Source organism: Heteronotia binoei, chromosome 3, assembly GCF_032191835.1.
Source record: "Heteronotia binoei isolate CCM8104 ecotype False Entrance Well chromosome 3, APGP_CSIRO_Hbin_v1, whole genome shotgun sequence".
Taxonomy (NCBI): domain Eukaryota; kingdom Metazoa; phylum Chordata; class Lepidosauria; order Squamata; family Gekkonidae; genus Heteronotia; species Heteronotia binoei.
In genome coordinates, this window is record NC_083225.1 from 100,582,679 (window position 1) to 100,726,857 (window position 144,179).

At 43.6% G+C, this 144,179-nt stretch overlaps 2 protein-coding genes across 3 annotated transcripts in view; both read left to right on the forward strand.

The window, feature by feature from the left end:
• Positions 1–12,676: 12,676 nt before the first annotated feature.
• On the forward strand, positions 12,677–87,609 carry RCAN1 (regulator of calcineurin 1). 2 transcript variants are annotated; one of them, XM_060234285.1, is made up of 4 exons: positions 12,677–13,153; positions 65,975–66,148; positions 82,722–82,881; positions 84,249–87,609. In XM_060234285.1, the coding sequence occupies exons 1-4, from the start codon at positions 12,908–12,910 to the stop codon at positions 84,413–84,415; spliced, it is 747 nt and encodes a 248-aa protein (XP_060090268.1). In that variant the 5' UTR covers positions 12,677–12,907; the 3' UTR covers positions 84,416–87,609. The 2 variants fall into 2 exon arrangements, with proteins under 2 accessions (XP_060090268.1, XP_060090269.1); XM_060234286.1 differs by lacking the exon at positions 12,677–13,153 and adding an exon at positions 61,215–61,427.
• Positions 87,610–141,422: 53,813 nt separating this feature from the next.
• Positions 141,423–144,179, forward strand: part of KCNE1 (potassium voltage-gated channel subfamily E regulatory subunit 1) — an 8,114-nt gene continuing 5,357 nt past the window's right edge. The window contains exon 1 of the mRNA XM_060235134.1: positions 141,423–141,628. The gene's annotated coding sequence lies outside the window, so the exon portion shown is untranslated. The remainder of the gene's footprint in view (positions 141,629–144,179) is intronic.

Here is a 144,179-nt window from a genome sequence, read left to right on the forward strand (position 1 = left end):
AGTTCTGTCTCCTGCATCAGATTTCCCAGAAAGGGGGGGGGGGCGGGGGGAGGGGGGTGGAGAGGGAAACGTCTTCTCATAGGGTATAATGGGGAATTGATCTGGAGGTTTCGGGGGCTCTGGGGGAGCTGTTTTTTGAGGTAGAGGCACCAAATTTTCAATATAGTATCTAGTGCCTCTCCCCAAAGTATCCCCCAAATTTCAAAACGATTGGACCAGGGGGTCCAATTCTATGAGCCCCAAAAGAAGGTGCCCTTATCCTTCATTATTTCCTATGGAAGGAAGACATTTAAAAAGGTGTGCTGTCCCTTTAAATGTGATGGCCAGAACTCTCTTGGAGTTCAATTATGCTTGTCACACTCTTGTTCCTGGCTCCGCCCCAAAGTCTCCTGGCTCCACCCCCAAAGTCTCCTGGCTCCACCCCCAAAGTCCCCAGATATTTCTTGAATTGGACTTGGCAACCCTAAAAACAATCCATGCTATAAGCTACCAGATTGATGGCAAAAACCATGCCCTCTGCTCTGTGCCTGAACAAAGGAAGTCACTTGACTAACTGACCAAACAAACAAAGAAATTTTCCTGCTTCTAGATCTTGATTGACAGCAGCCAGGATCTTCTTCCTAGGTCAGGGGTGGCCAACGGTAGCTCTCCATATGTTTTTTTTTTTGCCTACAACTCCCATCAGCCCCAGTCAGCATGGCTAATGACTGGGGCTGATGGGAGTTGTAGGCAAAAAATATCTGGAGAGCTACCGTTGGTCACCCCTGTCCTAGGTCATGCAGACAATAGGGAATGAGGCACAGTGTTAACCCTATAATTACTGGAATTTTGGAACATTGCAAAGGACATTCAGAACAGATGCATAATTCCCACAGTCCAGACCTTATTTTGGGGTTCAGAGCTTTCAAACTTTCTTCAGTGTTTTTGGTTGAATTCACGAATAAGGAATGAATAAGGAACTACAAATAAGGAAACAACTTCAGCCTCCTGCTGCCTAGACAGAGGAAAGACAATGAAATCAGCATTTGCCGAGACAAACCAAGATTTGAGTATTTATTTTATTTATTTTTGTTAATTTATAGCCCACCCTATCCCACAAGTGGCCTCAGAGTGGATTACAACAAACTAGGAGCAATCATCTGCAAGCTGAATCTTGGTTGTATAAATAAACCATTGGTTTTTTTAAAAAGTCATAGTTTTGAGCTACATCTGAACCAGCCATGGAATTAGTGGGATGAAATGCTTTGTTGGCTGGATGAACCTATATTAATTGTTGTATAGAGGTTGTATAGACAATACCATTCCTCAGATGACTGAACATTTCTTTCTCTAGTTACAAGGGGCCTATATCTTCTTTCAAGTTTTCACATATTGCGGTTTGAAATATAGCAAGGCTAAATGCATAGCTGGTAAAATGCAAATCTTCTGGTACCGCCACTGTAATATGCTTGTGCAGCCCCTAATGATGACACACCAGCGTATACATGAAGAAGAACTGTTTTTTATCTTTTATCTACCTTAAGGAGTCTCAAAGCAGCTTTACAATCCCTTCCTCTCTCCACAGCAGTCACCTTATTAAGTAAGTGGGGCTGAGAGAGTTCTGAGAGAACATATCTGAGAGAACTGTGACTGGCCCATCATCACCCAGCAGGCTTCACGTGGTTCTGTGAATTAGAGTCCACCTCTCTTAGCTGCTACACCACACTGGCTACACCACCCTCTTTTAAAGGTAAAGGTAGTCCCCTGTGTAAGCACCAGTCATTTTCAACTCTGAGGTGACGTTGCTGTCATGTTTTCATGGCAGATTTTTTTAGAAATGGTTTTATTTCCTCAGTTTTTTCCATTCTTGTCAAGAAGACCTGCATTAGTTTTCTGCTTCATGAGCACTCATAAATTCTGTTAAAAGGATCAAAGATGAGCATTCAATAAGGCTAATCCATTTCCTGCAACAATGGCTTTAAATTCTGGCACAATAGTGGCATATTCAAAATTGTATACCAGTGATACTCGAGACCAGAATGTCCTTGATCGCCTGGAATGTGGTGGCCTGCTTCACCCCCCACCCCCCACCCTCGGGGCATTTTTATCAAATAGCTCATGTAGGGATTCTGCAAGGGCTGCTTTGTGGGGCAGAAATGATTGATAAAAGTTCAGGAGCGCCAAGAAAGCCTGGAGCTCCATCTTGCAGGAGAGCTGGAACTTGGACTATCGCCCTGGTTTTGGTGTAGGTCGGGTGGATTCCCACGGCGTCAACCGCAAATCCCAGAAACTCCAACCTGGGGATCCCTAGGGAACACTTCTGTTGCTTCACCTTGAGCCCCACAGTCTGGAACTGACGCAGGACCTCGCAGAGGCAGATGCTGAATTCTACAATGTTGGGGACTATGATCAGAACGTCATCGAAGAATGGCTGTACTCTGGGAATCCCTTTGAGGAGAGAGTCCATAAGGTTTTGAAAAATCTCTGGAGCTATGCTAACCCCAAATTGTAATCGCCAAACCTTGAAAGCCCCCCGGTGGGTAACGATAGTCTGGGCCTCTGCAATCTGCTTGTCCACCAGGAGCTGCTGGTACGCTTTGGCTAAGTCTAGCTTCCTGAAAATTTTAGAGCTGGCCAAGGATGATAAGATGTGGCTGGCTACCGGTACCGGTTACGTGTGATCTTGGAGGGTCTTATTGATCATGCACATATTCTGCGCATATGTGGACATCCCTATTAGGCTTAACTGGAGTGACGATGGGTGTCTCCCAGGCAGTGCTCTAAGACCCCTTGGGCCACAAGGCGGTCCAGTTTGGCCTTGATCTTGGGTTTTAGCGCAAACGGGAAGCACCTGCCTATAGCCTTATGAGCTGGATTGCTTTGTTGAGTTGGAGCAAAATTGGTGGCCCCTTGTAACAGCCAAGTGCCCTGTCAAACACTTCAGGGAATTCCCGGCACATGTGTTCAAAATGTTGAGGCTGTAGCTGGTTTACCCTGCCAATCTTGATTCCAAGTGGTTTGAACCAGACTAGGCCCAGTAGGGTGGTGAGTTGACGAGTCACCACCAGTATGTCCAGCATCCCCTCAAAGTGCTGAAACTGTACCCTGACCCGAGCCCACCCTTTAACCTGGACGGGGTTCTTCTGGAAGTCCTGCAGTATGAACCCAGGTGGCCGCAGGCGTGGATAACCATTGGGGTACAGTTTGCTAAGAGTCTCCTCCGAAATTATGAAGATGGAGGACCCTGAGTCCAGTTCCATCATGCAGGAGGCCCCATTGATCAGCACCGGTACCTTAATTTTATCGGGAGTGTCTTGGGGCAAATTGAGTGCCTGGATGCTGGTAGATGCCACAGAATGTGAGTCTGTTGAGTCGTGGTGGATCAGCTGGCACCTCCAGTTTGGCTTGACCCAGCAGGCTTACGCGATCTGGCCAAGCTTTCCACAGTTCCAGCAGTCCGCATTCCAGTACAGGCAGTTGCGGCGCTCGTGGGGATCCCCGCAGCTTGCACACTTTCCCGGGGCTTGCTTCTCTGAGGTCCTTGGGCAGCCTGCTGGTCAGTTTCCTCATCGGGGTGTGCAGCGGATCTGGTGTGGTTCTTCAGCATCTGACCCCTCTGATGCCGAGGAGATCATTGCTTAATGAGTGGCCACTGCCGGGTAGCTGCCGTGTATCTGCTCGAAGGTGATAGCCTGGTGGAGCGCTCCCTTGAGGTCGAGGTCATCTGTGGAAAGGAGCTTTCACTGCAGCTTCTCTTTCCAGGCCCCCACCACGAAGCGGTCAAGCAGGATCTCCTCTAGATCACCTCGGAAGTCACAGCACAGTGCTAGGCCTCTCAGTTCCAAAAGTAGTTGGTCGCTGACTCAGTCGATCACTGCTGCCATGTATAAAATGCATACCAGCATGCAAGGCGGGTCAGCTGTGGCAATAAGTGATCGGTCACTACCTTGACCAGACCCTCGTAGGTGGCGGCCATAGAGCGTGGTAGGCGCAGTGCAGCGTTTCATCAGCTGGAGCATATTGATCCCGCATGAACTCAACAGGAGCATCTTCTTGTCAGCTGCATCCTCCATCTTGTGCAGCTGGATGTAGTACTGTAGCTGGTCCACCCATGACTCCCACGGGTCCAGCCGAGTAGGGTTGTTGTCCTGGAGCCACAGCCATGATCCCAACCACAGTGCATTGCTCTAAAGCTTGGAGCGGAGTGCTGGAGCTCGATGCGCGGAGCTTGTGGTATGGCTGAGCAATAGGCTGACTCAATAGGATCCCACCTTCATCGCCAGTGTCAAGTACTGGGTTTGGAGACGTTCAACCATAACCGTACTTTATTAGCTACATCACAACATGGCGGGGCCGAGTCCCCGCTTATATGCATGCACCCAGAACAACCCACTTCCCAGGCAGGTCCAATCCAGACCACTTAAAGTTTGCGCCACAGTTTGCCATATGTGGCTTCGTTCAGCCCCCTCTAGTCAGATGATCCACGGTTTCCCACGGTTCCCCTGAGCACACACACAATGCTAATTATAAGCCCAGGGACCAAACTCCGTATACAACAACCTGTCTCTGAATAGTGACCTTGGACTTTCTTATGATCTCCCTTCTACGTACTAACCAGCGTTTAACTTGGTTTCTGAGATCTGGGCCATCCAGGTCAAGGCTCTTTGGTTATAATTGGTTAAATTGGAACCAGATTGTTTATATGAGACTATTGATCATGAGACTGTTGGGTAGGGGGAAAGTAGCTATTCCAAAACCTTAAAGATTATTTAGCATTTATTATGGGTTTCATTCTCTCTATCATGGACACAAGAGCTGTGCATAAAGGGAACTTCTATGGGTATAGTGGGCCCAGCTTCCTACCTTCTTCTGCAGTATGTGCTGTGAAGGCTACCCCACCCACCCCTGAAGAAGAAAACATGTTGGAAGTACCAGATGTGATGTCCCTGTGTCTCAGCCTCCGGAAGCAAGTGACCACAGAGTTCCAGGCAAATAGGCAGGCACTAAACATCTTCCTGTTTAGTCTCTGTTGTCACTGACTCCCTTTGTACTGTAGATCAACACTCTTTAGGGAAAAGCAACTTCCTTCTGTCTTTCCTCTCCCTTTCTCTCTTCCATGCACACAAGATAAGAATTCAAGATGCCTCTCTGCATCTACTCCCATCTGTTAGCTAGGTAACATAGGATCTGTTTCTATCTCTCTGCCCTGTACTATCAAGCATGTATTTCTAGAATAAAGTAATTATTTTGTTTCCTTTTGAAACCTGATTTTGAGTAACTTTGTAATCTTTCAGGCACATGGATAGATGAGACAAGCACTGATGCATTAAAACCATTAACTTAAACTCCATTAACTTAAAAAGGGTCCAGATCACCAAAACCAGTACCCCTTCCAACAAAACAGCCATTCACTTAAGCATGTAGAAGTGCTATTTCAGCATCCAATCACCTTTGAGGGGGGGTGGAATGTTGGGGGGGAGGAAACATAGGGAGAGAGTAGTGAGAGCTCAGGTCTACCTCAGGAAAAGAGCCGACAGAGTCTGCTTTGCCCAGAATTCCAAACTCAAGAGCTTCTGTTTCTTGAACAGCTGGAGACAAAAGAGCTGGCAAGGTCTCTCATTTTTGTGCAATAGAAGTACAAAAGAAAAGGAGGAGAACCAGGCTCTAGAGCAGCCTAGAGCAGGGGTGGCCAACAGTAGCTCTCCAGATGTTTTTTGCCTACAACTCCCATCAGCCCCAGCCATTGGCCATGCTGGCTGCGGCTGATGGGAGTTGTAGGTAAAAAACATCTGGAGAGCTACCGTTGGCCACCCCTGGCCTAGAGGGATCCTCTGGGTGCTTCATAGGGCTGCCATTCTCCAGGTAAGGACTAGAGAGCTCACAGAATTACAGTTTATCTCCAGAATAAAAATATCAGTTCCCCTAGAGAAAATGGCTGCTTTGTAGGGTTTGCTCTACAGCAATTATCATGTAGAAGCCCCTCCCCTCCCAAACCCCACTCTTCTCAGTATCCCCCACCCAAAATCTTCAGGAATTTCCCAACTTGGAGTTGGCAACTTTGCTGCATCTGTGGCGGACAGGACTGAACCCTATATTCAAGTTTTAAATGTATTGTTAAATGCAGATCATGTATAATGGTCCATTCCATCTTGTCTTAATGTCCAACTTGGCTAAACAACTGCAGTTAAAAATCTCTGCTATGAAAAAGGAGCTAACAAGGATAACACGTAGTCCAGAACCCGTGAGAGGGTCTTGTCTTTCCTGGAGCAGCGGGCAATGTCCGTGGCATGCATCGGTCAGTCCGGAAAAGATTCCAACAACATGATCTGGTACGCTGAAGCAGGATTAGGGTCCATGGAGGGCAGCGGCAGCCGGTTCAACACATCCACGTGGCCCATTGCCTTCCCCGGTCAATATTGGAGGTCATACAATTGCCCTGCAAGGAAGATGGACCACTGTAAGACCCGCAGGGAGAGCATTTGCAGCATTTGGCAGTCGGGGGCAAACAGACCCAGAAGGGGCTTATGGTCTGTGTGGATGGTGAAGGGCTGGCTGTACAAATAATTGTGACATTTTTTACCCCTGCTACAATGGCAGGCCCTCCTTGTCGATCTGTGCGTAATTGCGCTCTGGTTTTTTCAAAGTCCGGGAATAGTATGCTACCAGAACCTCCCAACCATCTGGGAGCATGTGTGCCAAGACTGCCCCCACTTTGTATGGCAACGCATCATAGGCCAAGACGATGGGCAGCTGCCCATCAAAGTGTGCCAACTAGCTATTGGAAGTTAAAATGTCTTTTACTGCCTGAAAGGCAGCAGCTTGCCTGCAACCCCAAATCCATAGGGCCCTCTTGTCCAAGAGGTGATGCAACATATTCCTCTACTGCCACCTTGTGGAGAAGGAGGGCATGGTAAAAATTGAGGAGCCCCAGAAATGATTGGAGTTCCATCTTGTTCTTGGGGCCAGTGCCTCACATATCGCCCTGATTTTGTCCTTTGCTGCGTGAATTCCAGCCACATTCACTGTGTACCCCAGGAAGTCAATGGTGGAAACCCCCAACTCACGCTTTCCCCTTTTTACTTTCAACCCCACCCCATCGAAATGCTGCAAAACGGCCCTGAGGCGTGATGCAAACCCTTCTTCTGTGACTGTGCCGATCAGCGCATCATCGAAGAACGGCTGGACCCCGGGAATCCCTTTAAGGAGGGAGTCCATTAAGTTCTGAAAGATCCCCGGGGCCACGCTGACACCGAACTGTAGCCGTTTGACCCGAAAAGCCCCCCTGTGCATTACAATTGTATGTGCCTCTGCTGTGGCGGCGTCCACCAGAAGCTGCTGGTACACCTGGGCCAGATCCAGCTTCCTGAAAATCTTAGCCCCCATGAGTGAGGCCAGCACATGACTGGCCACTGGGACCGGATAAGCGTGGCCTTGTAACACCTTGTTAATTGTGCATTTGTAATCTACACAAATGCACACGCTTCCATTGGGTTTGACTGGGGTGACAATTGGGATTTCCCTTTTGGTTTTTGACACCGGATCCAGGACGCCTTGGCCCACGAGGTGGTCTAGCTCCTCCTCAATCTTAGGTCTCAGAGCTAGAGGCACATGCCGAGCCTTAAGCCTTATGGGCTGTACATTCGTATCTAGTTGTAATGTCACAGGGGGTTCAGTGTACATTCCCAAGGTGCCATCGAAAATGGTGGGGAATTCTTCGCACACCTTCTGGAAGTCTTTCCAGGCAGGGGCCTGATGTATCCCCATTACCTGGATTCCCAAGGCCTTGAACCAGGACCACCCTAGTAGGCTACATAGATCCCCCTCCACTACAATAAGGGGAAGCTTGCCTGAGAACTGGCCATATTGAACATAGACCTTTCCCTCCCCCAGGATGGTGACCTCCCTTTTCTGGAAGTTGCTAACCATGAACAGGGACAGGTGTAACTGGGGCTCACTCCCCAGGCACAGTTCCCTGAAGGTGCTGACCAAGATGACCGTCTGGCCAGCCCCAGAGTCTACCTCCATCTTACAGGGCCTGCCCTCTAATAGTACAGTCACCTTGTATTTGTCAGGAAAGGGCATGGGAAGCTGGCATACCTGATTCCTCACCATGTTGAGTACCTGGACATCTTCCACAAAGGCAACCTCGTGGTGGCAGCCATTTTTTTGTCACGGGTTGCCCCCTTGGTGCAGCGACTTTGACTGACACACCCGAGCTAAGTGTCCAGTCTTCCCACAGGTGTGGCATGCAGCATTCCGGAACTTGCAGGAACGACGCTTATGAGCTTCTCTGCAGCTGGCGCATCCTCCCGACAGGGCCAGCTCGGTTGCCCTTGGCGGCTGGCGCTTTGGGCCCTTGTGTGTCTTTAGCGTGTCTTCCTCACCCGAGTCTTCTGCGTTGGACCCGCTGGCGATCTGATGTGCTCCTGTTATGCGTCGCTCTTCGTGTGATTTCTCGTAGGTGGCCGCCTCATCCAGGGCATCAGCCAGTTTGAGGATCTTGTGTCTAGCCAGTTTCACCTGTAGCTTCTCGTCCTGGAGGTCTGCCACAAAACGGCCCAGAAGAGCTTCATCTAGGCTAGCAAAGGTGCAGTCTCAGGTGAGGTGGCGTAGTTCTGCCAGGAATGTGGCGACGGGCTCACTGGCCTTTTGGTCCTGTTTGTGGAATTCTAACTGCCTGAATGTCTACGTTGGCCGGGGTGAGAAGTGCTTTGTAAAGTTCTCCATGATGGCCTGGTAGGTGGCATCATTGTCGGTTAGCTTCACGGGCGACATCAAATTCTCCGCCAACTTCAGTGTGTCCTCTCTTCAGAGGCTGAGCAGTAGCTGTTTCTTCTTTAGCTCATTTGTAATGTGATAGAGGAGATAGAAGTTTAGCCTCTTCTCCCATCTCTTCCACCACTCTGGTTGAGCGGGATTGAACTCGGGAAGGTGCCCATGTGGCCCGGGCACCATGGCCTGGTTGGGGTTGGGCCTTGGAGGATCTGTTGCTGGTGCAGCGGTACCGGAGGAGCTGGATGCTTGGTCCTGACTCATCTCCGGTCCTGGCTGGTGATCTACTTCAGCAATGGTGATGCGATGCACGGAGCTGGTGCAGCTGCTGTGAGGGGCGTGGTACCACTTGCTGGATCGCCTACCAGGATCCCACCTTCATCGCCACTATAATATAATGGATTCAAAGCATCGAGGAGATGAGGTAACAGTGATAACAGCTCTTTATTAGAAGCAGCATGGTGAGGGCTGCTCCAACAAGACTGGAATTGTCACTGATTTCCATACAATTGTCCTGATAACAGCAAATGCTGTGTGCATACTGGAACAAGTTATTCCTGACAGGGCAGCGTGAGGTGGCTTTCAGAATACTGGGCTATGCCAATGAAAACTCAGTCTCAAATCCCCAGATCCATGAAGCTTACTGGGTGATCTTAAGCCAGTTACCAACTCTCAGGGTTGTTGTGAGGACAAAAGGGCAGCAGTGTGAGATTCAGTGGACACGTGGTATACCACTCTGAGCCACTTGTAATTGAGAGAGGTTGGACCTAAGTTCCAGAAGAGTCTTCTTTTCCTTTGGGTGCATGGTTTGTCATTAGCCACTAGGTGGTATTGTTTGCTCATCTTTTTGTCATAGCAAGAAACTTGTTGCGCTGTCTGTGGTTTATTATTTCATCCCAGCAAATTCGGGGTTAAGTTGTGTTGCAGCAGAGAAGACAGGCAACTGCACGTTCTCTCTATTATCACACAGCTTTCCCACTGGAGAGGGATCAAGGTGAGTGTGCTAATCTGAGAAACCATGGCATGTGCTTCAGCTGTCCAATTTACCGTACTCTGTTTTCTGATACCTGTTAAATACTATCCACATTTTGCCAGGGAAAGCAGAATATTTCTAGACTTTAGAAACTGTATACCAATTCACAAGTTGAGACTGTATGCTTCTATCCCAAAATTGCCTAGCCATATAGTACATATTGCTGGATATGTTTGAAATGATCAGCTACTAGGTAGTGGTGTTTGTTTATTTGAGATGGCAAGATTGTGATGAGAGGAATCCCGAAGTACATTGAGATATGGAATATTCCATTCTACATCCTATTTTTTTTAAATCCTAAATCTTAACTATTAGTGTAATATGCAATAGCTAGAATAGCGGAGAGGGGCAGAGTGATCTCGATGCACGTTGGCACTAATGGAACCTGTGAGAATCGGATATTGTAAGTCCCCAAAATGTTTGGGGGTATGGCCTAAATCAGTAAGTAGCTTCTGGTTGAAAGCAACTAAATTGCAAGTCCAAAAGCTCTGTAATGGCAAAAATGTGACCGGGACAGGGTAAAAGCCGGAATGGGCCAGAACAGGCTGGTATGGGCATCAAACAACCTAGGCTGTCACAAAAAACACTGGGATGTGTCACAGACACTCGAGAACAATATTCTAGAACAGAAAAAGCAGAACTCACACGTCCTTATTACCTCATTCTGGGCCAAAAGGCCTCCAGAACACCCTGGAACAGGCCGGAATGGGAATCAAACAACCTAGGCTGCCACAAAAAAACACTGGGATGCATCACAGACACTCGAGAACAACATTCTAGAAAAGAAAAAGTGGAACTTGCACATCTTTATTAGCCCGTTCCGGGCCAAAAGGCCCCTGGAACACCCCAGAACAGGCATCAAACAACCTGGGCTGCTACAAAAAACACCTGGATGCATCACAGACACTCAAGAACAATATTCTAGAACAGAAAAAGCAGCGCTCACGTGTCCTTATTACTACGTTCCATGCAAAAATGTGTCTGGAACACCCCGAAACAGGCATCAAGCAACCTAGGCTGCCACAAAAAAAAATTGAGATGCATCACAGACACTCAAGAACAATGTTCTATAAAAGGAAAAGCAGAACTCACACTTCTCTATTAGCCTACTCCAGGCCAAAAATCCTCCAGAACAGGCAAGAATAGGCATCAAACTACCTGGGCTGCAACTAAAAACACTGGGATGCAACACAGACACTCAAGAACAACATTCTAGAAAAGAAAAAGTGGAACTCACATGTCTTTATTAGCCCGTTCCAAGCCAAAAGGCCTCCAGAACACCCCGGAACATCAAAGAACCTGGGCTGCTAACTAACAATAGAACAGAATAGAATAACTGGAACGGCTTATGCACTACTCCGCATAGCTAGTCGCATCTATTCAGACTAGTGGTGGTTGTCCCAGGTTTTCTAACATAACAATTTTTCTAGGCTGGCTTGCAGAGATTCTTCTTTAACTGAACATGACAAAAAGTGAAACTTCTGTGGTATTTTCAACCACTTCTGCAGCACCACCTTAATTCCTCTTAATCCACACAGTGGGTCAAAACGAAGGTGAGCAGAATAGTAAAGCAGTGGTGGTGGGGATGTCCTTACTGCACTGTGAAATGTGAACAAAGCCAGTAATGTAAATACTGGCTTTGAATGGTTGAAAAGTTAAATGAAGCAGTGTTACTTGAAGATGGGAAGGGTTCATAAAAGTGTACACTTTCTGTGTTCAGTTTTCCAAAATTTTGTTCTGGAGTGCCTGTAATACATCCCACTTTTTTCAGTGATGCTATTATTTGTTGAATGCCCATTCTGTTGTGTTCTGGAGGCATTTTGGCCCAGAACAGATTAATAAGTGCATGTCATTTCTACATTGGGATATCCAAAATATTCCTGCAAAGTGCCTTTCATGCATCCCAATGGGTTTCTTTCTTTTTGTACTATTATCTATTGAATGACCCTTCTGCCTGATCTGGGGTGCTCCAGAAGCATTTTGGCCTAGACCACAACATTTTTGTGTTTGGATTTCCAAAATAGTATTCTGGAGTGCCGTTAACACACCTAATTGTTTTTCACAATACTATTATATGTCTAATACCTGTTCCACCCAGTCCAGGAGGCCTTTTGGCCCAAAACAGGATAATAAATATGTGCGAGTTCCACTTTTTCATTTCTAAAATATTGTTCTGGAGTGTCTGTGATGCATCCCAGTGTTTTTTGTGACAGCCCAAGTCGCTTGATGCCTGTTCCGTACTGTTCCGGAGTGTTCCAGAGGGCTTTTGAACCGGAACGGGCTAATAAATGTGTAAGTTCCACTTTTTCTTTTCTAGAATGTTGTTCTCGAGTGTGTGATGCATCCCACCCCAGGTTCTTTGATGCCTGTTCCAGGGTGTTCCGGGGTGGCTTTTTGTGGCAGCCTGGGTTCCTTGATGCCCGTTCTGGGGTGTTCCGGAGGCATTTTGGCCTGGAATGGGGTAATAAGGACGTGTGAGTTCAGCTTTTTCTGTTCTAGAATGTTGTTTTCGAGTGTCTGTGATGCATCCCAGTGTTTTTTGTGGCAGCTTAGATTGTTTGATGCCCGTTCTGGCTTTTACCCTGTCCCTATGTGACCTGTTTTGGTCTTAAAGATGCCACTGAACTCTGATCTATTTTTCTGGTTCCTTGGAAATATGGTCTTCTGGGACTTTAAAAAATAAGTTTCCTTTTCCACTCACTTTTAAATGTAATATATTTTACTAAAACACCGCGGAAATTTTTAAAGGGTACTTTTGTAAATGCAGGCTATTTAGAATATACATATTATTAGGGAAAATGACAACTCGTAGGACAGTGCAGTGAAGCAAATAGGAAAAGTCCGTGAGCAATGCCCTAATAAAAGATGGCTACCGAGGAGCCCAGGTACTCAGAATCGGGTCACCTGTTGAAGGGACAGGCAAAATGTCTCATTGGCTTGGATCAAGCCTCCAGGCGTCAGCCGTTGCCAATCACGGCCAATCCAGCCTCGGAGCTACGGCGGCCGAGGGGAAAGGGTTAAGCCAGAGTCAAGGGCGGATTGGTCCCTCTTCTGTACGTAGCGGTTGAGTCTGGCTTGCCGGGCCTTGTTGCTCCCCTTGGCTCCTCCCCTCAGCTCCCCGGCATGGAAGGCCGGAGGGCCGGTTGGAGGGACTTCGAGAGACCCTGCGAAGAAGAGGCGGAGGAGGACGAGAAGGCGGAAGCGCGAGAAGAAGCGTCGGCCGTTGGGGAGGCCGGAGCGGCGGCGCCTGAATCCGACTGGTCTTTCATCGACTGCGACATGGAGACGGTCTCCCTACAGGATCTGCCCAGCGCGCTCATCGCGTGCAACCTGCCTTTGGGAGTCTTCTTCGCCGACGGCCCGTGCAGGGTGGGTGGCTTGGCAGCAGGGCTGGTGGAGTGCGGGCGCTGGGGAGGTCGCGGATAAGGCAGCCGGACGAGGCAGTCAGGAGTCGGGCCCTTCCTTCCATTCCCTCAGCAGCAGCCAGCCATGGCTGTACTGAAGGGAAACCTTTATTTGTTCACGGCCGCGCTCTGGCTGTTGAAAGCGCTTCCCTTTTATTTAGTTATCTTTTAATAAACGGGTAAGGGAATCATCTATGCTGCTATGGTTGGTACCACAGGAGTCCCGCGGACGCGTGACATTGTGAAATAGTGGCCAGCAGCTCATGGTGTGTGGTTTGTGGTACTGTTAACGGGTTAAAGTTACAGTATAGGGCAGCCGTGTTCTAGAGTTGGGTACAACCCACATTCTTTTAAATAAACGCTTTTTTGTTATTTAAGCCTCTATTTTAGCATCTAGGTTTGTTTATAATGTCCGGTAATATTATTTGTGTGCTCTTAAAGCTGGAAATGTCAGCCTTGAAACCTGCCCATTTTCTTTGGTTGGGTGATATCCCATCCATTAGAAACATCTCAGGGTTATGAATATTTTCTTGCATTCTTGGGTATATTGGGTTTATTGAAGGAAGACAGCCGGGCAGGACTATATACACAGGTTATTCTGACTACCCCAAGGCCGGCAAGGACTATTGTGAACTTAAAAAAAATATATTCATACTGTAGCCCTTATGTGGGCTGCCTCGGCTTGTGTGGTTGGTCCCTTGACCTGTATAGATGTTTCCTTAGGCTAAAGAAGCATGAACACAGAGGCAGTGATTTTGCTTGTGGAGCAGAATGGATCTGTTAGTTTAATATTACTTTTTGTACATTCTGTCCAAAGCAAGTAGAGAGGGCACAGCTTTTGGGGATTCTGATGTAAATGATAGACTCTGGTTATTGTTTGTGATTCATTGTGTCCAACAGAGAACCATCTCCTGCGTATGACTTATCATTTGGCCATCAATCCTGGCAGATGAAGAGGTAGTTGTGTTGTATTTGAAAGACGCACTTGAGTTCTCATTGCTTTAGGATCCATGGAAACAAAAAGCTGTAATTATGATGTGTCTTGGATATGAGATATACTGAGTAAGAAGCGATTAAACATTGGTGGTGATAGACAAACAGACACTACAGAGCTTTTTTTGGCAGGAATGCAGTTCTGGCTGGCTTAGCATCCGAGGTTGTGGTCTAATATGCAACTGAGTTCCTGCTGTACTTTTTCTTTAAAAAGCCACAATGGTGATGTCAGGGGGTATGACCTAATATGCAAATAAGTTCCTGCTGGGCTTTTAAAAAAAAGCTATGTGTGTTTAGGGAGAGGACAAGTGCTTCTTTCTTGTTTTTGTATGCACATGCAACCAGTGTTTCTTTCCCTGAAGTTGGATACTTGTTTGACCCACAAAGGGAAAACTGTGTTGCCTAAAATATCTTAAACTCATTTTGAAGAAGATGATATTGGATTTATATCCCGCCCTCCACTCCGAGTCTCAGAGCGGCTCACAATCTCCTTTATCTTCCTCCCCCACAACACACCCTGTGAGGTGAGTGGGGCTGAGAGAGCTCTCACTGCCCTTTTGCTTTTAGTCCATTGATGTCCAGGCTCCTGTTTCTGCAGCAGAAGCTTAAACTGTGTAGGCAAAGTTAGTAATATTTTTAAAAAGTAAAATTATGACAGTATTTCTAGACATTTTGTGAGATCTGTATTTACAGTCTTTTCAATCATAGGTAATAGTTGCCATAACTGCTTTCTTATTAAACAGCTTATTAGATATCATGGGTATCCCTAACAAGACAAATCTGTGTTTTCAAAAATGTATTCTGTGCTTTTTTACTTTAAATGTTAATTTTAAAACATGTTTCCTCATTATATAGGCTGCATCAAAGGTTACCTAAAACTATTGAAAGTATAATTTCAGTTTGTCATAGAAACTGATTTAGGTGACCAGTTCGTATGCAATGCAGTAAATGAACTGCATTTACATAATGGGGTCATATGCAAATTTCTCGTTAAACAATTTTATTTGGTAATATATGGTAATTATATCCAATACTAATAAAATATTAATAAGCACTTACTACCTTCCCCATACATTACACTTTCCCCTCCTCCCCTCCCCCCCAATCTTGACTTCCGCCGGTGCCAATTGCCTAAAATTCTAATATCAAAAAGTATCTTTAACTTTAAAAGAATCTTATTTAAAAAAGAATATATATATATATATATATAATTTTGCAGAGAAATAAAAAAACCCAATTCTTATACTTTATAAAGTCCCACCCAGTTATTATATTTCATCTTTTTTTTTCTTCTAAAAACCTAAGTGGTATTCTCAAAAATCACCCAATGTCCTTTTACTTTCCAATCTTTTTCTATATATCTTCTGAATTTATCCCAATCCATTTTAAATCCCTCTAAATCATAGTCTTTCAAGATTCTTGTAAGTTTATCCATTTCACTCTATGACATAACTTTTACAATCCAGTCCCATTTCACTGGTATTTTATCTTGCTTCCATAACTGCACATATAATGTCCTAGCAGCTGAAAGCAAGTACCAAATTACAGTTCTATCTTATTTTGGACATTTCTCCATTTGTAATCCCAATAGGAAAGTCTCTGGAGTTCTCTTAAATTCATATCCCAAGATTCTAGAAATTTCTTGTTGAATCATTTGCCAAAACTGTTTCGCTCTTTCACAAGTCCACCACATATGGTAGAAAGAACCTTCATGCTTTTTACATTTCCAACATCTATCTGGCATCTCATTGTTCATTTTTGCTAACTTTGCCACCTGTACATCATTTTATAACAGTTTTCTTTGATACTATAACTGTCGGAATTTTCATAGAGTTCTTCCACAAGTATTCCCATGTTTCCATCTGCATTTCTTTAGTAACATTAATTGCCCATTTTATCATTTGAGATTTTACTACTTCATCTTCAGTAGACCATTTCTGTAATAGTTTATATAGTTTTGAAATCAACTTTTCATTATCTCCAAGCAGAACTTTTTCCAATTCGATTTGCTCTTTTCTTATTCCTTCACTTTTAATGTCGCTTTTCACCAGGTTCTTAATTTGTTGAATTTGAAACCAGTCATATTTGTTACTTAATTCTTCCATCTTTAGTTCAATTTTACCACCTTGAATTTTCAATATTTGACCATATGATAACCACTTTCCTTCACCTTCAGCATATATTTTTATTACCTATTGGCACTATCCACAAAGGCTTTCTCTCATCTCCATATTTTTTGTATTTACCCACGTATTTAACAAATTTCTCCTTATATAATGGTGAGAGAAAAGGCCATCCATTTTACTTTTACCATAATACATATATGAGTGTCACCCAAATTTGTTTCATAAGAACATAAGAGAAGCCATGTTAGATCAGGCCAATGGCCCACCCAGTCCAACATTCTGTGTCACACAGCGGCCAAAAATATATATATATACACACACACATACACTGTGGCTAATAGCCACTGATGGACCTCTGCTCCATATTTTTATCTAACCCCCTCTTGAAGGTGGCTATGCTTGTGGCCGCCACCACCTCCTGTGGCAGTGAATTCCACAGTGAATTCCCTTTGGGTGAAGAAGTACTTCCTTTTATCCGTTTTAACCTGTCTGCTCAGCAATTTCATCAAATGCCCACGAGTTCTTGTATTGTGAGAAAGGGAGAAAAGTACGGTACTTCTTTCTCTACTTTCTCCATCCAATGTATTATCTTGTAAACCACTATCATGTCACCCCGCAGTCAACGTTTCTCCATGCTAAAGAGCCCTAAGCGTTTCAACCTTTCTTCATAGGGAAAGTGTTCCAGCCCTTTATAGGGAAAGTGTTCCAGCCCTTCATAGGGAAAGTGTTCCAGCCCTTTAATCATTCTAGTTGCCCAATGCTATAATATCCTTTTTGAGGTGCGGCGACCAGAACTGCACACAGTACTCCAAATGAGACCGCACCATCGATTTATACAGGGGCATTATGATACTGGCTGATTTGTTTTCAATTCCCTTCCTAATAATTCCCAGCATGGGGTTGGCCTTTTTTATTGCAAACGCACACTGTCTTGACATTTTCAGTGAATTATCTACCACGACCCCAAGATCTCTCTTTCCATGTCCTAATGCTAAAAGTTTTTTATTTAACAGAGTTATCCATTCTTTTATCCACACCAAACACACCACCTCATGGTATAATTTTAAATCTGGTTGTTGAAATCCACCTCTTTCTTTAGCATCTGTTAACACTTTCATTTAATTCTTGGTTTCTTTCCAGCCCACACAAATTCTGAAATTTTCATTGCCATTTAATAAATTGTTTATTATCCTTCACAATCGGAATTGTTTGAAACAAATACATTATTCTCGGTAGAATATTCATTTTTTATTGCGGCTATTCTTCCCAATAACGACAGATTGAGTCTATTCCGTTTTAACATATCTTCTTCCATTTTATGCCATAACTTTTCATAATTATTTTTATATAAGTCAATATTTTTCATGGTAATTTCCGCACCTAAATATTTTACTTTAGTTGTAACTTCATACTCAGTTAAGCTCTGTAATTCTTTCTGTTTTTCAGTTCTTATATTTTTACACAACATTTTTGATTTCTCTTTGTTTATATAAAATCCAGCCAGTTCTCCGTATTCTTGTATTTTACTCAAGAGCAGTGGCATTACTTTTGATGGATTTTCATTTATGAACATAACATCGTCAGCAAATGCTCTATATTTATAGCAAAATCCCTTCAATTTCAGTCCCTCTATCTCTTTATCCTCCTGAATTTGCATCAGCAAAATTTCTAAAGTCATTATAAACAGCAACGGAGATAGAGGGCAACCTTGTCTCATTCCTTTGCTGATCATCATATACTCCGTTAAATCTGTATTAATACAAAGTCTTGCCCATTGTTCAGTGTATACTGCTCTTACCATTCTAATAAAATTCTCTCCCAATCTCAGTTTCTCCATCACCGCAAACATAAAGTCCCAATTTAAATGATCAAAAGCTTTCTCTGCATCCACTTCTTTTTCAGGATGTCTTTCATAATATTCTATAATATTTACAGCAGTTCTGATATTGTCTCTTATTTGTCTCCTTGGAAGAAATCCTGCTTGCTCTTCTTTAATAAACTCCATCAAAAATTGTTTAAGCCTTTCTGCTAGTATTCTCGTGTATATTTTATAATCCACGTTTAACAATGAAATTGGTCTATAATTTTTTACATCTGTGACATCTCTATCTTCTTTTGGAATCAAAGAAATCACTGCTTCTTTCAACGTATTCGGTACTTTCCCCTCCATTCTTACAATATTAATCAATTTATGCAGTTTGGGTATTAATCCATCTCTGCGGACTTTATAAAATTTTACTGTAAATCCATCTGGACCAGGTGCTTTTCCCATTTTCATCACATTTATTGCTGCTTCAATTTCCATTTTTTCTATCGGTTCATTTAAGACTTTTTCCATATTTTCTGTCAATGGAGCTACATTAATTCTTTGCAAATATACCTCCAACTTTTCTTTACTTATTTTCGATTTTTTAAACAGTTTGGCATAATATTTAAAAGAATTCCCTTTTTATTCCTTCCTGATCTTCAATTTTTTCCCCACCAACCTTTATTTTACTTATAATTTTAGCTTCTCTTTTCTTTTTTTTCAGTTGCCAAGCCAGATATTTACCGGGTTTATTTGCTCCTTCAAAAGATTTCTGTTGCAGTCTTTTCAGGTTCCACTCTATTTCTTTATTCAGCAAATGTCCCAGTTGTGTCGGCAACATTGTAATCTCCCTAATAATTTTCTTTTTCCCAGGTCTTTTCCTTAGTTCCATTTCCTTTTTCTTTATTTCATTTTGAATGTCTTACATTTGTTTTTCTTTTGTTTTTTATCTTTATTATTTAATGTAATTAAGATACTTCTCATCACTGCTTTATATGCATCCCATACAATTTGAATTTCCATGTGCTCAGTTTCATTTATTTGAAAAAAAACCTTTAGTTTCTTTTTCTAGAGATATCTCTAGTTCTTTATTTTGTAGTAAATCTTCATTTAACCTCCACCTTCTGGTTTTTTTAATCGACTTAGTTGACCACATTAATGGGTTGTGGTCTGCTCTTACTTTAGGAAGAATCTCTATGTTTTTAGTTATAAGTCCTAAGTCTTTTGTACACCATATCCTATCAATTCTTGAAAAAGTATTATGTCTTGCTGAAAAAAAGGTATAGTCCCGTACCTCAGAGTTGAACTTCCTCCATAAATCCTCCAAGTTTTCTTGTTTAACTAATTCAAAAAAAGATTTTGGCAGTTTCCCTTCCTTGTTATTTTTTTTCCTCTCCGTATCTATCCAATGTATTTTAATTGTACCATTAAAATCTCCCATTATCATAATTTGTTCATATGACACTTGATCAAGCTGTTGCATTATTTCTTTTAAAAAAGAATCTTTCGCACCATTTGATGCATATAGTCCCAGCGGCAGTGGGTTTTTTGTATTTAATGTTACTTCCACTGCTAAATATCTCCCATCATTATCTTTAAAAATTTCTTTTGGCTCCAATTCCTGTTTAATATTTAAAAAGTACACCTCTCTTTTTTTGTTTAGCCAATGAATAAAATTCTTAGCATAGAGAGAATTGACTCTATATACATAGTCATATTGGTATTTTGATGTTTCCAAATCATCTTCCAAAAAATCCACAATAATTTTTATTATATAATCCTTCAGATCTTTTTCATTCTCAGGTACTCCTCTTAGATGTACCAGGTTTTCCATCAGCTTACAGTCCTGCAATACAGCTTTCTCTTGCACACTTTTTAAGGTGGAATCATATTCTTTTACTTTTTTCTCCGTATCATCCACTTTTTTGATGTTACCACAGTTTCATTTTTAAGATCTTCAAATTTTTTCTCTAAAGCTACTGTACTAGCTTCAATGTCCTTTTTAATTTCTTTCTTGAGTTCCTTCATTCCTTTCATCAGCCTTTCATCAGCCTTGCTTCCATAGCCTCTAACTGCTCCTGCATCTTTTCCATTGAAATGGCCCTTGTACATATTGGCTTGTGATCTGACATTAAAAAATACTCGAAAACTTGATCTCAGCAAATTGAAAACTATGTATCAGATTTAAAAGAGCAAGACTTGCTCTTTCCAATGAGCCTAAAATCGCCGCTCCTGCCCCCCCCAAGCCAAGATATTAATATTTCAATTTTTAAAAAAATCCAAAATGGCGGTCACAACTTTTCTTACCCCCTTTTTTTTAAAAAAAAAAATTCTTTCTTTTCAGGCCTTTATAGTTGCTTTCAACAATATTGTCCAATAGTGTTAACTTTATAATGTCCAAATATGCCAATTCCACCATTTTTAAAGTCCCAAACACTTTAAAATAATATTTTATTTTGCCCTTCCTTTGATGGCTACCGATGTTTTTCTATGGTTTTTCAGTCCTAGAGTAGGCTGGCTGACTTACAATTTGACCTTCTTCCAGTGGTTACTTCCTGTTTTACTTGCCTCCAAATTCCGTTCTCACTGGTAATCAAATCATGTGATGCTACAAAACGTCACTTCCTGTGGAATTATACTGACCAGCAATGCTGTGGAATTATACTGACCAGCAATGCTGTGGAATTATACTGACCAGCAATGCTGTGACGATGGGGGTGTTTTTCAGAAACCGCAGTTATTCAAAACGTTCTTGTTTTTTTCCCTTTTAAACTCTGTTCTTTAATATTAAATAGTCCCAAATTTACCCCTCCTCCTCTTTTTTATATAAGCATGATATAGTCCTTTTGCCACCTTTTAGGTATTTTTGTAAATCCTTATTTTAGTCCCGGAGTGAAAGATAAAAATGAATACCTTCAGCAGCAGCTATCCAAGTAGACACCGTCCTGATAGTAATCCAGATGTTATTTGTAGTATAGAGGTGCTGGATCCTGGTTAGTTTAAGTCAATTTAATGACTATGGAGACCCTCTGCAGACGATGTAACGCACTCACCGCCGGAGATCCTTCAAAGCTTCAAAGGAGCCCCCTCTGGAGCTCCCTTTCCACCAAAGTTAATCTCCTCCAAGTTTCCCAAGCGTGTCTTGGACTATTCTCTAGAGAAAAGTAGGTAGTAGGCGTTGAATTGCCTTCTCTACCCCCACGCAGAGGTTCCAGCTGCCTCCCTTATGAGAAGCAGTTCAGCTCTCCATTTTCCAGCCCCCGTAAGTTGGGTCGTATGCAAATTTCTGATTGTTTATTGCCCTGGTTTTGGAGAACTTCAAAGAAGATATTTTGAAGATATTGGATTTATATCCCACCCTCCACTCTGAAGAGTCTCAGAGCGGCTCACAATCTCCTTTACCTTCTTCCCCCACAACAGACACCCTGTGAGGTAGGTGGGGCTGGAGAGGGCTCTTACAGCAGCTGCCCTTTCAAGGACAACCTCTGCCAGAGCTATGGCTGACCCAAGGCCATGCTAGCAGGTGCAAGTGGAGGAGTGGGGAATCAAACCCGGTTCTCCCAGATAAGAGTCCACACACTTAACCACTACACCAAACTGGCTACACCAAAGGGCAAACCACTACACCAAAGGGCATACCTCTGTGTAGAATGACACTGTAAGTTTTCAACAAGTGTAACTGCAAATATATCCAGCTCCTAGAAGCTGAATGTTTTGATTCTGTGAAAAGCCCTGCCCTGTAGGAACTCTTGGCATGGTCCCAACTCTGTTGTCTGGTGATGAAGCTGGTGTCTCTATTGGACTGGTTAGGGCTGCACCATCTCTTGATGTCTCTTATGGAGTAGGCATGGCCCTGCCCACCAAATGGCAGTATCAGACGTGGGAAGTCATTGGTCATAGTAAACCCAAAATATTTGTGTACATTATAATTAGGATTTATCATGATCTAAAGCTGTAGATTGTCTTATCCAACAGTTCTTATGCACATAAAAGTGCTGGCTCTTACATTTAAGGCCCTAAATGGCTTGGGCCAGGGTACTTGAAGACCAGTTCATCCTTTATTGTCCAGCCTGCCAGTTAAGATCTGCCTATCAAGCTCTGCTCACCATGCATCCACATTCACAGGCGAGACAGGGCTTTTTCTGTAGTACTAGTGACACCTTGGAATACCATTCCCATTGAGGCTCATTGGATGCCTGTGCTACTCTCTTTTAAGTGCTAGTCCAAAACATCTCTTTATTGGGCTTTTTATTAAGGGGTTGATCTTCTAACACAATTTTTATAGACATTTAGGTTTATAGACATATAGGTTTTAGTCTGAAAACTAAACTTTGTTTTATGCTGTATGTGGGCTTTCAGGGCTGGATTTTAATTAATATCTTTTAATCTTGTTTTTATCGTGCTTTATTTTGTGAGGCACCTTGGGAAGGTTTTCTGAAGAGGCAGTGTAAAAATATTCTGAATAAAGAGGAGAACCTTGTCTTTAAAAAGCATTCATTAGTTCCAAAACAGAACATGTTTCAAGAGTACAGATGTTATAGTTCAGAAAAAGCAGAAACTGGGGTGAAAACTTTTTTTTTCAAAAAACCTTTTTTCTTCAGGTTTTTTTTAAATAGAAAAATTGGGAGATTTGGGGGAACACTGAAACTAATTTTTTTAAATAAATGAATTGCTTTTTAAGACAAGGTTTTAATTCACTCAGAATGTGTAGCAGTGGGCTAGTGCATTTTCTTTGCCGGCATTTCTTTCATATACTCAGGTAACTAACGAGGTTTATAATAATAATAAAATTTTATTTATATCCCGCCCTCCCCGCCGAGGCAGGCTCAGGGCAGCTAACAGCATTCATAGAATAATTATACAATACAGTAGTTTTACAAAAACTTTAAAATCAACATTGTCTTAAAACCATTCTGATTCACATTTAACATATTTTGACAGTAACGGTGATGTTCCTGGCGCTATTCTGTCAGTTTACATGGAAGCGGAGATCACTGATCATTTGGCAGTATGATGACTTATGAAGCCAAATGAGTCTGGGCAATCCATCCTGCTGTCTTTGTCTAGCATCTTTTTGGTAGAGATAGGAGAATAAAAATAAGACTTGACAGTATCTGGGAGCAGAACTGCTGTCAAAAGCACAAAAATTGGGGGCTGTGTATTATCTCAGACCTTATTTTTGAGCCTAAAAACCTAAAAACTTCCATTTCAGCCTCCATTTCTGCATAATTGTGTGCCAGATATATTCTTTTCACTTTACAAACAGTTTGAACATGTGATTAATCCAGCTTTGCATATCTACAAAAGTGATTAGCCTACTCATGTGTATTAATTGACTTGCCATGTATACCTATGTTAATAATCTCTTCCAGTTTCAGTAGCTTCCTGTGCATTTATCTAAAGGTTATAAATATTTCCCCAGCAGAGCTGTGAAGAATTTCAGAAAGAATTTGCAAATGAATGAATACCATGCTTTAGGTACAAATTCTAGTGGGGTAGCGGTGTTTCAATGCTATCCTCACTGCATTTAGATGGCACTGTTAGTCTTGTGACAACATAAAAACATAAGAGAAGCCATGTTGGATCGGGCAAATGGCCCATTCAGTCCAACATTCTGTGTCACAGATGCCAAAAAACCCAAGCACCATCAGGAGGTCCATCAGTGGGGCCAGGACATTAGAAGCCCTCCCACTGTTGCCCCCCCCCCCAAACACCAAGAATACAGAGCATGACTGCCTCACACAGAGTTCCATCAATACCCTGTGACTTATAGCCACTGATGGACCTCTGCTCCATATGTTTATCCAATCCCCTCTTGAAGCTGTCTATGCTTGTAGCTGCCACCACTCCTGTAGCAGTGAATTCCATGTGTTAATCACCCTTTGGGTAAAGAAGTACTTCCTTTTGTCCATTCTAACCTGACTGTTCAGCAATTTAATTGAGTGTCCACGAGTTCTCGTATTGCAGGAAAGGGAGAAAAGTATTTCTTTCTCTACCTTCTCTATCCCATGCTTATAATTTTGTAAGCCTCTATAACAGGGGTGTCAAACTCATTTGCTTTGAGGGCCGGATCTGACATAAATGAGACCTTGTCGGGCCAGGCCATGTGTGTTCCTATTTTAGGTAGCAGATATATAAACTTTATAAAGGACACAGACAAACACAATTAAAGTGTTTTTTTAAACCCTTAAAATAAAACATTCTTAAAACATTAGCACTCAATGGTCTTAAAGCTGCTTTCTTTGTATCTCTTCCATGGGATCCAGGGAATTCGGCACAGGAAGCTCTGGCTCTTTCCTTCCCTCCCCAGGGGATGAGGAGGGGGCAGAGCCTCAGTCAATAGAAAGAAGAGAGACTTGACTCAGTAGCTCTGCTGCAAGAGATTGAGAAACCCTGGCAAAGCAAGCTCTGCCTCTGCCCCCTTCCTCCCCAAGGGAGGAGCCTCAGCCAATGGAGAAATAGAGGTTTTGCTCTGTAGCTCCTGTGCGATTGAGCAAGCCTTGCAAAGCAAGCTGTTTTGCAGAAGGAAGCAAGAGAGAGGGAGAAGGAAAAGATGACAGCCAGTTGCTTGGGGGCCTGATAGGAGCCCTCCAGGGGCCTGATTTGGCCCCTGGACTGCTCTGTAATGTTACCTCCTCAGTTGACATTTCTCCAAGCTAAAGAGCCCCAAGCACTTTAACCTTTCTTCATAGGGAAAGTGTTCCAACCCTTCAATCATTCTAGTTGCCTTTTTCTGCACTTTTTCCAATACTATAATTTTTTTTTTTTAGGTCTGGTGCCCAGAATTGTACAGTTTATATAGGGTTATTATGATACTGGCTGATTTCTTTTCAATTCCCTTCCTAAAAATCCCCAGCATAGCATCGGCCTTTTTTATTGCAGTCACACATTATCTCAACATTTTTGGTGAGTTATCTACCACAATCCCAAATTTCTGTCTTGGTCAGTCTCCACCAGTTCACACCCCATCAACTTGTATTTATAGTTAGGATTTTTGGCCTCAATGTGTATTACTTTGCACTTGGCCACGTTGAACCTCATTTGCCACGTTGACGCCCACTCGCCCAGCCTTGACAGGTCCCTTTGGAGTTCCTCACAACCCTCTCTGGTTCTTACCACCCTGAACAATTTAGTGTCATCTGCAAACTTAGCCACTTCACTGCTTCCTCCCAACACCAAATCATTAATGAACAAGTTAAAAAGCATTGGACCCAGTACTTAGCCCTGTGGTACCCCACTGTTTACCACCCTGCACTGTGAAAATTGCCCATTTATACTCACTCTGTTTCCTATTAATGAGCCAGTTTTTGATCCACAAGAGGACTTGTCCTTTTAAAGGTAGTCCCCTGTGCAAGCACCAGTCGCTTCCGACTCTGTGGTGATGTCGCATCATGATGTTTTCACAGCAGACTTTTTATGGGGTGGTTTGCCATTGCCTTCCCTGGTCATCTACACTTTCCCCCCAGCAAGCTGGGTACTCATTTTACCGACCTCAGAAGGATGGAAGGCTGAGTCAACCTTGAGCCGGCTACCTGAACCCAGCTTCCACTGAGCAGAGAGTTTGGACTGCAGTACTGCAGCTTACCACTCTGCGCCACAGGGCTCTTTTCCCTTTACCCCATGACTATTGGCTTACTTAGGAGCCTTTGATAAGGAACTTTTATTAAAAGCTCTCTGGAACTCAAGGTAACATCTACTAGGTCCCCTTTATCCATGTTTGTTTACTCCCTCAAAGAACTCTAATAGGTTAGTGAGGCAAGATCTTCCCTTACAGAACCCATGCTGAGTCTTACTCAATAGCTTTTGTTCATCAATGTGCCTACTCATTCTGTCTTTGATAATGGTTTCTGCCAACTTCCCCAGTATTGAAGTCAGACTGACTGGCCTGTAATTTCCTGGATCTCCTCTGGAACTCTTTTTAAAAATGGGAGTGACATTAGCTATCTTCCAGTCCTCAGGAATGGAGGCAGATTTCAATGAAAGATTGCATATTTTTGTCAAGAGATCCACAAGTTCACCTTTGAGTTCTTTCAGAACTCTTGAATGTATGCCATCCGGGCCTGGTGACTTATTAGTTTCTAATTTGTCTATCAGTTGTAGGACCTCCTCTCTCGTCACCTCAATCTGACTCAGGTCCTTCAATACCCCTTCCAAAATTAGCAGTTCTGGAGTGGACAAACACTTCTCATCTTCCACAGTAAAGACGGAGGCAAAAAATGCATTCAGCTTCTCAGCCATTTCCCTATCATACTTCAGTAATCCTTTTACACTTTGGTCATCCAAGGGCCCCACCGCCTCCCTGGCTGGTTTCTTGCTTCTATCGTATTTGAAGAACATTTTATTGTTGGTCTTTATGTTTTTTGCAATATGCTCCTCATATTGACTTGTGGTGTATACTTTATCTGAGCTTCTAGGATTGTAGTTTTAAATAGCCTCCAAGCTTTCCCAAGGGTTTTTACCCTTTTTACCTTTCCTTTCAGTTTCCACTTCATATGCTATCTCATCTGAGAGATGTTACAACTTTTGAAGTTTAAAGAAGTTGTGTTGGTCTTTTTGGGCAACTCTATTTATACAAATACTGAACTCAGTAACATTATGGTCACTGTTCCCAAGCAGTGCAATCACTTTTACATCACTCACCTGGTCTTGGGCATTACTTACGACCAAGTCCAGGATCTCCTCTTCCCTGGTAGGTTCTAGGACTATCTGCTCCATAGTACAGTCACTGAGAGTGTTTAGAAACTCAGTCTCTTTCTTCTAATTTGAACAACTGAAGTACAAATATATTTTGGCACAATCTTTTGGGGGTTAAACTGAGCCTAGAGCCCTGCACATCAGATTCATGTACAGAATGCATCTGTTGAAGTGGGCTCCAGCCTTTCTGATGTTGTTGTTGTTCAGTCGCACAGTCGATTCCGACTCTTTGCTACCCCATGGACAAAGTCACGTCAGGCCCTCCTGTCCTCCACCATCCTCTTAAGTCCGCTCAAATTCATGTTTGTTACATCAGTAACACTGTCCAGCCATCTCATCTTTTGCCGTCCCCTTCTTCTTTTGCCTTCTGTCTTTCCTAGCATCAGGATCTTCACCAGGGAGTGCTCCCTTCTCATTTGGTGGCCAAAGTATTTGAGCTTCAGCTTCAGCATCTGACCTTCCAGTGAACAGTCTGGGTTGATTTCCCTTAGGACTGACTGATTTGATCTTCTTGCAATCCAAGGGACTCTCAGGAGTCTTCTCCTGCACCACATCTCAAAAGCATCTAATGTGAGACCACATTAATACACAGTTTCAGCAAACTTGCTGTTAGGGAGATAAAGCATCTTCACTTATTTGTCATGTGATTATATTGATTCAAAATAAGGAACAATACTGCTTAGGTAAGTTCTGCAACGGAAATATTTAAGTGTAGTTTCATTTTGATGAACATATTATTTTAAAAAATAAAATTCTGGTAGTTTCTGATTTTTTAACAAATTTCAGTTTAGTCTGTAGGAGAGTTTTCATGGACTGTCTTGTTTTTGTCTTCCCACAAACTTTAGATGGGCATACCCCAAAAATCAACCTGTTACACAAAGTGGATGCAAAGTCTCTTTTTGTAACTGTGAATTTATGTGGTTTGACATGGCTTTTTTTGTCGAAAAAGCCCAGCAGGAAGTCATTTGCATATTAGGCCACACCCCCTAACACCAAGCTGCCTAACACCAAGCTGCCATTGCATTCGCTAGCTCTCACCTGGCACAATTATTTGTGATAATTAGGTTTTTGGAAGATTTAAAGGAGGGAGTGGTAACACCACTCCTAAAGAAACCATCTTTGGACCCTACGGATCCTTCCAGTTACTGGCCAGTAATTTTGTTTCTAGGCAAGGTATTTGAGAGATTAGTGGTGAAGCAGCTCCAGAGTTCCTAGAAGATACATCGGCTTTTGATGCATTTTGAATGTATTGTTTTATTATTGTGTTGTTCACCTTAAATGTTGTTAGCCGCCCTGAGCCTGCTTCGGCGGGGGAGGGCGGGATACAAATAAAATTTTACATTACATTTTACATTACATTACATTCTATTCCAGCTTTTACCCTGACGAAGGGATGGAGATGGCTCTGGTCACTCTCACAGATGATCTTCACAGGCAGCTGGATCAAGGCTGGTCAGCGTTACTGTTAGACCTGACAGCAGCGTTTGACATGGTCAACCATGATCTGTTGACCCATTGCCTCACTGATGTAGGAGGATCGGGACAGAGGGTGGCAATAGGAGAGAGGGTGAGACTGACCTTGAAACTTGCAACTGGTCCAGAATGGCTTGAGTTCTTACTGGAATCCCATTAACAGTACATATTCAACCAATGCTTCACCAGTTGCACTGCCTCCAGGTTCAATGCCAGTTTAGGTTGAGGGTTTTGGTATTAATTTTTAAGTCCATAAACAATCTCAGACCAGCATATTTGCAGGACTGCCTCTCCTGGTACAGCCCCATTTGATCTGTGGATAAGAATCTTCTGGTGATTCCTGGCCCAAAAGATATCTGGCTGTCCTCAATGAGAGCCCAGGGCCTTTTCAGACTTGGTGGAACCCTCTGCCAAATGACATTCAAGCCTGGCTTTCTCCTCTTTCCTCCTCCCTTGTGGGGTAAAGACAAAATTTGTCCTTTAAGCACCATCTATATTGGTCACAGAATTGTTTTATTGTTTTAATTATTTTTTATTCTGATCGCTAAATGTTATTGTAATCATGTTGTTCACTACCCTGAGGCCTATATGAGGGAGGGTGGTCTATAAATCAAATAAATAAATTTATTGAGAATCTGTGGGAGTTTTGAAGCTATTGGAAACTGCTTTTTAGGAGTTCAGGGTGTGTGAAATATCTGTAATGTTTAGATTTTGACTCAACTTAGGTTGGATCCTAAGACTTCCGAGTGAGGAACTGTAGAAAATGTTTTAAATATTGATACACAAACAGATATTTGTTTTAATCACAAATATCTTTTTGAAGACTAATTTAAGGATTGCCTTTCATACTTTTCATAGTATTTGGGGTTTTTTTTTCTTTTGAGGTCTAAGAGTATTATGCTTATGATTTACTTTTTAGAATATTTATTTTTTAACAGTGTGTGAGTGTTTGAATATCATCTTCTACAACAATAGTTCTTTAATGATTCAGCAGCAATGTATTTGGAGAAATGACCTGCTAAAAATCTGGGTGGGGTAGGGTTCATGAAAACTAAAAATAACTGAAGTGGCTTGGAGCTGTTCATAGAGAAATAACAGGCAGGTGGTGAAGATTGTGATTGTAAACTGGCTACTTGGGAAACAGGAGGGCATCCCAATTCTCTTGCTTGTGTGCAAGAGATGGACATTTGTTTCCATGTACTTCTGCATGTTTGTGGAGAGATCAGGATGCAGTCAGATGAAGGGATAGGGATAGATGGCGATATCTAAGGAACCCGACCCATGAATCATTTAACATAACTTGAATTCTTTTACTTAAAGGTGTCAGTTTTAAATAGCTTTGCATTTAGCTCAATTCTGGGTTTCTATTTGATGCTTTAAAATGATTATTCCACTTAATCTTTCGTTGCTGTGCACTTAGCCAGCTAGTTTGCAGTAGATCTTCTCAAAGTACTGTATGACAACTGATATTAAAAATTATTGTGCTGTCAGTTGGTATTGGGTGGCCTTGATCTCCAGAGGTACAGAGCACTTCTGGAGGCTTCTTAATCAGAATAATATATTTTTACAATTGGCAGTGCTATGTGTGGAATGCAGAAGCTATAACCTGTTTTTCTGATTGCTGCAAATCAGGTAGAAGAATCTTAGGCTTTGAAAAGGAGCTTTTGCAATATAGTAGCATACTAATAATTAATAGAAAAAAATAAATTGTGTGTTTGCTGAATGGTTTAAATCGCCTCATTTTTACACTGTGAGTTAACTGTCCAGTTCTTTTTACTTAGCCAGCCTGTGTCTTGAAATACAAAGTGTTTAAAAAGATAACACAACACCAAACCACTCCTTTCCCCCCTTTCTTTCTGCCTCATTGTCTAAAAATGGCATGGGGCAAACAAGGTGATATGAAAAACCTGAACATCAGCATTTGTAAAGTAAGTAATTGATCAAAGACATTTTGTTTTCTGAGAAGTCCTCATCAGTGTTCACTTTTTAAAAATTAGGAATCTGTTTTATATACAGAACTATGAGCTATGGGCAGAAGTAGTGGAAGGCTTTATAGGCTGGAAAGATTGTTAATGTAGGAGGGCCTTCGTGGCCAACTGTTTGCATTAATTCTAGCAGCAATAGTGCAACTTTTTAATGATCCTCAAGATCCTTCTAATGCTCCCTTGACTTAGAAATTAATCACTTCTGGTTTAATGTCAAATCCATACTTCATTAAGCTTCATAAACTGGTTTTCCCTTTTTCATTTTCTTCAAACCAGTATTAAACTCTGGTTTGGATTCCTGGTACATAGAAAAGACAGCAGGATATGTTTAGAAATAACAAGCAGTGCTTTCTACAAAACGAAGATAAATTGGTTTCTGTGCTACACCAAAAGGCTGCAAGGGGAGGGCACAGTGTGCAAAGTCTGAGCATGTCCTGAGGCTCACTTATTTAAGAACAAGCCATTTTTTACACATAAATCATGCCAAATCTGGGATTTTTTCCATACTAATCCCCTCATACATTCTTGTATGATTCTAATGCTTGAAACTGAACTGTCAGTTCTTTTAAATCCTACAAATGGTATTTCATAGAATCATAGAGTTGGAAAAGACTTCCAGGGTTATCTAGTCCAACCCCCTGCGCAATGCAGGAAACTCACAAATACCTCCCCCTAAATTCACAGGATCTTCATTGCTGTCAGATGGCCATCTAGTCTCTGTTTAAAAACCTACAAGGAAGGAGAGCCCACCACTTCCCAAGGAAGCCTGTTCCACTGAGGAATTGTTCTAATGGTCAGGAAGTTCTTCCTAATGTTGAGCCAAAAACTCTTGATTTAATTTCAACCCATTGGTTCTGGTCTTACCTTATGGGGCCACAGAAAACAATTCCACACCATCCTCTAGATGACAGCCCTTCAAGTACTTGAAGATGGTGATCATATCACCTCTCAGCTGCCTCCTCTCCAGGCTAAACTTCCCCAGCTCCTTCAGCCTTTTCTCATAGGACTCCAGACCCCTCACCATCTTCGTTGCCCTCCTCTGGACCTGTTCCAGCTTGTTTATATCCTTCTTAAAATGTGCCCAAAACTGAACACAATACTCCAGGTGAGGTCTTACCAAAGCAGAGTAAAGTGATACCATCCCATCACATGATCTGGACACTATACGTCTGTTGATACAGCCCAAAATTGCATTTTCCTTTTTAGCCACCGCATCACACTGTTGACTCATGTTCAGCTTATGATCCACTAAGACCCCTAGGTCCTTTTCGCACATACTACTGCTAAGACGAGTCTCCCCATCCTATAACAGTGCATTGGATTTTTCCTACCTAAATGCAGAACTTTACATTTATCCCTGTTAAAATTAATTTTATTGATTTTAGCCCAGTTTTCCAGCCTGTCAAGGTCATCCTGTATCCTGCTTCTGTCTTCTACTGTATTTGCAACCTCATCCAATTTAGTATCATTGGCAAATTTTATAAGCATTCCCTCTATTCCTTCATCCAAATCATTTATAAAGATGTTGAACAAAACAGGTCCCAGGACAGATCCTTGAGGCACTCCACTTGCCACTCCTCTCCAAGAGGATGAGGAACCATTCACAAGGTGCGATCTGTCAATGAGTTATAGATCCACCAAACGGTAATAGGATCCAAACCACATTTTACCAACTTGTCAGCAAGGATAGTATGTGGAACCTTATCAAAAGCCTTACTGAAATTAAGATAAACAACGTCTACGGCATTCTCCTGATCCAGCAAGGTAGTCACTTTCTCAAAAAAAAGAGATCATGTTAGTCTGACATTACTTGTTCTTGAGAAACCCATGCTGGCTCTTAGTAATCACATCCATTCTTTCTAAATGTTCCAGGACCGACTGTTCAGTGATTTGTTCTAAAACTTTTCCAGGTATAGACGTCAAGTTGGTGTCTCGGTAGTTACCTGGATCCTCCTTTTTCCCCTTCTTGAAAATGGGGATAACATTCGCCCGCCTCCGATCTTCCGGCACCTTTCCTGTTCTCCAAGAATTCTTAAAAATAATAGCCAGAGGCTCAGAAATTATATCTGCAAGCTCTTTTAGAACCCTTGAATGCAGTTCATCTGGCCCTGAGGACTTTATTTCATTTAGGTGTTTATGTACTACCCTCATGCTGATCCTAGATTGGAACTTCATACCCTCCTTATATGTTCTGTTTTTGTCATGTTGAGCACCATTTCCCTCTGAAGAGAAGACTGAGCAAAAGTAGGAATTGAGCAGTTCTGCCCTCTCTTCATTACCTGTTAAAATTTTACTTTCTTGCCCTCACAAGGGGCCTACCATGTCCTTGCTCTTTTTCTTACTCTGAACATAAGAAATGAACCCTTTTTTGTTGTTGCTTAGCATCTTTGGCCAGCCTAAGCTCATACTGAGCTTTAGCTTTCATGTTGCTCAGACAACCTCAAGTGTAATATTGTAAAGCACCTGTATATAAACAAATGGTTGGCTGCATTACAACTTTTTGACATCTTGAGTGCAACATTGTCATAGTTTTATAATAAGTAGGTGAAGAGCGTCTGTATGTAAAGCACACCAGAATCTGTGAAAGTTCCCATCAGGTGAGTGTGCCTCTCTAGGATGTACTGCTTTGATGAATGACAAATACTTTTGGAAATACGTAGCAGAACATTAACAGTGTTACATGGTTGCTGTGCGTTGGGACACGCTTCTGTTTATATTTACCTTTGCACAGAAGATGGTGCCATACCAAGCATGTGTGTTCTACATGGCCTGCAATGAAAATGCGAGTTGGAATTTTAGGAATATTGCCCAGTTTTCTCTGTTTCTCTGTGTATTTTAATTTTGTCAAACTGGGGATATTTTTATAAAGGAAGTTGTGCAGGTAGTAGACAAGGGAAGACTTGTAGATAGGATGGAAAAGCAATGGGGACACTAGTAGATTCTGGAGCCAGCCTTTATCAACTGCTACATAAACGTAATTAAATTCTTTAGAATGAATCATTTAGTTGAAGCTGGGTGAAAATTGTATGACAAATTCATTGTATTTTGAACTACATTTTTAGAAAGTTGCACATGTATTTTAAAATTAACAAAAAAATTCAGAATCTGGTGAGGTAAAATATTGTGTATTTATTTTCTAAAAAGCTAACAAGTATGGGTTTTTTTTTAACCAATAAAAGATAGCATTTTCAGGGAGAGCAGAGTAGAAGGGGGGGGGGTGTTTTAGAGCAGAAGAAACAAGATGTCTTTTTTTACTGAAGAACTATGCAGTTCTAAAATTTATAACAGCTGCTGACTGCAACATGTATTAAAAAAACTGTGTTAATATGGTTAATAGTACCTTAACCATGACACGATCTGATACTGTGCACTATAGATGCTCCCTTTAAAAACCTTTGTCACTCAATACCATCATCCAAAAATAATGAAAAGCCCCATCTTGTGAACCAGAGCTCTGAATTTGAAGCTTTCTGGAGCAGTATTTTTCAGACTTTTCACTCCAACAAACTTGGGAGTGGGAAGGTGTTTCATTTTGCTGACAACCAAGTCCTCCCTCACTGGCAGCCACCATAATGCACAGCCCCCTTTCAGAGTATGTCACAAGCAACACATCCCCTTGGAAACATCCATCCTCTAGTGTCCTCAAAATACAGTGAAAACCATATTAGCTACACTTCAAAAGCAGGTTTGGAGCGTGTTTTTAAGATGCTTTATTTTATTTGCAAAATTTGTATCCTGCCATTCTGCCTTCACAAAGGCTAACAAGGCAGCTTACAATTTAAAAAATAAATGATAAAATTATATTTAAAAATAATTAAAAACAGCTCCCCTCCTACAAACACGTATTATTAAAGCAATTACAGAACAGAGCTAAAATGCATATAAAATATTGGTCAGGAAGGAAGGAATCTTTGAGGAAATGCCAAACAAAACAACAAAACTTTACCTGCTGGTGGAAGATGGTAGGAAAAGGGGACAGGCAAATCTCCCTGGTTAGAGAGTTACAGAACTTTGGTGCCACAGTTGAGAAGGCTGACTCCCAAATTGCCACCTGCCTTATCTCAGAAGGAGGGGGCACCCCATACCAAACCTTTAATGGCATAACAGTTGCAAATGAGAATACACAGAATATAAAAAATTTAAACATTAGAGATAAAATCAAAAAGAAACCAAGAGTACAAATGCATTCATACATGGTCAGATTTAAATTTAAGGATGTCAGCCAAAAATTTTGCCACAGCCTCACTAACCGCCCACTCAATATCATTCAATAAATAATGGCAGAATAGACAGATCTGAGGAGAAGGAAAGCTTGCAAAATAGATCTTTGCAGAGATTATGATACGTGGAACAATCAGGCAATATTCGCTCCACAGGAAGTCTATCACATAAAGGGACTCAATATCTCCCTTGTAAAACTTTGGAGGGAAATGCATTTAGTCTAGCCAACATAAATGCCCTGCGATGACTTGGAATGGTTAAGTCTGATAGATAATGGGGCATTTTGCCACAAAAAACCTAAGGATGCTGGGGAGCAGGTATAAGGGTCTGTTGGACATAGTTTCGTTTTCTCCAACTCCAACAATCTCAGTTTAATACATCTGAAAATATATGACTCATCAGATGTAAGAAAATTGTCAACCGCTATCCTCAACTGGTTACGTTTGGACATAAGAACTGCTGACCAGGATGAGATATATGGATCTCTTTTCAGACAATCAAGAAGGCCTTTGAAGATTACCATAGTTCATAAGGGATTAATTAATCCTTCAGGTATATTCGTCCCAAACCATATCAGTCTTTGAAGGTCAAGACCAGCACCTTTAATTGTGCCCAGAAACATAACAGAAGCCTTGATACTTGGAAAATGACTGTACTGATATGGTCCATGTAACTCTCTCCTGTCAGCATTCTGGCTGCAGCATTCTGTACCAGTTGAAGTTTCCACACACTTTTCAAGGGGCAAGCACACATCAAGCATGCTGCAGTAATCTAATTTGGATGATTCCAGAGCATGCAAGACAGTGGCTAGTTCTGTTATGGTCCAGAAAGGCTGTAGCTGCCCAACTAGTAGAAGTTGGTAAAAGGCTATTCTGGTTACAGCTGCCCTCTGTTTATCCAACAGTTGGTCTGGCCCCAAGAACTCCCCTAGACTGTGCACTTGAATCTTCAAGGGGAGGGCAGCCTCATCCAGAACACGTGACATTAAATCCCAGGTCTGGTATTCCACCCATCATTATCACATCTTTTGGGGACTGAGTCTGAGTTTATTAGCCTACATCAACTCCAGAACTGCCTTCAGGCCTTGGTTCAAGGTTTTTACAGCATCCCTTACATCAGCTGGAAGAGAGAGATAGAGCTAAGTGTCATCCACATATTGGTAACAGCGCAGCCCAGATCTCCTTACCCAGCGGTTTCATGTAGATGTTAAATAGCATAGGAGACAAGATAGAACCTATAGGCCAAGGAGCTGAGCAGCAGTCCCCCAGCACTGCATTCTGAAACCTACCCTCCATATAGGACTGGAACCCAACCTCAGTCCAGATTGGTGGTCCAGATAGATATCATAATCAATGATATCAAAGGCTTCTAAGAGGTCCAGGAGAATCAGCTGTGGGCACTCCCCTTGTTGTCCTGGCTCAGGTAATCTACCAGCGTGACCAAGGCTCTTTCAATCCCATAACCAGGCCTAAACCCAGACTGGAATGGGTCTAAATAATTTGCCTCATCTAGGAAAACAGAACTGTGCAGCTGCCTCCTGTTAACTCACCTTGCTCAGGAATGAAACTGTTGAGACTGGTTGATAATTATTGAGATCTCCTTGGTCAAGAGTCAGCTTCTTTAGAAGTGGATGCACCACAGCCTGTTTCAGTGCTGTGGTGACCACTCCCTCCCTCAAGGAAGCATTAATAGCTTCTTGAACCCAGTTATCCACTCCCTCCCAGAAGATTTAAGTAACCAGGAAGGGCAAGGGTCATACAAACAGTTAGTAGGCCTGAAACTTCCAAGAATCCTGTCCACATCTTCAGGTTGAACAAACTGAAATATATCCCAAACAGTTGGACAAACTGACACTCTAACACTAGCCAACCCTGTCACTGCTAACGTAGCATCCAAAATGGAAGGGATGCAAGAGATTTTATCTGCAAAGTGCTGAGCAAAGCAGTCACAGAATATCACTGAGCAGAATACCCCTCATATAGGCCAGATACCAACAGGCTTCTGATCACTCAGTGCAGATTTAGAGGTGGAGGAAAAGTGTTATTTCTTTTTTATCTCTTTAAAAGAGCTTTTGCCAGTCCTACCGGGTTCAGCTCAAATCCGTTTATTTATTTATGATTTATACCGCCCTTCCCACCAAGGTGGCTCAGGGCGGCTTACAACAGATAAATCAAACATAAAATTTTAAGTTAGGTATTTAAGATATTTAAACATTTAAAACATTCAAAACATTTAAAACATTTAAGCATTGCGGCAATATGCATAACAAGAATCTGATAGAGCTACACTTTGGCCCAGACCAGCTCTGTGAGGGTCACGCAGGGAGACTGTTAGGTAGTAGAATTCCAACTATGTACTCATCCTCCAAAGTGGTAGTGTCCTGGAGAGAGCACTGTGCTTGGGGAATAAATCATCATAAACTACAGCAACACCACCTCCCCATCTTTGAATTGTCTGTGTGTGGCCTGACTCAAGTTTTAATCAGTCTTGCATAAAGTGTCCTACTGGAAACTATAAGGAACATCCTTAAGACTGTAAGAAAACATGGAAGAATTCAAAACTGTTCACAGAATTTTTTGTTTTTATATTTTTTATTTTTAACTACAAAAAGAAAAGGCACAAGCATAGATACATTAAAGAGGGGAAGGGGTGTATACAAAGTGGGAAAAACAGAAACAAAGAAGAATGCAAATATATCAGTTACAATTTTACCTCCAAATAAAATACCCAATTCTTTCTACCTGCAAGTATGAGGTTCTCCCCATATATTTTACCATCTTTATCTTTCATTATAGATTTTTTACTAAGCTATTACTTGAAATGCAAGTCTAAACCATTCTTCAAACATATAAGTATAAAAGAGTCAGAGCAATCTCAACACACAAATTGCTGGCTAAGCTTAACCACATTGAAAGCACAGACTAACTTGTTAGTTTAACAATATCATCATTAAAATAAGCATATGAAACCAATATCTTTATCCTTAACAAGCTAAAAATAAAACATAATAGTTTATCTGTCTCAGTATAGTTTCTCCAAACAAACATACTAAGAGCAGATCTGCCAGATTACAAAATAATTGTGCTGTCTGCCTTCTTAACAATTGATCCAAATTAACTATTTATTTATATAACATTTTTTGTAAAACTTTTCCATCGTTAAGATCTCACTTTCCCTTTTAAAATCGCATATCAGTTCTTATTAAAAATTCCATATCTAATTACCACAGAGGGAACAACAGTTCAAAAATCCTTCTTCCTGAAAGATTTCCACCTCTTAAATTTTGCTGCTTAATTCAGCCATATTAAAAATATAGACTGGCTTATTAGTTTAACAATATCGTTATTAAAATAAGCGTAAGAAACAAATATCTTTATCTATTAAGAACAAATCTACCAAATTACAAAATAATTATGTTGTCTGCCTTCTTAAAAGTTAATTTAAGTTAACTATTTTTTACATAAAATTCTTTTCAAAACTTTTCAGTCCTTTAGCTCTTATATCCATATTACTCTAGGAGAAACAACTTAATATAACCTAAAAATCTCACTTAACTTTTTAAAATGGCATGTCAGTTCTTATTGAGCATTCCATATCCGACTATCCACGGAGAGAGAGACAATTCAAAAACCCTTCTTCCTGAAAAATCTTGATTTTTTTGGTTGAGATGCACCTTCTCTCTCAATGCAATCATCCCTCTCAGTAAAAGTTGGAAGAATTCCACGCTATTTGTTCCTCTCGACAAAACTTCAATCAGTCTCGATTTCCGGTCTTTCTTTTTAACTGCGCCATAATGTTCCATTTTGGTTTTCTTTTGTTCATTTCCCAGCAGATCACTCTCCTTTTCCAATTCCACAGACGTCACCAGGATCTCTTTAACACTCTGCTCATGTAGATTTGAGATTTCGCTAACTTTCAGCACAAAAGCTCCCATTTGCTTCTTAATCAACTCTGTTAATGAACCAAGATCCTGCTTCAGAGAATTTATGCTACGTAATATGTCTTTTTAATAAAACATTTCACTTGGCAATGCCATTTTTCTCTCTCAACCAACTCAGTCTATTAATCCAAGTTGAAAAGTAGCTCAAAGACCCAGTTAGTCTGCCTTTCCAAACCTCCGCCAGCTGCGATTTTGAATGTTACCATTTCAGTTGCAATCAGACGACAAAGAGAAATCTCTCTGAAATATATCTTGTTTTTGTTCAGACCATATTGCAGCCAGATAATAGCCTCTTTAACACATATCCAGTTGTAGTCTGGGTCGATTTAGGTATTTATATTCAGTCTAATTCAGATTATTTCCAATGCTTAAAGATGTTCTTTAACTTTTTGAAGCCTCATTCACAGGGAAAGTGGAGATGGAATCGACCTCTTTCCCTTCCTTTGAACTGACCCGCTTGCTGTTATGTAAAACAATCCATTAGCCAGTGGTATTGAAAGCACACTTGCTTGCCAAGTAGAATTGCCATGCTTGAGGTAGGAAAGCGATACATCAGAAGCTTATTGAAAGAAAAGAAAGCAAGTGATCAGGCGTTCACCTCTTCCTGCTGCGTTAGCTATCATGGTGGAGGAGCTTCGGGGCATACAAGAAGAACAGGAACAGCTGCCGTTGTGCTCCTGGCTTCCTGTAAAAGTCCCATGCCGGAAGAAAACCCCTTCAGGGTCTCCTTGTGGCACCCCTCCACCCGCCTGATTCAGAGGGGCCGCAGACGAGATGATCTGCGGACCCCCGCTGAGCTCAAGGCGACATAACCCGGAAGCCCTCATAGGATTTTTTTTTGGGGGGAGAGGGGGGGCGGGTTTTTATGCAAAACCTGAATTACTGGTGTTCAGTTGAAAACTGCTATTGATGGCTTTCTCCCACGCTTAGCTTGGAGTGGAGTTATGAATAATTATAGCAAACAAAGATTATGGCACTGACTACTCCTCTGCGCACTCCCAGTCAAAATGTTCAGGCATTTGCTAGTATCAGCAGAGTATAAGCAAAGTCTTTTTCAAGTAGTAACAATCAGCTTATACTGAACAGTTATGTGCAGTTCCTTCTCCTTTGGAAAAAAAATGCTAAGTAGCCAAATAATGTACTTGAGTCAACATTGCTCATGTGACTGCTATCTCATACAAGATTTCCTTTTCTGAAAGTAAAAATGTTACTTTTCCCCCTCTCCATGGAAGAGAGCAGGGGATATTGTATGAATTTACAGTGCTGACATCACAGTGCTCATGTGAGTAGACTCACTGTGTTAGCTAGCCGCCTGTACATTTTTAAAACCAGCTCGTAGTCTCTTGCATCTAAATATGTGCCATACAAAGAAATAGTAGTTATGTGTGTTGCACTTAAGCATGGTATAAAAAGAAAGGATGTCTCAGAACTTTGCTGTAAAATATACTTTGTGCAGGAAACAGCATTATATGGAAAGTTCTCTACTTAATTCTAACATGTTTTTCCATGTCACTGCTTCCTTGGAAAATTCAAAAGTGGTGTCTCTGTCTTGTAAGCTATTTGGGGATGTGTCCTCCCTTACTGAATGCAAGTTCATGTTTGTTGTACTTCTTACTTAGTTATTTCTGCATAAATATGAAGCTGACAGCCTCTGAAAACCCATTTGCTGCACATGATATAGATGTGTACACACATACATATACATATTTTGTGCTTGGAAATGGCTTTCATCCATACTAATTGGGCAGGGAAATGAATAAGGGCATGGGGCCAGAACAGAGCTAGTAAGTAGTGCTATTTAAGAAAGGGGATGGCGTAATCTCAAATGTTGATATAAAACAAGTAAACAGCAGTTTAGTATAACAGATTTTATGCAGCATAAATTAAACTAAAGGGTATTTACATTTTGTATCTTAAAGTATTCTTAAAGAGTTCACGAAATTAATTTCATATTACCAAAATGCAACAGTGCTTTTAAGCTTTAAAGCTACTCTGAGAATGCATTCAGTCCACTAGAGTTACATGAGCCAAAATCACACTGATAGAGCCTTTATAAGGACAAAAGTGCTCTTTTCTCTGGCAGTAAGCTGCTTCTACTTTTCATAGTTATGGTGCCATGCAAGTAGGAGCTCTTTGCTTACCCAGGTCACTTGCATTGGCTAGAACAGGGGTGTCAAACTCATTTGTTATGAGGGCCGGATCTGACATAAATGAGACCTTGTTGGACCAGGCCATGTGTGTCATATAATGTAATGCCCGGTAGCAGAGACATAAACTTTATAATGGACATGGAAAACACAATTAAAGATTAACAACAACAAAAATCCATAAAACGTGCTTAAAATAGTAGCACTCATTGGTCTTAAAGGTGCTTTCTTTGTATCTCTCCTGTGCAATCCAGGGAACTGGGCAAGGGAAGCTCTGGCTTTTCCCTTCCTTCCCCAGGGGACCAGGATGGAGAGGAGTCCCAGCCAATAGAAGGAAGAGAGGCTTGGCTCAGTACCTCAGCAGTGCAATTGAGAGAGTCTGGCAAAACAAGCTATCCCTTCCTCCTCCCTTCCTCTTCAAGGGAGGAGCCTCAGCTAATGGAGAAAATAGAGGGTTTGCTCTGTAGTTCCTGTACCATTGAGCAAGCCTGGCAAAGCAATCTGTGATGCAGAAGGAAGCAAGGAAGAGGGAGAAGGAAGCAGTTGACAGCCAGTTGCTTGGGGGCCTGGTTCGGCCCTCAGGCCACATATTTGACACTCCTGGGCTAGAACTTGCCACATGTGTGAGTAGCATCAGGAGATCTGCATCAAGAACTTTCTGGTTCAGACTTGTATTCTACTCTAACATAGATTCAAATTTCATTGCTTTGCATTCTCACTCAACATGATTGGCATGTCCATAACATGGGGAATGCAGGAACTTTCAAACAAAGTGATTGATTAACCATATAATTGCACTGAGAACTGAACTGTCACTGCAGTTGTTTTAGATCAGTGATTTTTTTTAGTTTCCTGCCCACGTGTTGGGTTTGAATTCTGGACACTTTTCCAGCTTACTGTTTTGGGGAGGAAGCTCCCCTTCTGCTTCAGTTATCTTCCTGCCTTACATATGAGAACTGGACCTCCCAGAGAACTCTAGCAAGCATCCTAGGTAAGCATACACCAGGGGTGTCAAACTCATGAGGGCCGGATCTAACATTAATGAGACCCTGTTGGGCTGGGCCATATCAGGCTGGGCCGTGTGTGTATCCATTTAAGATTAGGTAGCAGAAATAAAAGCTTTATGAAGGACACAGACAAACACAATTTTTTTTTAAAAAAACCCTTAAAATATTAGCACTCGTTGGTCTTAAAGATGCTTTCATATTTCTCTCATGGGATCCAGGGGACTGAGCAAAGGAAGCTCTGGCTTCTTTCTTCTTTCCCCAGAGGACCAGGAGGGGGAAGCCTTAGCCAATGGAAGGAAGAGAGATTTGGCTTAGTAGCTCTGCTGTGTGATTGAGTCTGGCAAAGCAAGCTATCCCTTTCTCCCTAAGGGAGAACCTCAGCCAATGGAGAAAATAGAGGTTTTCCTCTGTAGCTCCTGTGTGATTGAGAAAGTCTGGCAAAGCAAGCTGTGATGGCAGAAGGAAACAAGGGAGAGGGAGAAGGAAGCAGATGACAGCCAGTTGCCCGGGGGCCTCATAGGAGCCCTCTGGGGGCTTCATTTGGCTCCCATGCCACATGTTTGACACCTCTGGCATACACCTTCCTTTTCCATCTGCTTTCACTTTTTCTTGTTTTCTATTTCCCATTTACTTTATTTTGTTGGCTGCCCCCCCCCAAATCCTTAATGCTAGACTGCCTTATTTTCTTTAGCTGCTACTTTAAACAGGTCAGAACTAGACTTCTCTAGCAACCTCTGTGCTTTATCTCACAAGTCCCAGCCTTGTTGAGCATGGGGGCCTTACTAAGGTTTGAGAACAGGTAGTGCATGCTGTCAAAATGGCTGTTTTGCGGGGCTGGAGGTAGACTCTTTCTAGATATATGTTGTGTCTGCATTAATAATGGTGATGAGGCTGTAACCTAATATATTTGCTTTTATAGTCCATCTTGGTTCTGGTTGGTCACCTGGAAACTGAGCAGGGAGGTTTCATGAGCTTTAAGGTACCAAATGGTGCCTCAGAGTTGCTGTTCTTTATGTGTATCTACAATGTGATATAAAACGTTTCTGGATAAAAGTATCACACCATTGTAGGCCTCCCTGCTGTCTCTTTTCTTAAGACAGATTTGGACCAGGGTCTGTAACCAAATATGCTGCAGTGTCAGGTAGATACCCTAGGCAGTGTTTTGTTCACAAAGGATGGTTTTCTGCTCCCCTGATATTCCCCTTTAGGAAACAACTTATGTGGGGATTCTCTGTTGGGCCCACTACTTCACAACATGGCAAATACTTGCAATGGTCTAGGGATGTACTTATTTTTCCTTTCAGGTGCTACAAGACATACTGGAGGTATGCTGTAAGTACTGAATGCTGAAAGTGCTTTTCCTGATAGCAGTAACTTCAGTATGTAGAGAGTCAGAACTGAGGCTCAGTGGTCTTCCAAGTGGATTATTTGTCACTACCCTATTTCATGGTGTTACGCAGGAACTGTTGTCTACTTTTCTTTTGTCTTCAGACCTCTATATTTTTGGTTGAAGGAGTAGAGTTTGTCTGGTGCTTTTAGAATTCTTTATATAAATATTAACTGGTCCTGCAGCATCTCTCAGAAAATTAGATTTTTTTTTTCTGACAGCCCAAGCAAGGAGGTCTCTTAAGAAGTTAAAGGGTTGTATTTCAGTAGTCTGTGCAGAACAAGGCCAGCTGTCACCTGTGGGCATTGCAGCTACTTTAGCAGCCTTTGATGTTCTTGGTTCTATATGAATGAGTATATGAAGCTGCAGTATGGGCGTTGTCTTCATTATTCACCTTTCAGACCATGGATACCCTCATCTCTGCTGATGTGGTGTTTAATTATAGGGCGCTAACAGAATGTTTAACAAAATGGTCAGATGTGTGGACTGCTGGGGACACCCACACAGATGGGCTGCTATTAGTGGTATCATAAATTGAGATGTTCTCCTCTTTGCACTGAGACATGAACATTGGCCTTACGGTAGACGTTGCTTCTACTCAGAGGTAAGGAGAGCATTCTGCCCTGTTCTTTTGGGATAGGAAACATGAATGTTTTCACATAACATTCTGTCTAGCATTCTGTTTGAGCTGCTTATGCCTGAGCATCCTTCTTCAGTTGTTTGAACATACGAAGCTGCCTTTTACTGAAACAGACCTTCGGTCCTTCAAAGTCAGTATTGTCTACTCAGACTGACAGCGGCTCTCCAGGGTCTCAAACTGAGGTTTTTCACGCCTATTTGCCTGGACCCTTTTTAGTTGGAGATGCCAAGGATTGAACCTGGGACCTTCTGCTTACCAAGCAGATGCTCTACAACTGAGCCACCGTCCCTCCCCTACTGGTTGTGTTAATAGTAAATAGTAATAGTTACTTGGCTTTTATTTTTCCCACCAGTGTTTTATTTTTCCTTGGGGGCGTTATCTTAGTGTTTTATGTATTCAGTTTCCAGGTACCTGGCTTTTGCTGTGGGAGGTATGGGACTATTTCTTCTAATCTGTTTACCTTGGCTATGGAATCTCTAACAGATGGGAAGGGGGGGCTGTTTCTATTCAGACTGGAAGTTGTACAGTTGCCTCCAAATTCTAGTGATCACTCACCAGTCAAGAAGCCCTCCTTCTGTCTGGGTAGAAAGAATCCCTATGGTAAGTTCCATGTTCTTGTATATTTTTTAATATATATATATTTATTATATAATTAAGAGATACAGAAACAAAATGGGGGAAAGGATAAACAAAAAGTGATTAAGCATTATTCATCAGAAGCATTTACATTTTCCATTTACTGAGGACACAATATATAGAATAAACGTAATAGATATATAGATCAGGAGTAAAATATCAACTCACGTAAATTGCTCAAAATATCAATATACTTCTTTAAGCACAACAATTTTTTAAGGTAGCATTTACAGCTTTTTCTAGAAAAACATCTATATATTGCTTAGTTAATATCATTTTAAGTCTTTTTGATAAAATAGATATATTACTGAAGGTCAAAAAGGAACAATACTCCTGCCCTTGTATATGTTGACGTAATTTAACATTTAGTACCAAGTTTTATTCTTCTCTACTTTACTGAAATATAAAAAGAAAGATTTATTTATTTATTTGATTTATATCCCGCCCTCCCCACCAAAGGCAGGCTCATGAAACTGCATGGCGGAAGAGTGCCATTTTGCAGGCTCTGTGGAACTGTGAAAGCTCTCGCAGGGTCCTGATCTCTTCTGGCAACTCATTCCACCAGCTGGGAGCAGCAACGGAAAAGGCTCTAGCTCTCATTGATTTGAGCCTCACTTCTCTGATGCTGGAGACTGTCAACAGGTTTTGAGACCCGGACTGAAGTGCTTGCTGGGGCGTACGCAGGGAAAGGTATGCAGGACCCTGACCATATAGGGCTTTAAAGGTAATGACCAGCACCTTGAAGCGAATCCGGTACACTATCGGTAGCCAGTGCAGCGCTTTCAGGACAGGCTGAATGTGTTCCTGTAAAGGAATTCCCATTAGCAGCCTGGCTGCAGCATTCTGCACTAGCTGAAGTCGCTGGATTTGGGACAAGGGCAACCCCATGTAGAGGGCATTACAGTAATCCAGTCTCAAGGTGACTGTAGCATGTATCACTGTTGCCAAGTCGTCATGTTCAAGAAAGGGGACCAGCTGCCTTGCCATCCGCAAATAGTAAAAGGCTGACTTGGCAGTAGCAGCTATTGAACCTCCATTGTTAAAGAGGGATCCAAGAGCACCCCTAAGCTTTTAACCTTTGGCGCCAGCATAAGCTGCGCTCCATCAAAGGTTGGTAAACGGACCTCCGGACCCGGACCACGGTGACTCAGATACAGGACCTCCATCTTTGTCAGATTTATTTTCAGTCTACTCAGCCTGAGCCACTCTGCCATAGCTTGCAATGCTGCAGACAGATCTTCCGGGGTGGAGTTGGACTGGCCACCCATCAACAGATAGAGCTGGGTGTCATCTGCATACTGGTGACAACCCAGCCCATACCTCTGGGCAACCTGGGCGAGGGGGCGTATGTAGATGTTGAATAACATCAGAGAAAGAACCGCTCCCTGTGGCACACTGCACATAAGTGGGTGTTGTCGGGATAGTTCATCTCCTAGTGCCACCCTCTGTCCCCGACCCTGGAGAAAGGAGGAAAGCCACTTCAGGGCCAGCCCCTGGATCCCAGTGTTGGCGAGGCAACAGGTCAGTAGCTGATGGTCAACTGTGTCGAACACTGCCAACACGGATGTAGATTTGGTAAACTTAGCCACATAAAACACTGAAGTATAGCTCCGAGAAGGGGAAGGACATGCAGTCATTACCAGTAACTTGTGTACTCAGCAATGGTGCATTCTATTCCATATTCACCACATGTTGGGGTTGAAGAACACCTTGCTACTTTTCAGTAAAGATGCTTTTGAATAGGTGCAAGTAAAAATGTTGTCTGAGAACATTTGTATGTACTTGAGAATAATGGTTTGATTTCAGAATTATTCCAAGGATGTGGGGGGAAGGAATTACCTGTGGGTATACTTATGCCAATATTAGTTGCATCATGTACTATAGGTGGTATTTCAACTGAAAACATGAGAGTCTAAAGAAGAAATCTTGCCTTTTTTTAATGGAAATCTGACCCAGCGTTACCTGGATGCTGCCATGGATGAACCAAGCTTTCCAGCTCCACCTTCCCACATGTACCCTGTTTTTATAGCTTTTCACAAGTGACAGTCGCCGAATGTGTTGCAGTTATAGACCTTTGTATCTAATTACCCTGCAGATTGCAGAAATGTATAGAACCAGCAATCTGTGTTTGAAAGGGTGTACTAACAGATAGATTTTGTAACAGGTTACTAGTTGTAGGTTAGAGCATCTGTGAAAGCTGGGATATCATTGGAGCAATCTATTGCTGGAGTTAAAAAGTTGAAGGGCTGAGAGGAGTCTGTCAGGCTCAAAATTCTGGAATAAATTCCTGGCTATTCTTCCCATTACTGCATTGAATGAGACTGAAGAAAGAAACTCAAATAAATCCCTATAGATCAGTTGTGTCCCAAATTCCCTGTTCAGCTATAAGAACACAGGGTGGCTTGTGTTAGGAAATTATTGGATGGTGTAAATTTTTCACAAGTTTCTAATACTGTTTGTTTGATTATCGTTCTAGAATTGCACAATAAGAATTTGTGGATTACATCCAGACTAATATTTCTATAAGGATTTTTGCCTATTGAGCAAGATTTTTTTACATCCCCATTGCAGTGGCAACTCCAAATGCCTCGATAATTAGTTCTTGGGATCTCCGCTCTCTTGGGTGCTTGGGCTGTGGAAATGTCTAGTCTGTGATTTGAGCAGCTCCCTGCTTGAATAAGTCCAACTTTGGGGACAACTAATTTGTTTTCTTTTGTGCATGGCCAGTTCACAATCCTTTAAAAAAGGAGAAGTCTGCCTAGTGCCTGGTTTATTACAAAACCAAGCCAGTAAACTGTGGGATATACTGAAGATCTCCAGCCAACAATAACTTGTGATCTAGGACATATATTCCTATCACAAACTGCACTTTTAAGAGTGATAAATGTCCAACATGTCCATCTGTTATTGAGGGAAAGGTTTCCTGCCCCCATCCCATCCCCATACATTGACAGCAGCCATTGTAAAAAATTTTCCAGGTTTCTGAGAAGAGGAATAGAACCATGAATCACCTATGGAAAATGCTATGCAGTTTTTCTGTTATCTGGAAGTAGTGTGACTTTCCATAGTTTTATTAAGTAGTTCATGTGGCATAATAGAGGGTTACAAGCAGTTACTGGCACAAGCCTTCTAATTTACTCAGAATTTTCCAGCAAAGCAGCCTTGGTTGCAACTTCCTATGTTTAATTCTTTCCTCATATGGGAAACTTTTATGATTGTATAAAGAAAAAACACATGCAGAGTTTGTTTTAGTCCTAGCAAGATGGTGTGCAAACTATTTTTAAGAGGGTAGGAAAAAGTTGTTTGAGGATGTTTTCAGTATTTTCAGATGCACATGATCTACTATTAGATCTTAACAGTTCTGTTTTCATGTTGAGTTTTTTAAAAGTGTGAGTATTAAATATCGGTAAAATCACCTGTTGTACATGCTTACCTTTGAAGGAGAAAAGAGTTCATGTTGTTATAGCTGGGAATAAATATGGTTTTAGTTTTCTAGCAAATTGTAATCTTTGTATGTTTCATGGTAGACATGTTACTGTTGTAAAGTTGCTTAGATCTTGAGATAAATCCAAGTTTCTGTTCATTTTTAATACTTCACTGAGTAATGATACTCTTGTTCCTTCTAACATTCCATGTAGATTATTTACAAAAACTTATCAGTAGGTCTTTGTAAAAGGATACTTTAGCACAATGGGAGACTGTAACTGCAATACATGTTTTTTGGAGAGAGTCTACTGGATATATTTTTGGTGGTCTTTGTTGTCTCTTTGCAGTACCACATAAGAGTTCTGAACTTGATCTACTGGTTGTGGTAAAGCATATGTGCCTTCAAGAGATCAGCCATGCTAGATCTATCTAAGAATGATCTTACTGGTTTCCTGGTGTGGTGCCATCTGAAATTAACTCATTTGCCCATACAATTTGATGTGTGGGGGAAAATGTAATTTAAGACATTAGTCACCTGATCATGGTCATTTTTCTTGTATTAGATTATGTACTTAAGATGCATATTTTGTTTCTTTGAGAAAACTGAGTAAACTGGTCAAACTGAGTAACCTTTCTGAGAAAACTAAAACTTTTTCATTCACAGCAAAGAAGAATATGATGGTTAATGAAGTAATAATTTTCTGGTATAGAGGAAAATGAGCTTTCTTAAATCTGATGTTTGATTATCAACAGCTTATGCCTCTAGTCCTCCTAAATTAAAATAAATCTCACTTAAGGCCTTGTGATAAAGTGATTTGAAATATTGTGTAGCTTGCAGATTTTATGCAAAATGAACTACAGCAAGCACTATGCTTTAGTTTTATTTATTTCTTCACTTCAAGAGCTTTACAGATATTAGAACTGTTTTATTGAAAAAGCATCATTGGTTTTCCTTATGTTGTACAATACAGTCTGATGAAGGGAGCTTTGACTCTCAAAAGCATACCTGAAACTCTTGTTGATCCCTGAGATGCTGTTAGCGAATCTAACTGTTTTTTTGACAATATTTGCTTTTATCTGTGCCCTGCAATGTAATGTTAAATACCTGTGTATTAGAATGGGGAGCTTTGTGGCCCCCATTTGTGTTAACTCATTTTGCTATTTGTTTGCTACCCTCCATGTATAAATGCAAATGTATATACAAATAGCAGCCAACAAAGTATAATATTACTTCATTCATTTGACAAAACAGGCACACAATAGCTCTGTTCCTTTGCCACCTAAAGGCTCCTTTATTTTGGCTGCAATTTGGAATTTTGAAAGAGAGGATGAGTATCCCTTAACTTTCAGAGAAATTGTAGTTGTACAGGCTTTAGTCAAGTGGGAGATAGAATTCCTTTTTGAGGTAGAGTGGTATGATGCTGTGATCTCCACTGAGACCCTGCCAGTTTGCACCAGCACTTCAGTTTTGCTCACCATTGGGAAACAATGCAGACTAGGATCTTCATTGTGTAAACCTGAACAGAGTTACACCTCCTAAGTCCAACAAAGATAACTGGGTTTTAGACAGGTGTAGCTCTGCTTGGATTGCATTGTAATGTACTTGCTTAATTGATTGCATGTCATCATATATCAGTGAATTTATCCCTGTTCTATTTAGCATAAATGTAAAGAAGGGGGATAGTTAAACTAGTTTAAAACCCCCGAAATAAGGCACATTCACCCCCTATTGCTTGTAGATGTCATAAAAGTGGAAGTAAATACCTTACTCTTCCAAGAGCTAACTCTTCTAGATATTGTACATTTTGACTATACAAAAGCATTTCTCAAGGTGCCACAGGATTCTGAGTAAAGTTTAACACTCTTGGCAGAAGATGCTATGTGTTTCTGTGGATTTGTACCTGGCTAAAGAAGAAAAGGTGAGGGTAAGAATGAATGGATAGCTTTCACGGTGGAGGACAGTAAGCAGTGGAGTTCCCCTGGTATCTCTCTTAGGACCTGTATTATTTAGAGCATGAACTAAGGGAGAACAGTTAGTGGAATTTTCAGATGCCCTGAAATTATTCAGAATAGAGGGGGAAAGGTGGGTTGTCAGGCACTTCAAACTGGTGAATGAGCAATGAAATGGCAGATAACATTCAATAGAAAAAAAGTGCAGAGTGAAGCACATCAGGGCGCAAAATGTTACGTGAAAGGTAGTTGGATCTGAGTTAGTGATTACTTAGAGTTGTAGTAAATAGTTTGCTGTAAAGGGGCAGTCAAAGTTATTGTGATGTTAAAGCATCTGCCTTTGAGGCAAAGTAAAACATTTGGAACTTTTCTATTTAGAAAAAAGGCAACTCCAGAGATATTATAGAGGTCTGCAGAAATATTCATAGTTTAGAGCAGAGGTTCCCAAACTTATTTGGCCTAATGCCCCCTTTTCAGAAAAAAAAAAATACTCAGCACCCCCCTGGAAATCTTCAGCTCCAACTAGCACAATGGGAAGGTGCTGCCACCCAGCCTCTTTCAACTCAAAAGCAGCAGATAGCAGTAAAATGGGGTGCTCTTCAGAGGCTTCCTTGGCAGATGCCCCAGCGCAGGCAACGTTTGCCCTGCAAAGCAAGGCAGTGGCGCAGCAGTGCCGTCCGGGGCTCTTGGCTTGCCTGCTGGCTGGTGCAATCGTGTCACATTGGAAGGGGGAGTAAGGGGGCACCCAGCATTCCCCCTGGCAGGGTGGCACCCTAGGCAGTCACCTACCCCACCTACTCCCATGTGGTGGTCTGACAGAAGACACTGATTAGAATTTCTGGACCCCTCCCAGAAACATGATTTTTGACACTTCTCACTCCTCTTCTCTGCTCCCTTTATGTTTCCACCACCCCCTTATTTTTATTCACCACCCCCCAGTTGACCCAAGACTACTACCACCCCCCTGGATCGTTCCAGTGCCCCCCAGGAAGCAATATCGCCCACTTTGGGAAACACTGGTTTAGAGCATGATGTCAAACCTACAGTCCACAGGCCAGAACAGCCCACCCAGAGCTTTAATCTGGCCCGTGACTCTCTTTTCTCCCCCTGCCCACTCCCTTTCCATCTCCTCTTTGCTGGCAGAAGCTCCTTTGGGTTCCTTTGAAATACATTGCAGAACAAAAAAAAGTTGCAAAGAAAATGCAGAATGGATTTTCCATTCCCAAACTAGTCCATCTGGTCCTAGAGACTTTAATGGAAAATCCGTTCTGCATTTATTTGCAACTTTTTTTTTTGTTCTGCAATGTATTTCAATTGAGCCCATGTAAGTCAATTGGCATTCTTGGCTCCCATTATCTCCAAAGAACATTCAAGCCTTTCCCATCTCAAACTATCCTGCAAAAAACCTGAGACCCTGTCTGGAAAGCCACTGCCACTGTGAATAGGTGGGGAAGGAGGGATAAAGTTTGCAATACCCATCTACTTAATGTTTTCCCAGGCTCAGAGCATTTTATATTTTTTTCATTTACATTTTAAGTTTCTGCTGTGATCCTTGTGCTTTTTTGTGATGTTTTATGTTAAAAATTGCATTGCCAAATGCCACTATTTTCCCACCTCTCAATTTTAAGGCATTTTTAAGGGTGGGGGGTTGGGGGTTGGAACTAACCACAGTTAAAATATAGAGTATTACAAACTCAAGAAACTCCAGTTTTGCAGAGGGATATTAGTTTTAACACACACCCCTCCTAATGTGAGGCTCCAATGTAGAACAAGTGCTGAAGAAAACAACAAAAATTATCTCAAACCACACAGTAAAAAAACCCTGAGACCCTGGAAAGCCACTGTGACTCTGAGCAGACTGGAGGGGGGAGAAGCTTGCAATGCCCAGCCATTTCATGTTTTCCTAAGCTCAGAACATTTTATATTTTTGGTTTCTGCTGTGATTTTTGTGCTTTTTCTTGATGTTTTATTTTTAAAAAAGGCATTGTCAAATCTCACTGTTCTCCCACTTCTCTGATTTTAGGCAAACATCTTTTAAGAGTGGGTTGGAGGAAGGTTTGGGAGGTGTCAGATATCAAAGACTGTTAAATAAACATATCACAAGAGTGTTACTGTTTTAGACATGTTTGTATTTTAAGAAAAAATATATATTTGTGTTCTTAATAAAGTTTATATCTCTGCTACCTGGCATTACATTTTATGACACGCATACCCAACAAAGTCCCATTTATGTCAGATCTGGCCCTCATAACAAATGAGTTCAACACCCCTGGTGTAGAGAAAGTGAATACAGGCTTCTCCTTCTTCCTCTCCCATAATAATAGTACTCAGGGTTGGCACAAGATTCAGAAAAAATGAGAACAAACATTACTTTGTATTAATGTCTAGTTGACTTGTGGAATTCACTGCTATATGAGATGTGTTGATGTACACTGGCTTAACCCCACAGAAGGGGATTGGGCAGATTCATGGAGGATAGGTCTGTCATTAGATATTAGTAATGATAGCTAAAGGGGGTTTCTGGGTTCAGATGCAGAATGTCTGTATTGGCAGCTGCTAGGGAGTGGTTGGCCAGCGAGGCCTGTTATCTGTAGACCCTATTTGTGGGCTTCTTTTTGGCATCTAATTGGCAAATGTTGGAAACAGGATGCTGGACTAGACAGCTATTCTTATGTTCTTGCTTTTGCTTCCAGTGAGTGACACACTCTTGCTTTTAGTCAGTTTTATGATTTCCTTCATTCTTTGTCTTTTTGGGGGGCCTGACTGAAAAAGAGTTGGATGATGATGGCAGAACCTGATACTTTCTAATGGAAAAACTAAACAATATGTACAAGCTTTTTTGTTAAAACAATTTTATTAATTTGCAATATATTGTTATAGTAATCTTTAAGAAAAATAAAAAAAAATACAGAATAAAAACAATACATTGCTTTCCCCCCCTTCTCTTCACCTCCTTTTCTTGACCCCTGCCGGTGTTTACTTAAAATTAAAAAAAAAGGTAACTTAACAAATCAAGAATCTCCAGCCTTTGGGGTATGTGTAACTGCAGTTTAAAATAAATGACCTTAACTCCTTAGTGAAGTGAAAATTTTCTTTTTTTGAGATAATGCATTCCCCGCCCCTAGAAGCTCATTTGCAAAGCATTATGTTCATAAGGTTTCTGAGCCAGAATGGATTTGGGGTATTATGGTTAAACATTTTGCCCCCACCCACTGTACATACCAGCAACTGTAATGCATAATGTATATGAAATGAGTACTGGTTGTAGCTCTAGTTGACATGATTGTTCAAAGCATTTGTGTTACACTGTTTCTGCCAATAATATGCATGTCTACAGCCTAATTCTCACTGAGGCTGCAAACTGTGTCTGCCCTAACCACTTTAGATTGCAGGAGATGCAATTCCCTGATCATATGTTTGTCTTAAACCCCCTTCCAAAAAACACTTTCATCTAGAAAATAAAATTTAGTTTGTGATGTGCTGGGAATATTTTTGACTTAAGCAGGAAACTATGAGTATTCACATGCACTGGACTCAATACAGCCCTGTTTTTTTCACAATTGGAAACAATGGAGAATGGGGGCACTTTTTGGGGGGGCCCATAGAATTGGTCCAATCTTTTTGAAACTTTGGGGGTCTTTTAAGGAGAGGCACCAGAAGCTACACTGAAAATTTGATACCTCTACTCTCAAAAAAACAACCCTCAAACCCTTGAATACCCTCAGATAGATTTCCCTATTGACTATAATGGTCCCAAAGGGTATACTGGAGCCAAAAAGAGGGGGATTTCTTGGGGGGGGGGGAGAACCTAATCTGAATACCATACCGGCATTGGAATTTAGTTTTTTTGAGAAATCCCAAATTGGGGGAGGGGCTCAAACCAGAATCTGAAAAATCTTAAATTTTTTGTGCACATCTCTTAGACGAGCACTCAAATCAGTACATTTGAACAAAATTCATGACTGTAGTATGATCCTTCTAACATTTCTGTACAATATGTGATTTTGAACTCTGCCTGAAGGTTATTTCAATTTTTAAAAGCTTAGAATAAGAGAGGAAACCTCAGCAGATACAACCTGAACTAGAGATAAACACCTCCTTTAGCAAGGTCCCTTAATCTTTTATTCAGTATATTTAAGATGCTGAATCATGAGCACTTGGAGTCTATGACCAGCTTAACTGAAGGTTTCTGTTACTAGAACAGGAATGGAAAATGTGCTGTGAAAAACACAAATTAACATGTAAATGTCATGGAAGTGTTTAGGTTTACAACATAGTAATGAAATTAAACATGGACAAAACATTTTGCATACTCCTAGTGCCATACTGGCCAAGATAGACATGGTCCCCATTGCTGTGGAACTTACTGAAAAGAAATATTCCCTCAGGTGGAAGACTTTCTGCAAGTAGGACCCATTCACCACCCCAAGGTCCCTCCATCATGCAGCCTGGCTGATCATACCCCTTAGAATACCTCCTTACCTGAAGGAGGAAGGCTTTGTGACTTCATCAATAAAAGTCCATTTAGCTATCTCAGCCTTTCATGATATGGTTATAGTTCCTCAGTTTCTTCTAATACAGATTCCATGTGTTTCCTAAAAAGTTTATGGAACCCATTTCCACCAGTTGTTCACCCTGTCCTTCAATGGAACTTGTCTCTAATTCTGTCTAGATTGCATTATGAACCATTTGAACTAATGGCAAACTCCGAGTTGTCCCTTTCATACAAGGCAGTGTTTTTGGTGACTATCACCTTGGCCCAAAGGGTGGGAGAACTCAATGCACTGTGTTTTGGCCCTCCTTTTCTAAAATTCTACACAGAAAAAGTAGTTCTGAGACTGTAATTAGAATCCCTCCCTAAGGTGGTGTCATGATCTGCACTGTGCTGAGACAGAGGCCTAGTGGGCCTAGGGAGTCTGTGTCTCAGTAGAAAGAGACAGTCTACAATCCCCAGAGTGCTTGGCGCTGGTTTCAGCCAATCAGTGTCCAAGCAGACTCTGAGGAGAACGTTTTAAAAGTTCTTTCAGGAGACAGACACTGTTCTTTCCTCCTGAGAGGTCGAGCAGGCAGGACAGCTACTGTTAGGAGGAAGACCCTCATTTATAGGGAGAGAGTGAGGAGGCCAAGACCTGGGGCCTAACAGACAAGGGACAGTTAAGTTCAGTCACGTTAGAGACTTTATGTTTATTTTTCTTCACCCACATTAAAGCACCTTATCTGTTCACTTCCCCTTTATTGATTAGCCTCTTTAAAATAAACCTTTTTCTTGTCCTTTGTTACTTTGCCTGGTCTACACGCCTGTTTCCTTGGCCAAAGCAAGGGATCTGAAGGGCTTGTGAGGGGACTCTGGGTCTTTCCAAGGGACCCTAATTCCAGAGTGGTGGCAGTATCAGGTGGCACCCCCATCTGGTCATGAAAGGTGGCCTCCAGATTCCCAACGGGTCAGGACATTACCCTCCTGGTTTTCTTGACCAACCCATTTGGCAAAAGGAACTTTACATGCATTAGATGTAAGAGGGACTCTTCTTTTTTTATTTAAAGAGAACAGAGGAATTCAGAAAGGACAGGAATTTATTCACCTGCTTCGCATGCCACAGTAAAGGAAAGGCCATCTCTGCACAAACTTTGTCTAGATGGGTAGTTAATAATAAAAACAACATACACTGAGACAAGTAGGAGCTGTCTGATCAATATATCTTCATTGCTTCACAAGCACTCAAGCAAGACTACCTCTCAGTCCCCTCTACTTCTATCTGACATTATTCAATGGATGTCAACTCTAGGAGTGAGGCAACTGTGTAGAAAGCGATGTGGCATTCAGTCTTCTGCTGATCCAGCCCACACCCTCCTCCTTGATGAGTGAATTCGCTATTTCCCACCGTGGGCTTCTATGTTATGCTCACTACTTTACAGAAGAGAAAGGAGGATGGAGGGAAGAGTGCTCCCCCTCCTGTATCACGTGACCCATAGGTGGAAAACTCTACAAGGAAGATTGAAGGGTGGGAAAGCACTCTTGGGCTCCAGAAAATTCTTTTAAAAGCTTACTAGCTCCTCTCTGTGGGAGCCCTGCAAAAGCTCAGTTTCATTTGTGTCTGCACGGAAGACTATTTAATGAACAATGGTTGCAGCTAAGTGCAACACCAGTTTTTTCTTGCATTTTAAAATTTAAAACAAAGTGGGGGTAAGAATTGGATTTTTAAAAAGCACCTTTTTCCTAATCTAAAATCTCCCCACTGATTACAGAAAAAAAATGTACAAGTACCTAAAAATTTTCTGCCCTTTTCAGGATGCTGTGAGGTTTGCTAAGTAACAATCAGATAGCCTTCTGCTATAGTGGTATAGGTGAAGCTTTATTGAAGGGGCAGCCAAACTGCAGCTTGGGAACCACATGTTGCTCTTTCATACATACTGAGCAGCTCTTGAAACCCCCACTGCCCTATTGGCCAGCTTGGAGAAGGCATTTCTCTCTTTAAATAACTTCGCTAAGGCAGCCAGCAACTTGGAGAATGCATTTAAAGTTAAAAGTTTTCTTTCTCCCCCCTCCCCCATCTATCTATCTTCCTTCCTTCCTTCCTTCCTTCCTTCCTTCCTTCCTTCCTTCCTTCCTTCCTTCCTTCCTTCCTTCCTTCCTTCCTTCCTTCCTTCCTTCCTTCCTTCCTTCCTTCCTTCCTCCCTCCCTCCCTCCCTCCCTCCCTCCCTCCCTCCCTCCCTCCCTTCCTTCCTTCCTTCCTTCCTTCCTTCCTTCCTTCCTTCCTTCCTTCCTTCCTTATTCACGTCTTACACCTCACAAACATTTGATGTTTCTTTTATGTGGCTCTTACATTAAGCAAGTTTGGCCACCCCTGCTTTATTGAGTTGTCACAAATGCATGTGCTCACTTTAAGACCATTGCTAGGAATGAAACTAATCAATATATATAGTTCTAAATAACTCCTCCCAGGTTCCCATTCTCCCCCTCCCAACCCTTCTTAACATAAACAAGTGAAAAGCAGTTACTTTCTAATGTGAACTAAGCAGGGTGTAATTCAGAGACATCACAAAGCATTATCTTGAAGGACATGTTTCTCCTTTCTTCCCTAGTACATGAGGGAGATGGTATTCCCTGGCAACAAATGCAGGAATACTTTCATGTTGGTTCCCAGCACCCCAAGGACAAGGTATGCAACATTGTAAAATATAGACAACCTAACACTAATATAAAGCAAAAGAATAATTTTGGCAGAAGACATGGTATGGATTCTGACAAATGCCTGCCTGATTCTGTGGTATTATACAATACAGTTTCCACTTGGGAGATGCAGTTAGCAGCCAGGAAAGCATCTTTTTGTGTTGCTTGTTACATATCCTTTCTTCTTCTTCTCTGATCCAAGGCCAGCCTGAAGAAACTGTTAACAGGAATATTAGAAACAGTGTTAACGCTGTTCCAGTAGAGAAAATGAAATAAAAAGATTGCTTCAGAGCCATGAATTGAGTGAAATATTGGTGCAGTTCATGACATAAATTTTTGAAATTGTTCATTTGTACACTTAGTTGATATATGAAGTAAGATGTTTTTGGAACAAGCATTACAACATAGCTAAGTATCGTGTGATGAGGGACTTCAACATACCGTCCGCCTAACGCACCAGCCAGTATCCTTCCTGGCCTGATGGAGGCTATATCCGTCTGGGCACTGGAGTATTCTAGAGTATTGGTTCTGTTGAGGTTGTGACCTCCTATCAGGCTAAGGACTTGATCCTTAGCGACACTAGGGCCATCTCAAGTTGTTTCAGCTCCCACACACCAAGCAGGTCACACACTAGATCTTATCTTTGTCTCGGGGATTTAAGTGGACTGCATTACAAATGGATGTAGTGCCATGGTCAGACCATTTTGTCCTGAAGGCCCAGTTATGCACACCTAACCCTCCCTGTTTAGGTAGCGAGCTGATTTATGCTCACCCACGGAGCCAAATGAACCCGAATAGGTTCCAGGAGGCTCTGTGAGATCAATTCCCTCTGGCAGCCCATTGGATGAGCTGGTGGAAGACTGGCATAGCCACCTTTTTGATGCCATCGATGTGATCACTCCCCAGCACCCTCTCCACTTCTGTACCAGCTTGGCTCCTTGGTATTCCTCAGAGCTGAGACAGATGAAATGGGAGCTGAGATGATTAGAGAGAGTGTGACAGAAGGCCTGAGATGAAGCTACAAGAAGATCTTATAGGTTGTTCATGAAGACCTATGAGATGGCAACGAAGGCAGCAAAGAAGGAGTTCTATGCTGCCTCCATTGCGTCTGCAGAATCGCACCCAGCTCAGTTATTTAGATTAATTCGGTCCTTAACATCTTTGCCTCAAAGCATGCCAAATGTTGGGGAATTGAATATAGGCTGTGTGGCTTTTGCAGATTGTTTTGCAGAAAAAGTCTTGTTGCTCTGCCGCGATCTTCCAGCCACAATTGATACAATAATGGAACTGGAAGCCCCTTGCCCATCTTCAGGTCCAGTTTTGGACCATTTCAGTCTGCTCTCCCGGGATAAAGTTGATAACACCCTGGCTGCTGTGAAACCCACCGCTTGCCCCCTTTATCCTTGTCCATCATGGCTGGTTAAAGCCTGTGGTGACGGCATACAAATTCCCCCGAGGGAGATCATCAACTTGTCCCTTTCAACAGGGGCTTTCCCAGGGGCCTTGAAGGAGGCAGTCGTCTGTCCTCTCCTAAAGAAATCATCTTTGGACCCTATGGTCCTAGCAAACTACCACCCAGTTTTGAACTTAACATTCCTGGGCAAGGAAGTGGAGAGGGCAGTGACAACACAGCTTCAGGCTTTCTTGGAGGGCGCTGATGTCCTGGATCTCTTCCAGTCCGGCTTCTGCCCTGCCCATGGGACGGAGATGGTGTTGATCACCATGGTGGATGATCTCCAGAAGCATCTGGATCGAGGTGGTTCAGCGCTGCTAATCCTTCTTGATCTGTCAGCAGCGTTGGATATGGTCGATCACAAAGTGTTGGCTCCCCACCTCACCGACACAGGAATACAGGGGCTAGCCTTATAGTGGCTGGTCTCCTTTCTCCAAGGTTGGGGACAGAGGATGGTGCTTTGGGGTGAATTATCCCAGCGGCACCCATTACAATGTGGTGTGCCACAGGGAGCAATTCTTTCCCCAATGTTATTCAACATCTACATGCGCCCCCTTGTCCAGATTATTTGGAGGTATGGGCTGGGGTGTCATCAATATGCAGATGATACCCAGCTCTATCTGCTGATGGATGGCTGCCTGGATTCGGCCCCAGAGGAACTGGGTAGGGCATTGCAAGTTGTGGCTGGTTGGTTGCAACAGAGCCGACTGAAATTGAATCCATCGAAGATGGAGGTCCTGTGCCTAGGTTACAGAGGATTGGGATCAGAGATCAGGCTCTCATCCTTTGCTGGGGCTTCATTGATGCCCGCATCGAGGGTGAAGAGCTTGGGGGTATTCTTAGATGTCTCTCTGACTATGGAGGCCTAGGTTACCACCACTGCCAGATTGGCCTTTTTCCATCAGAGGTGGGTCAGACAGTTGATCCCATATCTTGCCCCCCACTACCTGGCCACAGTGACCCATGCGATGATCGCTTCCAGACTAGATTATTGTAACTCTCTCTACATGGGGCTGCCCTTGACCCTCCTCGGAAATTCCAGCTTGTGCAGAACGCTGCTGCACAGATGTTGACATCGTCGCCAGTACGGGCACAGATCCATACCATACCAAACCTTTAATGGAATAACACTTGCAATTGAGAATACAATTGGCTACAAATTGAGTACTGGATCCGGTTCAAGGTGTTGATACTTACCTTTAAAGCCCTATACAGCCAGGGTCCAGCATACCTTCGGGACCATCTCTTCCTGTATGAGCCCCGTAGGTCTTTACGATCAGCGACCCAACAACATTTGGTGATACCAGGCCCCAGAGACATCCATCTGGCCTCGACAAGAGCCAGGGCTTTTTCAGCCCAGGCCCCTGCCTGGTCGAATGAGCTCCCCCTGGAGATCCAGGCCCTGCGGGATCTGCTCCAATTCCACAGGGCCTGTAAAACAGAGCTCTTTCACCAGGCTTTCAGCTGAGGCAATGGACGTCAATTGTTACTGGCCTCCCCTCTTCTTTCCATCCCAGTACTATAAGATCTGCTGCACCTGGACAATAGGCCATGTCTTTGAGGCAGAACCTGCCATTTTAGTCTCTATTGTCACTCTGTAGTTTTAGATTTTATATATTTTAAATTGGTCTTTTATTGTTATTTACTGTTGATTGTTTTTATGATGTAACCCACCCTGAGCCTGTTCTATGGAAAGGGCAGGCTAAAAATCAGTTAAAATAAATAAACACGAGATGACATGTTGGATTAGACCAATGGCCCATCCAGTCCAACACTCTGTATCACACAGTGGCCAAAACCCCAGGCACCATCAGTGGGGCTGGGACACTAGAAGCCATCCCACTGTTGCCCCCCCCCCCAAAGCACCAAGAATACAGACCATCACTGCGCAACAGAGAGTTCCATCAATATGCTGTGGCTAATAGCCACTGATGGACCTCTGCTCCATATGTTTATCCAGTCCCCTCTTGAAGCTGTCTGTGTTTGCAGCCATCACCAGCTCCTGTGGCAGTGAATTCCATGTGTTAATCACCCTTTGGGTGAAGAAGTACTTCCTTTTATCAATTCCTTCATTGCAATTAAGCCCCCTTATTTTCTTTAGTAGAAGTACAGTTGCACTCACTATAATCCAGAATAGGTTGGACGAATTTAATTTCAAATAATTCAGCATATTGAGTCCCACTGATTTCCATGAGATTTAAGATCTGCAACTTGTTCTGGATTGTGATCAACCTATGAACATTTATTCCTGAGTGATATAAAATGGCTATGGATGCAATCACAGTCTGGATGAGAGACAACTGAGAGTCTTTTCTAAGGGAGAGTGGAATATAAGATCTCCAGGAAGAATTGCAGAAAACTAGCAGGTTAAAGAGGAAGATGATTGCAGAATGCATTTTATGTGATAAAGTCTTATATGGGGAAAGACTTAGATATTCTCTAGATTCTTGTCTTTAAAAAAAATGAAAATAAGTTTTTGGAAAGTACAAGCCTTAGATGGCAGTCTTGTGAGGATGCCTCATTCAAACCAGTGAGACTTGTTTCTGAGTATACGTAAATAGGACTGGGCTCCACACAGTTTATTAAGACATCCCAGTTTTCCATCCTTTGTTATTTTTTTCCCCTTGCTGCTGGCTAATTGCTGTTTACTAAGTAGACCTTGATCCTCAAACAGTAACTTTTTCCATCTTGAAGTGGGTTGTCCCATTCAAGGGAAGAGTCTGTAGTCTGAGTGTAAATGGAATTACTACCAATGGAAACTATGCTGCAAGAGGAGTTGATAAAGCAGCTGTCTGTGCAAACCTCAGCTGTTTTTTCCATCCTCCAGAACAAATTTAATTAGCATAGGGAAACTGACTAATATGCTTACGTCACCTCTTTCCAGTTGAAGCTTACATTTTGTCCCTGACTGCCTGAAAGCATGGGACAGGACTTTGTTCAGGAATTTGCTGTCGCATACAGGATGCTCTGAAAACTTTTAAGGGGGGGGGGCTGGGCTTGGCCCTTTATAAACTCTCTAGAACACATAACAGCTTCCTCAAAAAAGTGTTCTTCTCAGGCTTGTGCTCTGTGCTCAGCATTCTTTTTAAAGAACTCAAGATGCATTTTAGAAACTTTGATTACATTTTTGGCTCCTTAATTGCCTGTGCTGTGGACAACAATATCTTCAGTCAGCCTGAAACCAGGGTAAGCATGTGTGTGTGTGCGTTGGGGAGTGCTGAGAAATATAGATGTATCCAAATGACAATCACATTAGGACTACAAGTCATATAGGTACTGCAATGTCAAATTAATTTCATGGTGCCAAGGCTGATGTGCTTTTGTGGAGATGTTGTGTGCTTCATAAATTTGTAGAATGCTACAGGATTGTTAGGTCTTTATACATCATTTTATTTCAGTTTTAAATGTAGAACTGTAAACACTTAAATTAGATTTGTATCCATAAAATTCAGCAGTACTGGAATGCAGAATACAGTATATCTCATTGAGTAAATAACTGCATTAGAGTTTATAATATGCTTTTCAGTGAATGCAGTGACTTCTTGGTCAGAATGTTCACAGGTACAAAGGCTGCTAGGGTATATTCCACTGGCAAATGCAAAGCAATTTTTTCTTTCCAAACTGTTGGGGGCAGGTTAGAGAGAAAGGACTGGTTACATAAAATATAATGCTTTCCATTTAAAATGTGAGAAATACTTAAAATACAAGATTTTCGGAGATCATCAATAGTTTGTAGTAATAAAAGAGTCTTGTGGTGCCTTAAACAGGAACAGATTAATTGTGTCTTAAACTTTTTTGGACCAGAGCCTTCACCTGTTCACAGCTATGCTACAATACATCTACTTACTTAAGTTGCCATTGTCTCCCATCTTTTTTTTTAATAAAAGTTCTGCTCCTGCATTTTTGATACCTTTTGAAATGTACCAAAGGTATAGAAACTCAACCTTGCCTCTTTCTAATAAGGAAAGGGCAGACTGTGTCTGACCTGGATAGCCCAGGCAAGCCTGATCCCATCAGATCTCGGAAGCTAAACAGGGCTGACTGTTGGCAAATACTTGGATGGGAGACCTCCTTGGAATACCAGAAGTCGAGAGGACACCAGCAGGCTTATTCAGCCATCTCTCTGAATATCCTCCATGCCCTCCCCAGAAGAGGTTAGTCACTAGAGGTCACCATGAATTCCAGGTGCACAGGCACATGCACATAAAAATATAAAAATACCAAGAAAGAAGACTGACCATTTTGGGATAAATTCTTAATTTCAAAGCATTTACATATTTGTGCTGAAAATATTTTCTATCCTCCTTACTGAACTTGCTATTTCCCAAATGGGTTACATAAAATCTACAGCATTTAGAGATTAAAAACAAGAAAAGTCTATGAGCCTTGGGAATATTTTTAGCTGCAGTATTGAGATGAAACTGCATTTGGTTAACTCAATGTATACTGATCAATGTATATTGATCTGAATTTTGAAAAGCAGCTGCATGAACATTCAAATTGGTAGATTTAAAACTTGTGTGCCTCCAAAATTCTGTTCCCACTGCCACCAACATTAATTTAAAATATCAGCTGCCTTTGTAAATAATTTAAAAAATAATTTGGGAGTTGGATAGTCTCCTGCTTATTCCAGTAGTGCATTCAGTAAACATCCAGCACCTCAGTTTGGAGTTGCCAGCTGTTGGCAAACTTATGCCTGAAGTAATTGGCTGTCCAACAGACCAATAGAAGTATGCTGTGTGGGTCAGAAGTCATTAGCCCATCCCTTTTCAAAAATGCAAACGTTCCAGTTTGGTACTGAGGCAAAGCTTTTAATTGATGCTAAACTGGTTATTGTTTCCTGAGAGCAGTTTCATGCCTGTAACAGCTATGTGGCAGACAAAATCATCTGGTGAAGATTTTCCCAGCATTGAATGGTGATGATGGATACACCTTCTGAACTCCTGTATGTCTTACAAATGTTAAAAATGCAAATCCCTTTCAGGAGAATATTATATTTTGTTGATAAATTGGAATGTGTATTGCTTTCATCAGTATGCCCAGTTATGCTTCTTTGACTTCAGTATATCTGTTTCTCAGCATGGCCCCATCTGTGGATACTTAAATCTGGAGACTGGTGCCATGATTGGACAACACAGAAAAGGGCCCAGGTTTGCAGAAAAGTCTGACATCTAAAAATAAAATTAAATATCTAAAAATAGAAAACCTCGCCAACTAATAGAATTGGTGCCCTTAGCTTTAAGAAATGAATGCTCTCAGGGACTGTGGCTAGGTAATCATAACAGAATTATCAGCCTTCAAACCTTGGTGTCTGTCAAAAAAGTCAGGGGGAGGGGGCAGGACCTTTTCCAGACCTGTTTTCACCTTTGAGGAATGACTTATTGGGACCAGGCCCATCAATAACCCCAAGGTCCCATGCAACTTGCAGAATTCACCCAGAGCTGACTGCTTACTACTCTTCCACAGCAGCCATCCCATGAAAACCTGTGTTGTGTACAGGTTAGACTTTCAGATTGAGATCTAGGAGACCCAGGTTCAAATCCCAGCTCTATCATGGAAGCTCACTTGTGTCCCCATTGTGTAGAAAGGTAGGATATAACTGAAGTAAACAAATAATAAATGTAGCTGAAGGGGAGGACAAAAGGAAGCAGGGAAAGCTGAGGATATGAGTGTTGCCAGGAGGGAAGGAAGAAATAGTGTAGAGGAGAGGGACACGGGAAAGTGAGGTCACTCCACAACTCCTTGCAGGTTCCCCACTGTGCAACTGGACCCAGCTCAGCTGCTCTTCACAACTGCTCTCAGCCTGGCAATTGGCACCATGCAGCTCTGCCAGTGTTTTGCTGGGGGGAGGCTGCCAGGTGGAGGGAAGGAGGAAAAGGTGAAAATGGGAAAGATGAAGTTAGCTTGTCTGGTGAGTGGGAAGGTGAGAAGGAAAGTGGAACAAATAGGACCTTTCAAGAAAGGGGAAGGGGAAAATAAGATCCTTCCTCACAAGTCTTTGTAGGTCCACTGCTTGTATTTATTTACTCCACTTACACCCATCTTTCTCCCTATTCTGACATTCTAACCGTTATACCATACTGGCTCTCCAGTTGTTATTCTGTATTGTTATTGTTAATGTCAATAGGTTTTATCAATTAAACCTTTTGTTTGCAGCTATTTTGCAAATAACATTCAACAGAGGTTTATCCCTTTGAAATGAATTTTATGGAGCAATTCTAAGCAGATGTATTTGGGAGTAAGTCCCATTTTATTCAATGGGACTTTCTCTCAGGAAATTGTTTTTAGGATTACAGCTTTAGAGGAGAAGGATTGCCTCTTAGCAGCTCTTGTTTTGTGACATTGTTATAATTTGGGGATAAATCTTACTGCCTGTGCATATTATAGAAGAATTATAGTAGAATTAATTACATTATGGAGTGCTTGCTTTTTTCACCATAATGGAGAATTGTGCATAATGCTCTGACCAACTGTCTCAAGTGATAGGCTTGAATTTTACAGAAAGAAATGTTCAGGAGCCATAGTTAGAAGGTAATTTATCTTTGATTTTATGTTCGTCCCCCAGTCCTGCAGTAATAGTATAAATGGTGTTTTGTTGTAGTAATTAGAACCTACCTTGCCTTGGTAGATGGAGAGAGTCCAGTAAAAATAAATGAGATGTGCTGTCCGTTGCTGGAGGGAAGCAACCATCTCCTGCTATTTCTCTCTCCTTATCACTCCACTGCACTGTATGTTTCTCATTTATTTTGCTAAATAAATACAGTTGCTTTTCTTTAAACAAATGCAAGAACAGGGAAGGACCGGGCTGGACAAAAATAATTTCCAGTGTTCATTGATGCCCTTGGCCTTTGTCAATAAATGCCCATGATGTGCTCTACATGACAGATTCAACAGCACTGGAGGCTGGCTGGGGTGAAGGATAATGACTTTTAAGTAGGCAGATGTCATTTCAATTTCAGTGCCAGGTAATGTGCAGCAGAGGTTTGTTTGGGCGGTGGAAGATCCTTTACCTCCTTCTTCCAATGGGTAATCCCATATGATAACCTTTTGATAGCCCCTTATTTCATAGAAGAAAGAAAAATATTGGTCAGGTCTTTTGTTGTTACAACTGCAGGCCCCTGAAGTCTCTAACAAGGATTTTTAAAACTCCTCCTACTCCAGTTAAAGCAAGTCATGTATGCAGTTCTGAAGATCATGGAGATTTTGAGGAGAGTGTTGACTCCTTTTAAAAATGAGGTTTTGGGTACAATTTATAATGGAAGCATAACTCTCTGATATTAGAGAGTGGCAGGACTGCTGTAAGTGTCTAGTATGTTCCCCCAAGGTACAATCAGCCTATGGAAGATGGAGTTTTGTTCTCCTCCAGTCCTTAATTTTTAAGGTCTCTCAGGACTGGGCTATATTATATTATTTGTAGAATAACTTAGCTCAAACTAGATTTGAAATATATAATGTAAAGCTAATATAATGAGCTAAGATTAACTAGTGAATTTTATAAATCTTATTTTTTTAATCTTTGAGAGAAGAATGAAGGAAGAAGATGAAGAAAACATGATTATATAATGTTTATGTGATATTAAGTTTGTATAGTGTAAAATATTTGGTTGAAGTTGTTAATTTTTAAATTCTTCCTTTAATAAAGTAAGAAAATGCAAAAAAAAACCCCTGATAAAAACAGTAAAATGTGACTACAGACATTTAAAAGTTATTTACTTTTTAATATTATCTTTCAGGCCAAATTTGAAACACTGTTTAGAACATATGACAAGGATGTCACCTTTCAATATTTTAAGAGTTTTAAAAGAATAAGGATAAACTTCAGCAACCCTTTGTCAGCAGCAGATGCTAAAATTCAGTTACATAAGACGGAGTTTCTTGGGAAGGAACTGAAACTGTATTTTGCTCAGGTAAGATACAATGGCTGTTTTGGTAAAATGACTTCATTGTTACATGTATAGGCTACATTTATTTTTCACTTTTGTTTTCAATTTTGCTTACAGTCATGGTCAATGCTCCCTCTAAGCTGTGGAGTCTTGTGAGCAAAAATTCTGCTTTGTGAGCTACTGGCATTAAAGTTGTGAGCTACTGCATAAATTAGCTTGCTCTGGGGCCATTTGTCCTGAGCTAAGACAAAAATGTGTGAGCCACAGGCTAAAAAACTGTGAGGTAGCTCACACTTAAGCTCCGCTTAGAGGGAACACTGGGCATTGTATAATCACACAACAGGTAGGTCAGAATTCTGCTGATTTGCTCAAGGCACAATAGCAAGTCTTAAAGCTATACTGGAGTTTGTACTGTGTTTTATGCATATAAACTTAAAGCTGCTGTAGAATATTTAACTCCGTAGTTCACTTATTTTTCTTCTTCGTGGTCTCTGTGCATCACACTGATGGGAGAAAGCACCGACGCCGATCACGATCGGTAACTTCAAAGCTGCGGATTTCCGCACCCCCGTCCCAGTGCGCATGCCCAGAAGCCCCCCTGCGCATGCTCACCAGGACAGAAGTGGACATCCCACCAGTTCTCTTCTGACCGCTGCTGAGATCAGTCGATCTTTGCTACGGTCGGTGGATTTCTTCTTAGCATTCGTTGGATTTCCACCGTCACACAAGGTCACCGAGGAGCAACCCATCTCTCCCTCGGAGGACCTAAAATCCTATGGGGACTTGATAAAAAGAATGGCTCAGTCCCTATCCCTCCCAACGGTCCAACCTCAACCGGTCGTCACGGACAATGTGTTTGACATTGTACAGAGGGACACGTCAACTGCACTTGCCCTCCCGCTGACAACCGTGATGCTGCACACAGCAAAGGCTTCGTGGGACAAGCCTGCGTCCACGCCCATCTCATCACGCAGGCTTGATCACATGTACCGGATACAAGAGTCCACAGCAGACTTCCTCTTCAATCACCCCAAACCAAATTTGGTGGTGGTGGCATCGTCCTCGAAAGCAAGGAAGACCCATGCTACCCCCCCAGATAAAGAGGGGAAGAAACTGGACAACTTGGGACGACGAGTCTACTCGGCGGGCTCGCTGGGACTGAAGGTGGCAAATTACTCTGTCTGAACGGGGCGATATCAATACGCCTTGTGGGACCAATTGTCAGCAATTCTGCCAGGACTTCCAGAGCAAAGTAGGAATGCGATCCAGAAAGGAAATCGGCAGCCCAAACAGGGTCTTTGACTGTCCCTCCCCATGTTTCCCTTCCCCCACCCGTACTTCAGACCATACCCGGCTGTGGCCTTTTTACCAGGCGTGGTCCACAATAACAACAGACCAGTGGGTGTTATCAATAATCCGGCTGGGTTATATGATAGAATTCCAACAGGAACCAGCGGTTCCAACATTCGTCTGCACCAGTCCATCTCCAACTCTTCAGGAGGAGGTGTGTGTGCTGCTCCAAAAGAAGGCCATAGAACCAGTCCCGACAAGCCAAGAGAGACTAGACTTTTACTCCCGTTACTTTGCTATCCCAAAACGGGATGGAGGCCTGCGTCCCATCATGGACCTTCGAGGTCTCAATTTCTACATCCCACATCACAAATTCAGGATGACCTCATTACCCAGCATACTCCCCTTGTTGAATCAGGGAGATTGGATGGCCATCCTAGACCTGCAGGACGCTTACTTTCATATAAGTATCCATCCGTCCCACAGGAAATTCCTCAGGTTTGCCATCGGGACTATGCACTATCAGTACCGAGCCCTACCCTTCGGCCTTTCCACGGCCCCCAGGGTGTTTACAAAAACAATGGTAGTGGTGGCAGCCCATCTGAGGCTACAGGGCATCATACTATTTCCATACATCGACGACTGGCTTCTGGTGGCAGAGTTAAAGGCCCGTCTACTGCAACACATCTCCACCACCCTGACCCTTCTGCAGGAATTGGGTCTGCAGGTGAACAAGAAAAAGTCCTGTCTCCAACCTTCTCAGGGGGTTCAATTCATCGGGGCTATCCTGGACACCCAGTCGTGCAAGGCGTTTCTGCCGGAGAAGCGTGCAGAGGACATTGTGGACCTGGTACAGATCTTTCAACGAAACCAGACGGTCACCGCTCTTCAGGTGCAACGCCTGTTGGGCCTGATGGCATCCACCACGTCGGTTCTGGTCTTTGCCAGGTTCTACATGAGGAGCCTTCAGTTATGGTTCCTGAAGCACTTCAGATGCCAGGTAGATTCCCCTTTGCGCAGGTTTTCCATCCTGCAAGAGGTTCTGGCAATGCTACGGTGGTGGCAGCAAGGGCGTCACCTGCTGGCGGGAGCGCCTTTCCACAAACTACAACCAACAATAACTCTAGCCTCGGATGCATCCCTATGGGGATGGGGGCGCATGTGAATGGACTATGTGTGGGCAACAGGTGGCCCAAGGACCACCTGCAGTATCACATAAACTTTTTAGAGCTACTGGCGATTCACCATGCCATTCTCTCCTTCAGGCCGTTACTAGCAAACCGGGCTGTGGCGATCCTAACAGACAACACCACAGCGCTGGCCTACATAAAGAGGCAGGGGGGCACAGTATCACAGAAACTTTGTCTCCTAGCCTTGCGCATTTGGGAAATCTGCAGGGAAATGAACACGCATCTAACAGCAGCTCATCTTCCTGGCGACCAGAACGTGTGCGCAGACTTTCTCAGTCGAGGGGGAGCTTCCCTTCACGAATGGGAGCTCAACTGGAACTTCTTCCAACCCATCTTCCAGAGGTGGGGGACACCGGAGATAGATGTCTTCGCCACCCACAACAACAGAAAGTGTAGACAGTTCTGTTGCCGGGGAGGGAGAGATCTGCTGTCGCTGGGAGACGGCCTCCTGTTCCCATGGAACCTTTGTCACGTGTACTTGTTTCCCCTGATTCCGCTAATGACGTGGGCAGTGCAGAAGCTGTACAGGGAACGTCTGAAGGGAATTCTGGTCACCCCATGGTGGCCCAGGCAACACTGGTTCACCCCCATCCTGCGGTTATCCAGGGGAGTCTTCCACCATTTCCCCACGGTGCCGAATCTACTGCTATCCCAACAGGGGCTAGTGGTCCACCACGATGTCCCGCATCTGAAGTTGACGGCATGGAGACTCGGGTGAATGCATTGTCCCTGAGGGCTCAGCATGTCATCCTCAATAGTAGGAGGGAATCCACAAGAAAGTCGTACGCCTATAAGTGGGCGCAGTTTGTGCAATTCACCTCTAACACCCTGGGGGACCTGACGGCAGTGGGTCTGCCCGTGATCCTCGACTTTCTACTCGCCCTTCTGGACAAAGGACTAGCAGTGTCATCTATAAGGGTGTACCTGGCGGCCATCTCGGCCAGCCATGCGCAAATCGAACGGCACTCGGTGTTTGCGCATCCCACTACAAAGAGGTTCTTGTGGGAGTGGCGAGGCTATACCCCTCTGTTAGAGACCCAACTCCATCGTGGGTTCTTCCGGGGATTCTGGAGGCCCTGATGGGAAAGCCCTTTGAGCCTATGGCGACGTGTTCCCTGCAACTGCTGTCGTGGAAGGCAGCGTTCCTGGTGGCCATCACCTCAGCACGGAGGGTAGGGGAACTTGCAGCGTTGAGGTACGATGACCCTTATCTCCGATTCCGGCCAGAGGGCATGTGGCTACGTTCGGACATTACATTCCTGCCCAAGGTGGTGTCATCTTTCCACTTAAACAGGGAGATCTGCCTGCCGGTCTACTTTCCTAACCCGGCTACGGAGTCAGGGAGGAGGCTCCACGCCCTGGACATTAAGCAGGCGCTCTCCTTTTACTTGCATAGAGTAGGGCCCTCCCGGAAGAACCCTAGGCTTTTCGTCTCTTATGCCCCGGCCTCCTTGGGTCGGAGGATCTCATCGCAGAGACTCTCGAAGTGGTTAACAGAGACGATTAAACTGTGCTACCTGCTGCGCAAAAGACCTCTTCCAGGGCCTATTCGAGCACATTCCACAAGAGCAATGGCTACCTCGGCAGCGTTCATGAAAGGAGTGCCATTGCGAGACATTTGTAAGGCTGCTACCTGGTCCTCCCCACATACCTTCATCAGACATTATGCGCTGGACCTTCAGTGGCATCAAGGTTCGTCCGTGGGACGTGCAGTTCTGCAGTCGCTCTCCTGTTGACGGACCGTGCAACCCTCCTCCAGGTAGGCTGTTAGCTTGCTATTCTCCCATCAGTGTGATGCACAGAGACCACGAAGAAGATAAACAGGTTTCTTACCTGTAACTGATGATCTTCGAGTAGTCATCTGTGCAGTCACGCTACCCACCCACCTTCCCCACTGCTGTCGGTCCGCCCCAGGGCTCATGCAGCGGTCAGAAGGAACTGGCGGGATGTCCACTTCTGTCCTGGTGAGCATACGCAGGGGGGCTTCTGGGCATGCGCACCGGGACGGGGGCATGGAAATCCGCAGCTTTGAAGTTACCGATCGTGATCGGCGTCGGCACCTTCTCCCATCAGTGTGACTGCACAGATGACCACTCGAAGATCATCAGTTACAGGTAAGAAACTTGTTTTTCAGAGACCTACTGTGTGATTATTTGTATGGCTGAATTGGTAGATCAAAAAGTGAGTGTCTGGTTTCTCCATAAAAGCCACTTTTGAAAAACAGTGATGTTTCTTATCCATCTCTGCTTTTCCAAAGAAACTGAATTGTATCCTATGACTCCATTCAGCCAAGCATGGAGCTTTCCTTCACAGGGACAGCCTTATCCGCCGGAGGAAAGATCATTGCTCTAGAGGATGGTTCTGTACTTAGCTGAGTAGAATGGTGGTGCACATCTCAATAAGAAAGATCCTTACTCCCTCAAAACTTACATGAGGAAAGATTTAAAATAAGTTTTAATTTTAGATAATTTGTTAGCCAGCAGAGAGAAAATTTTAAACTCTTTCATTCCCCAACACGATTATGTGGTGGCTTTTTTTTGCTTTTGTCAGAGTTCTTGTACCTTTCATGACACTGTATCAAGAGGCTTTTCAGTCCACAGAGAAATCTTGTAAACATTTTAAGGGGTGAGGGGACAGATGCTGTATCTTAAATGTTTCTGAAACTGTTGATACAAATTTAAATATATACTTAAGTGAGTCCTCACCCAGAATATAGTTCTCTGACAGCATACTCAGTTTTTAACTCTTCAATGGGACCTTAAGAAACACTGCCTAATTACTGCACAGTAAATTTTGTCATCACTTGATTCCCGGTCTTTCTCCCTCAATGGGGAAAGGTCATCCAAAATGGTAAAATCATGCCTCCACTTGCTCCAGTCAGGGCTATGTAGATTTTTGCGAAGACCTCTGTTGGAGAGATCAAAGGTTGACCCTGGAGTTTGGATAGCCCAGCTGCTCCAACATAACACTTTGAACTCCACTCCATGACCAAACTATAAAAACAACAACATTGGATTGAGCTTGGCTTGCTGGGATCAGATGGAGAAAGAGAGAGCTTCTACACCTTCAGACACTAAGAAGCTGATGGTCTCAGGGACCAAAAAGAAGAAAGATCAGAGAGAGGTCCTCTCTTCCTGAAGCTTTGAGCAGCAGGGAAAGAACGTGGACTGCCTTCGATACGTCGCACATTCAGCCACAGGGAGGGGGAAACCCAAAGCTTTGGGCTGCACCTTCCCCCCAGTGACAGCAAGGATGGAGTCAGTCATAGCTGGGAAAGTGACACCAGCCAGCCATGCTAATTGCCTCTTAGTGAAGGCCTGCAGATGCCAACAAGCAGACCAGAAGACATTCCAGGTAAGGTAATCACACACACACACACACTGGGGCAAAGCTGGGACCAGCAGAACTGGCAGTAGCCTGAACAGTTTGCAGGCCCTTGGGGCAGTGGGAGAATGATTCCTTCCTGTGCTGCATCATAAAGCCTTCCCCAGCAGTTGGGATCCCAGGCAGCTCCTAATATGATGGCCAGGCCAGTTTTCCCCACCCTTTTCAACTCAGTCACAGAATGGATGCTTCAGGTCCTGAGAACACCCTGGCCCATACCACCAAATTGGGGGATGCCCTTTAGAAGCCAAATGTTTTCCTCATCTCAGAGTTATCCCTTCTTTCCACGGGCCCAGCCTTAGCACCAGAGACCATCCATAGTAATGCAGGAAAAAGTGAAGAGGAGTTCAAACAAGATGATTATGGGGTTGGAGCACCTTCCCTCTGAAGAAAGGTTGAAAAGTCTGGGGCTTTTCAGTTTAGAATAGAGACAACTAAGGATGGTTTATAAAATTATAAAAACTAAGAGGTTTATAAAATTATGCATGAGAGTTGACAAAGAGAAATTTTCTCCCTCTTCCAAAATACTAGAACTCAAAGGCATCCAGTGAAACTGATGGGCAGTAGGTTCAGGATGGACACAGTTATTACGTGTGGAATTCGCTACCAGAGGAAGTAGTAATGACTGCTGCAGGAATAAATAGCTTTAAAGGGGGATTAGATAGATTTGTGAACAATAAGTATATCAGTGACTACTAGCAATGGTGACTGAGGGGAATCTCCACACTTGAAGGCACTAAGCCTCTGAATCCCAGAGCCAGGAGGCAACATCGGGAAGGCCTCGGCCTCAATGTCCTGTTGCTGGCCATCCAGAGGAACTGATTGGTTGATGTGTGAGACAGGATGCTGGACTAGATGGACCATTGGTCTGATCCAGCAGGGCTCTTATGTTCTGTGGGAAAGACAGGGTAGAAGGCTTCGTTGGGTGAGAAGCTCTCCTGCTCCAGCTGGGTCATCTGATTCTTCCACAGAAGGAACATCCCAGCCACCCAAAATATGAGCAAGGTGCTCAAAAGGGTCCAGTTGCCCAGTGGCTCACTCGTCAGAAGTATCAGCAGATTAGATTTGTATGGTTCAGGGTCTCACCCTGAGTCCCTTCCCGTTGGAATTAAAGTTGCTCAGGATTCCAGGCTAACAAAGTCAAGTCTATTTTGACTACAGAGGGTTGCTCCTTCAGAAAAATCCACCCTCTCTGATCTAGGGTTAGATTCCAGGGTGGAAAGGCACATACAAATGATGCTGCTCATAAGAACATAAGAGAAGCCATGTTGGATCAGGCCAACGGCCCATCCAGTCCAACACTCTGTGTCACACAGTGGCAAAAAAAATTATATATACACACACACTGTGGCTAATAGCCACTGATGGACCTGTGCTCCATATTTTTATCTAAACCCTTCTTGAAGGTGGCTATACTTGTTTTATTTATTTATTTATTACTTTACATTTATATCCCGCCCTCTCCGCAAGCGGACTTGTGGCCGCCACCACCTCCTGTGGCAGTGAATTCCACATGTTAATCACCCTTTGGGTGAAGAAGTACTTCCTTTTATCCGTTTTAACCTGTCTGCTCAGCAATTTCATCGAATGCCCATGAGTTCTTGTATTGTGAGAAAAGGAGAAAAGTACTTCTTTCTCTACTTTCTCCATCCCATGCATTATCTTGTAAACCTCTATCATGTCACCCCGCAGTCGACGTTTCTCCAAGCTAAAGAGCCTCAAGCATTTCAACCTTTCTTCATAGGGAAAGTGCTCCAGCCCTTTAATCATTCTAGTTGCCCTTTTCTGGACTTTCTCCAATGCTATAATATCCTTTTTGAGGTGCGGCAACCAGAACTGCACACAGTACTCCAAATGACACCGCACCATCGATTTATACAGGGGCATTATGATACTGGCTGATTTGTTTTCAATTCCCTTCCTAATAATTCCCAGCATGGCGTTGGCCTTTTTTATTGCAAACGCACACTGTCTTGACATTTTCAGTGAGTTATCTACCACGACCCCAAGATCTCTCTCTTGGTCAGTCTCTGCCAGTTCACACCCCATCAACTTGTATTTGTAGCTGGGATTCTTGGCCCCAATGTGCATTACTTTGCACTTGGCCATATTGAACCGCATCTGCCACGTTGACGCGCACTCACCCAGCCTCAACAGATCCCTTTGGAGTTCCTCACAATCCTCTCTGGTTCTCACCACCCTGAACAATTTAGTGTCATCCGCAAACTAGGCCACTTCACTGCTCACTCCCAACTCTAAATCATTTATGAACAAGTTAAAGAGCATGGGACCCAGTACCGAGCCCTGCGGCACCCCACTGCTTACCGTCCTCCACTGCGAAGACTGCCCATTTATACTCACTCTCTGCTTCCTATTACTCAGCCAGTCTTTGATCCACAAGAAGACCTGTCCTTTTACTCCATGACTCTCAAGCTTTCTAAGGAGCCTTTGATGAGGAACTTTATCAAAAGCTTTCTGGAAGTCAAGGTAAACAACATCTATCGGGTCTCCTTTGTCCACATGTTTGTTCACCCCCTCAAAAAAATGTAACAGGTTAGTGAGGCAAGATCTTCCCTTGCAGAATCCATGCTGAGTCTTCCTCAATAACCCGTGTTCATCAATGTGCCTACTCATTCTGTCCTTGATAATGGTTTCTACCAACTTTCCCGGTATTGAAGTCAGACTGACTGGCCTGTAATTTCCCAGATCTCCTCTGGAACCCTTTTTAAAGATGGGGGTGACATTTGCTACCTTCCAGTCCTCAGGAACGGAGGCAGATTTCAATGAAAGATTACAGATTTTTGTTAGAAGATCCACAAGTTCAACTTTGAGTTCTTTCAGAACTCTCGGATGTATGCCATCCGGACCCGGTGACTTATTAGTTTTTAATTTGTCTATCAGTTGTAGGACCTCCTCTTTTGTCACCTCAATCTGACTCAGGTCTTTCAACACCCCTTCCAAAATTAATGGTTCTGGGGCGGGCAAAAAGTTTTCGTCTTCCACAGTGAAGACGGAGGCAAAAAATTCATTTAGCTTCTCAGCCATTTCCCTATCCTCCTTCAGTAATCCTTTTACCCCATGGTCATCCAAGGGCCCCACTGCCTCCCTGGCTGGTTTCCTACTTCTAATATGTTTGAAGAAATTTTTATTGTTGGTCTTTATGTTTTTTGCAATATGCTCCTCATAGTCCCTTTTTGCCTGCCTGATCACAGTCTTGCATTTGATTTGCCACAGCCTGTGTTCCCTTTTACTAATCTCACTTGGACTGGTTTTCCACCGCTTAAAGGAATCCTTTTTACCTTTTACAGCTTCCATTACTTTGTTTGTTAACCACGCAGGCCTTTTCTTATGCCTGTTTGTGCCTTTCCTAACTTGTGGTATGTATTTTATCTGAGCTTCTAGGATTATAGTTTTAAATAGTCTCCAAGCTTCCCCAAGGGTTTTGACCGTATGTACCTTTCCTTTCAGTTTCCTCCTCACATGCATCCTCATCTCAGTGTATTTACCCCTTTTAAAGTTAAACGTGGTTGTGGCGGTCTTTTTGGACAACTCCCTATTTATACAAACGGTGAAATCAATAACATTATGGTCACTGTTCCCAAGAGGCGCAATCACTTTAACATCTCTCACCAAGTCTTGGGCATTACTTAGGACCAAATCCAGGATCCCCCCACCCCTGGTAGGTTCTGAGACCATCTGCTCCATAGCACAGTCATTGAGAGCATCAAGAAACTCAATCTCTTTCTCTCTACCAGAACACATATTGACCCAATCAATCTGCGGGTAGTTAAAATCACCTATTACGACACCTATTGCTCCACACTTCAAATAAAGTCCAACAACAATTTATTACAAAAAAGAATCAGATTAAAGCAAGAGCACAACCTTCATTGCAATGGACAATGAGTCCTATGAGCAAACAGTCAAGTCACTAAAACGCCAGACTGGCTTGCTGCAGGAGAACGCCCCCAGAACAAACAGAAAAGGAGCTCATACAATTCAGTAAATTCAAACAGTCGAACAATGTCCGGGGACTGAAGATTGCTATCTCGTCTTACTCCGCTGCCACCACAGCCTTCACCAACAAGAAAAGAAAAACTTCCTCCTTTTTTTGCTATGCTGATGCTAGTTAAGACGAGTTTATTACTCGCAGCTGTGGCTATTTAAAGAGTATGTACCAGATTTCCAGCTTGCTTTAAAGATCCAAGCTAACAACATTTTCATACAGATAGATCCCAGTAGGCAGCCGTGTTGGTCTGAAGCAATAGAACAAAGCAGTAGACAAGTGCACCTTTAAGACCAACGAAGTTTTATTCAGAATGTAAGCTTTTGTATGCTCTTAAGCAGACTTCATCAGACAAAATGGGAATTTTCATATAGTCCACCAGCGTCAGAGGGTGCTAGAGGTCATAGCACAGGCCTCCCTAAGAGCACCTTAACACCCACCCTCATCAGGTTCGGAGTTTGGCAACACATTTTCAATATTAGTTTCTGCAGCTGGAAATTTTGAAAAAGAAGAGGATGAATGATCAGGGGATGATATTAATGTCCAAGAAAATTCTTCCAGACTTTTCCAGGTGAAACATTTCCAGCATTTTTAATAAGGTCATCAGCACACTCAAATCAGTTGGATGTTCCTGAAAAACCAGAGTGCTCAACTTCAGACAATCTCTCCTTTTCCAGATTTATTTGGTGATGTTCTCAAAGCAGAGTGAGTGCTGTCAGGTAGGAGCAGTTCCTTCACATACATAGCCAGAAAGTTCTATGCTCTTCCAGAGGAAACCATGGAGGATCTCAAGGTCTCTCTGGCGGATTCACCTGTCATTGCTCTTCATTTGGGAGCAGTTTTACCCAAGGGTGATGAGAATGCCCTTAAAGACTTTATTGACAGGAAAAGTGAAATGACTTTAAAGAAGTCATGAAGCTTCATATCTGGCTGTCAGGGCGTCAGTGGTGTTGTCCGATTTCACCCACACAATTGCTATCTGAGCAGGCAGTCTTTTGCAGAACATTAAGACAGAACTATTGGACCTAATGAGATCCTTGCGAAAAGTAAAGAGAGCAGCTGAGATCACTTCTGATACCTTGCAGGACACCATACAGTTTTGTTCCAAAGCACAAGCAGCCAGTATTGTAATCAGAAGAAACAGTCTGGAGTTTTAATGACTTGACTATTTGCTCATAGGACTCATTGTCCATTGCAATGAAGGTTGTGCTCTTGCTTTAATCATTCTTTTTGCAATAAATTGTTGTTGGACTTTATTTGAAGACTGAAGTGTGGATATCATGTTACAGCCCAGATGACCACCCACTAGACACATCTATAACCACACATAGCTAACATTTTAAGAAATGGGCAGACAATAGAAAGTTAAATTCTCTGAAGCCTTCATATAAAGACATTGTCCTTTTTCTCCATGAAGGTTGGAAGAAAGGTTTACAACCAGACATTTTACAGAGACAAGCTACAGTGCTTAACATGGTTTTAGGACCAAAGAGACTGAAGAATTTATCTACAAATTAACCAATCAAACAGTTTATAAGGGAAACTGTACAACTAGCTCCTCCTGTGAGACCCAGATTCCTGACTTGGAGCCTCTGCATATTTCTTCAAGTTATCACTAAAGCCCCTTTTAGTACCTTTCATGGAAAGTTTCCTTTTTGGTAGTAATAACATTGACAAGAAGGATATCAGAACTAGCTTCTTTATCTTCCAGAAAGGAATTCTGTGTGTTCCATAAAGATTCAGTGACCTTGAAGACAGATCTCTCCTTCATCCCAAAGGTAAATTCTGAGTGCCATATCAACCAGCCAATAGTTTTGCCTTCTTTCATCCCAATACCAACTCATCCTAAAGAAAACTTGTGACATAAACGATGTGCTCTGCGTGCCTACCTGAATGAAATGGCAAACAGCAGACTAACCAATTCACTGTCATATAGTAGCCAAAATCTGGGCAAAAAGGTGTCAAAGTCATCCATAGCCTTCTGGGTAAAACAATGCATCCACAAGGTCTGGTAAGGTCTGGTGAGATGTAAGGTCTGGTTCCTCCGAGAAGCATTACAGCTCACTCAATCAGAGCCACAGCAACTAGGGTGGCTTTTTCTACCATAGCATCTGCGACAAGGATCTGTGGAGCAGCCGCTTGGTCTACTTTTTAGACAATTATCAAACGTTATCAAATGAACCAGTCAAAGTCAGTATTTGCAATTATTCTTTTTATTTTCTCTCCAAAACCCAAAAAACACAAACGAGATAGAAACAAAACCAAGAACCATCACAGCAACAAAACTAAACAAACAACATAACATAAATCATGGTGGAGATTGTAGCCTCCATCTATTCAATAGTGCACAACCCTATATCTTTTTCACCGTTATTTTTAACCCCATTTCTCTCAACATATTAACTTACTATTCACTCAATAAACATTAAGTAGATCCACATGCCATATGAAAAGAGGCGATCCCAAAGGTAGACAGGTCCCAGGCCATATAGGGCTTTAAAGGTTATGACCAGCACCTTGAAACGAATCCGGAACACCACAGGCAACCAGTGTAACATTTCCAGCACAGGTTGAATGTGGTCCCGTACAGGTAGCTCCAATAACAACCTGGCTGTTGCATTTTGCACCAATTGCAGCCTCCGGAGTTGAGTCAAGGGCAGCCCCATGTAGAGGGCATTACAGTAGTCTATTCTTGAGGTGACCGTAGCATGGATCACTTGCCAAGTCGTTATGTTCCAGGTATGGAACCAACTGCCTTATCCACCTAAGATGATAAAATGCAGATTTGGCAGTGGCTGTTACCTGGGCCTCCATTGTTAACGAAGGCTCTTGAGCTTCAGTGCTGGCACCAGTGGTGTCCCATCAAAGGCTGGCAAAGGAGTAAGAACATAAGAGAAGCCATGTGTGTTCAGGCCAGTGGCCCATCCAGTCCAACACTCTGTATCACACAGTGGCCAAAATTTTTGTGTGTGTGTGTATGTGTATATATATATATATATATATATATATATATATATATATATATATATATATATATATATATATATACACACACACACATACACACACTGTAGCTAATAGCCACTGATGGACCTCTGCTCCATATTTTTATCTAACCCCCTCTTGAAGGTGGCTATGCTTGTGGCCGCCACCACCTCCTGTGGCAGTGAATTCCACATGTTAATCACCCTTTGGGTGAAGAAGTACCTCCTTTTATCCATTCCAACCCACTGCTCAGCAATTTCATTGAATGCCCACGAGTTCTTGTATTGTGAGAAAGGGAGAAAAGTACTTCTTTCTCTACCTTCTCTTTCCCATGCATAATCTTGTAAACCTCTATCATGTCACCCTGCAGTCGACATTTCTCCAAGCTAAAGAGCCCCAAGCGTTTTAACCTTTCTTCATAGGGAAAGTGTTCCAAACCTTTAATCATTCTAGTTGCCCTTTTCTGCACTTTTTCCAATGCTATAATATCCTTTTTGAGGTGCGGTGACCAGAATTGTACACAGTATTCCAAGTGAGACCGCACCATCGATTTATACAGGGGCATTATGATACTGGCTGATTTCTCTCTACCCAGGCCACCATAACTAAGGCACAGGACCTCTGTCTTCACTGGATTCAATTTCAGTTGACTCTGCCTGAGCCATTTCACCTTGACTTGCAATGCCAGGTCCAGATCTTCCGGGGCGCAGCTGGACTGGCCTCCCATCAATAGATAGAGCTGGGTGTCATCTGCATACTGGTGACAACCCAGCCCATATCTCCAGACAATCTGGGCAAGGTGGCACATATAGATGTTAAACAACCGGGGAGAGAACCACCCCCTGAGGCACACCACATACAAGTAGGTGTTTCTGGGACAACTGCTCCGCTATTGCAACCTTTTGTCCCCGGCCTTGGAGAAAAGAGGTAAGCTATTAAAGAGCAGACTCCTGAATCCCCATGTCGTCAAGGCGGTGGGACAGTAGCTGATGGTCAACTGTGCCAAATGCATCTGACAGGTCTAACAACAACACTGCAGAGCCACCCCTATCCAGATGTCTCAAAAGATCATCCATGAGGGCGACCAGTACAATCTCCATTCCATGACCTGGACAAAAGCCGGAATGAAATGGGTCTAGAACATAAGCATCATCCAAAAACCCCTGTAACTGTGCTGCCACTGCCCTCTCGATGACTACCCAAAAAAGGCAAGTTCGACACCGGCCAGTAGTTTGCCTATACATTCGGGTCCAATGATGGTTTTTTGAGGAGAGGGTGAACCACCACCTCTTTAAGGGGCATGGGGAAAGTTCCTTTGGTCAAGGACCTGTTGATAATCTCCTGCAATGGGATTCGCAGTTCCATCTGGCAAGCACGCACCAGCCAGAACGGACACAGATCCAAACTGCAGGTAGTGGGACGCACAGTACAGAGTACTTTTTGATTTCCCCCAAGCTGAGTGGAGTGAAATGATCCAGGATCAAGCCAGAAGATGTGCTCGGAGCCTCAAATTCACTTACTGTATCAAAATTGGTTGGGAGGTCGCAGCGGAGTGACAGGACCTTATCTGTGAAAGAATTTGCAAAGGCCTCGCAGCCAATCTCCAATTCCCTATCATTTGGTTTGCTCTGTGGCAAGTTTGTAAGGGTCCGAATTGTGGTAAATTGGGCCAGGCAAGAATTCACAGACACAGTCTGGGTTGCAAAGTAAACCTTCTTTGCAGCCTTGACTGCCATCTCATAGAACTTCATAATTAGCCCATAAGATGTTCTTGTCGCAAGCATGCCGCCATCACCTCTCTAGCTAAGCCGCCATTTCATCAGCTGCAGTTCCGGGGTATACCATGGCACAAGCCGTGAGTGGTGGCGAAGTGGGTGCTGGGGAGCAATCTTGTCGATGGTGCAGAGAGTTGTTGATGCCACGTCTCTGCTTGTTCATCTAGCGAGTTGCTAGGGGGTCAAGGATCCCATAGAGGGATGGAGGCGAGTAATTTCTCTTGGCCTCACTACCTGCTACTATTGGGATGGGACATAGGCTGGAAAGAGAGCAAGCATTTCCATATCTCAGTCTCCTTTCCTTCTACTTCTGCCTATTTCCACCGCTATACTTTCCCCGCCCCAGGAGCACTGGTATCCCCTGGCCAGACATCACCATGAGCTGGTCTTCTTCACAGCCTCAGACCAATACTAATATGGTAGTGGCCTCTTATACAATTTCTTCCTATATTTCTGTACTAATTTTCATTCCTATATCCTAACCAATCCCACTTTTAGCCTAGCCTAGTAAAACTAATAAAATCTAATTTGGTCCCTACCACTAATTAGAAAACTTAAAAACTATTTGGATAATCACCCCCCCCCCAGTTCATTCTATCCATCCAATTAAAGTCCCAATTAATTAGTAGCTATTACAAGGTCCCAAGTAATAATTTCAATAGAATTTAGGCTACAATCATAAAATCCAAAACTCCTAACTAAACTAACAAAGCCCATCCCAACTAATAATTCAATAATCAATTGATTAGTTAAAACAATCAGTTGAAGTGTGTTGCAACACCCTATATATTGTTATCCTCCCTGAGCCTGTTTGCGGGATAGGGCATGAGATAAATCAAACAAATAAAAGATAAAAGGGTGGTGGAGTCTTAATGCATACATCGGACCCTCCCCTTGGCATAGCTTCGGCACTGCTAACCATTTTTGGATGACTTCCCTCACTGAAAGAGAACGAAGCATTGAAACCTACCTGAAGAATTCTTCTCTTCAGTGGGGCCAAGTCATCCACGACCCACCCAGAAGAAAGAAGAAGAAATATTTTTTACTTTATAGAGCAATGGACAGAGCTGGGCTTGGACACAACTGCAGGGTTAGCCTTCATTCTCTCCAGCATGGATCCTTGTTAAAATCTACCTAGAGTGAGTGGCACTGTGATCTAATCATTTTGGATGACTTCACCCACTGAAGAAAAGAAACCTTCAGGTAGGTTCCAGTGTTTTGTTTTCCATAGTTGCGTTTGTTATTAACGTTATTTATAGTCTGCTTTTCTTACTGAGATTCAAGGAGGATTACAAAGTATAAGTCAAGTACTGTCAACAGAATAGAACATTCAAAATAGAGTTTGGATTACAAAACTCTGAAAACAAACAGAAATCTCAAACAGCTGAAACAAAGCATGAACTTTTAGACATTCTACATTAAGTGGTATAGAAGCTATCTAGTCTGGAGCTTACTTTTAGTGATTAGTAGCAATATAGTATGTAGACCACAGTCCAGTTCTAGTTACCTGTGCAAAAAGCCCTCAAATAATTCTGCCCTGCGTAATTTATGGAAAGCCAGGAGAGTGGGAGGTTTCCTAACCTCATTCCCAGGAGTCACTCAGGTACCATCCTGAATATGGACAAAATCAAGGTGAGGGCCACAGCAGAGAATGTGCAAATATGGGTGGTTATTGATTTTGTCCATATTCAGGATGGTACCTGCAGAAGGCCCTGCTGGGATGAGTGACTCCTGGGGATGCAAAAGGCCCCTGTTCCTTGAATATTTTGCCAACTTTGTCAGTTCCCAGTCTTCCCTCAAGTCATTTATTTATTTATTATTTCATTCAGTTTGCTAGGCGGCCTTTTCCTATAGGGCAGCTTACATCATGTTGCTCACTGCTCCCTTGAGTGCCCTTGAACTCTTCCTGTTCCTTGACTACTTGATTTGTCAAAATAATGATACATGGCTTGTTTTTATCTTTCCAGACTTTGCATATTGGAAACCCACATTTAGCACCACCAGATCCAGAAAAACAGTTCTTGATTTCTCCTCCAGCTTCTCCCCCTGTTGGTTGGAAACAAGCAGAAGATGCCACACCAGTTATTAATTATGATCTTTTATATGCAATCTCCAAACTAGGACCAGGTAAAGGGCTTCTGCAGCCAAAGTTAAATAAGTTCATTTTTTGTCATTGATTTTTACTATGAGCTTGCTTTTAATTCCTTATTTACACACAGCTCCCGTGCCTTTAGTGGCCCCGTGGTGCAGAGTGGTAAAGCAGCAGTACTTCAGTACTGTGGTCTGAACTCTGCTCACAACCTGAATTCGATTCCGGCAGAAGCTGGATTCAGGTTGACTCAGCCTTCCATCCTTCCTAGGTCGGTAAAATGAGTACCCAGCTTGCTGGGGGGGAAGTGTAAAAGACTGGGGAAGGCAATGGCAAACCACCCTGTAAAAAGTCTGCCATGAAAACGTTGTAAAAGCAGCGTCAGCCCAGAGTCAGAAATAACTGGTGCTTGCACAGGGGACCTTTCCTTTCCCGTGCCTTTGTTATTTCCCATGCCATTTCCCCTTGAAATGTTTCTTCGTAGTTTTTAACATTCAATTTTTTAACTAGAACTGCAATACAGCAAGTAATCATACTGGATACTACTACTTAGTACTGACTTTATAAAGTTGCCCTGTGGCGCAGAGTGGTAAGCTGCAGTACTGCGGTCCAAGCTCTGCTCACGACCTGAGTTTGATCCTGGCAGAAGCTGGGTTCAGGTAGCCAACTCAAGGTTGACTCAGCCTTCCCACCCTTCCAAGGTCAGTAAAATGAGTACCCAGCTTGCTGGGGGTAAAGTGTAAATGACTGGGGAACCACCCCGTAAAAGGTCTGCCGTGAAAACATGAAAGCAACCTCACCCCAGTAATCAGTGCACTCCCAAGAAACAACACACTAGTGTCTCTACAGTCATGGTTCTTGCAGTGAAAAGCTGGCCTTCCTGAAAAGGAGTTGGGAGCTTGTGCAGAATGAAAAAATGTTCCACTGTAATTGTACTGTATTTTATGTTTGGTGAACAATATCTATTTCAGATATGACTCTAGACATTCTCTTTAACAAACAGTATCTAGGAGGTGAAGAAAGCTGAACCATGATTAGGCTGAAACTCAGGTGATTAATTCTAGCTTTCTATATGGAACACTCACTTCTGGTGTTATTTCTGTGACACAGGTACTATTCCAGCATGATCTTTTAGCAAAAAATGATCAAGTAGGGAAATCCAAGAACGATGACATTAGTTCAGTGCTAGCAGCAGCTCTGGATGTGTAAGCGTGGGGATATGAATTCAGATCTGATACTCTGAAGTAAATCGGGAAGCCCTTGCTTCAACAGAAACCTTTTGCGCACAGCAGTGCTGCTGTGGATGCAAGGAGCTCTTGAATATAGGCTCCAACTGTAACACATGCACTTTCTGAGACACTGGATACATTTTAACCAGCTTTACTATTTTTTAAACACATCCTAGGAGAAAAATACGAACTTCATGCAGCAACTGACTCCACTCCCAGTGTTGTTGTCCATGTTTGTGATAGTGATGAAGAAGAAGAAGAGGAAGAAGATTCAGTCAAGAAACCAAAACCAAAAATTATTCAAACCAGGAGGCCAGACTACACACCTTCTTACCAAAGCTGAACTGTAGATAGAGCTTTCTCAAGTGTTATAAAACTGACATGCTCAAAAGGAGAAGCTGAGGAGCTGTGGATGGTTAAAACTTGGATGACATTAGATGTAGAGGTGGAAACTCTGTCTTAGAGATACTTTAAGAAAGGGAATGTCTTCATTTCTATGTTTTTAATGCTCCACAATGGCTGATGAGACCGATCCCAACATGATCTTCCTAAATGTCTTGGAGAGGGTGAAGGCATTAGGTGGAGGGATAGAAACCATTGGTGTGGTGGAGAGATTTTCAGGTACTCTCAGCCTCTGCTACAAAGCAGCCTTCTCTGTATATCTATTCAATAATTAATTCCTCTGATTCATAGATTAGACATTGTGGCTGCCATTCTAAAATACATTCATGGGTGAATGAGTCCCACTGGAACCAACACAACATAGAAGCGCGTGTATTTGGGATTTCAGTTTATACACAGTATGTGATAACAGTTTAAAGATGAAGCAAGAGGATTAATTTTTTGTATTAGTTTTTTGCATGCATAGAGAACTTCAAAAGTAAGTTTGCTTATTTTTTCTGTCATTTCTAATTTTATATTGCTGAGAATAATGAAAAATTATCTCAAGTACTGACTTCCTAGGCTTCTTTCTGAATTATGGGTTTAATTGCTGTTCACTTTTCAGTGGGAACACATTTTTAATTTACACCTTCCATTTTGATGCAATATCCCTTTTTGATGTTAACTGCCTGTGTTTGGTTTTATATAACAATCTTATGAAATGTGTATACTTAAGCAGGAAGGTAACTTTAAATTCTAAATGAACTTATTTATATTGGTTTAAGATATCTTAATTTCAAACAGAAATATGTGAAGACTTGTGGGAAAAGCTTTTGCTGTATTACAGTTCACAACAGTGAGAGAATATAAGCTGTATTGTCCTAGCCACAAATCTGTATGTTTATAGCTGTTTCTATTATATGTTGTCAGGGGTATTTGAGCATGTTTAATGTATAAACAAATGGGGAATGTGGCATTTAAGAAGAATGGAGTACCTTTTGCCCAGATATTCCTGAGGGGATTGTTGCACTAGCTGAAAGATTTTGGTTTTTTGTTTATTGGCAGTGGATATTTTATATCAATGTGTTCTGCTTAGGCATCATAGTATGGTGTAACTTGGTGTTTGATGCCAAGCTTTGCTCTAAGAGCAGCATTCGGTTATCTGCTGTTAAAAGTGAGCAGCAAACATTGTTCAGTCTCTCTCTTTTTGGTGTCATGTTTACAAAAACTAACTGCACAGTGACACCCGACTTCAAGTGTTCCTAGGAATCTTCTTTGAATAAGAATGCTTTAAATGGATTTTAAGAAGATTTTTACTAAATTAACACTCTTTGCTATTCGTGAGGACTAAGCAAAGGCATGTTCTCTTTTTTTTAGAAAAAATGAGGGATTTCATTATTTACAAGATCTACCACCATGTTTGTAACAATTGTAGCCAATGCTGTATAAATATTTATGTGAAGTCAGCAGTACATAATGTGTACTGTATTTGTAATACTCTGGTTTTGCCCAGTCATGTTGTTTTCTAAAGCCATGAAGCCAACTCACTATAAGTACAGATAGAACACCTTTATGTAGTTTATGTTGTTAAAGGATTATAATACAAGATCCATCATGCACCTAGTTGCACAGCCTGGCTTGTACTGGATACGCATGACTGTCTATAGTTTTTGCACTCTCAGGACTTCTTCCTAGATTTTCCTTTTAAAACAGAGAAGTTGCAGTGTATCATGCTGCAGGTTGATGATACTGTGTGTTTTTCTGTATTGTCAGTGTTTTTACAACTTTGTCTAAGCTGCAGGAAGACCTACAAGATTGAATGTTACTGCAAGGTGGAACTTTACCACCTGTAACTTCCCACTGCAGCCTGCATTCTCTGTAATGCTGCTCCTGGGTATTGGATTCTCAGGAGCAACATTGGGGGGGGGGGAGTGTCTTACATAAGCAAGAAAAGACTTAAGACTCAACCCAAGATGTTTTACAGCTTAATCCCAAGCATGTTTACCTGTAAGTAAGTTCCATCACTTTCAATGGAGCAATATGCTGATAACTGCTTAGGTTGCACACAAGGCTGTTTGAATCTGTTTATATAAAGCAACGTGAACTGAAGAAGAATGTACAATATTGGCACCTTAGTTTCATGTGCCCAAATATTCCACCTTGGGGATTTTATTTACACTGACACTCTTCTGCTTGGTCTACATGTGTTAACTGAGGAATAATAAGCAAAACAGACCACTACTTTCCAAAATAGAATTATACCGTGACATATTTAACGCAGTCATATAAAAATACCTCATTGCTTTCAGGCAGGGAGAAGGAAATTTTCATCTCAGCTATCAGACCAGGAGTATCATTGATTGTTTCTCTTTTAACCAAGGTGCTCTGATAATCCTTTTCCATTTAATTACATTATGCAAATGCTGCAAGGCTTGCAACTGAAAGAATGTAACTGTGTGGCTTCTATTGCACTTTTGACAGTTTAAATGAGCTGCTATGATGTGGCCTTGATCTAAGCAATCTGTCCTACACACTGCAACTTGTCTACAGATCACATAATAAAATTTTTGGCTTTTTCCTTCCCAAAGATGCAAAGGTGTACAGATATTCAATGGAGTTTCATGATGTACTCTAATTTTATGTGGAGGTAGTTATGCATCCTGTTTAGATGTTGCACCTCTCTTCTTCGACAGAGCTGGAAAATAAATCATGATATTTCTGGTGTTGTGTGTGCGAAAGACTGCAGAACATTTGGAGAAAGACTGAAATTCAGTAAATATTTTATGCAAGTTTATCCAGCCTATGAATAACCATTGTTTAATATCAATATATCTTCAAAATAAATCCTGGTTTATGACTAGGTTAATTAGAATAGGTATATTTGATATTAGTAAATATTTAAGTAAATATTTTAAGATACTTTTAATACCAGAAAGCTTTTTTTAAAAAAATAGCTTTGAATGACCATGCTAAAGTTATCTAATATAATGCCTTTTAAATCTGGGGGAAAATACAGTCGAACAGGATGGCTTGGAGACTGAGCAGTGGTGCCCTGAATGTATAGGCTTATATGTATGTAAAAGTCAAATATCTATACTAGCCCACCAGTTCTCAAAAACTGAATAAAGGGCTTGAAGGCTACTTCAAACACAAACATTCTCATTTTTTAGGTTGGAATTGTTTTCTTTGCTAATTTCATTTTTATTGTTCCAGTACAGTCCATGATCATTACTGGGGACTTTCCATCATTACTATGGACCCCTTTGCCTTTTTAAACAAAACAATATTTTTAAATAAGCAAAAGTACCAGCATTTGCATAAGGAGCCATATAAATGGTAGGCTGGCATAAACACTTCAGTGACTTCATCAGCAACCTGAAGGAATGTGGCGCCCCAGGCAGACTCCCTCCCCGCCACCGCTTCCTGCTGCCCCCCTCCCAAGCAGTGCTGCGCTCCATCACCCCTCCCCCTCCCAAATCAGGCTGTGCTGAGGCTGGTACTTAACAACTTCAATGCAGCTGGCGCAGCATCTAATCCTTTGAAGAGCCCATGGGAGGAGACTTTGCTCCCTCTCCTTCCCAGAACCAGAAGTGAAGGGGAGCGAAGTCTCCTTCCAGGGGCTCTTCAAAGGATTAGATGCTGCGCCAGCTGCATCAAAGCCGGTAAGGACCAGCTTCAGTGCAATCCTTTGAAGGGGCTGGGGGGCGGCGGGTGAAGCATGAGGGAAGGGGGGGCAGTGGCAGGGGGGAGGCAGGCAAACTAGGTGTCATGGGCACTGGGAGGGCGGAGCCCAATTCAGCACCCCCAGGCAACCGCCTAGTTTGTCTAGTGAGTGAGCCAGCCCTGCGTGGCCTATATATAATTGCTGTTTTGTACACGATGGAAAACTTCTTCCATTTTAGTATATCATCTCTTTTTATTTAGTTATATGTATGTGGCACACTGGTTTCCCTTCATAATTTCATAATTTTTATAGGGCAGCATGAGAATAGTCTAAAAATTAAAATCCAGAGATGCAAGTTTTATGTTTGCAAAGCTTGTCCCTATACATTAAATGCAATAAGTCTTAAGCATTAATTGCAGTTTGAGTTTTTTTTTAAAAAAACCCTCATACTCAGGCTTTCAGCCCAAAAGTTCAGTGATAAAATTATAACAAAGTCAGAGATATGTCCTCTGTCCTGCAGAGGGCGCTGAATATCCAGTGATATAACATGATACTGTCCTAAAGTTCAGGACGACTTTTTTGATGTACTGGTGGTTTTTAAAATGTACTTCCTCCAAGAAGCTTAGAATGGTGTAAATTATTCCTCCTTCCCCATCTTTTTATCCCTGCAATAACTTTGAGCAGCTGGCCCAAGGTGGGAATTTCAACAATGTTCTACCCTTTCTTAGTTCAACACTGGCAGTTGTACCTAATCAGCCCTCAAAATAAATGCAAAGTTAAACAGCTGAGTGTGTGGTGTTTTCCTGTAGTTCCCAGCTTTTTGTGCCAATATTTCAGAGGGCTCCTGAAGCCAATGGCATACCACAGGAAACCTGTATTTAAACCAGTAAATGGCAAATTGCACTTCCTAATTTCAGTAAATTGTTACTGTCACCATTTTCTTAAAGTGTGGCCAGCCTGGGATTTTTTCTCTCTTTCTCATGGCTTGGGTGTATTTATGTACAAAGTATGATTTCAGTGAAGTGTGACATTTTTAGGGAGGGTCCCTGCTTAGTCTTTTGTTTGCCAGGTCCAGGCAACAGCTGTTGTTTTGAAAGCTTTTATAGAGCAGCATGAGAATAGTCTAAAAATTAAATAACTGCTCACATTTTGTAGTGCTCAATCAAAAGAAAATTTTCCATTCAGGCAGCAGTTACGTATGGGCTTTACTAGACCCCAAAATGACTGCATCCTCTCCTTTCAACAAAGCTGTCCCTCTAAAAGAATTCTATGCACAATTTCTTGTTGTTTTTTGCAGCACCCACGTTATGCAGCAGTTCTTGTATTTTATGTGCCACCATCTATAGGAAAGCATGGTGTGCTGGTTAAGAGAGAGAACTGGGTTTGATTCTCCACTCCCCCCATACATGTAGCCAGCTGGGTGACCTTGTATCAGTCACAGTTCTCTCAGAGCTGTTCTCTCAAGAACACCTCTCTAAACACTAAAGCAATGATTTAAAACTTTGTATCTCCTTTGGGCATAAACAGTTCAGACAGTTTCGTTGTGATGTTATATTTCCATCCTACCTGCAGTTCTAACCTTTTTCATGAGTTACAATAAAGAGTTTAGCTTCTTAATGTGCAGTCTTAAAGAATAAGTTGGGTATGTCCAAGTTAAATGGACCTGAAATATTTAATATTCTAATAGTAGCACCCACTGTTGATCTTGGAACAGTCGAGAAAAAAATTGAGCCTTTTTAAATGCCTTAAATCTGCATTCTGAGAGTTCAGAAGTCCATAGGAAGTGGGATCCTAGTTCATTCATAAACAGTCTCAATACAGCAAATGGCTTATTACAGAGAAACCTTTAAAAAAAATAAAACTGGGAGGTGGGGCAGGGTAGGCAGAAAAGGAAGGAAGCCTTTTGAAGTGTGTGAAAGGGCATCTGAGAATGTGTTTTAATCAGCTTTCATAATACTAAGTGACTATTCTAAACATGGCATAAGATAAAAATGCAGTGGTTTCATTTCAGTGGATTTTAGAAGTCGGATGCGTGGTAAGTAGATATGAGGAAACCCCAGTTCAGCTATATGCTGAAGTGGTTGTATATTGGCCAAGTGTTAACAAAATACAGTGAGATTCTGAAAATGTTAATCTCACACTGTGCCTCAGTTCTTAATGGGGTGATAAATTGGATTTTTTTTTAGATTAGATCTAGCATTTGAAGTATTCTTTACCACTAAAGGGGCAATAAATCCGGAGTTTAAAATTATTTAGCTGTACTACTAACCCTAGATCAATTTCGGGCTTATAACTTTACAAGAATGAAATTTAACTGTACTTGACTATCAGTATGTATTACAATGCACACTGTACATCGGCATCTGTCCTGCAAACATGCGCAAGCACTTTTGTGCACGTGCATATGCAATTGCGTTTCTCTTAGGAAAGCAACAGTGCTGTTGAAAACAACAAGCAGCTAGTGGTTTATTAAGGCTTCTGGCTGGTCTAAGTGTTTCTGAATGGAGTTGGAAGGAGCCTAGGGTTGCCAAGTCCAATTAAAGAAAAATCTGGGGACTTTGGGGGCGGAGCCAGGAGACTTTGGGGGTGGAGCCAGGAGACCTTGGGGGTGGAGCCAGGAACAAGGATGTGACAAGCATAATTGAACTCCAAGGGAGTTCTGGCCATCACATTTAAAGGGACAGCTCACCTTTTTAAATGCCTTTCTTCCATAGGAAATAATTAAGGATAGGGGCACCATCTTTTGGGGCTCATAGAATTGGACCCTCTGGTCCAATCGTTTTGAAACTTGGGGGGTATTTTGGGGAGAGGCACTAGATGCTATACTAAAAATTTGGTGCCTCTACCTCAAAAAATAGCCCCCCCAGAGCCCTCAATACCCACGGATCAATTCCCTATTATTCCCTATGGGAATTGTTCTCCATAGGGAATAATAGAGTGCCTAGTAGACATTTCCCTCCCCCCCACACACACGCTTTCTAAAGGAAGGGGGAGGGCCTCCATACCAGGGAATTCCCCCCTCCCTGCCCCCTCCCTCTCTCACACACACAAACAAACACTTACAGCACTTGGTCTTCTTCCCTCTGCCTGCTCTGAAAACGAAAGCAAAGAAAGGGCGGGGCCGTTCTCCGAAGCCCTTCCTGTTTCCTCCTTCCTGCCCAGCCTTAAAGGGGCAGAAATTTTACAAACTGCTCAGGACTCAGGAGCTCTACACCAACATGAACGCTTCAGGTATGTTCTCCCCCCCCCTCCACCCCCCCACCCCCCCGCTTCCTGATTTCTGGAGACCGGGGGATGAAGCTGGGAACCCAGAAGTCTCCCGGAAAAGCGGGGGGATTGGGAAGCCTAAAGGAGCCATATAGCCCAATCCCCTTGGTATAAAGATACCAAAAAGCTTCAGAACACTGCCAACAGATTTTCAGGCCTGTTTCTGTTTTCAGCTCCCAGCAGATGGGGTGCTCTTGGCAAGCCATCAGTTATAGCTCTTGTGCTGCAGTGGCATTAGCAATCCTGAATGAGCAAATTATGCTACGTCCACTTTATGCTAGGGGTTGTACAAGAGGGTGTGGCAAGTTGTAGCTGAGGGGTGAATATGGCTGATCTGATAGGAGTTTGAAACAGAGACACACTCCTGCAGTGTCCTTATTTATCCATCTATAGGCTCTTGATCAAGACTGCTAAAAAACATATACCTTCTTTCAATTTTTCATCATACCAGGAAGCATTACCAATATTTAGCACATATATTACATGGTGTGCCGGTACACCAAAATGGTACAAGGTTCTACCTTACCTACAATATTAGTAGGAAAAAGAGAACTTTTCAAAGTTTTGTTTAGAATTAGTACCTGTTCACTCCAAAAAGTTGTATCAACCGCAGCTGCTACTTTTCTTTGCATAGATCACTGTCTGTATGTTAACATTGTGTTTGGAATTTGCTGTATGAAACCCCTGTCCCTGTATTGCTTTACTCAAAATCAGGCCAACAGCAAATAACATCCAGTTTAGAATGAAAATGTGAAAAGGGACGTCTGATGGCAGCAGCTTTCCAGGGTCTTAGGCAGAGGTCTGTCACATCACCTACTATCCAATTCTTTTTAACTGGCGATACCATGGAGCAAACCTAGGATCATATGCGCATGAAGCAGATGCCCTATCACTATTGTTCCTCCCCTTCCCAACATCCACAGTACTTTTAGCATATATGGAAGTTATTCAGAATACCTTTTCTCTCATGTTTCCATGATAATGTGTAGCAAAGTCAAATTTGCCCTGGATCTCATGCAGTATTGTCATCTTTTCTTGCACAATTTTAAAAAAAAAACAACACTGTTCTTTTAAGAAATTGTCACAATCAGTGTGGTGCATAAGATCTCCAAAGGAAAATCATCATTTGCGGTTTCCTTCTCATTAGGGCTAAACACCGTGGTACCTATTTATCCCAGAATGAATGAGATTTACCTGTTGGGGTAACTTTACATTCCATGTTCAGCATTGGGGTAGTTATGTTTCATTATTTTAGTCCAGCTAACTTACATTTATATTCACTCCAGCAATGTTTATGTTGGTCATTCCTTAGGCTTCATTTTTCTCTCTGGAAAAGTACCCTAAAAACATTTTCTTCCATTAATGTGCTGTCTCTGAAATACTATGGTCATTTCAAACAGTACCATTTTTTCCCACCCTTTTTAGCTGCATGATCTTTCTTGGACTTTTTAAAAACATTCTAAATTGAATGCTATAGTGCTAAACCAATATACCACTTCACATGTACGTATTTTAAATCTGTATGTTTTGCATTGTTTTTGTACATTTTTTAAATCACAAATGGATTGTAAAGGCCTATGGCCATATACAATAAATTTACTCTTTCAGAGGCAACATAGCACTTCAGTGCTATAGCAGCACCATTGAGATGGTTTGACTCCATTGACATTAAACAACAAAAAAAGCCAGAGAAAATTCACATAATGAAAAAGGGTGGGAAAAGCCAGCATTGTAGGAGGCACTATGGACATTTTAAACAGCACATGACAGCAATTCAGAAGTGAAATAAAGGGATAGAAAATGGAAGAAGGCAGTTTCCCTTGAAAGCAGCTCAATGATGTTGTTCTAAGCAGAGACTAGCAGGTTTGTATGAACAAGTAAATAAATTCCATTGGCAGCCAGTTACCAAAACGGGTCTGTCTGAAATGACAGAAAAAAATCCATTAGCAACCAGTTACTAAAATGGAATACCAAGGTGGTATAAAAGGGCCAGTGATACTGACCTATAGACCAGTGGTCTGTTTGGTTCACTGTAAGGCAGTTTCATGTGTGTTCAGGTTCTGTGTTGATTGTGGCATCTGCAAGTTGCTGCTACTTGGATCATAATATTTCTCTGCTCCTTTGACATAGAGGAGGGGATGAAGAAACTCAGCATGACTTCTGAATCTCACAGTTGTAGAACTGTTCTCATTATTTGGGGAGTAGTATGTGTAAAGTGACACAGAGCTACAAGTAAGAATTCAAGTTAAGTACCACTACTTCTGAACTGTTTTTTTCTAACACTTCCCAGAATGAATACTACCAAGTATTATGCTGGAGGGGAGGAGGGGAGGGAATCCCCTTTAACCACTAAAAAATCTATGCTGGGGGTTATGGGGCCTGTATGGCCGAAGTCCATGTGTGTGTGATAAGGGGAATGAAAAATGTAATTAAATGGTAAAGCTGGCTAGATCCAGAGCAGAGAGCAGAGGAGAACTATTCATGATTTTGTGTGAAGTAGAATGAAATGTGTGAACAATGTAGATAAGAGGCATTACCTTCTAAATAACCCCTGTGTAAAAGTTGATTTGGTGTGGTACTGAAAGGAAGAACATATGCTGTCTTGGGGGACAGGGACATCACAAGCAGTTACTGCATGTATGATCACAAAGAAAAGTCTTCATAAAACTATTTATAAAAACTTGTTATATGGCTGAATAAACATTCCATTTTGATATTGCTAAACTCTCTATTGCTTCTAAGGTATTTAAGTTGTGAAATGTTATAGTTTGAAAGTTGTTTGGAAGGAAACAGATCTTTATTTTTGTAAATAAAATTATTCTGGAATTTAAGCTTTGTCTGTAATTATGATTTCCACTGAATAGAAAGTGTCTGGGTTTGAAAAATGTAAAGGAAGAAAAAGTATTTTTGAAGTAGACATGCAGGTGAGTAGATGGACAAAGGGTCTCTTTTTTGTCCTAAGAAGCTTACAGAAGGCAGAACACTGCATTTATTCTTAGAAACAAACTAGTGCTCACCGGCAGACATAGTACAATATCCCATTACCACAGGATTAGGAGGGGCTTTGAGAAGGAGAGGTTGAGCTATTCTGATGGAACTGTCTGCACCTTTTATATAGTGCTTTTTATATTAGCATGAAGACTACACTCCTCCATGTAATGAAATATATGGAAGAGGAATACACAGTCTTCAAAGAACTACATGGGAGAAGTAAGAAAAGGGTCAACAAATGGTAGGACAGATCTGTGAAACGTTGATTTTCCAGTTGCTTTTTAAAGGATTCCATATGTTACTTCTATGTCTGTATCCCTCACAACAGCTTTCAACACAAGGCCTTAGCATTTCATTTCAAAGTCACAGCCAGTTCAGTCACTTTCTGCTATGTATAAACAGATCTGTCTCCTCAGTCACCCTCATCCCCAAAAGTACATGAGGTTGATTCATGCTAAGATTTAGTGCCAAAATCTAGTAACAAGAATTCCAGTGATCACTATGACGGGGGGGACCTTTCTAAATTTCAGTTCACCCCTTTTCCATACAGTTACAGTATCCTGGCTGCTCACATGTAGGAGAATCTGGTTGTGTGAAACCACCAATTGAGATGGAATGATTATGAAGGCATGGGGGAACAAAGCAGTAGAAATACAAAATGTTGAAATCTCTTTGCAGTCTGTTAGCAGGGCAATACTAAGCTGTGCACATCTTTGGCCACAATTTGTTAATTCATTAGAAGAAGAAAGGTTTTACACATTTAAGTAGATTTGGGTTTTTTGCTATCTTTCTTGTGTGTGTTCAACCATTATGAAAATTCTAAGTCTATGGCTACTTCCTCAAAAGTTTTTCTTTACTTTGGAGAACACCAGTCACTTCAGCCATTAAATTCCTAGGTAGTTTCAAGCCCCTGCCCGCTGTCCTGCGGCCCCAGTTAAGCCACCCATCACTACTGCTTTATTTCTCCTAGATTCTCCACCCCCCAGTATGCCACCAGAGTGCCTGTTCTCGGATTTTAAAATATAGGTAATTCCTATTGCAATATCATCATCATCTATATAGCTAATAGTGAAGCACTGCCCCCATTTGTGGATATCTAAATCTTCAGATTGGGGCTACATTGACACTAAACAGATTTTCCTGTAAACTTGGAGGATCCCCCAGGTTTGCAGAAAAAAAATGATCTTAAAATAATTACCTTATAGTCAATGGACCTCATAGGCTATGATGGAGAATTGAACTGGGGTATCTGAGGCTCAGGGGGGGGGCTGTTTTTTTGAGGTAGAGGCAGCAAATTTGCAGCATAACTGCTGATGCCTCTCCTCAAACCCTCCCCTCCTCCCAATTTCAAAAAGAATGGACCAGGGGGTCCAATTCTATGGGCTCCAGAAGGAGGTTCCCCCATTCTCCATTGTTTCCAATGAAGGGGGGAAATTCTTGTGAGCTAGAAGCTAAAATTCCTGAGTAGCCAGCTGAAATTTTGTGCACCAAAGCCCCTTAGCACTGCTTAGAGGGAACACTGCCTGTGAGCCAGCCAGAACTGATAAAAGGCACTACATACCACAGACAGGAGCTGAGCCTCCACCGGTAGACCAGGATCCAGTAGCACTCCTAAGCTATAAGCCTGCTCTTTAAGGGGGAGTACAAATGCTTTCATTACAGGCTGGCACCACACTCCCCAAGCAGCTTCTCCACTGGTCAACAGCATCTCAGTCTTGTTTGAATTGAGGTTCAGTCCTTCCCATTACCTTCTCCTGGCACCTATTCAACAGACCAACCTGGCTTAGCTGTTAGGGCAAAATAAAGCTGGTTGTCATTTGCATATTGGTGGCACCTCACTCCAGATCTCTGAACTGCCAAAGTGTGGTGCCCACTACTCTGAGCCCAGCCAGCCTCTCCAGAGGGACACCATTGTACTTAAAACTACAAAGAAGACCAGAATCAACAAGGATGTTCTGCTCTGTCATTCTCCTGGTTAAGATTGCCAGTTAGGGCAACCAAGGCCATTTAACTGGAGAGATGTTAGGATCTGAATGTAGAACATTCTGAATGCCAAGTAAGTCCTGTACCCATGGCTCATCTGTAATGCCTGGAGTTATTCCTTTTGGAATGACCTTTTCCGTTTCCCAGAAAGGATGAGAGATAGTGGCTGCCTGATCCCCTCTTGATAGAGACAGAGCCAAGCCACTACTTTCCCTTCCTTGGTTTTACTCAGAGAGTGAAGAAGGAAAACTTGTGCTGGACATAATAGGATTCAATGTGAACCTGAAGCTCTCCCCTTTCCTCCAATTTTACCCCATAGGTATAGCTGAACCTGAAACTCCACCACTTTGATGTTCACCTATCACTCCCTTCATTTCCCATCCATCAGTCTATAATCCCTTGTATTGCTCTGCTTTGAAAATCAACAATGGAAACTTTGATGCAAACTTAATTATAGGTTGGAATTACCATAATACAATTGCAGTATGTAGGTCAGTAAGAAATCATCCTTCATAAATTTGTGGGTTTGTGGTTATGTAGTAACCTGTGCATTGTGGCTAATAAATCTGTTTATTCTGAGGAAGTCCCTGTTTTCACATAACAGATTTAAAGGACCACCTGGAGTAATTTGTATGGGTTATTTGCCCTGGGTTTGATGCTGTTGGGTTTTTTCCTGCTTCCCCACAGCATTGTGGTCATTACTGCACTTCCTGGGTTTTCCACAGCTTTTCTCTGATGTTTCTCAAATCAGTTTTACTGCTAAATGTGGGGAAAGATTACAGGGAATACTGGATGGCTACTGTGTAGGTGGAAAACTTTGAATTTTTCCAGCCGCATGACAGCTATTTCCCCTGACCCTTTCTCTTGCCCGTCACTGGGGGGGGGGGGGGATGTTGTTTGTTTGTTTTAAATTTTCAATTGAGTATCATTATATCAATATAACATTATAATAATATCTGAATCTCCAGCTTTCATTGTAAAAAATAACAATTTAGCCCTTTTTATTACACACATATAGGGAGAAGGGGTCATCTTTGCAACAAAAGGAGCTATAAGGCTTAAAAAATTAAAATTGGGAATTTGGATACTCTGATACTGATATATATTAATATAATGATACTCAATTGCTGATTTTAAAATACTGATATATATTGATATACTGATACTCAATTGCTGATTTTAAAATAACTGGAAAAGCCCTGGTGACCCACAATAGGGAAAAAAGGCTGCCGCTGGTGTTCTGGAGCATCAGGGAAATTGTGGGGAAAGTTGCTGTGCAGAAACCTTGTTGCCACTGCACTGTATTGGCAACCACAGCCTCACAATGGGTGTTTTTACACTGACAGTTCATGACACTCTATCACCGCATTGGAAACTCACCTTTTACACTACCTAACGTTCTCACAACTGTTTTGCATCATTGCTGCCCAAAGCATCTAAATTTGTTTCAGTGAGATGGGTTCCGGTGCTGCTGCTGCAACGTTTTTCTCAAAACTAGTTTTGATCCGGTCATTTCTCTACAGCCGTTTCAAACTTGTATTGTAGAAGTTTTCATGTGTTTTAAAGACTCCTTGCCAACAATAATTTGCATGAGAACTGACAGCACTTGAAATTTTTACATATCATTGCTTGCCTCATCTTGTAATTTAAATTTGTATTGTTTTTGCAGTGTTGACACGATTTCCAAGCAATCATATACATTTAACTAAGCACTGGTATTCCAGCTGCCCTCTGATCAAAGACCCCCCCCCAAAAAAAATTGAAACACTTTCAGCAGGCAATATAGAAGTTTGGCTATGCAAAAGGAGCAGAGCAAATCCACAAATGTAAAAGGAAAATAATTAAAGTGGAATGGTGGTAGGCAATTTGAAGACTCTAAAACTCTGGGGTCGTTTTCGCACTCACCTCCAGCCGGCGCGACCCCCCTCTTCACCGTGCAGGATCTGCGCGGATTTCGCACTAAATGCCACGGAGCAGCCGCAAGAGCCGGAAACTCCCAGTGCAAAAGCCGCTCAAACGTAAACCGCCAAAAAGCAGTTTCCGTTTGCGCGGCTTTTGCGACGGGAGTTTCCGGCTCTTCCGGCTGCTCCACGGCATTTAGTGCGAAATCCGCGCAGATCCTGCGCGGTGAAGAGGGGGGTCGCGCCGGCTGGAGGTGAGTGCGAAAACGACCTGGGTGTTTTTACATTCAGTTTAATCCAATCTCACAGGTTCACCAGTCCACATGAAAATAAAGCGAACAACTGGGGCAGGCTCACCTGCTTTTTAAAAAAATCATAGTACCTTTTTTAAAAAATCCAAAAGTAAAAACTGCTCAGTGAATCACCAGTTCCACAAAATACCTTCTGCTATTTGTTCTAATTTTATTTTGAAGTTTTAAAAGTAATCACTTTCTTTCAATGAGCTCCCTCCAGAGAGGCACAATCCAGACTAGAGGAATCCCTCCATTTGTCAATCCATGGCCCCAGGTTACAGGTCTGAGAATGTTAGCTATGCTAAGGAGGGGAAAACAGGTGTGCCTCTTCAAGCTGCTTGTGGCTTGTTACTCACCTATCTTCAGAGCCCTTCAGGATCCCAGCGGATGTGTGGGTTGCACATGGGATTGTTAAGAGAGGAAGAAGAGTCACCCAAGTTAAAAGCTGCTATTGTAATGCAAATACTAATAATGCTTCAGCAGGTGCACATGTGCTATTTGCATGAGAACTGACAGCACTTGAAATGTGACACATGGCAGCACATGAGCTCTTTTATCTTAGAAGGAAGCTAAGAGCATTGTCACATACCAGTTTGTAGAACTGTAGAGCAGGAAGACACTTTAAACTCTCCTAGTCCAATTGCCTGCCTTAAGGCAGGATCCCTGGTAGCTATTGCTTGACTAACACAAAGCAGTTCTTGGCCCTTGGTGATGTCTATATGCTCTCTGCCCCCGGATAAACAGGAAACAGCTACTTGAGGAACTTTTGTCAGCTGCTCCAGAAACATGTGGCTAACTGGCCATGGCTCTTCCATATTTATCAAGGGACAAGTGGTTCAGGGATAGCATAAATGCAAGTCTGTACATGTTAACAGGCCTCCTTTTTTAGCTGTAGGAGAAGTATATCTTTAAGAAAGAAATCCACTGAGGAGAGAAACAAAAGGCAAGAATTTGAAGAACTGACAAATAGTCTTTAAATGTCACCCAAATCTATGTAGAATAGAGAGAATTTCTGATTTTCAAGATATTCTGCAGAACTTTGAGTTGCCCAGTAATGATGTACAAAGCTCCCCTCTCCTTGCTCACCACTGCTGATTTTACCCTCTGATATGCAGCTATATGAGAGTGTGGTTGACTTCTAGTATACATTCATTGTCTTATTCACACATGCAGGGCAATAAGATTGCAGAGATCCAAGGAGGTAGAATAAAATCTACCTTTTCAGAAAAGAGTTGAAAGATCATGGAGGACTACAATGTGGAAAGTTCCTCTGTGTTAAAAGTAGAAATGCAGCATAGCAGCACTCCTTGTTGTACTATTTATTTATTTATTTATTTATTTATTTTCTATTTATATCCCGCCCTACCCCACCGAAGTGGGCTAGTTTTCTTTGCATTGAGTTTTTCTTTTAAACCCAGAGGATCATTCAAAGTTGGAACCCTTCATTTGCTGACTGAAGTGGTGGAATCCACTCTAAGCCCCCTCCATAGCATTCTACCATCTGATTACCACCTTATTCTTCAGGATATGTGAGCCAGGCTTCAGTTCATGCTGGAACCAGGGCCGGCCCTAAACTGTCTGGCACCCTAGGCATGGCTAACTTCTGGCACACACACCATGCATTGATAACATCACCGAGTCACATGGTGCCCCAGAAGGCTGGTGCCCTAGGCAACTGCCTAGTTTGTCTAGTGGCAGAGCTGGCCTTGCCTGGGACCAACAGGCTTGGCCAGTAAATGGAATGAATGCCCAGGAGGGCTCTTCTGCAATGCACAAGTTTTTGCCAGCAGCCATGTCAGATTTATCAAAGATTTCGGGTTTTCACAGCTGGTAACATCATTAGGGTTTGTAGAATCTTTCGGGATCAAGTGCCGTGTTCTAATGGAGAAAGTTTTCCTTCCAGACGTTTCATTCTCAGCTGCGGAGAACATTCTCAGTGGCGTTGCAGCCAGAGCAGGCGCTCAGACCTTCTTGGCTGCTGTGCATTGAGTGGGGCCAGGGCTGCTGGAGAGCTGCTATTTCTAGGCTGGAGGGGGTGTGATGAAAGGGCAGATTTCTCAGAACATACATTAACATGGAAAGAGCTCCCTTAAGACACAAAGTTTTTAAGCCTCGGGCTTGGAATATGATAGTCTGTTGAGGATTGTCAGTTTGAATATAGGCTTAGTTGAAAACAACATTCAAGCATAACTACTGAAATAGATTCAGTTGTGTAGCCATGTTGGTCTGAAGCAGCAGAACAAAGTTTGATTCCAGGGGCTCCTTTAAGACCAACAAAGATTTATTCTAGGTATAAGCTTCTGTGTGTACCCAAACTTTGTTCTGTTGAAATAGGTGCTTGAATTAGGACTCTGAGCTGAGGACAGATAAGGCATTTTTGTATGGAGTGGTTGGTTCATCTTGACTTCATAGCAACATTGTTTCCACCTCACCACATACACAGTAACAGTTCCTATTTGTTTCTCTTCTGATTTCTTCCCAACTTTTCCTCAGGTTTTTCCAGACCACCTTTGCCCTGAGGTTTCTAGAAGGAACTTGCCTGGAGCATTTTTGTGGAGATTGTACAGTTTGCTGCACTGTTAAAAGTCCTACCCACATCCAGCCACTACCATACCCTGCTTCCCAGCCTTTTTTTCATGAGCTGCTGCTATTTGGGGGGGGGGGGGGGGCAGGAGGAGCTGAGTCATTTAAAAATGTTCTGTTAGGTCTAGAAAAAGCAAAACTCTCACAGCCTGTCAAAAATAATGAGAAAACTGGTATAAGATGTTTTGCTGATGGTATTTTACTCCAAAAGATGGACAATAATTACAAAGGGACTTGTTGGAAATGTAAAGCTGCAGATGGCACTGTTTACCATATGAGGTGGACTTACATAAAGATGAAGATATATTGGAAAGAAATACATGCTGAAATTAAATTAAACTTAAAATTTAAAATTAAACTTCAAATGAAACCTGAGACTATGTTATTGGGAATCCTACCAGACAGTGCAGAAGGAATTTCACCAGACTTATTCAGATACATGCTTATGGTGGCCAGAGTATTGTTTGCAATGAAAAGGATGACAGATGAGTGTCCAACCATAGAGACCTGGAAAGAAAAATTAACTGAATATGCAATAATGTAAACAAAAGACCAACTAAAGAGTACCAGCAGAAATGGCAAGCCTAATATGTATACTTTGGGAATAACTAAGATGGCAGCTGGGTTTTCAGGTAGTCAGCTCGAGGTTGACTCAGCCTTCCATCCTTCCGAGGTTGGTAAAATGAGTACCCAGCTTGCTGGGGGGAAAGAGTAGATGACTGGGGAAGGCAATGGCAAACCACCCCATAAAAAGTCTGCCGTGAAAACATTGTGAAAGCAACATCACCCCAGAGTCGGAAATGACTGGTGCTTGCACAGGAAACCTTTCCTTTCCTTGAGGGGAGGGGACGGTGGCTCAGTGGTAGAGCATCTCCTTGGGAAGCAGAAGGTCCCAGGTTCAATCCCTGGCATCTCCAAAAAAGGGTCCAGGCAAATGGGTGTGAAAAACCTCAGCTTGAGACCCTGGAGAACTGCTGCCAGTCTGAGAAGACAATACTGACTTTGAGGGATCAAAGATCTGTTTCAGTATAAGGCAGCTTCATATGTTCATATATGTTCATGTTGATATAATATAACATGTGGAGGTTTTTGGATCTAGTTGTACTATTAGATATTGGTTAAGAAAAAGCAGAACTTTCGACTGCCCTGGGAATGCCACCTCATGTGATCATTCTCCAGAGTGTGCACAAGGTGAAACTCACCTTAGAACCAGTTGAGGAAGGCAACCATCAGGAAACATAATTGTTGGAGGTGAAAGTGCAGTGACAACAGAAAATCCTGAACTGCATTTTGGTGTGGAAATGTCCCTGGCATTTTCATGAGAACATCTTTTAGAAGGATATATTCCTTGGCAATGTTGTTAATAATTATTTTGGTCATTACATTCTCATCCCACCATTCCCTCAAGGAGTTCAGAATGGTGTTCATGATCCCCTTCCCATTTGACCCTCACAAGAACTCTGTGAGACAGTAATGATATAGAAAGTACTTATTTGATGCAGAATAGATATTCTGATACAGTGCCTGTTTCATTTGGTTATACATATACTATGTTTTTAAGGTCATGGCATCTAGTGGTTCAGTACTTCAGAGCTTCTGCAACAAAGCTTGCTCACAGGACAGAGTTAAAACAGACTTGAGTTCAGATCTCACAATTCATTAACCTTAATTGTATGAAGGGGGGTTCCAGAACTATGGAACAGGACTTCATATAGTAAGCCCATAACTAAACTGGCTGAAGCAACTAGAAGTTTAATAATGATCACTTCATCTGACAAAGTCTATGAATTTCAACAGGTATTAATTTTGAGGAAACTATTTATTTTGTACTCAGCAAGATGATTTAATTCTTGCCAGGACTATAGATCTCAGAATAAATCATTGGTAATTTGGCACTTCAGATGACATCACAGTCTGATTGACCTAAATTTCTCCAACTCACTACTGAGGTATTTTAGTTTCCAATACCATGTTCCCAATGTATTACAGGAACAGGGCAGCAATGATGGTGTTGACCTTAAAAACAGATCTTGGGAAGTCTTTATTGCAACCCACCCCACTGACCCTCTTTGTTCCTAGGTGCCATTGAACCAGAAATGCACTAATATTCCTATGACTGAAAATGTTTCCATCCCCCAAATCTTCTATAATTATGATGAAGTGCCCTTCCCCAATTCTGCTGTGCTCAAGTGTTTTCACTCGACCATGTAATCAAATTTATTTATTTATTTATTTTGATTTAAGAACATAAGAACATAAGAGAAGCCATGTTGGATCAGGCCAACGGCCCATCAAGTCCAACACTCTGTGTCACACAGTGGCAAAAAATGTTATATACACACATACACTGTGGCTAATAGCCACTGATGGACCTGTGCTCCATATTTTTATCTAAACCCCTCTTGAAGGTGGCTATACTTGTGGCCGCCACCACCTCCTGTGGCAGTGAATTCCACATGTTAATCACCCTTTGGGTGAAGAAGTACTTCCTTTTATCCGTCTTAACCTGTCTGCTCAGCAATTTCATCGAATGCCCACGAGTTCTTGTATTGTGAGAAAGGGAGAAAAGTACTTCTTTCTCTACTTTCTCCATTCCATGCATTATCTTGTAAACCTCTATCATGTCACCCCGCATTTCTATCCTGCCCTTCCCACCCCGCATTTCTATCCTGCCCTTCCCACAAAGCAGGCTCGGGGCAAGTGACATCAAAAGATTTAAAACAAGATTAAAATTACTATCAAAACAAGATTAAGATTACAATATAGACAGCTAAAATACCAATTTAACACTCTGCCTCTACGGCCATGACCAATCAAGGTCCAGAGTCCATCAGATCCCAAATCACCGGGGCGGGGGGGAGACAAGATAGAAGGTGATGTCCACTGCCTTAACTGAATGCCTGGTGGAAGAGCTCTGTTTTATAGGCCCTGCAGAACAGCAACTACAACAGATCCCCCAGGGCCCTATCTCCAAAAGAAGCGTATTCCACTAGGCAGAGGCCAGGGTCAAAAAACCCCTGGACCTAACCAAGGCAAGCCAGATGTTTCTGGGACCAGGGACCACCATCAACAGAGAAGAAATAGTATATTCTTTACAGCCCACACTTTACATTTACCCATTCTTTACAACCCAAAGGGTTACCAACTTTGTGTGGTTCTTATTAACCAAATCTCAGTAACCTTTATATTTTACTTGACCCACAATCCTATGGTTGGAAAATCATATTAATTGACAGATTACACTTCTTTTAAAATAAAATAAAATAAAATAGGTACAAAAAGAGTTGTCCTTATTGAGAACAACCAAGTCTGGCCTACATATGTAGCAGAAGTATAGTGGACTGAGATGGTAGAGCCGAGGTGGTAAAATGAACTCTACTACTTGCTGGAAGTGGAGGGCTATGTTTTAGAATGGTTCCCTGTGGGGAAGAAACCCCTGCCCTATAGAGAGAGGGAGCAGAGTGGACTACCTTCATCCCTATTGTGTTAGTGTTTTTTAAAATACATTTGTATTTTTTTTTAAAAAAAGAAAAGGTTACAATACAATGTCATATCACATTTTTTTTATTTTGAAATTACATTCAGCAAAAATTATAAACAATCATTATGATATTACAAATGCAAAATGCTTTTCCATCTCTTAACTGTGCATGTTCTGATGATTTCAGTACTTTCACAATACCCTAGATTTTATGAATCCAAAACCTGCTTGTAAGATGTTTACTAGTTTTCCAGTTTTTCACTAGTAGCAGTTTTACAGCCCTAATGTGCTAGTGTTTTTTTTTTCACTTCCAGAGAAGTGCGGGGTTTTTTAAATGAAAGATTGTTACAAACTGAATTTCCCTCACTGTTGTCTTAGTAGAGTCCAGTGTAACAAACAAAGGTTTTTCCACTTCATTCCATTTCATATGTGAAGTAGACTCCAACAAAGTGAGAGCTCTTAATGTTGCACGTATACAGTAAACTAAATCATTCACATAAACAGGAGTCCAATTCTACCTGCAGAGGGTGCAGCATTATCAAAGCATCAAACATTTCTGCTGTGTCTGCCATGTTACATGGCAACTACACTACATGAAAGCACTGTCAACTCTGCACATATACCTCCTTCACTATGTGAATTTAGTGTGTGTTTTTGCATTTTATCCTTCTCTTTCTCCCAAGAGGACAGTGAGGTATACATGCTTCTCTCTTCCCCTTGTTTGTCTTCACAATAGCCCTGTGAGGTAGATCAGACTTTACATAACAACATAAAAGGCAGATCCCTCCCTGTGTCAAGAGGCTTGCAACCTAAATTCTGACAGTGGGGGAAAGAGATGTACAAGAGTAATGATGGGTATACTGGTTAAAGTGTCAGACTATGGCCTGGGTTCAAGTCCACACTCTGCCATTAAACTCACTGGTGATCTCGGTGATCAAGGTATTTTGTCATGCCAAAGTATGTCCATTACCTCCTCCTGTGCTGCAGGTAACTGAAATCAAGCCAAGGCCTTGTAGTATGCTGGAGGGTTAGGTGGAAAATTGGCTATAACTCTGTCTCTGTCGAACCTACCTTAAAGGATTGTAGCAAAAATAAAAGAGTGGATGACATTATATGCCACCTTGAGTTTCCTGGGAGAAAAGTGGCATAAAAATCTAATTTAAAAGCAGAAGTAATAGCAGTCTCATATGTTTAGGCTTCACTTCAGATGGGACCAAGGGATAAGCAACAGTCTTCATGGAACAGGTAAGTGCTTAAGAGAGCTTTGAAAAAATAAAAACAAAGCACAATGTGGGGGTCCTTGGAAGGAGTTCCAGGCATATTGACCAGCCTGATACTGTATAGAACTGTACAGATGTGACATGACCTCCTTCACCCATAATCCCATAACTAATGCAGCATGCTCTCTGTGCTTTCTACAAGCACCTGTCTACTTGCTGCAACCATGTGCCTATTCCTGATTTCAGATCCACCCCTTGTTTCCCCATTCTTCATCTGATTCCCTTTGCATCACACCTCTGACTCTCTGATTGCTAATGACACAGAATGGAGCCTCAGGCAGGATCTGATCCCTTTCTTAAGATACACCACTGAATAGGAGACACTTGTCCATGAGTTATGCCTTGACATCTGGCTCACGGCAATATGTTATTGCAACAGGCAAGTGCAATTTGGGAATTTCATTGCTTTCCCTCTTGAATGGCTTTGTTTCTAAGTCATGTGTCTGACTTTGACTTTCTGTAGTTTATTACAGAGCAAACAGGTCACTTCCTTCAACACATCTAATAGATTTTCCAGTAGGAGCATTATTGAGTTTTATAACAAGGAAGATAAACTTATTTGTGGTGAGATGCCACTGGAATTTCTTTCAAAATATTAAAATAGTACATGTTCCATAATTTTTTCTTATGCAGTGGTTAATCTTATGCAGTGGATAATACAGAATAAACAGTGAAGTACAATATGGTGAAATTATTAATGTTAATTACTTTGGCAGAGCAAGTATGATATGCGTGAGATACAGATTCTACTACCGTTCCCATTGGGTACAGGAGGCTGATAGTGTCTTGGGCCACACTACATTGGCTTGTATCCTGCCACTGCGCTGAGCAAAGTTTGAAGTCCTCCACCAGCCTAAGAAGCCTTCTTCCATTTTAACTGACTCTTTAAGTAGCTGGGGAAAACCTGATTGTGCTGAACATGGTAGGATATATGCCATTACAAAGAAATGCTTCTATCTTAAAAAGTCATTTGAGGGGCACAGTTGAGAGTCAAGAAATCACTAGGACAAAGAAATTGGGAGCAGAAGAATGACAAATAGTAAAATATATGGGTTCCCTCCCTCTGCCATGCCTCTATTCACAAATTTCCTTTCCTGAAGTAGCTTTTCAAGCTTTAAAAAGGGGATCATTGGGCTACACTTGCATGTATTTTCACAACAGCTAGTTTGACCTCTGGATCTGGGTGGACGTGTTTATGCCCCACTTCTACCAAAGATTTAGAACGTTCCTCCCACACTCTGAGGGTGTATCAACATTAGATGTTATTTTAACAAACTGGGGGGCACATGGAGTCCCTCTGAATAGCCCCCCTATGCATGTTTTGGGTTGGGGATTCTTGCAGATACTAGTGTCCCATGATGCCATTCCCATTTTTTCAAGTGCACTGCTTGCATGTGCCCCCAATTTGCTGCCATTTTTCTCCCATCAGCTTTTTAGGTACTGGCAGGCAACATTGAGGTTTTCCAGGAGACCTCCTCCTATAGTGGGAGACCTGGCAAGCCTAAGAGGCAACCAGAAGCCCTCCCCCCACTCCATGCCATAGTCCCCTGCTGAATCAGAACCTTGGTGATTTTAAGAAGAAGAGGAGGAGATTGAATGTATCACTCGCCCTTCACTCGGAGCCTCAGAGCAGCTTATAATCTCCTTCCTTTCCTCTCCCCACAACAGGCACCCTGTGAGATAAGTGGGCTGAGAGAGTGCTTAAAAAAACTACTCTTGAGAGAACAGCCCTGAGAGAACTATGGCTGACCCAAGGTCACCCAGCTGGCTGCATGTGAAGGAGTTAGGGCTGCCAAGTCCAATTCAAGAAATATCTGGGGACTTTGGGGGTAGAGCCAGGAGACTTTGGGGGTGGAACCAGGAGACATTGGGGCAGAGCCAGGAGCAAGGGTGTGACAAGCATAATTGAACTAGGGAGTGCTGACCATCACATTTAAAGGGACAGCACACCTTTTTAAATGCCTTCCTTCCATAGGAAATAATGAAGGATAGGGACACCTTCTTTTGGGGCTCATAGAATTGGACCCTCTGATCCAATCATTTTGAAACTTGAGGGATATTTCAGGGAGAGGCACTAGATGCTATAATAAAAATTTGGTGCCTCTACCTCAAAAAATAGCCCACCCAGAACCACCGATACCCGTGGATCAATTCCCCATTATTCCCTATGGGAATCTTTCTCTATAGGGAATAATTGCCCAGTAGACATTTCCCTCCCCCCCCCCCCGGCCGCTTTCTGTTGACCCTAAGGCGTGGGGGGGAGGGCCTCCAAACCTGGGGATTGGCAGCCCTCTCTCTCTCACACACACTCACACACATTGGTTGGTTCCTCCACAACCGACATCTGAAAAGAACGGGCTAGGCTGCTCTCTCTCTCTCACACACACTTAGTTCCTCTGAAATAAAAGCAAAACAAACCGAGGGACTGTATTGCTGACCCTTCCTATGAAGTACTTCCTGCTCAACTTTAAAGGCACACAGACATGCGCACATTTTGAAACAGACATGTTTGCAGGTTTCTAAACCTGCTGGAGATCTAGAGCTGCATGGTGGCTGTGGGGGCAGGGCTTCCCCTGCTGGCCAGCTGGCTGGGGGCCGGGGGAAGCCTGTAAAACAAGGGGACCTGGGAATTGGGAAGCCTAGAAGGAGTGGGGAATCAAACCCAGTTTTGCCAGATTAGAATTCACTGCTTTTAGCCACTACACCAAACTGGCAATTTAAAATCAAGAACACCCCAATGTTTCTGCATAGCTAGAGTTCCCAGATATCCAGTCCAGGCAGGGTTCCCCTGATTTAAGAGGCTTCAGTCCACCCTACCCAAAACAATCCCCCCCTGCATTAATATCATTGGCACAATGACATCATGCAGAAGTGACATCATCACACTGGGTATATCGCATGTGACGTTCTAACATTAGAGTTTTTAACAAATTGATAGAGCGTCACTACACAGTGTGCCCAGAGTGATGACATCACTTCCGTGTGACACCTTCACACCAATGATGTGACATGCAGCAACATTGCCCTGCCCTCCCCACTCCTGGAAGGCTCCCACCCACCCCTTCATCTGGGTAAGTGGACCTGGCAACCCTATGCAAAGCAAAGCAAACTTGTCCTCTCCCTCACTATTCTGGACTCATAATTTCACTTTATACTTGCTGGCCATGCTAAACATTGTTACTTTGTTGCCCAAGATTGTGCTGTTCTGAGCAATCCCAAATTTTCATATTTTTTTCATAAGACAGTCTGTATTCTTCATATTAAAGTCCTTGGTTCTCATACCATACACAAATCCTCATGTAACGGCCATCGTTGTTGAAACTAAGAATCCGTGTACACCAACTTTAGAATGTAGGAGAGAAACTGTATCTTTTCATACTTGCCCACTTTAACAACTTGCCCCTAGAAAGTTACCATGTAAAAGAAAGGAGCTCTAGAGGAGCCTTCTCCCTATCATGCTAGTTTTCTATGGGGAGGGTGTTTTATATGGAGGAAATGGTAGAGCACCATGAGAGCTCTCCCATGTGTTCCACCCCATCCCCTGCTAAATGCGTGTATTAGCTTTCTTTCAGGACATGATGCAGGTTTGAGCTGCTATATTTATCTCCCAGGCACATGAACCTTAGCATGCTCCACTCTTCTTTAGCTAGGCAGAGAAGCAGAGAAGCAGAACTCCTTCAACCAATTTAGTGACCATTTTTGCTGAAGTGCTCAAACAGAGTTTATTTGCAATTAAGTGAAAATTTATTTAAAAATACAGAAAAATAAGAGATGCTGTCTGATTCAAGGAACTAGTATCAGTTCAAACATTTGTTTAAAATGGTGGTAATACTTCACTACAAAGATATATACTGAAAATAATGACCCAGAGATGTTCCTATTCACCCTTCCTCCCCTCCCCCCCCCCAAAAAAATCCCCTCTGTTCTTTAGATTGGCAAATATGCTTTCAGAAGCTGCTCCACAGATCCAGATTTAGATGTCAATAGCCCTCAGATGTTCAGGGCAACATCCTTTTGGCTCTGTGACCACTTCTGCATAATGCTGAAATGCCACTTCCCAACACTGATGAACTGAAGGGGATGAAACAAAGAAGTGTTTAACCAAACCCAACAAAGACCTTTAACAGAAAATCTATACCAACCCTCATTGCTTTTCCACAAGGTTTCAAGCATGCTTCTGCGACAGTAGCCTAGTTTTACTTCTAGCAGCATGCAGCATAATCACCTGCAGGCGGACAATGTCACTGAAGATCTCTATCTTTTGATATTATATAGACCTGTGACTGTCATTCATTACAGAGATGGAAGACTTATAATAAATCCCAATTAATTATGCTGATTGTGTTGGATCAGAAGAACCATGAGTGGAAGGAAAATAGCCACTAGCACAAGTTCATACACTGCTATAATTGGTAGGTTCCCCAGCAGTACTTGCTTTTGAACAAGAGGTTGCACAAGGTCTTGAGTTCCTGCAAAAGCAGAAAAAAAATCTCTGGATCTGGTTTAATTTTTCCTGCACAAGCCCAAAGCATTAAAGAGCCCTTCTTTAAGCAGAAGACATCTTCACAGAAGGACCTACCCTGGAATATTATTTACTTGTATTTACTTATTTACCTGCTTACAAAATGGATACCTATAATTTTCATAGCATTTCAAAGTAGCACACAAACAAAATAATATACAACTATAAACAATGCAATTATAAAAATAAAAAACATAAAACCATCCTCATACAAAGGCAATAAGAAACCAACAAACAGTAAATCAGCAATACAGATAACAAATAAAGTCCAGAAGACCATCAAATAAAGCCAAATGAGAACAAAAAAGTCTTTATTTCTCCATGAAACACCTGCAAAGAAGGGCTTATTGAGAATCACCAAAGGAATAGCACTCCAGAGCTCTGGGACAGCAACTGAAAAAGCCCTGCCTCTTGTAAGGGAAAGCCTCCTCTTCAGATAACAAGCAGCTCCTCTTCAGTTAACAGCTGAAGTAGGTCTCCCTGGATGATCTGAAACTACATGGAGGTTCACATTCCTATAAGCAAGTGTGAAGACCACATCTCTCTGTCCAAAAAGGAAGCTTGCTCTGTAGAATGGAACATGTCTAGGGTGGCCATAATATCTGCAGGCCAGCCAGGGACACCTTGAGGGGGGAATGAATGTGTGTGTGTGCTTCCAGTGACGTCACTTCCGGTGACGTCATGCCACCGCTGGAAACAAAAAACAGAAACGAGCCCTGCTCGTTTGCCGGGAAAGCCCAGCCCGGAGCCAGTTGCGCCGCTTCCTCGAGCCACCCCCCCGACCATCCGGCCGTGCAAAGGCAGCCCAGGAGCGCCTTACCTTCTTGTAGGAAACGTCCAGCCGCGTGTTGTAACTTACAATACATCACTTCCTCTATCAAGTAAACAAACAGTTAACTCTATAATGGCTGGAATGTGCATAGCATGTATTCCAACAAATTAAAGCAAGCAAACAAACAAACAAACAAAAACACCGGGAAAGAGAAGAGAGAAAATAAAACCAACGCTCTGATGGGCAGAGGCTGCTAAAACAATTTTATATTTTATCTGCACAAGGGATCAGCTCTCCAGTGACCAACCAGAAGCCCTGCTGGGCCGGCCCCCACCTGGCCACGCCCACTTCCCAAAAGCACTGCTCTGGGACCCCTGCTGTCCTACCGCTGGGATGGGACAACACTCCCCGCCCCCCATCGCCTGAGGCTGTTGCCAGCCCCGAGACTCTCCCAAGGGCCGCCCCGCACCTTTGCAAGTGGTTGCATTTGTGTGTCCTTTGGGCTGCAAGCAGGTGCAGCCAGAGCCTGCTCATTCTCCAGTTAAATAGCTCAGAGAGTCAGTTGGCTCGTCCTTTATGTGGCTCACTGCTGAGCAAAGAAGTTGCGCCTCTCTCTGTTTTCAAGGGACTTTCCTCTCAGCCTTTATCCTGCTGCAATCCTTTCCGTCCCTGGGAAAGCATGAGGCGCATCCACAATCCTGTGCTCGCCCGGTGTCGCAGTTAGAGGGTTGGGAGGGCGGGTTCAAATCCTGCTTGGCCATGCAACTTGTTGAGTGACCCTGGGAGGAGAGCCATTCTCTCAGCCTAACCTACCTGGCAGGGTTGTTGTGATGAGAAAAAGGGAGGGGGAGAGGACCGGCTGGAGCTGCTTGGAGAGGAAGGAAGGGCTGGGTTTGAAGAGGGCACTCCATACAGACACCTGTCCCTCCTGGCCACTGTCACGGGGGTTTCTTTCGTTAGCCTCCTGCCCGCTGTTTCCCAGCAGCACCGCCAGCCCCCTGGGGAGCAGAGAAGGGGCGACGACAATCCCTAGGGAAACAATCCGGAACAAATGTCCAGGACCCATTCTGGCCTCCTGCTCCGCTGCCTGCAGCGCCCGCCCTCCTCTCGCCCGCCTTTCCCCTCCCACCGCAACGCCTTCCCTTGCTGGCTTGCTGGAGAGCAGGCGGGCCACCCAGGGCCCCTGGGAGCAGGGGCGCGCCAAGCCTCGGGAGGGAGCGGGAGGCCAGCGGCCAGCCCAGCCCTCTTTGCCCAGCTTCTGCCAGTCTCCCGGGTCCACAGCCTCCGGGGCGGGCGGTCTGACTGGAAGGAAGCCCCCCCTCTCCTCCGTGCCCCGCCTGCCCAGTTGCCCCGCACTGCTGCTGACAGCCCCCCGGCGACCCCTTTGCCCTCGGTGGCATCCCCCCCCCACCCCGCAGGCCTCGCTCGGGCCTTCCTTCCACTTGGCGCCTCCGGCCTGGGGAACCTGCTGCCACTGGAACTGCGGGACTCCCTTCGGGTGCCTGGGGGGGTGCGGTTTCTCACTCCACTTCGGAAGGGCCGGCCCGCGGAGCGCAAGGGCTCCATTTCGACGCCACTTCGGCTGGGGAGCGGCGGGGAGACACGCACTGGACCGGAGCAAGCCTCCGCAGCGCCTCAGCCCGGACTCAAGCCCGCCTGCGTATGGAATCGACCTGCCGCGTCGGATCCCTTCGGCCACACAAAGGCCGGAGTCGCTTTGGGCATCGCGGAGCAAGTGAGACCAACGCTGTTGCAAATCGAAGGGCAGCTTGCCCTCTTGTCCCGGGTTAGCCAACCCGTGAGGCGGGAATTTGGGGGCAGGGGCGGGACTTTCCCAGGTGGGCGGGACGATCTGGCCACCCTAAACATGTCCCTATGCAAAAGTGGTTGTCCACTGAGATGTAAAGGAAAAGAAGTTGCCAATGGGCAGTTGCATGGAGACTGAAACAACAGAGTAGTAAGAGAACTGAGATGTAAGTGGGAGATTTTTTAAAAAGTTAACCTAGAAAAGTGGCGTTTGGTGGGCTGTATTTTGGTTGTAAGTAGGTACTGTCTTGTTCTTTGAGAAAAAGCATAAAATCAAATAGATGGGACCACAGTGTTAATTACATACTAAATCTAAGGAACAATCGCTTTGATATATAGGCTATGATACTTTATTTGGAAAAACTACACCAGGCCCCAACCTGGTGGAATCAGCTCCCTATGGAGATCCGGGCCCTACCTGGCTTGCTGGCATTTCATAGGGCTTGTAAAACGGAGCTGTTCTGCCAGGTCTTTGGATGAGGCAGCAGGGATCTGTCTATTAGATCGGTTGGCCTCCCCCTACAGCCCACTGCACTACTGTATTGTGATGCTGTATTGTGACACTACTTTTGTGGTGTACCATCTTGCTTTATATCATCTTGCTGAATTAACTTGTTGCACTTTACCGAATGTTGAAGCTGATTTTATTATGATTTTATTGTGATTTTATCTCAGATTGTTGTACTCTGTTCTGAGCCCCCAAACAGGGGAATAGGTGGAATAGAAATAAACAAATAATAATAATAATTAATAATAATAATAATAATAATAATAATAATAATTTAAATCAGTAAGACCAAAATGAATTTTAAGAGGTCAGCAGGCCCAGTTAAAAATTGATCCATAGTAAATTCTAAATCTAAATTACAACCCCAGAACTTCTAAGGTGGTAGTATTAAAAATAAAAACCACACTATCAATTTAAAAAACCTCAGAAATGTAACTTAGCAAAAGAGACCAGTGGTGCTGTCTGTGAAGGTCAACGACATGCTGGGAATTATTAGCAAGGAAATTGAAAACAAATCTGCTGGTATCATAATGCCCATGTATAAATCAATGGTATGGCCTCATTTGGATACTGTGTACAATTCTGGTCACCGCACCTCAAAAAAGATATTATAGCACTGGAAAAAGTGCAGAAAAGGGCAACTAAAATTATTAAAGGGTTTAAATGCTTTCCCTATGAAGAAAGGTTAAAACGCTTGGGGCTCTTTAGCTTGGAGAAATGTTGACTGAGGAGTGACATGACAGAGGTTTACAAGATTATGCATGGGATGGAGAAGGTAGAGAAAGAAGTACTTTTCTTCCTTTCTCACAATACGAGAACTCATGGACATTCAATTGCAGAGCAGTCGGGTTAGAATGGATAAAAGGAAGTACTTCTTCACCCAAAGGGTGACTAACATGTAGAATTTACTGCCACAGGAGGTGGAGGTAGCTACAAGCGTAGCCAGCTTTAAGAGGGATTGGATAAGCATATGGAGCAGAGGTCCATCAGTGGCTATTAGCCACAGCGTATCGTTGAAATTCTCTGAGGTAGTGATGCTCTGTATTCTTGGTGCTTGGGGGAGGGCACAGTGGGAGGGCTTCTAGACCCACTGGTGGACCTCTTGATGGCACTTGGGGTTTTTGGCCACTGTGTGACACAGAGTGTTGGACTGGATGGGCCACTGGCCTGATTCAACATGGCTTCTCTTATGTGAGATGTACACCCAGAGGGGCTGATTCACACAATACACCCAAAAGAACTTTCTTTACACCTGTGCTGAGAGTTCTTTCCATCCAAGGCACTCAGTGACTCTTAGGGTTGCCAATTTCCAGGTGGTAGCTGGAGATCCACTGATCTCCAGGTTATAGAGATTGGTTCACCTGGAGAAAATGGCTGCTTTGGAAGATGGACTCTATGGCATTATACCCCACTGAAGTCCCTCCCCTTCCCAATCCTGCCGTCCTTGGGCTCCCCCCCCACCTGAAATCTCCAGGTATTTCCCAACCTGGTGCTAGCAACTTACTGTATTCTGACTGTGACCATAGTGCTTGTAGAGAAAGAGCTTCAGTGTTCCCCCCCACACACACATCATTTCCATGAACTGAAAAGGTTAATGGTGGAGGGGGGAGAAGGCTGAAGTTCCTTCTGGCCCATTTCAGGTTGGAAGAATCATGCTGCAGGGAGGTTCAAAGCCCTTCCATGTGCCACAGTTCTGATCTAAGTCAGGCCCTTGAGACACCTTGGAGCTGAACACAGAGTTGCCGTCCAACTGCAAGTCCCTCTGGTGGTCAAATGATAAAAGTAATGCCAGTAGTTTAGACCTGAAAATCAGCTTTTCTATGTCTGATCAGCTAAAAGCTCATTGAGTCTGATTGTCAGTGTAACGTACGCAGTCCGGAGACGCGAGTAGGGCAACATTCTTTATTGGGAGCACGTTGCAAGAGAGGGAACACGCGGGTCCTGCTTATGTACAGTCCCCGGTACAGCCTACTGGACAGGTCAGGCCAATTCTGACCTGTTAAACTTCCCGCCACGGCTGGTGATTGGCGGGGGATTTCGCGCCCCGCACTGGAGGCGTCTGGGACAGCCCAGTCGCCTCTGCGCATGGCGCGTATGGCTGCCGATACACTACACCCCTCCCCCCCTGGTTAATGAACATAGTCCTTAAGGTACATGGGAGGTCGGCGCTCCCTGGTGGACCTTCTGGGGAGGTCCGGTGGAGGTGGCGCGGCTTCCGCTGCTGGTGTGTCGGGGGGCCGTGATGTGGCCGGAGGCTGCGGGTCTGGTTCTGTCGGTCTCTCGGGCTCTGACGGTCCCGGCGCTTCGTGCGGCGGTGTAGCCGGTGTTGGGGCCGTGTCCTCAGGTCGGCCCTCGGTTGGCTCCTCCCTGGGCCTCACCTCTTCAGTGTCCGCAGGTTCCTCCAGTAGCGTGCGGCGGCGTAACTGGTCTATGTGCCGCCGTAATACCTGGCCCCCCTCGGTCGATATATCGTAGTGGCGGGACCCCGTTACTCGTGCCACCCATTCGGGCCCCCTGGCATAGTTCCGGGCGTATACCGGGTCGCCCGCGAAGAAACCCCTGGCTGCGTCCCGGACCTCGGGACTTCCGCGGGTGTCTGGGGCCCTGTCGGGGTGTAGCCTATCTAGGCGGGTGATGAGCTTGCGCCCCATGAGGAGCTCTGCCGGACTGACCCCTGTGACCGGGTTGGGGGTGACCCTATTATCGAAAAGGAAGGCGGCTAACCTGTGGTCCCAGTCGCCCTGCACGATTCGGCTCAGGGCTTCTTTGGTTGTGCGGACCATCCGCTCTGCCTGGCCGTTGGTGGCTGGGTGGAAGGAGGCAGACCTTATGTGCCTTATCAGATATCTCCGGAGGAACGCCTGGAAGTCCGCCGAGGTGAACGCGGCCCCGTTATCCGAGACTATGGTGTCCGGGATACCATGTGTGCATAAGACCCTGCGCAGCGCTCGGATGGTGGCGGCGGACGAGGTGGACCCTACAGGAATGACCTCCAGCCATTTGGTGTAGGCGTCCACGATTATCATGAAGATCTGCCCCTGGAATGGCCCCGCGAAATCGAGGTGGAGGTGCGACCATGGCTTCCTGGGGGACTCCCATCGTGTGGCGGGGGCGCTGGGAGGCTCGAGCCGCGTCTCCTGACATGTCTGGCACCTACGGACCCAGCTCTCAATCTCCCTGTCCATCCCCGGCCACCAGACGTAGCTCCTGGCTAACGCCTTCATTCGGACTATGCCGGGATGGGTCTCATGTAGGGATTCCAGAACACGCTTTTGCAGCGGGGGCGGGACCACCACCCTGCTTCCCCATAATATGCACCCTTTGTGTGCGGCTAGTTCCTCCCTCCTGGTCTTATACGGCTTGAATTCTTCCCCCATGTTCCCTTCTGGCCAGCCCCTCACCACCCAGTCGAGCACCCGTGCCAGCGTTTTGTGTTTTTGGGTGGCCTTGGCAACCTCCTCAGCATGGAGGGGCTGCTCTGGGAGGCCCTCCATTAGCATCACCTGGTGTGCGGGGGCCAGGTCTGGACCTACTTCAGGAAGTGGCAGCCGGCTGAGTGCGTCCGCGTGACCCATGGCTTTGCCGGCTCGGTGGACCAGTGTGTAAGTGTATGAGTTGAGGAATTGGTTCCACCTCAACACGCGCTGTGATAGGATTTGGGGGGTTTGCCGGTCTGGGGCCAACAAACCTAGGAGGGGCTTGTGGTCCGTGGCAATAGTGAACCTCCGGCCGTACAGGTATTCATGGAACTTGCGGACCCCTGCCACGATTGCCAGAGCCTCCTTATCTATCTGCGCGTAATTGCACTCGGCCGGAGTCAGTGTGTGGGAGTAGTACGCTACCGGTACCTCCCTCCCGTCTGGGAGTTGGTGCCCCAGGACTGCTCCCACCCCATAAGGCGATGCATCACAGGCCAGGATGACGGGGAGGCCCTCGTCAAAATGGTGGAGCACCGCGTTGGACACCAGGACGTCCTTGACCGCCTGAAACGCGGCGGCTTGTCGTTTGCCCCAAACCCAAGGGGCTTTTTTGTCCAACAGCCGGTGAAGGGGCTCTGCAAGGGCTGCCTTGTGGGAGAGGAATGAATGGTAGAAGTTAAGCACCCCCAAGAAGCTTTGTAGCTCCGCTTTGCAGGTGGGGGCTGGGGCTTGCACGATGGCTCGGGTCTTTTCTTCCGTTGGGTGGATTCCTGCTGCATCTACGGCGAACCCCAGGAACTCCACCCGTGGGACCCCCAGCAAGCATTTCTCCCTCTTAACCTTGAGCCCCGCTGCCTGGAACCGGCAGAGCACCTCACGTAAGCGGTTGCCGAACTCTTCGGGGTCCGGGGCGGCGACTAAAATGTCATCGAAGAATGGCTGGACTCCGGGGATCCCTTTAAGAAGAGCATCAATTATACTCTGGAAGATCCCCGGAGCGACGCTTACCCCGAACTGTAGCCTCCTCACCCGGAAGGCCCCCCTATGTGTCACAATCATCTGGGCCTCGGCCGTCTTATTGTCTACCGGAAGCTGTTGGTAGGCCTGTGCCAGATCCAGCTTCCCGAAGATTTTAGACCCCGCGAGGGCAGCCAGGACGTGGCTCACCACCGGCACTGGGTAGGGGTTATCCTGCAGTGCCTTGTTTATTGTGCATTTATAGTCTGCACAGATCCGCACCTCCCCGTTTGGTTTGATTGGGGTTACGATGGGGGTCTCCCAGGTGGCGTAGTCCACTGGCTCCAGGACTCCCTGGGCCGTGAAGCGGTCTAGTTCGGCCTCTATTTTTGGCTTCAAGGCGAACGGGACCCTCCTTGCCTTGAGCCGAATCGGCCTGACCGTGGGGTCTAGTGGTAGGGAGATGGCCGGCCCTTTGTAGCTCCCTAGGGAACCATCGAATACGTCAGGGAACTCTTGGCATATCTCCCCGAACCCTCTGGGCGTTAGGGTTTGTCCCACCCCCTCCAAGAGGATCCCCAGGGGTTTGAACCACGCTAGTCCTAGCAGGGTGGTAAGCTGGCGCTTTACCACCAGGATGTCCAGCGGCCCGTAGAAGGACCCCCGCTCGACTTGCACCCGCGCCCACCCCGCGATCTGCACCGGGTTCTTCTGAAAGTCCCGGAGTATGAAGTCCGCCGGTCTTAGTTGAAGCCGCTGGCGGGGGCACAGTTTCCTCAGGGTCTCCTCTGCTATAATGGAAATGGAGGAACCTGAGTCCACTTCCATTTGGCAAGGGTTCCCTTCGATGAGGACCGCCATTTTAATTTTGTCGGGGGTGGCGAGGGGCAAGTTCAGTGCCTGAAGGGACGTGGAGTCTGTGGAGTGGAACTCCGCCGACTCGTGATGCGTGGTCGGCCTCCGGCGGTTGGGCTTGGCTCGGCAAGCCCTGGCGATGTGGCCGGTCTTCCCGCAGCTCCGGCAGTCCCAGGTCCGGTACTGGCAGTCTCTCCAGTCGTGGGGGTCGCTGCAGCTGGCGCACTTGGTGGCAGGGACCCTCTCTGGCGCTGGTGGTCGATCGGGCGCTCGGGGGCGTTGGGCTGCTCTGTTGGGCGGCCCGGCGGGGCGACGCAGCTGGTAGGCTTCTCCCTCCTCCGGGCGGTCGTGGTCCCGCTCCTCGTGGTGGACGGCGTCTGTCCGGGCCTTGGGAAAGGTCCTGGAGGTCCTCTCGAACGCCACGGCTTCGTTGAAGGCGCTCTGGAGGGTGAGCTCTTCCTTGGCGAAGAGCTTTTGCTGGAGCCTCTCGTCGTGGAGGCCCCACGTGAAGCAATCGGCCAGGGTGTCTTCCAGCTGGGGGAAGTTGCAGTTCCCGGCGATCCTGCGGAGGGCTGCCTAGTAGTCGGCGGCCGATTTGCCTGCAGCCTGGTCCCTTTTGTGGAACAGGAACCGGCGGGCCACCCGCGACGGCTGAGGCAAGAAGTGGCCTGTGAGGAGTCTGCTGATCTCCGCGAAGGACTTCTCCGTGAGGCGGGCGGGGGCCGAGAGACCTTTGGCGATCTCGAATGTGGCCACCCCGCAGACGCTCAGGAGAACGTCCCTCTTCATGCTGTCCTCCGTGACTTTGTTGGCCCTCAGGTAGCATTCGACCCGTTCCAGGTAGGACTCCCAGGCCTCTGGATTCGCGGGGTTGAACGGCTCGACGTGACCGGTGGTTCCGCCCTGGTTGGCCATGGTGGCTGCGGCAGCGGTCGTGGCCTGGTGGTGCCCTTGGTCTCCTACGTAGCCAATGAGGCTAGAATCCCACCTTCGTCGCCAGTGTAACGTACTCAGTCCGGAGACGCGAGTAGGGCAACATTCTTTATTGGGAGCACGTTGCAAGAGAGGGAACACGCGGACCGGGTCCCGCTTATGTACAGTCCCCGGTACAGCCTACTGGACAGGTCAGGCCAATCCTGACCTGTTAAACTTCCCGCCGCGGCTGGTGATTGGCGGGGGATTTCGCGCCCCACGCTGGAGGCGCCTGGGACAGCCCAGTTGCCTCTGCGCATGGCGCGTATGGCTGCCGATACACTACAGTCAGAGAAGGGTGAGGAGTGGTCAGTTTCCTCCCAACCCATTTTCTTTCTTCTCTCTATCCTCATCCTTTATGCATTTTTGCCTCAAACAATGCAAGATACAGGTCATTTGAGCCTTTCTAGTTTGGAGCCTGTTGCTCCAGCCAAACACGGCATACAGATCAGTAAGGCACTTTTTGTTACTCCAGAAGCTGTCCAGAAAAAGCTGGAGAAAGTATAAATGCTCTTTTTTGCCTTCCTTCTCTCAAGCATGGCTCCTTTTTTTGAATGAAGAAATGTCATTAAAGCAGGGCTTTTTTTGTAGAACTCATTTGCATATTAGGCCAACCCCCTGATGTCACCATTGTTTCACACAGAGCATTTTTGTAGAAAAGGTCCAGCAGGAACTCATTTGATATTAGGCTACATCCCCTGACACCAAGCCAGCCAGAACTGCGTTCCTGTGCATTCTTGTTCAATAAAAGCCCTGCATAAAATATCAGCCCTTTCCCACAAAGTCATAACTAGCATCAGGAGGGGAAAGATCAAAACTCTTTCCTGGAAACTCTTTGGATAGTCTTCCAGTGTCAGCAGTGGTGTGCGGTGCAAAAAATGTCTTTCTTTGGAAGAAACCATGCATATTGTTCTACTGAGTCAGTCAGTCAGTCACCTTTATTGGCACCTAATCATTGAGTACTCTTCTTGAACAAATGTTGCACACAGCATGAAGTGCTTTCAGATGTTAATTTGCACTAAATGTCCCAATCAGCCAGTATCATAATGCCCCTGTATAAATCGATGGTGGGACGAGGCAGCATTATAAAGGAAGGAGATCGAGACACAACAGTGCTCGACCCCCTTCCAGCCTTCGTCCCATCCCGAGGGTGACAGGTAGTGGGGCCAGGTTGAATTACTCGCCTCCGTCACTGGTGTTATGCAACGCCAGGTCCATTAATAATAAGACCTCTGTCCTGCAGGAGTTCCTGATTGAACAGGATATGGACCTGGCTTGCGTGACCGAGACCTGGGTGCGCGAAGGGGAGACGGTAGCTCTCTCCCAGACCGTCCCCCCGGGATACTCGGTCTTTCACCAGTCACGGACTAGCGGGCGGGGGGGCGGGGTGGCACTCTTCATACGAGAGGCTTACTCCTTTAGGGCTCTTCCGGCTCCAGAGATCCCGGGTGTTGAATGTGTTGGCCTGATGTGGGATGTTGGGGAGGGGTTGGCGATCTGGCTGGTGTACCGACCACCTAACGCACCGGCCGGCGCCTTACCATCCCTGGTGGAGGCCGCGGCGGGCTGGGCGTTGGAGCACCCAAGGCTTTTGGTCTTGGGTGACTTCAATGTCCATGCCGATGACGCGGCATCCAGCCAGGCGATGGACCTGGTGTCATCCATGGCGACACTAGGACTCTCCCAGGTTGTTACAACACCCACCCATCAGGCGGGACACATGTTAGACCTGGTCTTTGCGGCCGGAATATCAGTAACTGATATTGCTATGGAAGCAGTGCCATGGTCAGATCACTTTGCCCTCAAGGCCCGTATGGAGGTATCACCCAAAACCCGTTTAGGCGGAGAGCGTATTTTAGCTCACCCGCGGAGCCTGATGGACCTGGAACGGTTCCTAACGGCTCTACGGGATACCTGGCCCACTGGTGATTCCCTGGATGGTCTGGTAGAGTCCTGGAACAACGGGCTCTCCAGGGCCATCGAGGAGATCGCACCCAGGCGTCCTGTGCGCCCCCGCCCGAAACCGTCGCCCTGGTTTAACCGGGAGCTGCGGCAACAAAAGCGGGGGCTCAGACGACTAGAGAGGCAATGGCAGCGTACTCGAGACGAAGTGACCCGAGCATCTTATAGAGAGAGTTTGAAGGCCTATGAGATGGCAATCAAATCCGCAAAGAGAGCATTCTTTGCGGCTAAGATTGCATCCGCAACTTCGCGCCCGGCACAATTATTTGACGTAGTTAGAGGACTTACTACGCTGCCGCAAGGCTGGTTAAATTCTACTGAATTGGAAATAGGCTGTGAGGCTTTTGCGAAATTTTTTGCGGATAAAGTCGCATCACTCCGCCCCGACCCCCCTGCCAGTTTGGAGACAGTTAGCGAACCTAAGGCCCCGAGCCTGTCTTCGGATTATATACTGGATGGCTTTGACCCCCTCAGTCTGGAGGAAGTTGACAGGATTCTTGTATCTGCTCGCCCAACAACTTGTAAATTAGACCCATGCCCTTCCTGGCTTATTAAATCTTGCAAGGGGGACCTTAGATATCCCGTGCGGGATATCATAAATAGATCCCTAACGGAAGGGCACTTTCCAACGCCACTTAAAGAGGCTGTGGTCCGACCCCTCTTAAAAAAGCCATCTCTAGATCCGGCCCAATTGACACACTATCGGCCGGTTTCAAATTTGCCCTTTCTGGGTAAACTTATTGAGAGGGCAGTGGCGAAGCAGTTACAGACCTTCCTGGATGACACTTCCGTCCTCGACCCATTTCAGTCCGGCTTTCGCCCGGGACACGGGACGGAGACAGTGTTGGTTGCCTTAGTGGATGACCTTCAACGGCATCTGGATCGGGGTGGCTCGGCGGTGCTGATGTTGTTAGACCTGTCGGCGGCGTTCGACACGGTCGACCATCGGCTACTGACGTGCCGCCTCGCCGACGCAGGGATTCAAGGGTTGGCCTTACAGTGGCTTTCCTCTTTCCCGGAAGGTCGGGGACAAAGGGTCGCAATTGGGGGGGAGCTGTCTCGGAGGCGCTCACTTGATTGTGGTGTGCCCCAAGGGGCGGTTCTCTCCCCGATGTTATTTAACATCTACATGCGGCCTCTTGCCCAGATTGCCCGAAGGTATGGGTTGGGGTGTCACCAGTATGCTGATGACACCCAGCTCTATCTGCTGATGGATGGCCAGCCTGTCTGCGCCCCGGAAAACCTTGACCAGGCACTACGGGCCGTGGCTGAGTGGCTCAGACTGAGTGGGCTGAAGTTAAATCCTACAAAGACAGAGGTCCTTTGCTTGGGCCGCCGCGGCCTGGGGAGGGGGATCCCCCTGCCGGCTTTTGATGGTGCGCCGCTTATGGCGGCGGACAGGGTCAGGAGCTTGGGGGTGCGGTTGGAGCCTTCTTTAAAGATGGAGGCTCAGATAGCAGCCGCTGCCAAGTCCGCATTTTTTCATCTTAGACGGGCAAGGCAGCTGGCCCCCTTTCTGGAGCGCGACGACCTAGCAACAGTGATCCATGCTACGGTCACCTCAAGGTTGGACTACTGCAACGCCCTCTACATGGGGCTGCCCTTGTCTCGGACCCGGAAACTGCAGCTGGTGCAGAATGCCGCGGCCCGGCTGTTATTGGGTCTCCCAAAGTGGGAACACATCCAGCCGGGTCTCCGGGCTCTGCACTGGCTTCCAGTGATATACCGAGTCCGGTACAAGGTGCTGGTTATTACCTTTAAAGCCCTATATGGCCTGGGACCTGCCTACCTGAAGGACCGTCTCTCCCTCACATGTTCCCCAGAGAGCACTGAGGTCAGGAACACAAAATCTCCTCACTATCCCCGGGCCAAAAGAAGCCCGCCTGAAAGCCACCAGGGAAAGGGCTTTCTCCGTTATGGCCCCCGTATGGTGGAATCAGCTGCCGGAAGAGGTGAGGGCCCTGCGGGACCTAGCGCAGTTCCGCAGGGCCTGTAAGACGACCCTCTTCCGGCTAGCCTATACCTAGCCTACATTTAGCTAGGATAATAACTTGAGGAAACTGGCCAGCCATCTGTTTATAGGAAATTGAATTACTCTGTTTTAATGTTTTAACTGCTTAAATTATTTAACTGTTTTATATTTGAAATTGTTTACTTTCAAGTTTGACTAATTGTTGGAAGCCGCCCTGAGCCATTCGTGGGAAGGGCAGGATATAAATCCCAAATAAATAAATAAATAAATAAATGGTACGGTCTCATTTGGAATACCCCACCTCAAAAAAGATATAGCATTGGAAAAAGTGCAAAAAAGGGCAACTAGAATGATTAATGGGTTGGAACACTTTCCCTATGAAGAAAGATTAAAACGCTTGGGGCTCCTAAGCTTGGAGAAATATTGACTGTGGGGTGACATGATAGAGGTTTACAAGATTATGCATGGGATAGAGAAGGTAGAGAAAGAAGTACTTTTCTCCCAATACAAGAACTTGTGGGCATTCAATGAAATTGCTGAGCAGTCGGGTTAGAATGGATAAAAGGAAGTACTTCTTCACCCAAATGGTGATTAACATGTGGAATTCACTGTCACAGGAGGTGGTGGTGGTTACAAGCATAGCCAGCTTCAAGAGGGGATTGGATAAACATATGGAGCAGAGGTCCATCAGTGGTTATTAGCCACAGTCTATTGTTAGAACTCTCTGTCTGGGGCAGTGATGCTCTGTATTCTTGGTGCTTTGGCAGGGGGGCAAAGTGGAAGGGCTTCTAGCCCCACTGGTGGACCTCTTGGTGGCACTTGGGTTTTTTGGCCACTGTGTGACACAGTGTTGGACTGGATGGGCCATTGGGCTGATCCAACATGGCTTCTCTTATGTGCTTATGTTACATTATTTAAAACATCAAAAATAGCAATTAAAATAGTCTGAAATAACAAAAGTCCAAGCAGTTTCCCTTCAAAACCAGAAGCTGCTTCCAGAGGTGTGATCTTCCTCTTACTTGTGCTGTGAATTTGAAGGTGTTTGCAGTAGCAGTACAGATTCCATAGAACTTTTCCCCTGTGTCTTCCCCTCACACTCATAATCTCCCCACCCATGCAACAATTAATCCATGCTTGCTTTCTATGCATCAAAGGCCCTTGTAAAAATTCAAAGAGTTCTTTCAGGATAAAGCCTCACCATCCAAATATTAAAATGAGAGTAGAAGTTCCAAAGAGCTCAGATAATCTGAAAGAAATTCTAATCTGATTTGAGGTGGGTACCCATGTTGATCTAAAGCAGCAGTACATAGTTTGAGTCCTGGGACACCTTTAAGACCAACAAAGTGTTATTCAAGAGGGGTGTGTGTGCACAGAAAAGCTTATACCTTGACTCAAACTGTAATCCGGTTTGGTAAGTGTACTGATGACTCAACATGGAAATTTAAGGTTATGATGAGGAGAATGAGGGGTTTTGTGGTATTGTTTAACCTGTTCAACAATGTGAACAGGCATCTGGAAGTGCCTTATATTCTTTGAGATGTTTGTTCAAGAAAAGTACTTCAGATAGAACACTATGCATGGTTGCTACTGAAGAAAAGCATTTTTGTATTGTTGTGGCAGGAAAATATTTTGTGGAAAGAATAACAGGCCCTTTCTAAGAGCATTGTCAGAAGGCAGCCAAGGCCAGGGAGACCTGCAGGCAGCCAGTGTGCTTCTGGACATGAAATTGCTGGGTAGGAACTTGCACCTTAACTGTTTGAGAACATTTTAGTTTTAGTTTTAAATCAGGTCAAAATAAGGAAAAGTGGTCCCAGCTCTCATGATTTTCCATCTTCTAGAATTTACATGCAATTCCCAGTGGCATTAATTCCTATTCACTTCATCCTTTCCCATCCGTCCCTGGTGTTTTGAAGTGATATGCCCTTTGTTTTGATAAAGTCTGAACATTTCAGGGTCTGTGGTTTTAAAATCTGTGAATCTCTTGAAAACAGTTTTGTGTAGGGTAGGGCTGCCAACACTGGGTGAGGAAATTCCTGCAAATTTGGGGAGGGGTGTGGCAGCTGGGGAGGGCAGAGTTTAAAGAAGGGATGGAGCTCAGCAGGCTATAATGCTATTGAGTTCATCATCCAAAGCAGCCATTTTATCCAGGGGAACTGATCTCTATAGTCTGGAGATCAGTTGTAAATCCAGGAGATCCGCAGGGCCCACTTGGATGCTGAAACCCTAACTCTCACATCTAGGATTGCCAACTTCCAGGTGTGGACTGGAGTGTTCCCAGGATTACAAGTGGCCTGCAGACTACAGAGATCAGTTTTCCTGGAGAAAATGCCATAAAGTCCACCCTCCAAAACCATGATAGATATTAGAATCTGAGAGTAACATGATATCCACGCTGTACTCCCTTATCTCTCCAAACTTAGCCCTCCTGAGGCACCACTCCCAAACTGACAGGAATTTCCAAAGCAATGCTATCTTCATATATCAAACAAATGCAATCACTGTTTTTTGTTCATTTTTCTGTGTGATATCTGATCATTCATTGTAAGCTGCTGATGGTGGAACAGATCAATGTGAGATAACAGGCTGGAACAGCAACCATAATTACACATGTAGTCAGAGCAATTTTAGTTTCCATTCTAATTACTTGAACTTTTTGTTGTTGTTGAATAAGCTATGATATCAGATTTTTGTACCTGCATTTGCAAGTGGTATGTACTATCTGTGCCAATTTCACACACTTCAGAGACAAACAACCTACACAGCAGCAAAGACCAATGCTTATTTTTGTATTAATATAAATATTAACATTTAATCTGTATTATCCATTCTTGTTTATTTATACTCCACTTTCCTCCCCAATGGGGTACCTACTATTATTGTCCCCACATGGATGTTATCGGCACATCAACACTCCTATGAGACTGAGAGTGACTGATCCAAAGTTAGCTAGTTAGCTTCCATGGCAAAGTGGGGATTCAAATCCTAGTTCTCCCAGACCCCAGTCCAATAATCGTGCTGATTAGCATTTTTTTTTTAAATAGACCATATAATGGAATTTCTTTCTCATACACTTTCTACAATAAAATTAGAAATTATAGATTTGAAGATACTGTACACAGACTTCACCAGTCATCTGGATTCTACGTGTTACCTTCTATTCTAATAATATGGGTTTAATTTTCCATTTTTTAAAAAAATATAGTCTACCTGCACATATGACCCTGCAGACAGTCTGTGCCTGTTAAATGCTGTGTCCCATATTGTCCTCTTGTTCATGCATACCACAGCCACTGTGAGCTGTGGGATTAGCAAAGCCTTTGCATTGTCCATGGCAGAAGAAGAGAATGAACCTCACATGAAAATATTTTCAATGCACCATTTCTTGCCCGTTTATTTTACTTCAAAAGCAACCAAATTGATAATGCCAAAGCTGCTTTGTGGGCTTCATTCCAGAGATAATGTTTCACACCCTGCTGAGATAAGAGAGAGATAAGAGCAGAGTTAAATGCTGGATGTTTGTCCAAACCACATACTTATTTTTTGAGTTTTATTTATTTTAATATGATTTTTACCTATGATTTTGAACAGTCTTACAATGGCCTTTAGCTATAGAAATAAAGTTGTATTGGCATATAATTTAAGATTAGAGAATTCAAAGTTGCATTATGCTTAGCCACATTTTGGTATTTATAGGGAGTGTCTTTTCAGGCTTTCTGTTGAATGTATTAGGTGTGGCTTTGCTTTATTGCATGGGGGCGCGGGGGTGGGGGAGCTGTGATGCTGGAACAAGCCTAGTGGGGAATTGGTCCTGGATAGCACAGGGTTGTTAACATTGTTGTCTAGACACAATTAAAAAAACCTCAATAACATCAGGAAATGAAAATGGAACATTAAGGCAATCTCGAAAAAGCTCAGGATTCACCTCACAGTCATTCCTATCCTGGTTTGCCTCAACTAATGCTTGATTTCCAACTCTCTGTTCCTCAGAAAAACATCACAAAAGAACAAGCCAGTTTTCATTCAGATGTCATGTGAAACCATAGTTAAGATTAACTGTGGTTAACCAACCAACTTCAGATTGTGGCTAAAGATCTGATGGATCTTAACTCACCATAGTCAGTGGGGCAGGTGACATTCATATAATCACACTAATCATAGTTAGACTAAATCAAGGCTACATGTGATGTCTGAACAGAATCAGCTAACTGCTAACATATTAGCTACTGATCAGTCTTTGACAAGGATGGCCAAACCTGCTTAACAAAAGAGCTACATAAAATAAATATCAGACATTTGAGAGCACAAGACATGAATATCAGATATTTGAGAGGAGGGAGGAAGGAAGGGAGGAAGGAAGGAAGGAAGGAAGGAAGGGAGGGAGGGAGGAAGGAAGGAAGGAAGGAAGGAAGGAAGGAAGGAAGGAAGGAAGGAAGGAAGGAAGGAAGGAAGGAAGGAAGGAAGGAAGGAAGGAAGGAAAATAGATGGGAGAGGGAGGAGGGAGTGATAGAAAGAAAGCAAGTTTAGCTTTAAATGTATTCTCCAAGCCGTCAGCTGGCTTGCCTTGGAGAAGTGATTTAAAGAGAGAAATGCCTTCTTCAAGCTGGCTGACAGGGCAGTGGGGGCTTTAAGAGCCACACAATTTGTGTGAAAGAGCCACATATAGCTCCTGAGTCACAGTTTGGCACCCTTGGTCTATGATAATACCGGGGGTAGGGGTAGCCATGCTACTGTGTTGCAGCAAAAAGAAACAGGAGCCTTGTAGCACTTTGAAGACTAACAAGATTTTATTTCAGCATCAATTTTCATGGACCACCCACTTTTCCAGATGAAGTAGGCTCTAGTCCACAAATCCTTATACTGAAATAAAGATTAGAGCCATAAAGGTGCTACAAGACTCCTTTTCATTTTCCACATTCCCTGTCTTTCCTGAAATCAATTAATGCTTCATATTTTTAAATAAAAGTATCTTAATGTCAACACTAAATATTATAAAGTTATATAAAAATGAGATTTGGGCACAGCATGACCATGTCATCATACTTTCCCCATTGCTTCTGGTGGGCATTATGGCTGCTTGACATAGACAAGGTCCAGTTTGCAGACATGCCACCTTCAGTTGTATAGTTGCCACCACACTGCTGTTGCTCATACTGCTCTCAGAAAATGCTTTCTCCACCACACATATTGGATTATATGCTGCCTTCACCACTTTTTTTTACTTATATCATATGTATGGAAGACAGTACATAATTCCATGAGAAGTAAGAGAAAGTAGCATACTTATATAACAGTGGTAAAGTAGAAGCTAGTTAGTTTGGTTTTTTAATTCACAGGGCTGCAGCCCTTTTCAAAATTATGAAACTCTAACCCAGCAGACATTTGGTTGAGGATCAGTCTACCTTAGGGACCGTCTCTCCCCATATATTCCCCAGAGAGTACTTCGATCTGGCTCTCAAAACCTACTGGTAATCCCCGGGCCGAAGGAAGCCACACTGAAAGTCACGCAGGAAAAGGCTTTTTAGATCACCGCCCCCCACTGGTGGAACCAGCTACCAGAAGAAGTGTGGGCCTTGCGGGATCTCGGCCAATTCCGCAGGGCCTGCAAAACCATCCTCTTCAAGCTGACCTTTAACTAACATGGTGCCTACAGCACAGATGGAATGCCGTCACACTGGAAAATGGAATAACACTTAGATCTTCGCACCAAATGACATGTAATGCTGATTTTAATTCTGAATGCATAATTTTACTGAATGTATTATTTTATAGCTTGTATATTTTACTGTTGTGGAGTTTTATGTTGTGAGCCACCCTGAGCCTGCTCCGGCGGGGAGGGTGGGATATAAATAAATAAATTTGAGTCCTTAGGACTTCTCCAGTTGGCAGCTTCTTCTATAGCTAGATAGGTCTGTGAGGAAAACATAGAGCAAGAAAGAGCTGGCAAGACAACTAATTTATGGTAGCAGGATAATGGTTAGTCTTTATTGAGGGAAGGCAGCTTGGTATAGCCCAGTCTCATCAGATCTTGGAAGCTAAGCAGTGTTGGTACTTGGAAGGGAGACTACCAAGGAAGATTCTGCAAAGGATGGCAACAACAAACTACCTCTGCTTCTTGCTTGTCTTTAAAGCCTCTTACTGAGGTCACCGAGCTTGCAACTTGACATCACGTACATCTATACATTGTCTTTACCACACCATATATGTAATATCCATGCTGTTCGTGCAATTCCTTATTCTAGACTAAAAGATACCTGCGCAGGCATCAGCACAATTCTCATATAATAATAATATTTGCATGTATATAGGGTCTCCCCTAAATTTCTTTAAGGGGTTCATGTATAGTATTACAATACCTATCTAAAATAGAACAGTATTAATATCTCTGTAAGGATTGCAAAAGGCCAGTCACATGTGGTATTTGAACAAAGAACTTCCTTGTACAGTTGCTCATTCTCTTAGCTGTAGTCAACATTCTGTGTCACGTTATACAAAGATATGGCTTGCAGGGTTAGGCATATGTTTGCTTGGCACTAAAAAAGAATTCTGTCAATTTGGGCTGCATCTAGGGGGGGCAGAGGGGGGTGCTTGCCCTGGGTGCCAACAGAGGGGGAGCACCAAATTGGTCATGGAGTCCATTGTATTCTGTGAGACCATAAAATAGAATGGCCCATAAGGGGGCATCATTTTTTAATTTTGCCCCACCTCAAAAAACATGTAGATCCGGTCCCTAAATGACCAACAGAATCCTTGGGCAGATTTTACTGCAAACGTCACACTTTGAATATATGTTTGTGCCTATTGTTCTGAAGCAGCTGGAGTCTGGGTTTGTGACTAGATTCCAATTCACCCTAAGCAATTCTGGGAAGCCATCTACAGAATTCTCTTGGTGCAACTGCAATGGCAGGAGCTGTTATTGGTCAGCCTGAAACACTTGGAAGTCAGCCTCTGTCACAGAAAATTGCACAATGATGCACTTGGGGCAGCTCTCTCTGTGTTAACAGATTTCTCACAGTCACCATAGTACACTGCACTTTCTTCAAGAAGGGTATCCACTGTTATGGTTAGGTGTTAGCCTAATAATCCAAAATTATTATTCTCAAAGTCTCAGTGTTTAGAAAGAAATACATAGGAGAGTACAACCCCCCTCTCCCAACCGGACCTCCATTCAGGGCTTTAAAATAAAAATTAAAAAAGAGGTCCTCGGACTCTTAAGAGGGAAATAAAGGAGAAACACACAGGTGCCTCTCATGAACTTTTAAACATTTTTGGAAAATTTTGTTTATTATTCAAATTTATATTCCACCCTCCCTGCAAGTGGGCTCAGGATGGATCATAACATCAAATAAAATCAATTAATATAAATAATGATTCACTTTGATAAAACATGAGGCCTGTGGCTACGAGGGGGCCTGTGGGGGGCTGTTGGATGCCCCAACCAGTCCCTGGGGCCTCTGCCATAGCTCCAGGGGCTTCCACTGGCCCCACGAGCAATTCGGCCGGCCGGGGGCAGAAGCAGTCTCAGCCTCCCCCTGGAGTTAAAGGGCCAGCAGATCAGATGTTTTGCGGGCCCTTTAACTCCAGGGGGAGCTGCGGGTTGCTTTTGCTGCGGCTCCACCGGCTGTTTAATGGTGGGGAAGGAAGAGAGGGTTGTGACCAGAGTGACAGGGAGGGAAAAGAAGGGTCTTCTCTTCCCTCCCTGCTGCTCTCATGGCTGCCCTCCCTTCCTCGCCATTAAAATAGCTGTGCCGGCGGGGCAGAAGCAGCAGCCCACCTCCCTCCCAGTTAAAGGGTCCGATGATCAGCTGCTTTGTGGGCCCTTTAACTAGCAGGGAGGCTGGGGCTGCTTCTGCCTCCACCCCACACTATTTTAATGGCAGGGAAAGAAGGGAGGGTGTTGGTGAGGGGCAGGCAAGGAAGAGCTTCCCTTCCCTCCTCTCCCTGCTGCCTTCCCCACCACCACCCTCCCTTCCTTCGCAGCCACTTGTCCCTTCCCCTCCTAGCCCCGATCACAGCAGCTTCTCCTGGCCCCTTCCCCTCCCTCCCAGCCTCGATCACCACTGCTTCTACTCGCCCCTTCCCCTCCCTCCCAGCCCTGATCGCTGTTTCTCCTCACCTCCTTTCCCGCCCTCCCAGCTCTGAACGCTGCTGCATCTCCTCACCTCTTCCCCTCCCTCCCAGCCCCTATTGCAGCCACTTCTCCTGCCCCTTTCCCTCCCACCCAGCCCCGATCGCAGCCACTTCTCCTGCCCCTTCCCCTCCCTCCTAGCCCAGATTGCCACTGCTTCTCCTACCCCTTCCCCTCCCTCCCAGCCCCGATCTCCACTGCCTCTCCTCATCCCTTCCCCTCCCACCCAGCCCCTTGCTTGCCCCTTCCCTTCCCTCTCAGACCCAATCACAGCGGCTTCTCCTCGCCCCTTCCCCTCCCTCCCAGCCCCAATAACCACTGCTTCTCCTCGCCTCTACTGCCAGCCTCCCCCCCACCTGTTCCCACAAGTATCCCCCTGCCTGCTGCCTACTCGAAGGGCTACTCATGAGTAGGCAGCAGATCCGGTAACTGGGACAGGGCGGAGCTGTGCTGCCTAGCCAGAAGGGCTAGGGTCGCCCTATCTGTCACTAGAGGGAAGGTCGTGTGGGATGCTGGGGGGTGTCAGCGCCCCCCCCAAAATGTAAATGCCCCCCGACCTTCCAAATCCTGGCTACGACCCTGTAAAACACTATACATGAAGAGGTTCCAGAACTCTGTTCCATTGCATTCTCCCAGGAAGAAAGCCCTGCCTCCATTCCTTTGGCACTGTATGAAGTCCTTTTCTTAATACTGGAATTAGTTCTACTAGATGCTTCCAGATTGTTGTACTTTTTTCCTGCATGGGGAGCAAGAATCCCTCACACTTAAAGGGAACACCCACAAGATTTCATACTCATTCTGAGTACAGCACTTGGGCTTCCCCTTTAAACTGAATGAAAAATAAACCAGATCAAAGAGGGCTTTGTAGAAAACAAGAGCTGCAGGGAGGCTACAGATGGAACATCAGTCTTTATATTCACAGCCAATACAGGGAGGGGATGGAGCTAAGCTCCACTTTCAAAATGGGGCAGCTTTCTGCTCTCCTCTCCCCCTTTTGAACTACCCAACAACTCTGTGAGATAGGTTAGGCTGAATTCTGTGACTGGTCCAAAATCTAGGGCCAGCGCTAGGGGTTCTGGTGTCCTAGGCCCTGCCCCCACCCCTGGGAGACCTAGGAAGGCGAGGGCAGAGGATGGTGCATGTGTGCGCTCCTTGGAGTTTTCCTTCCCTTGGCTCCGAGGAGCACACATGCTGCCTCACCCCCCGCAACTCTCTCCTTCCCAGGTCTGTGCAGACCAGGGAAGGCAAGAGCGGTCAGATGGTGAGTGCACTCTTTGTGCATGCCAAAGAGCACACTCACTACCATTCTGCCCCACCGCAATCAGACCCGAGAAGGTGAGAGTGGTGGGGCAGGGTGTGTGCTCTTCAGAGCCTGCCTTCCCTTGCAGAGACCCAGGAAAGTGAGAGTGGCAGGGCAGTGCAGCATGTATGCTCAGAGCCTGCCCACCCTTGCCACAGAAGACTTCTGCAGAAAGGAAAAGCAGGCTCTGAGGAGCAAATATTCAGGGGGAGGGGCACCTGCCCCTGATCCTGTGGGCCGAGTGGCACCCAAGGCAGCCACCTACCTGGCCTACAGGGGTGCGCTGGGACTGCCAAAATCACTTAATCAATTTCCACAGCAAGAGCCTGGGTCTGGCAGACCCTGCTCTGGTGCTAACTTCTGCATCCCACTGAATGTCATAGGTGAGCTGCTGTTGGACAGTTGCAAGCTGCCAGGCCTAGTTAAATCATGCCAGTCAGGTGGCATCAAGTCAAAGGGTGCTGCCAGGCCTTGGGAAGCCAACCTCCAGGTGGAGCCTGAGAGTCTCCTGATATCACAACTGAACTCCAGACAACAGATCTCTCTACCCCTTAAGAAAATAACTGCTTTGGAGGGTGGACTCTATGGCATTATATTTAGCTGAGGCCTCTCTCCTCCCCAAATTCTGGCTTCCATATCTATCACAAAATGTCCAGGAATTTCTTTTGATTTAAAATCAAAAGGTGGTAGCCATAAATATAGTTAGTCAATAGAAATATTATTATATAATTAGTATTAGAAGTATACTTGAATAGTTGTTTTTATCCCCCTTATAATGAGGTCACTGTAGTAGGAGCTGGTCTGGTAAGTTTGTCTTGTAGTGTAATTGGTTTTGTTGTTGTTGTTATTTATTTGCCATTTTTTTTGTAAAGTGGTCTTAGGAAGGTGAGCCCTCTGTTATTAGCCTTTCCTTCCCCCCCTTAGATTGTAATTGAATTGGGAATGGTATGCCCATTGCTCTGGCCTCTTCCTCTCCCCCCTTCCCTCCAGTGCCACCACAAGCCCAGTGCCCCAGGCATGGTGCCCCTGCCTGGAGCACTTCTCCTTTCCTGCACCCTTGCACCCAGTGAGGGCAAGCTCAACTGGCAGCAGTGCGGTTCACACAGCACACCCAACCGTTGACTGCCGTAGATCCACCTCCCATGCTGCGTCTGTGCTTCTGGAAGCACAGACATAGTGTGGGAGGTGGAACTATGGCAGTTGGGAGCAGGGCACACTGTGCAAACTGCACTGCTGCCAAGCTTGGAAATTTCCCTCGTCAGGGGCGAGGGGGAGGAGAGCTGAAACTGGAGCTATGGCAGCTGGTGGCAGGGCACGCTGTGTGAACTGTGCTGCCATTGCCAAGCTCATAAATGGCGGGGGGGGGGGAGCTGAAGCCAGTGCCCCACCCAGCCATGCTCCAGGCAGCTGCCTCAGGCTGCCTAATGTACGTGCCAGCCCTGCTTCCCCCATAGTTAATAATAATAATAATAATAATAATAATAATAATAATAATAATAATAATAATAATAATAATACTTTTTATTTATATCCCGCCCTCCCCGCCAAGGCAGGCTCAGGGAGGCTCACAACATATAAATACAATGTACAGTAAAACCATAATACACAATAATTACAATTATATAAAACCATCATTAAATCAACTTGTATTAAAATTAACATTATGGTGCTATGACTCCGATCTTCTATAAAATTCAGTGGCTAAAACATTTCCAGCGAATCTATCTTGGCTCGGCATTAAGTGAAGGCTATTTTAAAGAGGTAGGTCTTGCAGGCCCTGCGGAATTGGTCTAGTTGGTATGTGACTTTGGAGTCTTTTCCCCTGTTGATAGATTCCAGGTGCTTCAGGTAGGGAGAGTATAAAAGAGGTTTCCCTACTTTGGTAGGCGGTAGTTTCGAAGTATTTCGTGGGGATAGTTTTCTGATTGTATCTGGGATGTAATGCTGACCTTTCCTCTCTGGTTTTTTTGTTGATATTTCATTTGATTGTGTAATTGTTTTTATGGGCTTTATAGTTAAAGTTTACCTCACATCCTAGAATATTCAAAAGAGGTGATATATGAATTTGTTCTGGCCCCTCCTCTCACCCCTTAGTTTGTATGTGAACCTGGCGCTTTTTCTCCTGTCTTGTTGGTAGATCTCAGGTACTTCAGAGAAGGAGGGCATAATAGTGATACTTCTGTGGTATCGAGTAGTCTCTAAAATATTCTGCAGGGGGAATGTTATGTTCAAACTTAAAAGTGCAAGGTTGACCTTTCCTATCTTGATTTTTGTTGTTGTTAAATTTGCTCTTGACTACAAAAGTTTTTGTTTTTATGAATTTTACTGTTAAAATTTACTCCACATCCTAGAATACTTTGCCTTCTTCTTCTTTCCCTTCCCCTTTTATTGTGGAGTAATATGTATGTGACATGTTTTAAATAAACTTTAAAAAGAAATCTCCAGGACTGTTACTGTTAGGTGTATCTGTAACTGGTTGACAGATCACACCCAAAGAGTGCTTGTGAATGGTTCCTCATCCTCTTGGAGAGGAGTGACAAGTAGAGTGCCTCAAGGATCTGTCCAGGGACCTGTTTTGTTCAACATATTTATAAATGATTTTGATGAAGGAATAGAGGGAATGCTTATTAAATTTGCCAATTATAGGCCCTTTTCACACTTACCAGTGGAAGCCGGAAGGGAGTCGGTATTGTGCCGCCTTGCAGTAATCCGAGACAGGGATGGGAGTTTTCAGACACATGTTTTTTTTTTCCGATAGGGTTCCGTGATTGAAGCGAGCCATTTCACACTGTTCCGCTCTTATCTCGCTTCCACCAGCGCCAGCTGTTTTCGCCTGCCGGCTCGCGATCTCCAGCTTATCTTTTTTTTTTTGGAACGTCCGGCTAAGATCGCTATAGCAACGTATCACAACAGCAACACCATAGAGATGGCTAGGCTCTATTGAGATAAGTTACCAGATTTCAGCGGCGGCAATATCTGGCATCTTAATGGAGCCCAGACATCCCTATGGTGATGCTGTTGTGATACGTCACTATAGCGCTATAGCGATCTTAGCCGACATTCCCCCCCCCAAAAAAGCCGGAGATTGCGCGCGCCGGCGGGCGAAAAAGGGCACGAAAACTGCTCCTGGGTTAGATACTGGACATTTCACACAGCATCCCATAGCGATTTCAACCCGGAAGAAGGGGTTGAAAAGTGGAAGAAGCTGCTCTTTGTTAGTAACGACTCAGGCATGCCTCACTACCGGGACAGCCGCGGGACTGTGTGAAAAGGTGAGAGTATTCCGGTAGCAGCCAGTTACTGAATCGGGTCTGTCTGAAATGCCAGCAGAAACCCGTTACTGATCAGTAACTGACCAGCTGGCATACCGGAATACTTAGGCTGTGTGAAAAAGATCATACTAAATTGGGAGGGGTTGCAAATACAGTAGAAGACAGAAAAAGGATACAGGATGCCCTTGACAGGCTGGAAAACTGGGCTAAAACCAATAAAATGAATTTTAACAGGGATAAATGTAAAGTTCTGCATTTAGGTAGGAAAAATCCAATGCATGGTTATAGGATGTGGGAGGCTTGTCTTAGCAGTAGTATGTGCGAAAAGTATTTCGGGGTCTTAGTGGACCATACGCTGAACATGAGTCAACAGTGTGATGTGGTGGCTAAAAAGGCAAATGTAATTTTGGGCTGTATTAACAAAAGTATAGTGTCCAGATCATGCGAAGTGATGGTATCACTTTGCTTTGGTAAGACCTCACCTGGAGTATTGTGTTCAGTTTTTGGGCACCACATTTTAAGAAGGATATAGACAAGCTGGAATGGGCAACAAAGATGGTGAGGGCTCTGGAGACCAAATCCTATGAAGAAAGGTTGAAGAGCTGGGCATGTTTATCCTGTAGAGGAGGCGGCTGAGAGGTGATATGATCACCATCTTCAAGTACTTGAAGGGCTGTCATCTAGAGGATGGTGTGGAATTGTTTTCTGTGGCCCCAGAAGGTAGGACCAGAACCAATGGGTTGAAATTAAATCAAGAGTTTCCAGCTGAACATTAGGAAGAACTTCCTGACTGTTAGAGTGGTTCCTCAGTGTAACAGGCTTCCTTGGGAAATGGTGAGCTCTCCTTCCTTGGAGGTTTTTAAACAGAGGCTAGATGGCCATCTGACAACAATGAAGATCCTGTGAATTTAGGGGAAGGTATTGTGAGTTTCCTGCATTGTGCAGGGGGTTGGACTAGATGACCCTGGAGGTCCCTTCCAACTCTATGATTCTATTCTATGACTTCCCAACCTGGAGCTGGCAACCCTAGTCAGGACTGGCCCCAATGAATTCTCTCTCAAAGGCCAAAATAGGCCTCTCCCCACCTTTTACTGACAGAATCAAGCTTTGTTGCCTAGTAACAGCTACTGAGGGGAAAGTGAATGCAGTATAAGAATAGAGGAGCTGGTGGGATCCGCAGCTTCCACAGTGGCCCAATCCTTGACTGTCCTGGGGCAGGAGGGTGGGGTTGCTCTTTGAGCAACATGCAGTTCAGGCATAGGGAGGGTAGGTGAGTCATATCCAATACAACTAGGCTTTTATATATATATATATAGGATATCTTCAGGATTGCCAGTTCTGACTTGGAGAATTCCTGGAGTTTTGGGGGAAGGAATCTGAGGAGGGCAGAATTTGGAGATGGGATGGACTATGGTATATAATGCCATAGGGTCCACCTTCCAAAACAGCCATTTTCTCCAAGGGAACTAATCTCTATTGCTTAGAAATCAGCTTCAATCCCAGGTGACCTCCAGCAACCACCAAACCTTTCATCTCTTCTTGTTCATGGGGTGGGGTGGGGTGAGGTGGAGTGGGAAAGGATTAATCCCCACATAGAACCCATCTTCAAAAGTAAAGAATGCTAGCAGCAGTTTTGCTTCTGACCCCTGCAGGAGCTGCCATGCCTGTCTCTAGGGGTGAGAAATGTAATGTGGTTTCCTTCTGCTTTTGTCCCTTCCAGTGTCTGCCTTTCAGATAACACAAACAAGCAACAGCTGTGCCTCTTCCCACTGCTGGTGTGCTGCCATGTTTGTCTATCACAGGAGAGAGGGGACTACAACACAACCTCCCCTGCCCCCCTCATGACTAGAGATTGCGGATCTCCACTGCCTGACCTACATGTGCCATCAGGGAAAGCATTCTCATTGATTGGAGGTTTGCTGATCATGGGATTAGATTCAGGTGGAGTAACTGTATTCGTCTGAAGTAGCAGAATAAAGTTGACAAATGATCAAAGTTTGAGTCCAGTTGCACCTTTAAGACCAACAAAGTTTTATTCAAGGTATAAATTTCATGGGTGCACAGACACTTCTTCAGATACAGGTGAAACAGAATTTCCTCAGCTCTTACTTATAAGGGGTAGGGTGGTTGTCAGGAAGGTCCATTTAGAGCCAAAATGCATAAGTACTGGGTGATTATATGTGAGAAAGATCTGTGAATGGCAGTAAATTAGCATGCAAATACAAGAGTTAACAAACGGATGTGGGAATGTTTTCACATCTGTTTGCTAACTCTTGTATTTGTACACAAAAGCTTATACCGTGAATAAAGCTTTTTTGATTTTAAGTGTGCCACTGGACTCAAACTTTGATCATGGGATTGTTAGGGAGCCAGTCAGATGTATTTTGGAGCCATCTGTCAACACATTTTCATATACAATAACCATTTGAAGTGTCTGTCTCTGCAATCATAAGGACACTTTCCTGGGACTAAACCCTATTAAATAATCCAGGATTTATTTTTGAGCCGAACTGCTTAAACTTGTCCTCTGGTTTTGGAAATCATACTATGAGAATTTGTGTGAAAGGCTTTTCCAACAGCAAATGTTTCATTCAGATATTTTTGCCTATCTGCAAATTAGTCTGTACCTTTTGCTCCAAACTTGATGAGCCACCAGACACTTGTGGCCCTATTAGTAACTATACTGACACATGTACAAATAAATATCAAAATGGAATGTGCAAGTTTTGTCTTTGCCTGCCTAGTTCAGGAAAACTGGTTCTATCTGTTTTCATTCTCCACCGCCCCCCCCCCCATGCCTCAAGCTACACTGGAGCTTAGTCAGTCTCAGGTATGAGCCAATACAGATATAGTTATACATAGCATGTTTTCAGCACTCATGAAATCTGCATTTGCCATGCCATGAATCACCAACCTGCCATTTTCTAACAATGCAGACTTCCAGTCAAATAAATAATCCCTTTGATTATCCAGTGGAAGTTGACACATCTCAGACTTGGATGGCAAACATTTTTTTTTGGTAATGAAAGGAAGTGAGTAGTTCTGTCTGCATGTGCTGTCTTAAATAAAGAAGCCGATCTTGGACATGGTCCTCACTCTTCTTTAAAAGTCACAGTCTACCAGCATGCATAATAGAAATAGGTGAAAAGTTGGTTTGCTGAACTGTATTTTAAAATGTAACATTTATATTTAAAGGGTTATAAAATGGTTGATTTGAAGGCTGAACTATAAGTTACATGTAAATGTATTTATTTAATCCCCACATATAATTATCGGTACCTACCAGAAAGGCCAAATCCATCATACATAATGCCAGTTCACACATTACAGAGCACACAGATTGGGTTTGGAATCCTTATGGTTACGGTCAAGTGTGAGTTGTAGATTCTTCTCAGTTTCTGTACATGGGGTGCCCAATAAAGATCAGAATCATGCCACATGTGGAGAAGGGGCTTCAGCCTTCTCCTCTGGTCATTTTTCTGATTTGAAACTGTCCAGGAGAGTGTTATTTAGTACATTGGAGAAACTCATGTGTATCCCTTGGCCGTGCATGGTTTTCTGTGATGTGTGCAATGGGTCACTATCTCAATCAATAATCCCATGGACAGGAATTGAGGAGAACCCATAACCTGCGCCTGAGTGTTGTACAGGGTGGAGACCTATGTACTCTGTAATATGGGAGTAAGAACCTAAAAAGAGCTCTGCTGAATCAGACAAATGGTCTATCTAGTCCAGCATCCTGTTTCATTCAGCAGTCAACAGGTTGCACTGGATGGCCAACAAATGGGACAGATATTGCTTCCTGAAGTAGAGAAGTGGTGGGTGGGGAGAGGGCACTTCTTATCCCTTTACCTGCCAACCATTTTACCACAGAAACTCCTCTCATCTGTTTTCTTCTTAAGGGATTCCAGAAGTACATTTTCCCTGAACAGGTTTCACTTCTCTCTTTGCTATTTAACAGCTCAGAGTGTGAACCCAAGAAAGTGGCAGGCATAAAGAGAAAGCAATGTAGGGTAGAAGGGCTGTAGGTTATATGCAAACAATGTAACAAAGACCAGCCAGCCTTTTCTAAAAATGAAAAGCAGACTTGTGAGCAGGGCTTTTTTTCCTGGGGGAATATGATGGAACAGAGTTGCTAAACAAAATTGTAAAAAAAAAAAATGTTTAAAAGTTCATGAGGGACACCAGTTTTGTTTCTTTCTCTCTTGAGAGTTCCAGCACCTTTGTTTCCAGAAAAAGGTCCTGCTTGTGAGGTAATTTATTACAAAGGTGTGTGAGTGGGAAAGGGGCTGCCTGGCTTTCCCCCCATCAAATTCTTCTCATTCACAAATCCCCAGCTCCTTTCCCCCCTTGTGTAAGCCCCTGTTTATCTTATCTTCTGAGTGAAATGGCCTCCACCCAAGCTGCTTTTCAATGTAAAATAAAACTTTGTGGTCTGCCCTTTCATATGGTTGCAAAAGTTACTAAAAGATCAGGAGAGCCAGAAACGCAGGGAAGAGGTGGGAACATCTTCAGAGGGTTTAGAGAAGAAAAGGATGCACACCCTGCTGCATTGTGGGTGTGTTACAAGGAATAAGAGTGTGCTTGGGGGCATGGAGTCCAAGGTATTACATTAAAACTTTAAGTACATTATTTGTTTCATTCACTCCAACAAATAATGCTCTGAAGTAGATCCTTAAAATGGCTTTTTTACAGATATGGAGCTGTGGCAGAATAATTAGGGATTCACCCAAACTTAACAGGGTCTAGTGTATGCAAGGATTTAGGCTGTAATGTAGTATCTCTGCTTTCTACAGAGGAAAACAGTAGATTTCAAATGGCCGGTAAATCTATGTTAGTGGGCTGAGTAAAAAGAGGAGTGACTCCTTTGATTTAATCCTGGCTGTGTGAAATATATCTTTCATAAAAGCCAAAATAAATATTCAGTGGTGTTGCTGAGAGTGATGAAGGAAGAAAATGCATAGAATAGTTTGGTAGTACATGTGCGATAACCTCTCATGACACACTTCCCAGCTTGTTTGGGTTGCTGAGGATCCTTTCTACACCTGGAAGTCTGTGTCTCTGGGTCACCTGCCTCTGTGGCAAGCTACCTCACCAGCTGCTTCCAGGCTCCCTCCCCCAGCCATTTATAACATGAGGCTAGCTCCTCGTGCCCAGATGACAGGCTCCTTCCCAACAAACAAGAGGTGTGAGGTTGACTCCCAACACACAGGCTTCCTCCCAGCCAGACTCAGAGTGTGAGCCTGACTCACAGCATACAGGCTGCAGGCTCCCTCCTTCGCACAGCTTGGTGAGTTTGCATGTTTTCCTGTTTGCTTGCCAGGCTTTTGTGCTGTTCAAGATAAGCTCTTACAATTGCTTAAAGTCTGCTAGTTGACTGGAAACAGACACCCTTCTCTACTTGGCTGCACCCAAAGTAACGGCGGGCATCTGTTCAGCTCTGTGTGTGTGCTCTCGTGTTATGCAGGTTTGTATGGTAAAGCAAAATCGAAGAGTGGGAAGAAATGTTCTTGCTAAAAGCAGGATCTGAAAGAACCAGGGAATGAATATTTGAAATGTTTGCCATTTCCCCACATTGCCTGTAGAGGATTTCTGCCCATGTACTGAATGTAAATTCAATGTATCTCAATATGGAAGTAAATGGTTTAGAGGAAGTTTGTAGCTACGAAGTTACAAAGCAATATAGGATACTGAATGATGCAAACATTTTTTACTATTTAGTATATTGTATGTGTGTATGGATGTGCCTCACTTTTTAATTTTCCCCCCAAATTGATATAGTAACATAATAAATCCACTTAGGCAGTTCATGTGAAAGAGGGCAGGAAGGGTCACATCAGTGCTAAGTTCTCATGGTTCCTTTTTACATGCCCAGGGAAATGCTGTTTACCACTGTGGGGTCAGGCAGCAATTTTCCCCCACGCCAGTTCAGTTAGGGATCCTGGAGGGGTTTTTTTTCTTTTTTGCCAGGGGTCACTGCGGGGGGTGTATAGGGGGGAGGTACTTGTGAATTTCCAGCATTGTGTGTGGTGTTAAATTACATGACCCTGGAGGTCCCTTCCAACTATATGATTCTATACCTACAAATGTTCTATAAATGTCCAGAAAGAAGTGAAAATTTAAAAATGTGCTTCTTAGACAAACGCTAGATATAATATTTTTAATTCACTGTTCATTTCCATGTGAATACCACAATACTAATTCAAGGATATCCTTAGTATATCTATGGGGAAAAGGCTACAGGTATGAGGACTGTTTTTTTTAAAAACCATTCATTTTTTATTAAGAAAGCATGCACAAAAATAAATTTGTGAGGCCACATCTCTCTTCTATCCAACATGAGAATGACTATTGTCGTACTCTCTGATCAATGAAAAACAGTAGCCCTATTCACGTGCAACAGTGAAGGCCCTACATATATGCATATACATCTGTTTGTAAGAAAGGACCAGTGCACCTTACATTGCAAAAGAAAATGAGGACCAGTACCTTGATAAATGTGGAGGGTTTAATCACATGTTTAGCTGTACGTGCATCTAAAAAATATCAAGTGTAGACTGTATGTAGATTGTAACAGCATTCATTGCAAATTGTGAACATGGCTATGGTACCATAATGCCCCCTAAAGTAGTTAGTTTCCAGGAATTGCTTGTGCATGTGTAGGTCACTTCAGTACAACTAAGTGTGCAATGTTATAATCATCAAACATTATGTGGGAGTGTTTATACTAGTAACGTGCAGTGGATACAGTTAGATATGGTAACAGCATAGATTTTTAGGCATGTGATAGCAGAAATGCTTCATGTTCAAAGCTGATGTAAATCCACAAATTTGTATTGACTCCCATAAAATAAAGTAAAATCCATTCTGTTAAGGGTTCCATTATATTAAAATCAAGCACATTCTCTTTTTGTCCTAGGAATGAAAAATATACAAAAGAAAAATATTCACACTTTACATGCAACACAAACAATAAGATCCCTTAAATAACAAGCAATATTTCCCCTGTTATGATCAGTGGCTAAAAAACCCATTAGTAATAGAATATAATCCTGTGGGCAAAGGCATTCTAGTGTGGTGTGTGAATGTTGCAATACTATGGAATTATTTGGAAGCTGAACCCACTTACTGAGCCACATAATCTCCACCCAGGAAACCACTAACAAAAATGTATTTTCCATACCACACACCATTATTATATCTCCAACTCCAACTGACCGCAGACCAAATACAGCTTTTTCCGCCTTGCCATGTTCCTGGTCACAAATGCATATAATCACAAAGATTCTGTAGAGCAAATGCTTTGTTTTTCTGACATGTACTATGGACTTAGGGTTGTCAACTGATGGATGGGACCCTGCAGGAAATAGTGATGAGGACACAGACGTCAGCGCAACAGCATGACATCACTTCCAGTCTTGTAAACTCAGAAGTATCATCATGCCATGCAGTTTCCAGCAACTCCTAGGGCATCTCCCCTGGGCCTCTCAGGCTTTTTCATTTTTTTTTAAATCAGTAAATGAATATCGTTGTATCAATATAAAGTTATAAAAACATGTAACAGAACATAAGAACATAAGAGAAGCCATGTTGGATCAGGCCAACGGCCCATCAAGTCCAACACTCTGTGTCACACAGTGGCAAAAAATTTTATATACACACATACAGTGTGGCTAATAGCCACTGATGGACCTCTGCTCCATATTTTTATCTAAACCCTTCTTGAAGGTGGCTATACTTGTGGCCGCCACCACCTCCTGTGGCAGTGAATTCCACATGGTAATCACCCTTTGGGTGAAGAAGTACTTCCTTTTATCAGTTTTAACCTGTCTGCTCAGCAA

Excerpts from the sequence above, each read along its gene's own strand:
- RCAN1 (XM_060234285.1), top strand. The coding sequence starts at position 12,908 with ATGGAAGGCCGGAGGGCCGGTTGGAGGGACTTCGAGAGACCCTGCGAA. Across the intron at positions 13,154-65,974 it reads TCGCCGACGGCCCGTGCAGG|GCCAAATTTGAAACACTGTT; the intron begins GTGGGTGGCTTG and ends ATTATCTTTCAG. Across the intron at positions 82,882-84,248 it reads AATCTCCAAACTAGGACCAG|GAGAAAAATACGAACTTCAT; the intron begins GTAAAGGGCTTC and ends AACACATCCTAG.